Source organism: Meriones unguiculatus, chromosome 3 (genome assembly GCF_030254825.1).
Source record: "Meriones unguiculatus strain TT.TT164.6M chromosome 3, Bangor_MerUng_6.1, whole genome shotgun sequence".
In the NCBI taxonomy this organism is placed as follows: domain Eukaryota; kingdom Metazoa; phylum Chordata; class Mammalia; order Rodentia; family Muridae; genus Meriones; species Meriones unguiculatus.
In genome coordinates this window covers 15,966,921-16,086,419 of record NC_083351.1, presented here as the reverse complement: position 1 = coordinate 16,086,419, position 119,499 = coordinate 15,966,921, and the positions used below count along the sequence as shown (strand labels likewise).

The 119,499-nt window shown below is 49.5% G+C and overlaps 7 protein-coding genes across 12 annotated transcripts; 4 read left to right on the top strand and 3 right to left on the bottom strand.

Moving 5' to 3' along the window:
* The first annotated feature begins 9,664 nt into the window (after window positions 1–9,664).
* Window positions 9,665–20,001, top strand: Cnr2 (cannabinoid receptor 2). Its single transcript, XM_021631488.2, has 2 exons — window positions 9,665–9,828; window positions 15,571–20,001. The coding sequence occupies exon 2, from the start codon at window positions 15,615–15,617 to the stop codon at window positions 16,695–16,697; it is 1,083 nt and encodes a 360-aa protein (XP_021487163.1). The 5' UTR covers window positions 9,665–9,828; window positions 15,571–15,614; the 3' UTR covers window positions 16,698–20,001.
* A 408-nt stretch (window positions 20,002–20,409) lies between these two features.
* On the top strand, window positions 20,410–38,651 carry Fuca1 (alpha-L-fucosidase 1). 2 transcript variants are annotated; one of them, XM_060379293.1, is made up of 8 exons: window positions 20,410–20,915; window positions 22,334–22,468; window positions 24,805–24,942; window positions 27,928–28,033; window positions 31,009–31,209; window positions 32,359–32,549; window positions 34,046–34,145; window positions 38,172–38,651. In XM_060379293.1, the coding sequence occupies exons 1-8, from the start codon at window positions 20,425–20,427 to the stop codon at window positions 38,214–38,216; spliced, it is 1,407 nt and encodes a 468-aa protein (XP_060235276.1). In that variant the 5' UTR covers window positions 20,410–20,424; the 3' UTR covers window positions 38,217–38,651. The 2 variants fall into 2 exon arrangements, with proteins under 2 accessions (XP_060235276.1, XP_021487161.2); XM_021631486.2 differs by lacking the exon at window positions 38,172–38,651 and adding an exon at window positions 34,582–35,294.
* Window positions 38,652–40,472: 1,821 nt separating this feature from the next.
* Hmgcl (3-hydroxy-3-methylglutaryl-CoA lyase) lies at window positions 40,473–55,399 on the top strand. 2 transcript variants are annotated; one of them, XM_060379292.1, is made up of 10 exons: window positions 40,537–40,623; window positions 40,768–41,256; window positions 44,448–44,531; window positions 46,036–46,143; window positions 46,742–46,837; window positions 48,362–48,510; window positions 50,971–51,034; window positions 52,227–52,415; window positions 53,411–53,536; window positions 54,843–55,399. In XM_060379292.1, exons 3-10 carry the CDS (start codon window positions 44,463–44,465, stop codon window positions 54,942–54,944), a joined length of 903 nt encoding a protein of 300 aa, XP_060235275.1. In that variant the 5' UTR covers window positions 40,537–40,623; window positions 40,768–41,256; window positions 44,448–44,462; the 3' UTR covers window positions 54,945–55,399. The 2 variants fall into 2 exon arrangements, with proteins under 2 accessions (XP_021487156.1, XP_060235275.1); XM_021631481.2 differs by lacking the exon at window positions 40,768–41,256 and having other exon boundaries at window positions 40,473–40,623.
* A 2,301-nt stretch (window positions 55,400–57,700) lies between these two features.
* On the top strand, window positions 57,701–62,165 carry Gale (UDP-galactose-4-epimerase). 3 transcript variants are annotated; one of them, XM_021631518.2, is made up of 11 exons: window positions 57,701–57,791; window positions 59,286–59,411; window positions 59,718–59,833; window positions 60,020–60,133; window positions 60,402–60,578; window positions 60,838–60,951; window positions 61,033–61,099; window positions 61,173–61,258; window positions 61,362–61,439; window positions 61,576–61,690; window positions 61,773–62,165. In XM_021631518.2, the coding sequence occupies exons 2-11, from the start codon at window positions 59,291–59,293 to the stop codon at window positions 61,829–61,831; spliced, it is 1,047 nt and encodes a 348-aa protein (XP_021487193.1). In that variant the 5' UTR covers window positions 57,701–57,791; window positions 59,286–59,290; the 3' UTR covers window positions 61,832–62,165. The 3 variants fall into 3 exon arrangements, with proteins under 3 accessions (XP_021487193.1, XP_060235273.1, XP_060235274.1); XM_060379290.1 differs by lacking the exon at window positions 57,701–57,791 and adding an exon at window positions 57,799–58,432; XM_060379291.1 differs by lacking the exons at window positions 57,701–57,791; window positions 60,020–60,133 and having other exon boundaries at window positions 58,441–59,411.
* A 45-nt stretch (window positions 62,166–62,210) lies between these two features.
* Lypla2 (lysophospholipase 2) lies at window positions 62,211–66,818 on the bottom strand. Its single transcript, XM_021631517.2, has 10 exons — window positions 66,669–66,818; window positions 64,815–64,920; window positions 64,574–64,605; window positions 64,417–64,482; window positions 63,916–63,963; window positions 63,756–63,826; window positions 63,559–63,632; window positions 63,382–63,483; window positions 63,104–63,277; window positions 62,211–63,027 (listed from the first exon to the last, which is right to left on the bottom strand). The coding sequence occupies exons 2-10, from the start codon at window positions 64,890–64,892 to the stop codon at window positions 62,977–62,979; spliced, it is 696 nt and encodes a 231-aa protein (XP_021487192.1). The 5' UTR covers window positions 64,893–64,920; window positions 66,669–66,818; the 3' UTR covers window positions 62,211–62,976.
* A 2,951-nt stretch (window positions 66,819–69,769) lies between these two features.
* Window positions 69,770–79,146, bottom strand: Pithd1 (PITH domain containing 1). 2 transcript variants are annotated; one of them, XM_021631515.2, is made up of 7 exons: window positions 78,833–79,146; window positions 78,284–78,327; window positions 77,818–77,895; window positions 72,469–72,573; window positions 71,506–71,614; window positions 70,583–70,654; window positions 69,770–70,198 (listed from the first exon to the last, which is right to left on the bottom strand). In XM_021631515.2, exons 1-7 carry the CDS (start codon window positions 79,028–79,030, stop codon window positions 70,019–70,021), a joined length of 786 nt encoding a protein of 261 aa, XP_021487190.1. In that variant the 5' UTR covers window positions 79,031–79,146; the 3' UTR covers window positions 69,770–70,018. The 2 variants fall into 2 exon arrangements, with proteins under 2 accessions (XP_021487190.1, XP_021487191.1); XM_021631516.2 differs by having other exon boundaries at window positions 69,770–70,654; window positions 78,833–79,140.
* A 10,393-nt stretch (window positions 79,147–89,539) lies between these two features.
* On the bottom strand, window positions 89,540–107,310 carry Eloa (elongin A). The gene is made up of 11 exons (XM_021631479.2): window positions 107,142–107,310; window positions 101,098–101,154; window positions 99,191–99,297; window positions 96,999–98,187; window positions 96,490–96,604; window positions 95,531–95,686; window positions 95,332–95,429; window positions 94,251–94,431; window positions 93,344–93,455; window positions 92,415–92,593; window positions 89,540–91,899 (listed from the first exon to the last, which is right to left on the bottom strand). Exons 1-11 carry the CDS (start codon window positions 107,214–107,216, stop codon window positions 91,838–91,840), a joined length of 2,331 nt encoding a protein of 776 aa, XP_021487154.1. The 5' UTR covers window positions 107,217–107,310; the 3' UTR covers window positions 89,540–91,837.
* Window positions 107,311–119,499: the final 12,189 nt, after the last annotated feature.

Sequence of the window (119,499 nt, the reverse complement as noted above, 5' to 3'; positions counted from 1 at the left end):
AGAGGAAGACCATGTTTGAACAGCCCGAATGAAGCGTTCATGGGCAGATTGCAAGTTAGCGGGTTAGTTTAGCAGGGGTTGGTACCCAGGGAGAGACGGGAAGACAAAGCCGCAGGATAAGAGTGCTCCCAACATTGCTGGAGAACTGAAGAATCCCCACGGTCCTTAGATGACAACCTGAGGTGGAGGGACACACAGCTAACCTAGAACATCCTATCAAAGAGCCAAGCCCGATCCAGAGGAAAAGTTAAAAGCTCCTGTAATAGGGGCTGGAGAGATGGCTCAAAGCTTAAGAGCACTGGCTGCTCTTCAGAGGTCCTGAGCTCAATTCCCAGCATCCACATGGTGGCTCACAACCATCTACAGTGAGATCTGGTGCACTCTTCTGGCGTGCAGACACAACATTGTATACGTAATACATAAATAAATCTTTAAAAAAAAAAAGGAGAGCTTGTAATAAAAGCAGAATTCAGGAAAGGATAGTGTGGCTCTCAAGGCCGACAACTGGGAAATGGATTTTAACAACAATAACAAAAAAAACAAAACAAAACAAAACAAAAAAAACCTAAAGCAAGGTGGTGTTGGTGCATGCCTTTAATCCCAGCACTGAGTTGGAGGCCAGCCTGCTGTCTAAAGTGGGTTCCAGGACAGCCAGGACTACACAGAGAAACCCTGTCTTGAAAAACAAACAAAGAAAACCTCGCCGTTCTGAGTCTTTGCTGATTGTGGCCTTTATTGAGATGGCCACAAAAATTTCATTCTTCCTAGGATGGTGTGAGCCTTGGGTACAAACACTCTCCCCCACCTTCTCAGAGGAAATAATTAACAGCTGGTTCAGCTTCGCAGTAGGTGGGCAGTTCTCTATGACTCTAAAGCCGCAGATGCATGCTTGGGATAAGAGAGATCAGGCACGTTTATTATTGAAGCCTATCTTTCAGCATTGTTGCTTTGGGCTAGGGAGGTAGGAAGGCAGAGCTGGTTGTATTTACTGTCCCCAGTTTACCCTTCAGCCTAGGGACCAGGACAGGGACTTGAGCCACTATTATGATTCAGTTTTGTTTTGTTTTTCCCTTTTAAAGACAAGGTCTCATGTAACCCAGAGTAGCCAAGGACTCACTCCGTAGCCAAGGATGACTTTGAATTTTCTGTCTTCCTGCCTCTCTCAAGTATTGGGGTCACAGGTATGTGTGTGTGTGCGCTACACACTAGGTTTCTACAGTGCTGGGGACTGAACCCAAGGCTCTGAGTGTTGAAGGGGCTTCGCTGTAGCCCGTGTCTTGCACTCATGCTAGCCACTTTTTGTTCCCAGAAAAAGATTCTGAGACTTACACAAAAGCCTAGGGCAATACAGTTAGGCATGTTTCCTGACATGCTCATAACTAATATCCTGTTTATTCTATCCTAGTCTGCCCCGTGGCTGGTTACCTCTGCTCTGTTTTCATGCCTGTCCTCCCCAGTCAGAGTTCCGGGAAGAATTCCCCACCTGTTTCATTCTATCCCACATTTACTTCCTATTTTCTGTCTCAGCTATAGGCCAATCAGCTGTTTATTGACAGGGAAAGAAAGAGACTATACCTACATCTCTCCCTTTTAGTCCAATAAAAGTCTCTTTCCCTTATAATAATAAACTATATGCAATAATAACAATTATAAAACAACCAGATAAGACTTACATTCACGTTGTCCAGCCAATATGTATTTTGTAATTTTGAAGAAAACACTCTTACATTCTCTTACATTGGTGAGTTCAGAGTTCTGTACCTAAGTCATTTTTAAAAAGATTTATTTGTTTATTATGTATACAAAGTTCTGTCTGCATGTACACCTGCATGCCGGAAGAGGTCACCACGTCTCACTATAGATGGTTGTGAGCCATCATGTGGCTGCTGGGAATTGAACTTGGGTCCTCTGCAAGAGCAGCCAGTGCTCTTAACCTCTGAGACATCTCTCCAGCCCCCCTAAATCATTTTTTTAAAATCCTAACTTGCATTACCAATTTAAAATCATCTTCTTAGACCTAAAAACATCTTCCCAAATCTTGAGCAACTTAAAGCTTACTTGTGACACTCTAACTATCTGATCTTCGACCCGTCAGAGACTTGAGAACGAGTAACTATTACCAGAGTATGCAGGAAGTGGAGGGCAAGCAGCTCCCAAAACTACAGACTTGATAGAGAAAGCTGGCTGCCTGGGCAGTCCCCCAAAGTCCTCCATAATGTTGGAGCATCAGTCTTCAGCCTTCTGGCCCAGCATATCTGACAGACGTTTTTGTGAAGCAGGAATTATGAAGCTTGTCCTTGCAAAGCTTGGCAGTGGACCTCCCTGTAGCCAAGTTTGTCCATTTTGGGCAGCATACTGTCAGTAGTTGAAGCAAGGGCAGGTTCTTACCCAGTGGCTAGCTTGCCACATTAGAAGCAAACTCCATATGAAGGTTCTTTGCTGTTCATCATCTTTCTTGAAGTCAAAAGAGTGTGCTGCCAGGAGCTGACATGTCTCATTGTCAAAGAATTTTGAAAACATCTTTAAATACTATATTCTGTAGGTCTCTGAGGTTTTTTTTTTTTTTTAAGATTTTATTTATTTATTTTACATATCAGTGTTCTATCTGAAGAGGGCATCAGATTCCGGTATAGATGGTTGTGAGCCACCATGTGGGTGCTGGGAATTGAACTCAGGACCTCTGGAGGAGCAGACAGTGCTCTTACCCACTGAGCCATCTCTCCAGCCCCGGTCTCTGAGGTTTTTGAACACCATCTATTTATCTGAATAGGCAAACATCACTCATTTATAACTACTTACTATATGGTCAACCTAGGTAACATATTTTGGAATTAACTAAACTAGTATCTAACATGACCATGAGTTTTATTGACTAAATATTAACTTGCATTACTTAATTATCCTAAATAGCCAAGTGTAGCTCACACTTGTAATCCCTACAACTGGGGAAGCAGAGACAGGCAGATCTCTGTGAGTTTGAGGTCAACCTGGTCTACAAAGTGAGCCCACAACAGCCAAGGTCACACAGAGAAACCCTGTCTTGAAAAACCAAAAACCAAAAACCAAAAAAAAAAAAAAAAGCAAAAACCAACCAACCAAAAAACCCAATAGTTTGTAGTAATAGCTTTTAAAAGGACTAGAACTTAACATTGTATCCTTAAGAATCACCTAGGTACAATACCTCAACAAGAGTTAATAACACAATATGTTGTAACCAAAATATAACCTTAATCTTATATCAATATATAAAGATCTACACCAATGTACTCATATATAACCTTAACTCTATATTAATGTGCAAAGATTTATAATGAAGTAAGGTTGTCTTACTAATGCTCTATAGTTTAAGAGTAGATTCCATAATCTACCCTTTTATTCCTACTATTCCTATATCATTCCTATATTTTATCCCCTCCCCCCCTTTTTTCTTTTCAACCCTTCTCAGCCTATATAATAAATAAAGGATACAGAAAAGAAAAAAAGAGAAATTCCTGAGTCAAACCTCCTGTACCTCATTCGCTCCCTGATCAAAATCATTAACAACTTGTAAGCAACCCCCTAAGGGACAGCAAACAACCATAACCAGCCAAACGACCAGAAACCGCCCACTCCATGTTTTGGGAAAAGGGGAGTCGATATCTTAAGATTGTTTCATGCTGATGATTTAGGGCATAGTTTTCTTTTTGGAGACCAAGGAAAATTGGAAAAATGGTTGAGTCTCAATAAAAGGAGCTGTAGGCTGGAGGGATGGCTCAGAGGTTAAGAGCACTGGCTGTTCTTCCAAAGGTTCTGAGTTCAATTCCCAGCAACTACATGGTGGCTCACAACCATCTATAATGAGATCTGGTGCCCTCTTCTGGCATGCTGGCACACATACAGGATAACACTATAAATAATAAATTAATAAGTCTTTAAAAAAAAGAGAGAGATAAACTTTGTAAAAAAAAAAAAAAAAAAAAAAAAAGACTGTACATGGCAGTAACGGGTGAACCTCTGAGTTCTATCTCCCCTGAAATAAAACGAGCTGTAAATTGCTGTCCAGTCTTTTAAATGTTCTGAAAATGTGGGCTTAAATGAAGTCCTGACTGGAACCGTCTGAAAGGCTGGACCATCTGGGATGAGCAGCTTTCTTTAAAGCTGTCCTGGAAGCAAGCTGTGATGAAACAGCTATCAAGGCAGTCTGAGGTCGGATCCAGCAGGACGCCAGACTCAGAGTGTCTCAGAGTCCTTCAGGGTGAATCTCGTCAGGCTGCTCCAGGTTCGTTGGTGTCTGGTCCTTCCGTTCTATAGACACATGGACTCTCACGAGTAACACACATTTCTGCAGTAACACATGTATGGGATGTTCAGTGTGCACAGATCAGTTAAAGAGGATTCTTTGCTCTTTGTATGTGCAGGTGAAAGACATCAGTCTTTCTCGTCGGCTACTTTGGGCTGTATAACCAAACTCCAATATAAATCTCCATCCATGCCATATGATAGGACGGCGTGTAATAATAAGTCATAGGACTCTGCCTTACCTGCCTTGTTGGTGTTGCCGATTTCTTTCTTCCTGTTGGCAGCCAAGATCTTCAGGGGCCTCCCCCCCTGTTAAATCTGATTTCCAACAATTTGAATGGAAAACATAGCTTTTTCTTCTCCTGTGGAAAGAAATGCAAAATCTCCGCCCCAACGCAACACATTTCCTTTCTTCCGTTATGAGGTTATCACACCCATAAGATGATCTAATCCATCAGTCGTTTCTAAATTTCAGTGTGTTTCAGCAGCTTGTCTCACTGATATTTAAAAAAGTTAAAGTCAACAAAGCACCATTTAATCTATCTCAGGGAGATTCCTTATCCCCCCCTTCTGTTCTATGAGCATTTTTCTTTAGATTCCTGCTAGATTTCTCTATAATTGCTTGTTTGTAAGATTATGAGATATATCTGTAACATTTTTATGCCAGAGGTTGTATTCTAATGGATATGTAACAATAGTGTTGTATTCTAATGGATTCGCGTGTTGAAGCATCGTCAGCTTCGATCTGTAAAGGCATCTCCAAGATGGCCATCGTCTCCAACAAATACATAATCTCAGAATCATCCTTCTCAGAATTCAAGGCAGAAGTCCACTGTATGCTATATCAACATATGCACCTGTCTTAATTCTCCAAACTCTACAAAATGAGAGGCCTAATCTCTTGTATAACATTGCTCTAAGGTAGCATCATTAAGCAGAATTTCGATTCTTAATTCAGAATATTGTGCCTCTGTAGTTTGCCACTTTAATTCCTCAAGCCTTTGCGGATTTCTCCCATCAGGAACTATCCTCCCTTGAGGCTGTTGTAAGTTTCAGATTGGATTCCTCTGAAGATTCCCCATTTTGATTCAAAGAATTCTCCAGCCTCTGTTCTGTGGCCTCCAATCCAGCATCTAATTTCTCAGTCTCTTCTTTCTCCAAGTCTGCCTTATTCTGATCTCTCCTAAAGAGGATATACAAAATTGTAATTGCTGCTTAAAGAATTATTTGTATGCTAAGAGAGACAAAATTATATGGAATCCAGATGCATTGTGTCATTGTTTTCCTCCATTTTTAACATGGAAAGTAGTTTTATTTTTTGCTCTCAAAACCTCTTCCTAAGGACTTTACTTTCTTACATTCAAACCAAACAGTTCTTCCTATGATTTTTTTTTTAAGATTTATTTATTTATCGTTTATACAATATCCTGCCTGCATGCCAGAAGAAGGCACTAGACCTCATTATAGATGGTTGCGAGCCACCATGTGGTTGCTGGGAATTGAACTCAGGACCTTTGGAAGAACAGCCAGTGCTCTTAACCTCTGAGCCGTCTCTCCAGCCCCCGAATTTTTTTTTATTTTTTTTAATATCCAGATTCCCTTCTCTTTTATTGTTTTCTGAACTCAATACCTTGGCAGTTCAGATACTTGGAGCTTCTCAGCTGGCACCTCGCTCTGCCATTAGCTCTGCTCCAGCCATTCAGCTAGCTCATCCGGTGGGCTGCTGTCCCCACCCCAATTCTTCTGTTCACAAGGAAGAGAAGGAAGGGACCAGCAGTTTCTGACCCATGTGCCTCTGCTCTAACCCCACCAAATCTTTTACTCCTATGCACCCATTTCTCCATCCATAAATGGAGAAAACAGGGTTACCTGTCTTTAGGGGGCCATGCTGGGGTTTAGACAAGACAACATGTAGCCAGGAGTGGTGGCACATGCTTTTAATCCCAGCACTCAGGAGGGAAAGGCAGGTGGGTCTCTGTGAGTTTGAGGCCAGTTTGGTCTACAGAGCAAGTTCCAGGACAGCTGGAGCTACTTTAGAGAGAGCCAAGGCAGGGTTGGGGATGGGGGTGGGGGTGGGAGGGGACACGGGACGGGAAGAAGACAATGTAAATCCGTAGCACATAGTTTAATACCAAACTCTTGTCACGACAAGACCGGGTCAAGAGAACAAATGACGCGCTGGAGAGACGGCTCAGAGCTTCAAAGCACTGGGAGAGAGAATAAGTGACTTCTCACAGAACTAACCCATGCTAAAGCCAAGGCTGAGGTTTGGAACTCTCTGGGACCCTTTATCTCCCATCAGCTCTGTGTCTAGTTCTCTCTGGTAGCCATATTCTGCTTATGTTTATGCTCTTGTTGCTATGCACGTGTGTGTGTGTGTGTGTGTGTGTGTGTGTGTGCGCGCGCGCGCGCGCGCGCGCGCGTGTGTGTACTTGCAGAGGTCAGAGGTCAGCAATGGAAATCTGGGCGTAAATAGAAACCAAACTTGAGACAAACTTTACCAGGCAGAATCCTGGGGCTTCTTTGACAACTAAGAGACACAAGGGAAAGGGGTCACCGTGGAGACTGTGCATGGCAGTTCTGTACATTACAGACTTCTTCCTAATCCATAGATTGGGCCTGGCTACATTAAATGTTAGTGGAGTGAGGGCCCAAGTGGTAGCTTAGGGGTAGAGCTCTTGCCTAACACAGATGAGGCTCTGCATCTAATGTATATATCACATACACATTATTGTATATATCATAATGTAATATATTATTTCTACATTATATATATGTGTGTGTATGTATTACAAACTTGTACATGCGCGCCTGCATGCACACACTCACACACACTCAGTACACTGGGATCCAGAGACCTTTGGAATCACCACCATCCACCTGCCTGCTTCAAAGATGAGAAAAGAAAAACCCAGATGGAGAAGGGCCAATCCAAAGACTCCGTGACAAGGCAGGAACCAGAACACAGGCCTCCTCCTCATTCCCAGTCCCAGGCAAAAGCAACCAGGAGTGCTTTTGGAGTGTGGCTAGGTGGAGGTATGCCAAAATGCTTTGGGTTCTTCCCTGGTGCATGCGTTCGAACACACACACACACACACAACCAAACCAAACCAAACCCCTCAGCTTTATGAGGGCATCAAATCTCAGCTTTCCGCTGTGGGTGCTGCAATCATGGGCTTCCTTCCTGCCCCCTCCAGTGGAGAGCAGCCACCTCTGCTGAAACCCTGTTTCACTTCACACTTTCACTTCAGGTGAAAACAAAACCCCCGCCACACCTTTTCCTGAGTTTTTCCAGACCCCCGGGTTCCTTCCCAGGCATTCAGATCAGGTCAGGGTCCCAGCTCTCGCCTCAGACACCAGTCTAGCAGGGACACACAGGGAGCCAGGGTTTCTGGGTGAGGCATTTCCAGGGCTGTGGTTGGTTGGCTCTTTCGTCCTAACATCTGCACAGCATCAACAGCTGTAACACAACGTTGCAGCAGGTTCCATACTGCACACATTGTACACACACCTGTGGCTCTGAACGTTTGGAATGACACTGACAAGCTGGCGAGAAAGAGGAATCGCCAGGCCTGACGGGCTTCATGGCCAACCGCATCTCCAAAAACTAAATGTCAGGGTCCAAACATCCGAAACAACCCGAGCAGGCACAAGGGCGCAGTAAAGCAAGATCTTCATCTGAACGACCCAGCTAAAACTGCAGTCAGGGACAACAGCACAGACTCAAGAGCTGACTGCATCTTCACGTGTTCATCTTCGTATCTAAGCAGATGACAAAAATTTATCATTCTCAGTCGGCTCCTGATGGCTCAGGACCGTAGAACAGACTTGGGTGAACTGTAACCCTGAGCCAGAGACTCACAAACATCTGTGCCAAGTTATCTCACCAGTCAGGATTTAGGGATCGGGGACTTCCTTAGGAACGTCTTTGTGGCACACTTATTGTTCCCGTTGGTTGGGTTATTCAACTGTGGCAGGGCGCCCTGCCTAGCACCCATGTCTCAACTTGCCAACTAGGATGTCAGTTACCCGGGGAGGTCTTGGGAACTTAAACATCATCTGACCTCTATATTCAGAGTGAAAGTTTTATTCAGAATGGCTTCAGTTGGGTTCCTTCTTACATAAAACAAACCTATCAAGTGATGGAGACTTGGTGTCTGCCTGTGATCCCAGCGCTTACAAAATGGAGACTGGAGGACAGATGAGAAGGGTCAAGGCTAGCTTTGGACACACCGAGTACCAGAACAGCCTGCACTAGATGAAACTCTGTCTCAGAAAAGTAAAAACAGTGCCATTGACACGGTTCTGTGGACCGTGGGTTTGTCGCATGAGCCTAATGACCTAACTTCAGTCTCCTAAACCCACATGTTGTGGTCCCTGGGCACCGGTGTTCATAAAGCACACACGTGCACTCCAGTAATAAGTAAAATTTAAAGCCAAGAATATTAATAAAATTAAAATAAAAAATAGAATGAATACTTTGTCCTGAAAAAATATGCAGGCGTTAGGTTTATTTGGTCAGATATGGTGATGCAGGCCTTTAATCTCAGCACTAACAGAGTGCTAAGGGAGGCAGAGGCAGGCGGATCTCCGATTTCAAGGCTAGCCTGGTCTACAGTTTCAGGACAGCCAGGGCTACACACAGAAACTCTGAAAAACAAAACAAAACAACAACAACAAAACATATATACACACATATATGTAAAACTTTATTAAATATATAAAAATGGTTTAAAACATTTACATTTATATGTATACATGTTTTTTATTCCACGTATGTCTATGTACCATGTACTGTATGTGTGCCTTTGCAGAACTGGAGTGACAGTTCTGAGCTGCCATGTGGGTGCTGGGAACCAAACTCTGGTTCCCTGTAGAGCAGCCAGTGCCGTTAACCCGAGCCGTCTCTTCCAGTCCCATGAATGCGTGTGTGCTTTCTGTTTTTGAGACAGGGTCTTACTACGTAGCTGGCCAGGAACTTGCCACATAGGTAGACCAGGCTATCCTCATATTCAGAGTTACCTGCCTCTGCTTCCCAAGTGCTGGGATTAAAGGTGTGCACCACCATATCAAGCTGGACAGGTCTTACATTTTGAAAGGATCAAAAAGAACTTGCCAGTTCCATTTCAATAACTACAATGGCTGTCCTCAGTGTACCTGACCTAAGAATGAGTGGGTAATGTCATTTCACAGATTCGAATGAAGAGGGACTTGCCCAAAATCACATGACAAGAGTGACAGAGACAGACCCAGGGCAGCCACCTGTGTGGCAAAACCCCGGGCCTTTCTGTGCATACATCCTTGCCCTGGAAACGGGTCTTCTAGAAGGCTAACCTGTGGCTTCCAAAGGGCATTTCTATCTGTGTGTGGACAGGCAGGCCAGTTTCCTGTTGCTCTGTGCATCCTGTTGTTGCTTGTTAGGACGTCCATCAAATGCGTGCATTTCCTGCCTTTCCCGGCTCCGGACAGTCACAGCTGTCTGCAGCCACACTTGCCTGAGAGGCTCAGGCACCAGCCTCCATCAACTCTCCCATTCGGACTCTGAACCGGGTAAGGCATTCCCTAACAGTCTTTTTAGATTTTGTAGCAATTTTTTATTTTACATACACTGGTGTTTTAACTGAATGTTTGTCTGTGTGAGGTTATTGGCACGCTTTTTAAAGCTATCTTATTTACGCTTCTTATATCTTTTTCTCCCTTCTCCACCCCAATCCCTTCCAACACCCCAACACCAAGGTAGGAGAGAAAGAAGGTCAGTGGGGAAAGGGGGCATAGTTTTTCTTAGCTACTTCCTGCTGTTTAGGGTCATTGGGTTCCTTGGGGCAAGTCCAGTCTTCATTTCAGGATATCTCCAACTTCTCAAACTCCATCAACAGCAACCAGGAGCAGCAGGGAGGGGCACCAGCAGCTTCTTCCTCAAAGCCCTCAACACTCTCTGGTCTTTAGCATTTATCCTCTCTCCAGAGTCCCCAGATTTAAACTTTGCAGCTGGCAAAGAGCCCCTCTCAGCCTGCACGAGGCAAATAGTTTGCTGCTGTGGACCATCTGAATCAGTCCCGTGTCCCGCACCTGGGATTAAAACAAACATATTTACAATAACATAACTGAGTTTTTTAAAGACCAAAACTTTCTATATTTCCTTTTTTTTTAAAAAAAAAAAATGACTTTTTCTCTAATATGAATAAGACTTGTTGCTTTCTTAAAAGGACATCATCAACGAATCAAACACTTCATGAATCAATAGTTTTGTTTTTATAACTTGATCATTTTTGGCCGCCCTTGTCTGGAACAGCTTATACTTTTTGTTGCTGAGCCTTGAGCTAGGAGTCTGAAGCCTTTTCCTGACAGCCAGAAGTTGCCCCTCCTGGACACGCCTTCAACAATCAAATGACCCCTTTATCACAAACGCTGGTTCTTAACAAGAACTCAGCTCTGCCAGAAATAGCTCCTTCGCGGCTCTGGCAGCATGTACCGTATTTCTCCGAGTTAACAGACCTGACATTTTGAGCGCTGAGGCGTTTAGCGGCTTGCTAACAATTTCTTTTCAAGCGACCGACTTTACCGCAACTGAAGCCCCGATCATTTTGGTATCTGAGGCTTTTGGTGGCTACTCTTAACTCAAACGGTGGTAATCTCTTGACTCGAGGCTGCTCCTCTGGCAGCTCGGTCTGCTCAAGATGAACCCTTTGTCTTGAAATAGGCTGTTTCCCGTTAACCTTTTCGGCCTGCACAGCCTTCCGCTCCTTCCGGCGCCCAAGCTTGCCCCGAGGCTGTGGGAACTCGACCCGACCCGGAACGCGCTCGCTTGGAGCAGGGCGATTTCGGGAAACTCTGGCTCTCGGTTACCAGGTGTCTCTCCCTTTACCAACGGCGGATTTTTCTTCCCAACCACTTCACAGCCTCTACCCACAAATTGAGTTGCCCTGCCAACTCTGCAACCCTTTCTAAAACGAGACTTGAGTGAGCCTTCTCATTTTCCTATTTCATCCTTTTTTTGTTTGTTTGTTTGTTTCTCAAACCCCTGCGTATTTAACTTGCAACTTCTCCAGTTGTTCAATTCTCCCAACCTTTTCTGAAATGGAATACAGAAGAGGACGGAAGCGAAACCAGAAAATCCCTTCTGGGAGCAAAAAGGGAGAGAACCAATCAGCGCTAGCCGCAACAAACTTTTTGCTCATATCCGAAACGATATATTCAGTTTTTTTATACCCTGCTGTGTCCTCTACTGCATTAGAAACCATATTTTTCATCATTCTAAGCCTGCATCTGGGCGCCACTAGTTGGCATACTTTTAAAATCTATTTTATTTACGCTTCTTATATCTTTTTCTCCCTTCTCCACCCCAGTTCCTTCCAACACCCCAACACCAGGTAGGAGAGAAAGAAGATCAGTGGGGAAATGGGGCAGTTTTCCTTAGCTACTTCCTGCTGTTTAGGGTCATCGGACTCCTTGGGGGCAAGCACAGTCTTCATTTCAGGATATCTCCAACTTCTCAAACTCCATCAACAGCAACCAGGAGCAGCAGGGAGGGGCGCCAGCAGCGTCTTCTTCCTCAAAGCCCCCAACACTCTCTGGTCTTTAGCATTTATCCTCTCTCCAGAGTCCCCAGATTTAAACTATCTGCAGCTGGCAAAGAGCCCCTCTCAGCCCACAGGAGGGAAATAGTTTGCTGCTGTGGACCATCTGAATCAGTCCTGTGTCCCACACCTGGGATTAAAACAAAAAAAGTGTAGCCAGGTGTAATGGCACACACCTGTGATCCTAGCACTTGGGGAGGCAGAAGCAGGTGGATCTCTGTGGGTTTGAGATCAACCTGGAAAATCCAGGACAGGCAAGGCTACACAGAGAAACCCTGTCTTGAAAAAAAAAAAAAAAAAGAACATGTTTACAATAACATAACTGAGTTTTTAAAGACTAAAACTTTCTACTACATGAGGGTGTCAGATCCCTTGGAACAGGAGTTACAGACAGTTGTGAGCTGCCATGTGGGTGCTGGGAATTGAACCCCGGCTCCTTCGGAAGAGCAGACAGTGCTCTCAACCACTGAGCCATCTCTCCAGCCCGTGAATCCTTATATTATAGTGTTGTTTGGATGAAATCCACATTGTGGCTGAAGACAATATTTTTTAAGTTTCTATTACACTCTTATTTATTCCTTTTGTGTGCATGTGTGCATGCATGTACATGGATGTGAGGGCCACAGCCCGCTTCTGGAGGTCAGGGGACAACTTGCTGTGTTGGGCTCTGTCCTTCCGTCTTTATGTGGGTCCAGGGGATCCAACTCGGGTTGTGTGGCAAGCACCGTTACCAGGAGCAGTATTTTGTAGAAATTAAGCTCCCTAGTCTTGGCTATTGTGGTAGCTGAGGGAAAGGCAGGATGTAACACTGGCCCACCCGGGCAGGAGACGCTGGGAGGCTGAGGCATGGATGCAGGCTTTAGAAGGCTCCACTGGGCAGACACAAATAAATAAACAAACAAACAAATAAATAAATAAATGCAGAGCTGCCCGTGGTTTGTCGTGGTGGCACACGCCAGTAGGATTTGCTGAAGGAGGCAGAGGCAGGAGGATCAGTCGGAGGCCAGCCTGGGCTGTACATTTTCAGCCAGGAGTGGTGGCACACGCCTTCAATCCCAGCACTCAGAGAGGCAGAGGCAAGTGAATCGCTATGAGTTCAAGGCCAGCCTGGTCTACAAAGTGAGTCCAGGACAGCCGTGGCTTCACAGAAAAAAAAAACCTCTGTCTTTAAACAAACAAACAAACAAGTAAATAAATGAAAACAAAAGAAGAAAAATAAACAGATGAAGGAGCCAGACTTGCTGCTTTTGACTTGAGTTCTGATCCCCAGCACCCACCTAAAAGAACCTACACACAGTGTGGGCCTGGAATTATAACACTTTGGAGGGAAAGATGGAAGGGTTCCTGGAACTTGGGAGCCAGCCAGTGTAGCTGAATTGGTGAGCTCCAGGAAAAAGACTCTGTCCCCCCCCAAAAAAAATAAGGTGGAGATCAATCGGGAAAAGCATTGGATATTGACCCATGGCCTACACACACACACAGCCCATGCATGTCTCAAAGAAATAAAAAATGAAGACATGACAAACGGGGACAAAAATAAATAGAATAAATGTATTTATCAGCTCCCAACGTCTGGCATCCTCTGCTCCTTCCTAGGCTCAATTTCCTTTTGCTAAAAAAAGATAAGTGATTTTTTTTTTTTTTTAGTAAAGGTCTGTTATCGGGCAGTTTTATTATGGGGGGATTGGTTTGGCTTGTTGGGTAGAGAGGTAATTAGCCCTGGGTGGTTTTGAGCTCCCTAAGTACTGAAAGTTATTTATTTTCTCATTGATTTTTGAGTTAAAGTCTCCCTAAGCCATCAGGGCTGGGCCTGAGCTCAATCTGTCATCCAGACAGGCCTCCTGAGTTGCTGAGATCCAGACCTAGTCACCAGTCCTCCTCCTCCTCCTTTGGGGGTTAATTTTGAAATCATATCTGTTGCCTTTGTTAATCCTACCACTCAGGAGGCAGAGGCAGATCCCTGAGTTCGAGGTCAGCCTGGTCTACAGAGCCATCTCCAAGATGGCCAGGACTACACAGAGAAACCCTGTCTCAAAAATAAAAAATAAAAAAGCTGAGCGGTAGTGGCTCATGCCTTTAATCCCAGCACTTGGGAGGCAGAGGCATGAGTTCAAAAAGCCAGTCTGTCTACAGACTGAGATCCAATCCAGCCAAGGTTACGAGGAGAAACCCCCCTTAGTTTTTACTTCAACATTCAGAATTTTTATATTTAAAAATTATTAATGGAACTTCTATATCTTATCAAGTACAGTTTATATAGTATGCTGCTTGCATGTGTGCCTCAGGGCAGCACAGGGCATCAGATCTTACTATAGATGGTTGTGAGCCACCATGTGGGTGCTAGGAATTGAACTCAGGACCTTTGGAAGAGCATACAGTGCGCTTAACCACTGAGCTATCTCTCCAGCCCCTGTACAGTTGTTTTTAAGATAGAGCTTCACATAGCCGAAGATGACTATCCTCCTGCCTTCACCTCCTGAATGCTAGGATTACAGATGTGTGCAATCACATTTCCTTGGTTTATGCAAAGCCAGGGACTGAGCCCAGGGCATTGTTTATGCTGGACAAACTCTCCATCAACATTCCCTACAGGAGTACAAAATCTTTGGGTTTTGAAACAGGGTTTTAGCATATAGCCCAGCCTTGCTTCCAACCATAGAGATCTGCCTAGACAGCCACCAGAGTCCTGGAATGAAAAACATTCACCACCACACCCATACACACACACACACACACACACATTTGTATATATATTTAAGGGTTGGTTTGGCTTGTTCTTTTTTTTTTGTTTTTGTTTTTGTTTTTGTTTTTGAAACAGTGTTTCTCTGTGTGTAGCCCTGTTCTAGAATTCCCCCTCTGTAGACCAGGCTGGCCTAAAACTCACAGAGATCCTCCTGCTTCTGCCTCCTGAGTGCTGGGATTAAAGGTGTGTGCCACCACTGCCCAACTCTTACAAAGTCTTTTATCTTTTAGAGTTTATCTTCCCAGGACTTGAGGTGAAGCTAAGATATTGTCTCCCATCCCCAAATAGTTAAGTCTTTAATATCTTACCAAAACTGGAACAACAGTACGCGCACACACACACACACACACACACACACACACACACTAAAGCATAAGCAGGTTTCGTGGTGCATATCTGTCTGTAATCCCAGCTGCTTTGGAGCCAGAAACAGGAGGATCTTGAGTTCATGGCTACCTGTGAGACCATGTTTCAAAATGAAAAAAGAAAGCGGGCCAGCAATATGGCCTAGAGATTAAAAGTGAGTGGTGTACAAGCCTGACTGCCTGAGTTCAAGTCCCAGAACCCTTGTTAGAAGGAGAGAGCTGACTCCTGACCTCCACACATACTCTGTGGCACACTCATGCTCACACATACACATCACATGTGAGTGTGCACGCACACACACACCCACACACGCCAATAGTGATAATAAAAGAAAAACAATATTCCTACAGTTCCTCTTCTAGGTTTTGTTCTCTTGGCTGTTGGCCCCTGGGGATTCACCTTGGTTTCAAAAGGAAGTTTTAGGATTTGTCTCTTTTAGAAAACAAGAGACTGAAAACCTGGCAGGCCACTTCTGCATGAAGAAAAGGCTGAATGCTTGGTGACAAGTTTCGAATCGGTGTTTTCAGCCCCTGGGTGAGTGCCTGACTGGCGTCAGCCCTCAGGTGAGACCATCACATTCAGAGATTCTTCTCTCCTTGTTCACAGCCAAGCCTTTTGGGCCAGCCCCAGTAGACGGCCGAGGCCTGTCCATGGCGGGATGCCTGGAGATGGAGGCGACCAATGGTTCGGAGGGTGGCTTGGAGTTCAACCCTATGAAGGACTACATGATCCTGAGCGATGCCCAGCGGGTGGCTGTGGCCGTGCTGTGTACCCTGGTGGGTCTGCTGAGCGCCCTGGAGAACGCGGCTGTGCTCTATCTCATCCTGGCCTCCCAGCGGCTCCGCAGGAAGCCCTCGTACCTGTTCATTGGCAGCTTGGCTGCGGCTGACTTCCTGGCCAGTGTGATCTTTGCCTGCAACTTTGTCATTTTCCACGTCTTCCACGGTGTTGATTCCAAGGCTGTCTTCCTGCTGAAGATTGGCAGCGTGACCATGACCTTCACGGCCTCGGTGGGCAGCCTGCTGCTGACGGCCATCGACCGATACCTGTGTCTGTGCTACCCACCTACCTACAAAGCCCTAGTCACCCGTGGGCGGGCACTGGTGGCCCTCTGTGTCATGTGGGCCCTCTCGGCACTGATCTCCTACCTGCCGCTCATGGGATGGACCTGCTGTCCTAGTCCCTGCTCTGAGCTGTTCCCACTCATCCCCAATGACTACCTGCTGGGTTGGCTCCTGTTCATTGCCATCCTCTTCTCTGGTATCATCTACACCTATGGGTATGTCCTCTGGAAAGCCCACCAGCATGTAGCCAGCTTGGCTGAGCACCAGGACAGGCAGGTGCCTGGGGTAGCTCGGATGCGGCTTGATGTGAGGTTGGCCAAGACCCTGGGGCTGGTACTGGCTGTTCTGCTCATATGCTGGTTCCCTGCACTGGCTCTCATGGGCCACAGCCTGGTCGCCACGCTCAGTGACCAGGTCAAGGAGGCCTTCGCCTTCTGTTCCATGCTGTGCCTTGTTAACTCGATGGTTAATCCTATCATTTATGCCCTGAGGAGTGGAGAGATCCGCTCTGCTGCCCAGCATTGCCTGGCAAGCTGGAAAAAATATCTACAGGGCCTCGGGCCTGAGGGGAAAGTAGAAGCCCCGAGGTCCTCAGTTACAGAGACAGAGGCTGATGTGAAAACCACGGCGGAGCCAGGGGCTGGAACTCCAGGCTGCTCCAATTGCTGAAGGCACTTGTTTTCCTATTGGAAACAGCCTGAGTCAGAAACCAGTTCACTCTCCTGAAGAGAGAGGGGTCCCAGACCCGGAATCTTTCTGAAGTCAGCTCTAGGGTACCTCTTTTTGCCAAGAAGTGCTCGGTTTCATGGCTGGAGGGTAGCCTGGTCATGTCTACCTGCACAGTCTGTGGAGAGTGAGGCCTGTAAGAATGGCAGGGTTTGTTCACAGCAGATCAGGAAACCCTCCTGACTCCAAAGACCAAGAAGCCAGAGGAGCCTCCAGGGATGGTAATAAGGGACTCAGAGGAGACCTGAGAAGACAGGGGACCTGTTCTCCTGGGACCTCAGAGGAGCCTGGACAGGTGGCCACTGCCCACAACTTCCTCAGTGTCCATGTCTTCCATGCTGTGGATTCCAAGCTGTTCTCCTGCTGAAGATTGATAGTGAGACCAGCTGGTTCTGGCTCCTGCTTCATTGTCTGGGATTCTGTGTCTGTAGAACATGAGAGGCTCCACCCTGAGGCTGCCCTTATCTCTTAAGGATCAAGAATTATGATGTGCTGGGGATCAAGGATGTTGCCACACCTCTTTCAGACAGAGTCACGAGCCATCAGCTCAGGATATCTTGTTGGGAAAGGGCCCTCCTGACATGCCGATAAGACTTGAAGTCATTAGGGCTTTAGGTCCCTGGGGACCCAGAGGAGGCAAGGTTCTCTGGAGGTGAAGAGTCTTCAGAGAACTGTGCTGACCTGTGACATTCTGCAGTGCCTGGCCCCGCTCCAGTAAAAAGCAAGATATTTACAAGGACCCTCTGGGTGCTAGACTGTTCCCAGGGATGCTCAGCTCAGCCCCCTTGCTCTTCCACACTCTGGTCCTGCAGCAGAAGCAGAAGGAGTTGGGGAGGGAAGACTTCCAGCTGTGGACCAGGCACAGGCTGACATCCTATGTCCACAGCCCCTGGCTGTGTGCCAGGGTACCTGAATTTTACCTTCATTCGCAACAGAGGTGGGTTCAAGAGACTGCTGGTGGCAGGAGGGGACCACAGACACAGTGAAGGGAAAGCTATCTGCTAAACATGTCATTTAGCACTCCCCAAACAACGTGCTCCCTGTCCACTTACTCTTTCACCTGCACCATAAATGTGTGTGTGCTGGGCTTTGTGCTGGGTCCTGGATATCCAGCCATAAAGGAGACAGACCCTGTGTGGGGCTTTGCAGTCTACATTCTGGTAAGAGTTAGTAACAGCCAGGCATGGTGGAGCACACCTGTAATCCCAGCCCTCAGGGAGGCAGAGGCAGGTGGATCGCTGTGAGTTCAAGGCCAGCCTGGTCTACAGAGTGAGTTCCAGGACAGCCAGGGCTACACAGAAAAACCCTGTCTCAAAATAAAACAAAACAAAACGAGTTAGAAAAGCTGAGCCTGGTGACACAGACCTGTTAATTCCAGCTTCTTAAAAGGCTGAGGCAAGAAGATCCTAAATTCAGAGCCTGCCTGAGCTACACCTGGAATTCAAGTTCAACTGAGGCAATTTAGTGGAACCCAGTGTAAAAATAAAAAACAAAAAGCTGGAGCTGTGCATAGTGGTGCACAAACACAATCCTAGTGTTCAGGTAGACTTGCTGAAGGTTTAAGGCCAGCCTTACATAAGTGTAGGAGCTTTAGGCTGCACGTATGTCTGTATGTGCCAGCAGGGGCCAGAAGATCCCTTAGAACTGGTGTTCCTAGACAGTTGTGAGCCGCCATGTGGGTGCGGGATGCTGAGAATCAAACCCCATTCCTCTGGAAGAGCAGCCAGTGCTCTATGCCTCAAGCGGTCTCCCAGCCCCGAATCCAGCTCTCGAGCACTTTCTACTTTGGCTTTTAGTTGAGAGGCGGAGTTTATGAAGGAGAAGATCAAGTCAAGGGCCCTGGGTATAGATGAGAAATAGCCTTGTTTAGCTGATGACCCGGCCAGCAGAAGCTAACCCCATTGCTCAGAGAAACTATCAAGGAGCTGTCCAGGGCAAAATAATTAATTAATTGATTGATTTAATTAATTAAAAAAAATCAGGCTTCCTAATTATGCGGGTCCACCCACTCTGCCATCGACCCTCCCACAGGCCTCTGCAAGATGACATTTTGGTTCCTCTGTTCAGGTCATGGTGTCCTAGTTCATTCTTCCCAAGACAAGTCCTGTGCATCAAAGCCACTGCAAGTTCTAATCGCTGTTTGGGAGGATGAGGGAGAAGTTGATTTTTTATTTTATTTTATTTAACTTTATTTTATGTGCATTAGCATGAAGGTGTCAGATCCCTTGGAATGGGTATTACAGTCAGTTGTGAGCTGCCATGTTTGTGCTGGGAATTGAACTTGGGTCCTCTGGAAGAGCAGACAGCGCTCTCAACCACTGAGCCATCTCTCCAGTCCCCGATTTTTTTTTTTAAGTCATCTATGCTTAGTGTTTTAGACCCTATTTCAACATAAACCTGGGAAGAAACAGAAAATACCCATGTTTCCTTATTACTCCCCAAAGGAGGAAGTGCTTGGTTCTGTCAGCATAAGCCCAGGTTTCTCCAAGGTGCCAGACAGAGTAGGTGGAGGTTGTGTTTCTGGAGCTGTGGATGCTGGCACTACCCTTGGCCCAGGCGTGCTGTGATCTCAGGCAGCCCCAGGCCCCTTTCCTCGCCTTGGTTTCCTTCTCTGTAAACTGGGAAAGGTTTTAAAACCATCAAGGGCCACTAAAACCTTTTGCTGCTCTAACACGCTGAGGTTGTCTCGGCAACCGTGGAGAGGTTGGGCCCCAAGGACCGTATGACTTCTGGCTTGCATATTTCCTGCAGCTATGGACACACACACACACACATACCACTGGGCGTGGTGACCTGCCAGACGAGCTTTGCAGATACTTCTGGGGCAGGAAGGTCTCTGGGCTCTCCATTTTCTGGTCCTGGTATTCTAAAAAGCGTGCCTCAAGGGCCCCCTGTGTGGGAGTCAGGCGTGGGAGTTTAGTGGTGCCGGGTTGAACCCAAGACCTTCCCACAGGCCAAGCAGGTGTCCTACTCCTGAACTACCTTCCAGGGTCAGGTTTTCTTCAGTTAGAGGCTAAGCTCTCTGAGAGTCCCTCAAGGGATTTGGGGTTCAGCTCAGCCAGTGCTTCCTTCGCGTGGGCAATTCCCTCGCCAGTACTGCATAAAACCGCGAAGGGTGATGCTACCCTCACTCGTGAGGTAGGAGTAGGAGGATCAGGAATGCAAGGTCATCCTAGCTGTAACGTCGAGGCTAGCCTGAGCCGTACGAGCCCCTCTGACCTCAAAATAAATTTAAATTAAATTAAAATGCTTAAATGCCTCCGAGTTCTCAAAGTAAGTTCAGTAAACAAGAGCGCTTCCTCTCTCCGCAGCTGTCTCTCGCCCTTCCCTTCCCGTTAAGCTCCTTATCGTGTTTCTACCTCGCTATTTCAAAACCTCCTCCGCAGCTCTCCAATCCGCTAAACCCCACCTGCTGGCTGGATGTATAGCGTCGAGAAACCGCGGTAACCACTGAATAAAGTGATCCGGTTTCAGTCCTCCCCTGAGGACTGGTGCAGCATCGAGGACCCCTCCCAGTTCTCCGAACACCCTGGGTCTTTCCCACTTGCCTGAACCCTGCAATTAAGCCTTTAGGGGAGACTATGGAGTTTACACTCAATAGATCAGAGCCGTCAACGCCGCTCGGCCTCCTTCCCCCTTTCAACTCCAGAAGGCTGGCTGGACCGTAGGGATGACCCCGCCCCTTTCCCTCCCGAGCCAATCACTACTCTGGGAGGCGGGGCTATGCGCCGACGCCTGCGCATTAAGAGGGGGCGGTGCGGATGCGGAAGCAGGGATGTGGGAACTGGAAGGTGAGTGGCGGTCGGTGGGAGCCTGGCGGCTGCTGCTGCTGCTCTCGGCCACTGTGGCCCAGGCCGTGGCCGAGGCTCCTCCGCACCGCTACAGCCCGAACTGGCAGAGCTTGGACTCGCGGCCACTGCCGAGCTGGTTCGACGAGGCCAAGTTCGGAGTGTTCGTGCACTGGGGGGTGTACTCGGTGCCCGCCTGGGGCAGCGAGTGGTTCTGGTGGCACTGGAAGGGCGAGCGGATACCAGCCTATGAGCGCTTCATGAAAGACAACTACCCGCCCGGCTTCAGCTACGCCGACTTCGGGCCGCAGTTCACGGCGCGCTTCTTCCACCCGGACCAGTGGGCTGCACTCTTCGAAGCTGCCGGGGCCAAGTGAGTGCGGGCCGGGCTCGAGGGGGGACGGGGCAGGCCCACGGTCGGCGCGCCTGACCTCGGGAGGCCCCGAACCTCGCGTTCTGCATCCTGGAGGAAGGACAACTGGTGCCGAAGAAGAGAATCCAGCTGGGGATTAGCTTTGAAAAACGAAGGCGGGAAAGCACTGGCTACTGCGCCTTTGTGGAGAGAGGGTAGAGCCCGCTGTTTGCTCTAAAAGGGCCAGAACCCTCTGAACTGTCATCGGCCCTGAGTTGTGGCCCTGAACCTTAGGCTACCGCGGCATCCGTGGAAGGTTATAAAACGAAGCCGCCCGACTTCTTGTAGGCCTGTGTCTCTAAATGGAAAAGGAAGGCTGGGAGTTTTGCGTTGCTCTCTGTTTGTGTTCTCACTCACCCTCTCTTCCTTGTAGAACTTGGAAGAGGAACAGGGTTGTTAGGGCAGAGAAATTTGGCTGACTTGGGGACCGAGGGGTTTGGCCAGCTGGTGAAATAGTAGGAAGCTTCCTGCTTCTGGCTTACAGGCGTCCTCCGGGTTTCATTTTCCTCTGGACCTTGGGGTTTCTTGTACTGAAGGGAGACGCTGTGTACTTATAGCTGGCTCTTAGTGTTTGCCATTACTTGTGTGGGGAGTAAAAGGCCTGAAGAAACAGGAGTCTGTCACTTAGCCATCTCCGAGATCCATAATTTACAAATGAAACAGGTTGGACTCCAGCCTCTTTCCTGACTCCCTGCTTAATGGCTAAGGTTATTAACCTGGTGTCCTAGAGATGAAAGCTCTCGAACACTGCACAGCCAGGGCCTGCAAGCCATACCCAGAGGGACTAGTTATTTGCCTGGCTTTATACATCTTAAAAGAGGAATGTTTGTGTGAGCCTAAGACACAGAACGACCCTGAAGTCCAGCCAGTGATGAAATCACATGTACGTGTTATCTTTTTAAAATTTTTAAATTGCTGTAAAAGTAAACGACATAGTGGCAGAATTGATTATTTCAACACTTACCTATTCAGTCCCAGATAGTTGAGTCTTTGTCACCTTAAATGAAAGGCAATTCCACCAAGTTGGTTAAAAACAAGCAGCTGCCACCCCTATCATCTTGCCAATGGAACATGGCGGAGGGCTGAAAACAGTTCATGACTTATGCCCAGAAGGGTTGAGTCTGAGAGCTAAGGTACACAGTTTTTCCGTCACCTTTCCCTCCCCTCTGGGCCTCCAGTGCCTCCTTCCATCCTTGAGTCACAGCTACTTGAGGGCATTGTCACTGTAGAGGCATCTTGGTTGTCACAGTGACTCATCCAGTACCTTTCCTGTAGTCCAGATCTCCCTGCCATGTTAAACTTCTCGGGCATGCTGGGCAAGGCCATGGTTGTGGACACTGCCCGCTTCCTTTGTCCTCACTTGGTTTTGATGTCTGCAGGTATGTGGTCCTGACCACAAAGCATCACGAAGGCTTCACAAATTGGCCCAGTCCCGTGTCTTGGAACTGGAACTCAAAGGACGTGGGGCCCCATCGTGATCTGGTTGGTGAGTTGGGCGAAGCTGTGCGGAAGAGGTGCGTGTCTGTGGACATCCCAACCCTCCAGTGTTCCATCTCTGTTGCCTCTTGTTTGTCTGCTAGGGTCATGTTCAGCCAGTGAGCAGATGGGCTCCCAGGCGCTGGGTTTGAGATTTGGTGGATTTCACATGACTAAAGGTGGCACAATGAAAGAGGTTCACAGCTGGGCATGGTGGCACACACCTGTAATGCCAGCACTCTGGGAGACAGAGGCAGGCAGATCACTGTCAGTCCGAGGCCAGCCTGGTCTACAAAGTGAGTTCAGGACAGCCAAAGGCTACACAGAGAAACCCTGTCTCGAAAAACCAAAAAAAAGAGAGAGAGAAAGAAAAGGGTTTGCAGTGGGGTGAAGGACACCCAGCAGAGACCATGATGGTCCATTTGCAGCCTGCAAAGGATTTCTTGGGAAAGTGCAGAGAGCTTTCTAGTATGGGATGGATGCCAAGGACTGGGTCTCACCTTTCTCTTAGTAGCCACCAGCACCAAGGGCTAAGGGCAAGCTCTGATAATGGCAGATCAAAAACTAAAAAGGGAAGCACACAAATGATTCTTTCTATTCAACACCCCCTAGTATTTGTCACTTAGTAGGAACTTGTCAGACAGGATGCTACATAGGGATGATTCTAGCACCTGGGAGGCAAAGGCAGGAGGGTCAGGAGTTCAAGGCTGGCCTTCCAAACATGACCCCAGGGCAGATTCAAGCCATGACACTGAGCCCTGTCCCCAGTCACCTTCACATATTCAGGTTTTGAGCCCTACTGGCTATGTTTGCTGCTAAGAAAACAAACAAACAAACAAAACACGACTTTGTGCTGTGACTATTTGAGGGATGGGCTGATTGCCTGTTTATATAAATCATGTTTGGTTGGAACACAGCCATGCCTGTGTTACACACTGCCCATGACTGTCTCATGGAACAAGTTGAGAGCTGAGACAGAGACAGAGCTTACAAAGTCCATGGACTGTCTGGACCTTCAGGAATACATTTGCTGACTCCTGTTACTTGCTCCGTGCTGCACTTGGCAATAATTTTCGGGTAAACATCTGTCTAATCTTAGGTCAGATCTGGCTCAGATCTGGACTTTGGAAGTAGCTGTTTTCTTCTTGTTTGGTTTGGTCTGACGAGACGAGACCTTGCTCTGTATCCCCAAGGGTTTGAAACCTGCCATGCAGACCAAGCTACCTTCTAACGTGAAGTACTCCTCCTGTGCCTCTGCCTTCCAGGTACTGGGGTTCCAGGCCTGTGCTGAGTCACGTGCTGAAATTAACCCCCGCCTCAGCTTTTTTCTTATCTGTGCCTTGCCGTGTTATTTCTCTTCCATTACCTACATTGTGATGTTTGCATAGCACCACGTCTTAATTGAACCATAGTAATTGTACATTTTTATGAGGCACGGTGTGACATGCATACAGTGTATAATGAGCAAATCAGGGTAATTAGCATTTCTAGCTCCTTAATCATTTGTCATTTCTTTGTGTTATGGACCTACAAGCTCCTTTTTTCTTTAAAAAAAAGATTTGGGGGCTGGAAAGATGGCTCAGTGCTTGAGGGCGCTGGCTGTTCTTCTAGAGGAGCAGGGTTCAATTCCCAGCACCCACATGACAGCTCACAACTGTCTGTAGCTCCTGTTCCAGGGGATCGGACTCCCTCACACAGACATACATGCAGTCAAAACACCAATGTACACAAAATACAAATAAATAGTTTTTTTTTTAAGTATTTAATATGAATGGGGATATAGCTTATGACAGAATGTTTGCCTAGCATAGCTGATTCCCAGTCACATAGCAAAATAAAGTAAGAAGCCAGGCAGTGGCGGTGCACTCCTTTAATCCAAGCGCTTGGAAAGGCAGAGGCAGGTGGATTGCTGTGAGTTCGAGGCCAGCCTGATCTACAGAGTGAGTTCCAGGACAGCCAAGGCTACACTGAGAAACCCTGTCTCAACAAACAAAGAAACAAAGATTAAAAGTAACATATATATCAAGGATGGTGTCATGTGCCTTTAATCCCAGCACTTGGTAGGCAGGAACAGATGGATCTCTGTGAGTTTGGGGCGAACCTGGTTAATGTATGTATGTATGTAAGTATGTATGTGTACATATGTGTGTGTATATATGTATGTACATATATTCTTTAAATAAAGAAGTAAAGAATCTCAGATAACTTAGGCTGGCGTCAAACCCACTTGGTAGCCAAGGATGACCTTGACTCCTGATCCTTCTACCTCCCCCTCCAAAGCACTGACACCATACCCAGCCTGATTTCTTCATAAAATGAATTGTCTTTTCTCTGCCTAATGTCTTTTCTCTGCTGCTGTGTGTTTCTGTTTAAGGAAGATACGCTACGGCCTCTACCACTCTCTCTTGGAGTGGTTCCATCCACTCTATCTACTTGATAAGAAAAATGGCTTCAAAACTCAGCACTTTGTCAAAGCGAAAACAATGCCGGAGCTGTACGACCTCGTTACCCGGTAAGAAGGGGGTGGTCAGGGCTGACGGCCTGTGTTGGTGTCAGAGCTGCCTGTAGGATGCTGTTAAGGGCTCTGGTCAAGGCTGCTGTATGAAAAAGTAGAAGACTCCAAATAATATATAAAGGGTGCTGACATTGGTTCAGAGTATGTTTCCCTTCCCAGCTCTCGGAACTTCTGGATGGTGGTCACGTACTAAACTGTACTTTTACCCACTGAGCCCTCCTGCCGGTCCATTTACCTGCTTTCCTCAAGTTACTTGTGGGAACTTCTTTGTCCCCACTCTCATTTTATAGATTTTGTTTTTGTTATTATATCTGTTTTTCTTTATTTCTCTTGATTTCCTTCAGACAGGGTTTCTCTGTGTAGTCCCAGCTCTTCTGGAACTCATTCCGTAGACCAGGCTGGCCTCAAACTCAAGAGCTCCACCTGCCTCTGCTTCCCAGGTGCTGGGAGGCATGTGCCACCATGCCCAGAAGTTTTCCTTTTTGTCCCACTTTGTAGCCCAGCCTGGCTTCAGATCCATGTTGATGCTCCTTTCTCAGCCTCTGAAGTGTGAGGATTTCAGGCCTGAGCCACTGGAGGTCTTCCTTGGTAGCCTATGCTGGCCTCTGATTCCAGGCTGTCCTCCTGCCTCGCCGCCTGAGTGATGGGACTGCAGCCATGAGCCGCTGTCCCCAGCCTCCAGCCAGCTCCCCTCATCTGGCTCTAACCAGATGACTCTCGGGGAACTATGCTGTCAAAACCCTGCAGAGGGCTGGTTAGGTGTTGGCCAGGACTGCGGATTTGAAATCGTTTAGTTTTGGGTTTGTTGTGTTTTTTTCCCCCCTCTTTTTTCTTTTTCTTTCTCCTCTCCCCTCCTTCCCTCTCTTCTCTCCTCCCTCTTTCCCTCCTCCTTCCATAGCCTTATTCTCTAGCCTTGGCTGGTCTCACACCTCTAGCGGTCCTGCTGCCTCAGGACTTCCTGAGTGCAGGGCTTTATAAGGATGTGCCACTGCCCCTGTTCTAGGCTGTGTGGCTTAGAGCAGATTGCTTCGTCTCCCTCACTCTCCTCTCTGTCCCGGAACTGGGCTTAGTGATCATGGAAGCTCAGGATGTAATGGACATATGCTGCCTAGGGCACATGGCTGCACAGAGAGAGAGAGAGAGAGAGACTGCCATCTCGGCTCTAGCTGGACTTCAATAAGGCTTTCTTCTGGAGACCATCTCTGGCCTCGCTGTGGAGTGCAGTGAAGGCCTGTCTTTGGGCTGGCTCACACTTGTGCTCCCTTCCTTCTTATTTTCAAGCCTCATCAAACTCTTGGCACTTAAGTGTGCACGGTAATGCTTGTCTTGGACCTTCACAGTTATACACGCCTAAGCGGCTCAGAACGGTGCTAATGGGGAAGGTGCACTAGGCCCCAGCAGGCTTCTCCAGCCAGACTGGGCAGCTGCCAAGAGTAGATTGGTGCGTAGCTCAAGCGCTTACAACACCCACAAAGCAGAGACCCTTACTTTGTACCTCTAGAGTACCAGGGGCTCACTGTGTAGCCCAGGCTAGCCTCTAATTTGTAATCTCCTAATTCAGGCTCCCAAGTGCTAGGGTTACAAGCATGAGCCACCACACAGCTTTTTTTTTTGTTGTTGTTCTGGGGACAGGACACAGGTCTTCAAACATGCCAGGCAGTGCTCTACCACTGAGCTACATACCCCAGGCTGCAAGCACTGTTTTAATCACATTTTTAAAATTTTGTGTCTATGAGTGTATGTGTGTGGGCACACGTGCACCACAGCACACAGGTGGAGGTGGGAGAACAACCTAGGAAGTCGGGTCTCCTTCCTGGTGGGCTCTGGGGGTCAAACCCAGGCCATGAGGCTTGGCACAGGCAGTGCTACCAGCTCATCTGAGCCACCCGGCCTGCCCAAGCACCAATCTCTTTTCCAAAACGAATTTATTATTTATGTGTAGTTTATATGCACCATGGGCAGCGGGTGCCCGAGGAGGCCAGCGAGCATCAGATCCCCCGAAATGAGAGTTAGCGGTGTTTGTGAGCTGCCATGCGGATGCTGGCGACCAACCCCGGGCGCTCTGCACGCTGTAACCTCTGAAAGGGATAACAGGAGGTTAGGGGAGATACAGCTAAGTGCAGCAATTCTTCATTATTACCACCATGTTTTAATCGATTCTGGGTGTGTGTGCACGCGTGTGCCGCACGTGCATGAGTGTGCCTGCAGAGGTCAGGATCACGTGCAGGAGTCCGCTCTCTTCCCGACACCTGGGTCCCAGGGACTGAACTCAGGGTGTAAGGCCTGGCACCTGCTTGCCTTTATACCCGAGCCATTTCAGCAACCCCCTTTTGTTTTTTTGTTTGTTTTTGATACAGGGTTTCTCTGTGTAGCCCTGGCTATCCTGGAGTGCACTCTGTAGATGAGGCTGACCTCAAACTCACAGAGAGCCACCTGCCTCTGCCTCCCGAGTGCTGGGAGTAAAGGCGTGTGCCACCGTGGCAGGCTCCAGTTCTCTTTTCATTAAAGTTTTTACTTTATATGTATGGGTGTTTTTCCTGCATGTTTGTCTATGCTCTACCTGTATGCCTGGTGCCAGCAGAGGCCAGAAGGCCTCAGATCCCAGGGGACTGGAGTATAGATGATTGTGGGTACAGGGACTCAAACCTGTGTCCTCTGGAAGAGCAGCCAGTGCTTAACTCCTGAGCTAGCTCTTTACGCCCTCCCCCTAAGGCTCTTTAAAACAATGCCTGTGATAACAAAAAACTACTTCTCACCTCTTTACTCTCTGCATTGCGGTTTTTATGATCCTTTCCTGTCAGGGGTCTCTTCTTTCTGATGGGCTAGGAATGGAGCCCATGGCCTCACGTGGAGTAGGCAGCTGCTCTCCACAGAGCCGCACTGCCAGCTCCAAGTTTTAAATGTTTATTGCAAAAATCTGTCGGAAAGACTGGACTATGTACAGATTTAGACAGCAGACTGTCCTGGTCACATGTCTTCCAGCTACAAGCCTGACCTGATCTGGTCTGACGGGGAGTGGGAGTGTCCTGATACGTACTGGAACTCCACAGGTTTCCTTGCTTGGCTCTACAACGACAGCCCTGTCAAGGTAGGTGATTACCTGACTTACCCAAGAGAGTGCGAGGGGGCATGGTGCTACTTAACCATAGTCTCAGCTATCAGTGGGCTATGGCAGGGGCAAGTCGCAGCAATTCTCCTGCCTCAGCTTCCCAAGAGCTAGGATTATTATGGGTGGATGGCACCACTCCTAGCTTTATATTCAAGGTTTGTTTTTTTTTTAAGATTTATTTATTTATTATGTATACAATGTTCTGTGTGCATGTACACCTGCATGCCAGAAGAGGGCACCAGATCTCATTATAGATGGCTGTGAGCCACCATGTGGGTGCTGGGAATTGAACTCAGGACCTTTGGAAGAACAGCCAGTGCCCTTAACCTCTGAGCCATCTCTCCAGCCCTATTAAGTTTTAAAGAGTACTTAGCTAATAAAACCTTCCCCATAGTTGGTACAACTAGCTGGTGCACAGGCTGCCCATTTACCTCTTGAGTGATGGGACTTACTGAGTGGCAGAAGTTTTAATCTTTTTTTTTTCTTTTGGTTTTCCAAGACAGGGTTTCTCTGTGTGGTCTTAGGTGTCCTAGACTTACTTTGTAGACCAGGCTGGCCTAGAACTCACAGAGATCCGCCTGCCTCTGTCTCCCTCCCGGAGTGTTGGGATTACAGGCAAGTGCCAACACGCCTGGCCGAAGTCTTGATCTTTATGATAGAAAATGTCAAAGATTTTACATGTTCTAGATTTGTAGATTTTAGGGAAAAAACCTCAGTATAAAACAGTGTGGGCTGGGTGGTGATGGAGTACGCCTGTAAGCCCAGCACTTAAGAGGCAGAGGCAGGCAGATCTCTGTGAGTTCCAGGATGGCCAGAGCCACACGGAGAAAGTGTGTTTGGAGGAAAAAAAGAAAAAAACAAGCTTGAAAGCTGGAGTGTGGCGTGGTGAGAGAACATGTACTTAGAATGCATGGAGCCTGGGCTTGATCACGAAAACCAACGCTGAGCTCGGGTGAAGGTGCCCTGTGGATTCCTATCTGTGGGGGTCTTGCTCGGTTGTTATTGCTAACTCGGAAGATGGGAAGAAAGGAAAGAGAAAAGGTACCCTGAGTGATGAGTGTTGGTGGAAGGCAGTCCCCATGTGCTGGAGTGAGGCTCACTGGTGAGCTTGCTAACAGCATATCCAAGGTGTGGTCTGGGGACACTTGCCAAGTCTCTGGGGCCTCCCAGATGTGCACTTGATCCCCAGGCAGTTAACGCTGGCCTAATACCATGGTCTGAATTGCCCACATTTGTCTCCTGCATAAGTCTCTGCTAAATGTTTAAAAGGCAGATACTGTTATCCACCAGGGCACCCCGTCTCTGCCACAATTAAACGCAGTTAGGGATGAGCACATGACTGCCAATCACAACTTGCTATGAGCCAGGTAATGTGGTTCGTGCCTTTAATCCTGACACTCAGGTGGATTTCTGTAAGTTCAAGAACAGCCTGATCTACACAGGGAGTTTCCAGGCCAGCTATGGCTACATGGTAAGATTCTGTCTCAAGAAATAAAATGGGGCTGGAGAGATGGCTCAGAGGTTAAGAGCACTGGCTGATCTTCCAGAGGTCCTGAGTTCAATTCTGAGCACCCACATGATGGCTCACAACCATGGTGAAATCTGGCACCCTCTCTTGGCATGCAGGTGTATATGCAGATAGAGTATTCATACATAAAATAAATAAGTCTTCTTTTTAAAAAAGAAACAAACAAATAGATTAACTTAGGAAGGTTGGCATCTCATACGCATCTGAGGTGCCTTTCCTCCAGACTGTGCCTTCATGGAGCCAGGTCGTGTGCTGCATGGAATGACATCCACATGTGCCTGGTTAAGGAGAATCAGAAAAGAGGAAAAAAAGGTAAACAAAGGTACAGAGCTGGGGAAGGAAGCAAATGTCAACCACAACTATTTAAAAACCACAGCGAGGGCTGGGAGAGGGCTCAGTGGTTAAAGCCGGGACTGCTCTCGAGTTCCCTTCCCGGCAAACTCCAGTGAACCGGAAGCAGGCACCCTCCTCTGGCCTTGGGTACCGCACACATATGCACTGACATACACACAGGCAAAACACCCACACACATTTTTTGTGGTGTGCTTATTAGAAGTGCGTGTATGTGTGCCTGTGTGAGTTTCTGTGTACTGTGTGCATGCAAAAGCCCAGAGGCCAGAAGAGGACTCCAGCTGTCCTGCACCTGGGGTTACAAGTGGTCATGAGTCACCGTGTGGCGCCGGGGAACAAGTCCAGGTCTACTTCCAATTCAGTGAGTGCTCCTAACCTCCGAGCCATCTCACCAGACGCCCGCAAACATTTTTTTAAAGATTAGATTAGGTTGTTTATGGGTATATGTCATGTTGTGGTGTGTGAGTGTTTTATCTGCATGAACCATGTATGTCCCAGAGCCAGTGGAGGCCAGAAGAGGGTGTTGGCTCTCCTGGGACTGGAGTTACAGGCAGTTATGAGTCGCCGTATGGTGCTGGGGGCTGCACCCACAGCCTTTGTGAGCATCAGGCACTCTTAGCTGATGAGCCGGCTCTCCAGTCCCATACCACTGAGTGGCCCCTGAGTGCTAGAGAGTCCTCATGCTCCCACAGCAAGCACCTCACCACTGAGCCACCTCCTGAGCCCCCCAGACCATCTGTGAACCCACCCCCTATGTGCACACCTACTCTGGGCATCCCTCGGCTGGCCTCTGGGCTTGGGCCCTGGCCCTGGTGACTTTAGGGGGTGGATGCTGCTTTGAGGTAGACATTGTCCATCTCTGGCCTCTCCCGCTAGATAGCAGCACGACCCCCATCAGGACAGCCAAAAATGTCTAGTTTCCCGCGTGTGCCCCTTAGAGCAACATGGCTCCAGGGGGAGAACACAAGTGCAGTCCCTGTTCCTCCTTCTAGAGAGGCTGTTGCCAGATGGGTCTGCGCTGCGTAAAGGAGCCAGGGGCTGCTCCTCCGCTGACCCCGTCCCCTTCCTCCTCTAGGATCAGGTGGTGGTTAACGACCGGTGGGGTGAGAACTGCTCCTGTCATCACGGAGGGTACTACAACTGTCAGGACAAATACACACCGCACAGCCTGCCAGACCACAAGTGGGAGATGTGCACCAGCGTGGACAGGGCGTCCTGGGGCTACCGACGCGACATGACCATGTCTGCGATTGCCAGCGAAGATGAAATCATTAAGGTCAGAGCACTGTGCCCTAGCTGTCTGCTCACCGCAGATCAGCCCTCTAACTGGGGGTCCAGTTGGAAGAACCTGCCACCAGCGCTGCAGTATGCAGAGACAAAACCTCTCCCAAGGGCATTGCCACTATCATGGAGGAAGTGATTGGTGGTTTGAAACTTTTTTTTTATTATTAATTACAGTTTATTCACTTTGTATCCCAGCTGTAGTCCCCTCCTTCATCCCCTTTCAATCCTACCCTCCCTCTCTCTCTCTTTTTCTCCTATGCTCCTCCCCCAGTCCAGTGATAGGGGAGCTCCTCCTCCCCTTCCATCTGACCCTAGTCTATCAGGTCTCATCAGAACTGGCTTCTTTGTCTTCCTCTGTGGCCTGGCAAGGCTGCTCCCCCATCAGGTGGAGGTGATCCAAGAGCCAGCCCATGAGTTCATGTCAGAGATGGTCCCTGGTCCTATTATTGGGGAACCCTCTTGCATACTGAGCTGCCTTGGGCTATTTCTGTACAGGGGTTCTAAGTTATCTCCATGCATGGTCCTTGTTTGAAGTATCAGTCTCAGAAAAGACCCCTGTGCCCAGATTTTTTGGTCCTGTTGCTCCCATTGTGGAGCTCCTGTTCCCTCCAGGTCTTTCTATCCCTTCTTTCATAGGAGTCCCTGTACTCTGCCCGGAGTTTGGCTATGAATCTCAGCATCTGCTTTGATACCCTGCTGGGTGGAGTCTTTCGGAGTCCTTCTGTGATAGGCTCCTGTCCTGTTCCCCTGTTTTCCGATGTTCGTCTCATTTGCCTTTTTAAGTTAGATCTGTTTGTTTGTTTGGGCAAGTGTGTGCCACAGTGCACATGTGAGGTCAGCAGACAGCTTGACAGTCACTTTTCTCCTTCTCCCCTCTAAGTCCTGAGGATCAAACTTAGTCACTCATCTTGGTGACAAGGGAACTTGTAGAGTCCTGACCTTCGCCATCTTCTTAGCCTCAGGGAAACCTTCATCTACAGAGATGCTCTTCCCAGAACTTAACCCCCTTTTTCTCTCCTTGTGGTGCTAAGGATTAAACCCAGGGTTTTCCTTCTCTTAATATCCGTTACTGTCTGTTTATTGTAGACACTGTCAGGCTTGGTAGTCATGCCTCAGCTTTCATTGTTTCTGCCTTCTTTAGGAGTTGGTTCAGACCGTAAGTCTGGGAGGCAACTATCTTCTCAACATTGGACCAACTAAAGAGGGACTGATCATTCCCATCTTCCAAGAAAGGCTTCTTGCTGTTGGCAAGTGGCTGCAGATCAACGGGGAGGCCATCTATGCCTCCACACCCTGGAGGGTGCAGTCCGAAAAGAACGGGACAGTTGTGTGGTGAGCCTTGCCTTCTTGTGTGGACAGGAGAATGACTGGTGATAGCCATATTGTCAGTTCTCAGGGAAAGTAATCCAAAGTAAAGAATAAATAGCAAGAGATAGCTGATAGATGGATCGATGGATGGATCGATGGCAAAATGTCATCAAACTGAGCACTTAAAAAAAATCCAACAGATCATATGGGGAAGCCCTTTAAGGCTAGAGTTCCAGTTAGAGGGTCCCAGGAAGAGCAGAGTGAGGCATCTAACTAAACAAGAGCAATGAAGTAATGTCATTGCTCTGAGGCTCACAAACACCCAGCAGAAATCATCTTGGGGAAGTTGAGGCAGTCAGCCAGAGTGAGGCAGAGCAGCGAGCCCACAGCTAGGGCTCCCAGGCGAAAATCAGCAGATAGCAGCCAAGAAAGAAAATGTCATCGAAGCAGGGCTCCACAACATCCAGGAGAAACACACTGGGGAAACTAGGCCCATCAGCTGGAATGCCAGAGGTGCTTTCTCTCCCAGGATGAGCTGCCCATCGCTGTACCTCTGGCTTCCTGTTCCCCCTGGGGATAGACAATGGGAACTCTGTTGGAGATGGCTGACCCTAGCTGTTCTCAAAGACTCAGGGGGTTTTGCTCTTGTTTTGTTTGCCTGTTTCCCTTCCTGACACCAGGGTTAGGGGTATGTGAGAACCCAGCAGAGCGCCAGGCCGGAGCTCAGTGTCCTGTCAAAGGAGACTGGTGCCAGGACAGAGGGCCTTGCTTTTCCAGGGGCCACATTAATCCCTACAGATAAATTTCCCGTGAGGCAGTTTTCATCCTGTTTCCTTAACATGCTGACGGCTCAGGCAGTGAGTGTGTCGCCATTTTGTATGCTCCACCCTCTTGATTTCTCGTGGATCTGGAGATTTCAGTCACAAGTTGTGTGGCCTCAGCTCCTAATAAGAGGAAGTAGCTGGGAAACACGCATGTTTTGTTGGTGCTGTGTGGGTCATGGCCTCAGCCATAGGGAGTCTTCCAGCTTCTGGGGACAAGCTGTCCTCCTGTCCCTGCCTCCTTCGTAGCAGGGATTATATGTGTGCGTCACCATACCCAGCACAAGCTCTTCTCTGTGATGTTTGTTTTGAGGCATGGGACTCTGTGTAGACCAGGCTGGACTTGAACCCACAGATGGGTACCTGAGTAGTACTGGATTAAAGGTGTGCATTACCAGGCCTGGCATTTTTTTTGGCGGGGGCAGCAAGCAAAGGTTATTGAGGCAGCAGGAAAGTCTGGAAAATGAATTGCCAGAAGGTTAATTTTAATTTTTTAAAGAAACTGTGACACCCTGGTGAAGGTGGATCATAGGGGATTTAAGACAGTTCTCTAGACCCCTCCTTCCCGAACACCTTACTGGCTTCCTAGTAGTCCAGACAAGCATGAGGTCTTCAGTGGGTGAGCTCTGTGAGGGGGTGTGAGGGCCGGTCAGGAAATACCTGGCCTCACCGTGGGCAATGATGTTTCTTTATCCCCAGGTACACCACTAAAGACTCAGCTGTTTATGCTACCTTCCTGTACTGGCCAGAAAATGGGATCATAAGCCTCAAGTCCCCCAAAACTTCCTCGGCCACAAAGGTAAGAAGGCTCATTCAGTCTCTCCTAAGCTTTAACTTGTCCTGTTTTGGTTTTCATTCTTCCAGCGCCGAAAATAGACCCCAGGGCCCAGGCACGCTTAGGCAAACCCTGTATGCTGAACTGCATCCCCACTGTCCTGATTGTTTGTTTGAGCCAGGTTCTTTTTGTGTAGCTCAGGCTAGCCTCAACCTGTGGCACTCCTGTCTCCGCCTTCCCAGTACTAAGATTCCAGCTTGTGCCCGAGTGCCTGGGAAGATAGAGCTTTTATTTATGAGCAGGAATGAATGACAGGCTTCTGCCCCTTCCTTCCCCGGGTTCCTTCCACATGTGTGTCCCACCAGACGGTGCTCACTGTTCTGGTCCCGCTCAGTTGTTCCTCATCATGTATGTAGCAAACATCTGCCCATGCTGCACCCCCCCCCTTTGCCTTCCGCAGATAACGATGCTCGGAACAGAGGGAGAGTTGAACTGGACCCAGGACCCCCAGGAGGACCTTGTGATCTCTCTGCCCCCTCTGCCACCCTCCGCTCTCCCAGTACAGTTCGCCTGGACTCTAAAGCTGACAGACGTGAAGTGATCCGGGGACAGACCGCCCCCGTCGGCTGCTTCCCTTTCCTCTAACAGGACCATCAGTGCAATAAAGTTGCTTCCCTTCCCCACCCCATGATGGCTTTTCCAGCCCATTTTAGTCAGTGGGAACCTGGTCTACCATGCTGCCTAATGAACGGATTGAAGATGGGAAAGCCATTGCTGGCACCTCTGGTGAACAAAAAGGCCTGGAGCTCATCAGCCGAACTCAGCCACTCCTTCCCTAGGATGAATTTCCCTCTGTTCTCTGATGACCTACCTTATAGTGAGCCAGTTAACCCATTGCCTGTGGAAGCAGGTCCAAGAGGTTTGGCAAACTCAACCCCCTGTGCCTTATAGCATTGTCACTAGTCCTGCAGGGACTAACCTGATCCCACAGGGCTTGCCAGGCTGCCGTGGTCATCTCTTCAAAGTTTGCAAAGGAAGGCGAAAGCTCCAACGTTCAGCATATCTTCAGAGATAGGCCGAAAGAGCATGATTCTGCCTGCCTTTAAAAAAAGATGGAAGAAAATTTGTCAGATTGTTTCTACCAAAAGCATGTAATAAAACTCTCTTTCCCTAGCTTCAGTTCCAGTTGTTTGCAGCTTTACACTCATTTTCTGGTTTTTATTTAAAAAAAGGGGGGGGGAGTGGAGAGTGGCCCGGAGGTAGAGCTCACTTGGTACCATGCTTGCCTGGCATACACAGAGCCCGGGGTTCAGTCCCTGGCTGTATAAACCAGGTGTGGTATGCATGCTCCGGTCCAGCAAGGTCAGAAGTTAGTCATGCCTGACTATATAGTGAGCTCAAGGCTATCCTGGGCTATTCATGACCCTATCCAGAGAAGGGAGGAGGAGAGAACTTGCTGGGTCTTCTTAATGCAGAACAGAGTCTGACTTCTGTGGGTTTTCTCTTTACTCTGGTGTCATTCTATGACAACTACCAGCCAGGTATTCCAGTGCCTGTTTGCATGCGTGTGTATGTGGGCTCTAGAAGGCCAGGAGGGGGCACTGGGTCCTCTGGAACTGGAGTCACAGATAGTTGTGAGGTGTCATGTTGATGCTGGGAACGAAAATCTGGAAGAACAGCCAGTGTTCTTAACCACTGAGCCATCTCAGCAGCCCTGCCCCAGGCCCCTAGCTCCCCACCCCCACAGACAGGGTTTCTGTATAGCCCTGGCTATCCTGAAAATCACTCTGGACCACACTGGCCTCAAACTCAGAGATCCACCTGCCTCTGCCTCCTGGGATTAAAGGTGTGTGTCGCCACTACCCGCTTCCCTACTCTTTACTTTAATACATACATTTAGAATTCTTCGCTCGACTTTTAAGTAATGATTTTCTCAAGCATGTACGCAATGCAACACTTAAAATCTCATGTATCCACAGTGAGGTGGCTCAGTGGTTAGGAGCACTTGCTGCATTTTTCCCGGCACCCACAATAGTCAATCTTCAACCTCCAGTTCCAGGCCATTCAACGCCTGGCCTATGGCCTGGCTACATGCTGCATACTCACACAGACACAAATATAAAAATGAGATATTTTTTTTTAAACTCTCAAATAGGACTAGAGAGATGGCTCAGCTGTTAAGAACACTGGCTGTCTTTCCAGAGCACGCGGCTTTGTGCCAGCACCCAAACAGCAGTTTACAACTATCCTAATTCCAGTGCCGAGAGATTCAAAGCCCTCGTCATGCCTCTGCAGGTACTGCACGCACATGGCACTCAGATTTACATGCAGACAAGATACTCAGAAAAATAAAAAAACAACTATCTGGGCTGGCACTATGGCTCAGCTGGGTGAAGGTGCTTGCTGCTAAGCCTGACAGCTCTAGTTCAATTCCTGGGCCCCACACAGTGGAAGGAGAGAGCCAGCACCCTTGTTCTCTGGCTTTCATGGTCACATGCTGGCATGTTTGTAAACACCTGTGTGTGCACAAAGGAAATAAGTGTGAAATGTTTTTTGATTGAAAAAGAATAGAACACCAAAAAACAGTGCCACATAGCCTGTACAGGGTGTCACAGCATAATTTTGGATGTTATGAAACACAATATAGAGATGCTTGAAGTCCTCTAAGGAAAATATACGATCTTCAGTGTTTAGTCTCACTGGACCCATGATGCTTTTTTGGATTTGTTTTAATTTATTCACTTTACATCCCAATCATAGTCCCCTCCCACCTCTCCTTCCCACCCTTATTTTGTTTTTTAAGCCATTTTTTCCCAAGCAGGGTTTTTCTGTGTAACCCTCGCCATCCTGGAATTTACTCTGTAGACCAGGCTGGCCTCGAATTCACAGAGACAGCCCTGCCTCCTCTGCCTCCCGAGTGCTGGGATTAAAAACATTTTATGTCCTTAATTATGCTGTGGAGCCTTGTGTAAGATGTGTAGCACTGTTCTTTGAGATATATATATATATATATATATATATATATATATATATATATATATATTTTTTTTTTTTTTTTAATGAAGTACTTTGTGTTAGAGTAAGGAAATCAGGAAAGCCAGATATGGTGGCATGGTGGCACTAGCCTTTAATCCCAGTACTGGGGAGGCAGAGGCAGGCAGAGGCAGAGTTTGAGGCCAGCCTGGTCTACAAATGGAGTCCAGGACAGCCACTGCTATTACACAGAAAAATCCTGTCTCAAAAAAACAACAAACAAAAAAACCCAAACAAGGAGAAAAGAACAATCCATAAAAAGTAGAAGCAAATTACAGAAACCAAAGGAACAGAACACAAGAATGAGAAACAGAAAAAAAAAAAAAAAGAATGAGCAACAGGAGTAAAGTGTTTTTGGGTTTTTTGTTTGTTTGTTTGCTTTGTTTTGTTTTTCTTTTTAAGATTTTATTTATTATGTAGACAATGTTCAGCCTGCATGTGTGCCTGCAGGTCAGAAGAGGGCACCAGATCTCATTATAGATGGTTGTGAGCCACCATGTAGTTGCTGGGAATTGAACTCAGGACCTCTGGAAGAGCAGCCAGCTTCAGCCCCTAGCAACATGGCCTGGAAACACTAGGCCTTTCAGAAGGCAGATAAAGGGACCTGGGCTGGGAACTGGCTGTGGTTTAAAGCACGGGGGGGGGGGGGGGAGTTCGGGGAGTGCGGGGAGAGAGGAAGTTCTCAGGACCTGTACACAAGTACAGGAGCTGTAAGACCTGGAGTCTCACTGCTCAGGATCGCGCCCTTCCCAGGAACTCTCACAGACCACAGCTCGATTCAAAAGCAAGAGGTTTTATTGCTATCGCAATAGGGTCGCCCCTCCAAAGACAGGAGGCGACCCCAAACATGCAAAGCACAGGGCTTTTCTACCTGAAAATCAGGTCACTTTTGCTCTATGGTTTACAGGTGGTTGTAGCTGGTTTACAGCTGGTTGTTTCTCAGAACAGTTCACCCCACCCTTCAAGAGCTCTCTGCACCTGGCTTCAATTCAAATAACCACAGTTTCTCATTCCCAGGTGGTCCCTCAGAGCTTGTACAAATGTCCAGACTCTTTGTGGTAAGGGCATGATCTGAGGGCAGAGCTTTCAAACACTTGCAAGGGATCAAGAGAAGAGACAAATTTGTCGTGCAAGTCCTGTAAGGTAACCCAGGTCACTGTTATCTTCAGAATGACCCACGCGTCAGCAGCGTCACCTACAGCAAAGCCACCAGGACACCAACAAGATACTGCTTGGCTGCATTCCTGCCCCCTTTTCATGTTATCTCCCTCCTCCCTTCCTCCTGCTGCCTATCAACCCTTCCTCTGCCCCTCCCTCCCCCTCCCTCTCCCACTCTCTCTCACAAGGTAACCCACAGCTGAGAAACACTCATTCCTCCTCCCTCAGGCTCGAAGAGTGCTTGGGCCTCTTTTCCACTAACACGGCCCCTAGTAGAAATGCAGTTTTGTTTTCCATTTGTTTTTAATAAAGGTCTTGTGTAGCCCAGGTTACGTGTGACACCATGGCCAGCTCTGCTTTAATTTTGCAATGGAGTCTGATGTTATCCGTGCTATTCCGGGTAGGCTGAGGTTGAGAGCACACACGTGGGTGCCCGTATGTGTGTGCCTAGGTGCTCTGGCCCACGTGTGCACATGTGGAAACCAGAGGTCAATATCAAATGTCTTTTTTTTTTTTAATGTCAGGGGTCTTCATCTGTTGCTCTCCACTTTACTTTCGGAGAGACGGTTTCCCACTGAACCTGGAACGCATCATTCTGGCTAGACTCACAGCCCTGAAAGCCCGGGCATCCCCATGCCCTGACGGGGGTTACAGGCATGTGCTCCCACACCCTGATCTTTTGTGGGGCCTAGGGGTCCAAACTTAGGTCTTCATGCTTGCAAAGCAAACACTTTACCATCAAACCATCTCCTTAACCTCAGAGTCCCTTCTGAGTGTCTCGGACTGCAGGCATTGACCGCAGCACCCAGTGAGTTTATTTGACTGGGCTGGAGAGGTGGCTCAGTGGTTAAGAACACTGGCTGTTCTTCCAGACGTCCTGCGTTCAGTTCTCAACAGCTCACAACCGCTCCAACAGTGCACGCTCCCACAGGCAGGCACTCACGCCTTCGTGTAATTAAAAGTCATGATTTTATGAATTTTTAATTTCTTTTTTTTTTTTTTTTTTTCCAGACAGGGTTTCTCTGTATAGCCTTGGCTGCCTGGACTTACTTTGTAGACTAGACTGGCCTCGAGCTCACAGAGATCTGCCTGCCTCTGCCTTTGGAGAGACTATAGGCATGTGCCATCACCACCCAGCACCATACAGTTTCTTTACCTCGGGGTCACTGCATTTGTATTCAATTTGTCTGATGAACTTAAAAATATGTTTTTATTGTTGCTGGTTTTGGGTTTGTTTGTTAGTTTTGCTTTTTGAGATGGGAATCTCTCTACTCTGTGAAGTGCTGGCTGTCCTGGAACTCTGCCTTCCAAGTGCTGAGACTAAAAGCATGCGCGGTATCAGGCACCTTGGGCTGTGCAGAAACCACTGTCCCCAGGGAGTCCTTTTCACCAGCCCAACAATTCTGCTAATTCCTGAGGCTTTTGGTCTGCTGGTGTCTTCTTTTTCGTAAACTCTTCACCTGAATAGCTCTTACTCCAAGTATCCATCCAAGCAGCATTTCTCTAAAGCTGACGCTGTCTGAAGATTGTGTTATACACGTACTGCATGCAGAAAACTCAGAAGGCAGTAGAAAATGGGTCTACTGCAGCTTATCGTGAAAGTTAGATGCTAACCAGCTCTCTCCATTCCTCTCAGACTCTACACCCAGGGAGAGAGACTTTGACTGCATTTATCTGTTTTTTGTTTTGTTTTGTTCTGTTTTTTCCTTTGGTTGGATTTGGTTTTTTGCGACGGGACCTGTCTGTGAAGCTGTGACTGGCCTGGACCTTGTTCTGTGGACCAGGCTGGCCTCAGATTTGGTGCAGTCCTGTCACAGCCTCCGGAGCACTGGGACCGCAGGTGTGCGCCACCATAACTGGCTGAAGTTTTTATCCATCATTGCGGTCCCTGCTCCCCGCTTTGTGTCGGTATTAGAGTTGCCTAGAAAACCTGCTGAGTGGGCAAAGTGTGGTAGCTCATTCCCGTCAACATCTGGGAAACTGAGGCAGTAGCATTGCCATGAGTTCGAGGACAACCCGAGTGATATGGTCTACATCATATCGGAAAGCCCAAACCAAAACCAAACCACGTTAAACGGAGAATAACTCAGTCGGGAAGGAAAACACTAGCAGGCTAGGGGGTGGGGAGGGGTGGAGCCAACGCTGGGAGCCGCGCGTCACTCACGAGTCTCCGCCCCAGGCCTGGGCCTCGCACAGCTCTCGGCAGTCACGTGGGACCCAGCGGGGCGGACACTTGAGACTCTAGGCTAAGATGGCGACTGTGAGACGGGTTTTCCCGCGGAGGATAGCGGGCTTGGCGTCCCTCCGGGCTGTAAGTTCCCCCTGCGGGACAGTCGCGGGGTCGGGGAGGGCCTCGTCAGCTGCTGCGGCAGGCGAAGCGGGGCAGCGCCAGGGGCCGGCGCCGAGAGGGTTTGAGAGTTCGGGACCCAGCCGGTCTGGTTCCGATTCCTTGCAGGAAAGGGGAAGCCGCGGCCAGGGGACGTGAAGCGACCCGTCGTCACCTCGGAGACCTGGGACATCCTCCTGGGCGTCCTCATTCCCTCCCAGGCACACACAGGCAGTTGTGGGCTGCCAGGCGCGGGTGCTGGGAACCGAACGTAAGAGCATCAAGTCTCTCCTTCCTGTAACTGAGCTTCGGAGCTCTCCAGCCCTTCATTAGTGGGAAACACGTCCCGCGTGGAAAAAGCAAAAGCAAGCCTCTCGGCCGCCTTTCCCAGGTCCTGTTGCTTTTCTAGACGCCTGGACCGTGGGGGTTTCCTCGGAACTGTACTTTGGGCCTGTTCAATCCTGGTGTTCTGTCCTCTCCCACGCGCAGTGTGGAGGGAAAGGGAGGGAAGGGGCCAAAGAGCTGTGCTGGTTAAAGCGCAAACCGACGTCCGGATGATCCTGCCACTTTCTAGGTTGCTTACATGTAAAATGGATAGCTCTGTCTCAGGGTGATTTGGTGAGTGATCTTTGGTGGTACTTTGTTGAGGTCCGGTGCTTTGCCAGGGAGCTACACCCTCAGCTCAGTGATGGCGTAGTTATGACTTGCTTTTAATAATTTTATTCCCTGTGCATTGGTAAAAGGTGTCAGAATCCCTGGAACTGGAGCTACAGACAGTCGTGAGCTGCCTCGTGAGTGCTGGGAGTTGAACCTGGGACCTTTAGAAGGGCAGGCAGTGCTCTCAACCACTGAGCCATTTCCCCAGCCCCCGATGTTAGGATTTTGTGTTGGGGAGCCAAGGCATTGTCTCCGTACTTGGGAACGCTACTCTTTCTCTGCAGCTCGTGGGTAGCTCTCTGAAAACCACTTCTGTTTCTTCGCTCTAACCACCTCCACTGATTGCCCAGGGAATCACATGGAAATGCCAACTCCAACTTCAGAAGTTCAGAAAATAAACATTTCAGAAGTCTTGTTGTACACCAGGTGAATCCCAGCACTTAGGGAGGCAGAGGCAGGTGGATCTCTGCTCTCGAGACCAGCCTGGTCTACAGCGTGAATGAGTTTCAGGACAGCCAAGGCTACACAGAGAAACCCTGTCTTGGGGGGAAAGGGGAGACAAATGGATTATTTATTTATTTAGGACAGAGTTTTTGTTTGTTTGTTTGTTTTTTAATGTATAAACTCAGGACCTGTGTAAACCAGGCTGGCCTCACAGAGATCTGCTGCCCTCTGCCTCCTAAGTGCTGAGATTAAAGGCCTGTGCCACGATGCCCAGCTCTTGTTTTGTTTTGTTGTTGTTGTGTTTTCAAGACAAGTATTTCTTTGTGTAGCCTTGGCTGTCCTGGACCAGGCTGGCCTTGAACTCACAGCCATCAACCTTCCTCTGCCTCCCTGAGTGCTGGGATTACAGGTGTGCTCCACCAGGCCCAGCTTGTTTTGGTTTTTAATATTGGTTTGTTTTGTGTGCATGTCTGTGTAAGTGTGTTTTTTTAATATTGTTTTGTTTTGTGTGTATGTCTGTGTAAGTGTGTGCTGTGTGTGTTCTGGTGCCTTTGACAGCCAGCTGGAGTTACAGGCAGTTGTGAGCTGCAGGCGCCGGTGCTGGGAACTGAACTTAAGGACATCGAGTGCTCTTGACCGCTAAGCCATCTCTCCAGCCCATTCGTGTATATTCGAATTATATGTATTTATATATGTCTACATATATATATATATATATACATATATATATATTATATATGTGTGAGCACAGGTGTTTATGGAAGTCAGAAGAGAGCGTCAGGTAAGACCAGACTTACAGGCAGTTGTGAGATGTCTGACAAGGGTCTGGGAACCCATCTTAGGTCCTCTGCAAGAGCGGCATGCACGCTCAACTGCTCAACCACCTCTTCAGCCCCTGGGATTCTTTAAACATAAGATCTCACATATGCCCTCCTGTCTTCACCTCCTGAGCGCCGGAATTATGGGTGTGCACCACCACACCTGGGCCGAGCTGTTATGTGAATATTGTGCTGAAGGAAGTGGAACTAAGTTCAACCTATTCCAAAAAGGAAAGTTGGAGGCAGGATTTCCTTCAGCAGTTACTTACTGAGCCTCTACTTTGTCCCAGGGCCTTGGAAAGAGCAGTGAGTGGCACCAAGTCCCTGGCCTGTGATGTGCATGCCCCACTGGGGTCCTTTTGGGGCGAGGTACCAGTGGGGGCCTCTTTTGGAGAGAGACTGCATTTAACTCAGCCTGCTAACTTCTTGTTTTTTTGTTTTGTTTTACTTTATTATTTATTTATTTTTAATTTTATGTGCATTGGTGTTTTGCCTGAATGTTTGTCTATGTGAGGGTGTCAGATCCTGGAGCTACCATGTGGGTGCTGGGAATTGAACCCAGGTCCTCTAGAAGAGCAGCCAGTGCTCTTAACTGCTGAGCTATCTCTCCAGCCCCCTGCTGACTTCTCATAATTCAGGGGCTTGTCCCCTTTGTCTGTCAGGTGAGTTGACCTATTCTAGCTGATTCCTGTCTGGGGATCAGTTGTTCTTTAAGGGCTTCATGGGCTTGGAGTCCTTGGTATGTTATATCTTTCCTTTTGTCCCATTGCTGTGTGTGTACTTGGGGATGGGGGATGGAGAGATGGCTCTGTGGTTTAGAGTGACTGACTGCTGCTCTTCCAGTCTTGGTTCCTGGGTTCTACCTGGTGGCTCACAACCATCTGTATCTGGTCTTAAGGGATAATGCTGTTTTCTTCTGGCTTACAAGGGCACCCACGTGGCATGCAGACATACATGCAGACAGATTGCCTATATACAGAACATAAATAAATAATTACTTAAACACAATTCTCTAGGTGGGTAGGGGAAGGTTTGAGACAGACTTGACAGCAGGCTAAAGGCTTTAAAATTTGGGGTAGGGGATAATTTCTTCAGCTGTGGGATATGCATTTCCTCAGACCTGCCGTCCCTCATGACATCCATCAGCCTAGAATCGGGCTTTAGACACAGCAAGGTCTTTCTCCTTATCCCCTGTCACCGTTGCCGAGTCTGAGACTGACCTCTCCCGGTGCTCGGTAATTGTGAAACTCGGGAGAGCTGTGCCCTCTATGCATTGTTTGTTGTTCCTGTGATGTTGTTGGGCGCATTGCGAGGCGCAGGGCCAGTCAGGACGAGAGGGGGTGGAGAGAGACGAGGTCCCGAGCTTTATAGAAGGAAATAGGTGTAGTCTTGTGAAACGCCAGGTAGCAAAGGTGACTAGGCTCTCTGACTGAAGTTGAGCATTGCAGGCAGAGGGCAGCCCTGCTGGACTGGAGCAAAGCAACCTGTTGGGCAGAGAGTAGAAGCAAATGGAGCAGTAGGGGTGAGTAAGGAGGTCAGGCAGAGCCAAACCCACAGGGCCTCCAAGGCAGGGTGACAAGGGGAAGGGGTGAGTCAGATTTCAGCTGTGCGGCAGGGTGCTGTCTTTGGCAAGAGATAGGCAGGATGGAGTCGAGCGAGCGTTTGGACAGCACGGAGTTTGGGGGACTGCTGAATGAGAGGTGCACAAATGGAAAGCGGGTCTAAACCAGAGGCAGCATGGCTTTCTTGCTCATTCCTGGGTAATCCTGAGAGTCCAGATGTGAGTTAGGTAGGAGAAGTGTGGCCGCTTTGTGGTAGCAGAGGAAGGCCCCTGTCTTCCGTGTAGTCCGTGCTAAGACCTGATACTGTGTTTCCTCTTTTAAACCCCAGGCGAGCACCTCATCCATGGGCGCTTTCCCGAAGCAGGTGAAGATCGTGGAAGTCGGTCCCCGAGACGGTTTGCAGAATGAAAAGGTAAAGATGGAAGCCAGCCCAGAAAGGACAGTTAACGCATCTGTTTTGAGCATTCCAGGGGAGAAGATGGGGCAGATACATCGTGGACTTTCGATAGACTGGAATCTTACGGAGCTGTTAACACAAGTACATTAAGCGACTCGAGACTGTAAAGCAGTGTATTCAGCCTCACTCCTATGTAAAACAAGCAGAAGAGCTTAGGTAAATGTGGAAGTATTTACTTAGAAAGGATCGCAAAACTTTCTCAAAAATGGAAGTGCTCTAAACTTGTAGGCACAGGATTCGCGGCTGGGAATAACTTTGAAGGCGGCTCTCACACCATGAATGTGGTAGCAATCGATGTGGCTTTTGAGCACTTAAAATGTGGCTCCTGAGGTGGCTGGAGACATGACTCAGTGGTTAAGGGTGCGTCCTGCTCAGAGGACCCAGGTTCAATGCCCAGTACCCACATAGTGGTTTTCAACCATCTGTAACTCCGGTCCCAGGGAAGACGATGGGAAGGCCTCATGAACGGACCTCATCATGGACCTGGAATCATTAAGACTTGAAGCATAATCCTACTGGTTGGCACCAGGGAGTCATGAAAGGCTATTATTATTATTGGGTTTTCAAGACAGGGTTTTTCCATATAGCCCTGGCCGTCCTGGAACTTGCTCCATAGACCAGGTGGCTTCAAACTCAGAGGTCTACCTTCTTCTGCCCCCTGAGTGCTGAGGTTAAAGGCGTGCGCCACCGCCACCTGGCTTAAGGTTTATTTTTACTTGTGTGTATGTGTGTGTGTGTGTACCTGTGTGTGTAGCTGCCCCATGCATGCAGTGCCTAGAGGCCAGAGGTCAGATCGCCTGGGGCTGAAGTTGATGGGCATTGGTGAGTTGCCCAGCATGAGTACTGGGAACTAAGCATGGGTCCTCTGGAGAAGCAGCCAGGGCTCCTTACTGCTGAGCCAGCACTACTGCTCCAGCCCCTCCCGGAAGGCTTCTGGGCTGGAAGTGAGGCAATGGAGACTGCCGTTCAGGAAGGTTCTGGCACCGGATGGATTGACAGAGGGAGAGCATGCCACATTACAGCCAGGATCTTGAGGGCAGAGTCGAAAGGAAGCAGGACGCTCTGCTGAGTGAAGCCGGGAGGGGAGGGCACGACGTTTGGGGGCTCATCCCATGGCACCCAGAAAGCAGCGGTGATTTATTTATCTCCACTCACTCCAGCCAGGGCACCTTGCTCTCATCTTATGACGGGGTTGTAGACTAACTCTGATTCTGCACAGGAGGGAAACGCTGTTTCCACGTGATCACAAACACCTCAGCTGAGCAGCCATCTCTGCCAGGAGACGCAGTTGGTAGAACCTGGAGAGCGTGTGTGAGCTCATGTTAGTGTCTGAAATCCGGGCAGTGAGGATCTGGCACAGCCAAAGCTTGGTGCTGAGGTGCTGGCTGGCGACCACAGCCGGCTTTTCCTAATAATGTTGTTGACTTGTCTTTTCTGGGTTTCTGTCTGTCCACTACAGAATATTGTACCTACCCCAGTGAAAATCAAGCTGATTGACATGCTTTCCGAAGCAGGGCTCCCTGTTATCGAGGCCACCAGCTTTGTCTCTCCCAAGTGGGTACCCCAGGTGAGCCCAGCCTCCAGAAGAAGCCTGTCGCAGAGGGGAGGGAGGTCGCCCCTTTGCTTGGAAGCACAGGTGTCCAGACCCTGGCTTGAGGGGGGTTCAGGTGAGTTTCATCACTGTGCAGCACGGGAAGGACATGACTTGGGAGCCAGCGCTCTCTGCTCCAGCCTGAGCCTTGCCCTGCCTTGCTGGAACCCTTGCCGAGGAAGGCCTTTGCCCTCTCAGGTTAGAGATGGCCTCCGAGGTCTCTCCTGGCTCTGAGAATATAGGACCCCCATCCCATCTGCAGCATCTGTGTTGTGGGGAGAGCCAGAGCTGCTGCTTCACAGGGCTGGGCAGGCAACCGAATGACAACTGAGTGCCAGGCAGCGCAGAGGGACTGGTGCCCAGCACTGCCAGAGATGGTTCTTGATAAGCGGCGGCAGCTGCTCTTGCCTGCAGATACCCCAGAGCTGGCAGTACTGGCCGAGGGAGCTGCCAAGGTCGCGCTGCCCACGGTGTCTCCTGACCTCCACTGATCAGACAGATAAGAACTGGGGACAGAAGATTCAGGGGTGAAGGCTTCCTCCACCACCAAGCTCTTGGCTTCTTTGGCTTGCAGATGGCTGACCACTCTGAAGTCTTGAAGGGCATTCAGAAGTTCCCCGGCGTCAACTACCCAGTCCTGACTCCAAATATGAAAGGCTTTGAGGAAGCGGTAAGAGGTCGACTTGGTGAGGCCCCTGGGAGCTGCTGACAGTGTTAGTCTGCCTTGTCTTGGGATGTCCCTCTGAACAGCTTGTCTCCAGCGGTGATGAGCAGCAGCGGATGGGGCGGGGGCCCAATCCTGTCACCCATCACTCTGTTGTCTTGACAAATTGCTTTACCTCAGTTCTGCCCATGAATCAGGAATGATAACGGCAGTTAGTGCTGAGCCGATGCTTCCATCAATCAATGCTCAGTAAGACCTGAGAATGTGGGCTTGTTAAAACAATTACATCCTGGGATCACCCGCTTTTTATTTATTTTTTATTTTTTACTCTATGTGTACTGGTGTTTTGCCTGCCTGCTTGTAATGCCTGCAGTGGCCACAAGAGGGCATAAGATCCTTTGGAACTGGAGATGCAGACAGTGGCCTTGTGGATGCTGGGACTCAAACCCAGGTCCTGTGCCAAGAGCAGGGAGCACTCTTAACTGCTGAGCCATCTCTGCCTTCCCTATCACTCTCTTCTTTAGGAAAGGGCTACAGCGCTCTGCCTGGGTGCTTCTGATTTGTCAAAAACTTCAAGAGTGACCCCCAGGTTGACAGAGGCGGTGTTGGTTTCCTTGGAGGACATCAGACTTGGTGGAGTTTTTGGTTTCTCCTGGTGCTAGGGATCAGGCTTACTAGGAAAATGCTCCAGCCCTGAGCTGCATCCCCAGCCTTGGTTTTGTTCTGTTTTCTTCTTTTTGTTTTGTTTTGAGGCAAGGTCTCCCTGTGTAGCCTCTGGCTGTCCTAGAACTTCATCCTTGGACCAGACTCACAGACATCCACCTGCCTCTGCCTCCACCTCTGCCTCCGCCTCCGCCTCCCAAGCGCCGGGACTAAAGGTGTGTGCTATCACCACCTGGCCTTGTTTTGTTTCTGATTGAAGTGTGAGCATTTCCTGGGGCTGCTTGAGGAAGTACAGAGTTGCTTTACTGCCTCACATTCTGCATGTCAGGCGGTGCTGGCTGCTTGGGAGGCTTCCCAAGGCCCAGCCCATGGATCTTTAGTGACTATCCCGGTTGGCCTTGGCATTGCTTGCTTTATACGTGGCTTGCCCCAGTGCCTGCCTCCGCCCTCACGTGGCCTTCCACAGCTCAGTGGCCTCACACAGCCATCTTTTAAGGACACCAGTCATTCTGGACTAGGGGCCCGCCCTGCTCCAGTGTGGCCTCATTTCATCTAATTACACTTGCAATGACCCTTCTTCCAAGTCGGTCACATGTTCCCAGGGGCTAGGGACTGGCATGTCCGCATATTTGCTTATTTCTGTTAAATTATTTCTTTGTGTGTGTTTGCACAGACATGTGCGAGTACAGTGGTGCTCGTGTGGAGGTCAGTGGGCAGCATGAGTGACGTGAGTCTCTCCTTCTACCATTTGGGTCCCGAGGAATTGAACTCGGGTCGTCGGGCCTGACAGCGCATATGCCTTGTATCTACTGAGCCGCCTTGCGTGCCCCAACATAGGTTGTATGTATATATACGTGTCTGTGGCAGGTAGCTGCGGGTGCCACGGAAGTCAGCATCTTTGGGGCTGTATCCGAGCTCTTCACCCGGAAGAACGTGAACTGCTCTATAGAGGAGAGTTTCCAGCGCTTTGAAGGAGTCATGCAGGCTGCACGGGCAGCCAGCATCTCTGTGAGAGGGTGAGTCAGGCCGCACGGGCAGTGTCCGTGAGGGAGGGCGACTCAGGCCTCGTGGGGCGCTTTTCTCACTGTCCTTGCAGAATGGAGCCCATTCTCCCACCTGCCAATCTGTCTGCCTCAGGCTCTTGCTGGCCAGGGCCAGCCCAAGCTCCGCACCTGGGAACCTTCCTCCAAGCGAGTGTGGTCGGAAGATGAGGCAGGGTTTCTCTCAGCGTGTGTAGAGAGCCTACCGCTCACGGACATCGCTGGTAGCGCAGGCCTGGGTGGAACCCAGCGCTCATGAAGCCTTGTACCACACAGGACAGGAGCCCTACCCTGAGCTCTGCCCGTGCCCAGTGAAGGCTTTGCTGTGATGGTCAGGACCTCCTGGTGTCGCCCCTGCCACTCTGCAGTGTTCTCTCATGCACCTGCCTCCGGCCCGCCCCCTCTTGCCTCGAGGCCTTTGCGCTTACTGTCCGCAGCCAGAATGCTTCCCCTCCTTTCTGCGGCTCGGCTCCTGCAGGGTCCCCCGGATGTCAGCCCCCCTTGGTTTTCTTTGTCCCACAGACCCTGGGTCCTGTGCTCTCCCGTCATAGTGCCCAGCACTGTAGAAGGCGCCCGAGACCTGATAGGCAGGTGAAAGACGGGGACCTAGGGCTCCCCTCTTTCGTCCCAGCTCCCAGGCCTGAGCTCTGTCGTAGTCATTCTCCCCCAGACAGTCTCACTCTGTAACCCTGGCTGACCTGGAACTCACAGAGATCTGCCCACCCGGGGTGAGAGGTGTGTGCCCCTACCACTTTTTCTTGCTTGGTAGTATTTGGAGATACTGTAAAGGGAAAATTAAGATTTTTGACATGTTGATCCAGCAAACCTTTACTCCATCTCAAAATTATTTTCTAAGCTTTATTTATCTATTTCTTGAGTCAGGGTCTTTTGGTGTAACTCTGGCTGGCCTGGAACTCAGAGAGATCCACCTGCCTCTGCCTCCCAGGTGCTGGGAATAAAGACATGCGCCACCACCCCTGGCTCCATTTCTTTTTCTTTCTTTTCTTCAATTTATTTATGTATGCATGTATTTTTATGTTTGAGTGCTCTATCTGCATGTACACCTGCATGCCAGAAGAGGGCGTCAGATCTCATTGTGGATGGTTGTGAGCCACCATGTGGTTGCTGGGAATTGAACTCAGGACCTCTGGAAGAGCAGCCAGTGCTCCTAACCTCTGAGCATCTCTTCAGCCTTATCTGTTTCTTTATATTATTTTTTACTTGACCATGAAGGGTTTGGGTTTTTGTTTTTTCTAACAGCGTCTCAATCTTTTTGTTTTGTTTTTAGACAGGGTTTCTCTGTGTAGCCCTGGCTGTCCTAGAACTCACTCTGTAGACCAGGCTGGCCTCGAACTCACAGAGATCCACCTGCCTCTGCCTCTCTGAGTGCTGGGATTGAAGATGTGTGCCGCCGCCTCCCGGGTACCATCTCTTTAAGTTCAGGTTGACTGTGAACATTTTGTAACCAAGGCTGGCAATCCTCCTGCCTCAGCCTCCCGAGAGCTGGGGTCACAGGCTTAAGCTACCATCCTCAGTGTAACTCTAGAGACACCCCAGTGGCAGCGGGGTGGTGAGGGTGGGCTCTGCTTTTAACCCCCAGAGCCCTTAGCACAGCCCACAAGACTGTCAGTCAAGCCTGGGCTCCCCTCCTGCTTCATGGCACAGCCGGGTGCCGCTGACGCTCCTCATGCCTTAGGAGTCTGTCCTTTGCTCTGCCCTGAGCGCACCAGACTCTGGCCTTGACTGAGCCATGCTTTCCAAAGTTCCTCCCCTCCGAGCGCCAGCACCTTGGCCTCCCGAGGTCTGCCTAGCTAACCCTCGCTACGCCGCCGCCTGCGCTTCCTCCTCCCATCGATTCCTTCACAGCTCATCTCCTGGAATTATCTCCCCCTCCCAATGTGACTGGGGTTTTAATTGCCATCTTCCTGAATCAAACGAGCTCCTCGCGCTGCTCTGCGCCCAGCGCCTGGCATATCCTCTTCATCTTTGTAAATATCAGCCGAATAAATGAGTGGATGAGCCATCAGGCCCTCGAGCGTTGGCACTGACTCACGTCCGTCCTCGCCATTCCCGTGCTGGCCTGTGTGTTTATGCTGGCTTTGATGAATACTGTCCCGCCTCCCCCTGCCCCTCCAGACAGCTCAAGGGCACTCTAGTTCCTTGTACCTGTTGTGAAATCTCATCCACCTGCAGCCCTGCCTCTGGAACTGTGGCCTCTTAGCCCCGCCTTGCCTTCAGGGTTTGCAAGGGCTTCTGCCCAGAACTAGGCCAAAGAGCCTTTTCCCATGCAGAGCTAACCTTTCCCTGGGCCTCCTGCCCGGCTGTACCGTGGCTTTACTGTGTTTACTGCGGGCTTGCGGGGATGTGTGTCAGGTGGTCACCAGTCATTCTCAAAGAGCTGGGGCCACTGACGGCGTTCCTCCCCTCTTTACACAGGTATATCTCCTGCGCCCTCGGATGCCCCTACGAGGGGAAGATCTCCCCGGCTAAAGTAGCTGAGGTGCGTGCGCAGTGGGGCACGGCCCTGTGAGGGTTGGCTCCCTTGCAGCCTGTGGATCCAGCTGCTCCTCACCTCCCTTTCCCGGGAGAGCACTGATGTGCGCACACACTCTCCTTCACACACTCAGGGCACAGCCCGCCTGCCCCTCGGGCCACCTCCTTGCCAGGTCTGCCTCACCAGAAAGCCCGGAGCCCAGCTTCCCGTCTCCTTAGCTGGGGCGTGGTATTCCCCGGACTCCCCGGGTTCCCTGTGTAGGTGAGAGACCGCATGCATCCTCTTGACTAGTCCCCAGGGCTGCGTGGAGGAGGACCCAACATAGCGGCTGAATGTGAGTAACCAGCAGCTGCCGCCATTTCACCTGGGAAACCCTGCTGCTGACTTGCCGCTCCTCTCCCGTTTACAGCTGAGGAAGCGGTCGCTCGTCACCCAGCGTGCACAGCGCAGACTGGGTCTCACCCGTTGTATCCTGGAGCCCTTTAGTTTCTGCCCAATACCCTGTGGCATCCAGTCAGTAGAATGGCCCCTGGCTGCTGTGCCCTGGCCTGTGCCCACCACTCTCCCGTCGCCACCACCCTCTCCAGAGCTAACTCGGGACTTGAGCTCAGCATCACATGGCCCCAGAGGCCTGCCACTACTGTCATCTGACAGGCGCACGGGCAGGGGTGGGATGTCACTGTGTCATCTGAGGGTGATCATCAGTGAACACCTGTGTCTCCTGCCCCCTCTTCCCTCTGGCCAGGCATGGCCATCTCCGTGGGGACTCCACCCCCTTGGGGTGGGGGGCTTCGGCAGTTTAGGCTTCTCAGGGACTCTGCAAATGATGGCAGCAAATGATGGAAATGAGCTTCTAAACAGTTACATAGTTCCTCTGCTTCTTAAAGTATCCACCTAGAGTCTTAGAGCCACAGACCCTGCTGCCAGAGGAAGGGCTCTCCCTGAGCCCAGTCAGCACCTGTGGAGGGAGGAAAGGCGAGTCTCAGGCTGCTGCAGTGCTGGCTCCCATCTGGGTCTCAGACCCCCTAGCCTGTGGGTAAAGCCTGTCATTTCCATTGAACTTGTTGGGAGCTAGGACAAGAGGAACACAGCACCTCAGAGGAAGGTGGACAGGCTGGTCAAAGAGTCCCTGCTCCTGAGCCCTAGTGTCACATGCTGGTGGCTCTGGGGTCCTCTAAGTACCTGCTTGCTTCTCCAGGTTGCCAAGAAGTTGTACTCAATGGGCTGCTATGAGATCTCCCTTGGGGACACCATTGGGGTAGGCACCCCAGGGCTCATGAAGGACATGCTGACCGCTGTCATGCAAGAGGTGCCTGTGACCGCACTGGCTGTCCACTGCCACGACACCTACGGTCAAGCTCTGGCCAACACCTTGGTGGCCCTGCAGGTAACGAAAGCCGCGCGCCCATTGTCCCAGAGGGCACGTGGCGGGACAGGGCACAGTTTCATTTTATTTCTCAGTAAAGTACTGAAGCCAAGGTAGCTGAGGCACCCATAGGTTAAGAGAATGGCTTGCCACGGAAGGTAGCCAAGAGAGTGCTGTGCCAGTGCAGAGGCCGGAAGGGGGTGCTTGCCTTGTCCAGGGGGAGGCGTTGACAGCAGCAGTGTGACCAAGAGGAATAAGCAGGGGGCTGGAGAGACAGCTCGGAGGTTAAGAGCGCTTCTTCTGACTGCTCTTCCCGAGGTGCTGAGTTCAATCCCCACAATCGCATGGTGGCTCACAGCCATCTATAATGAGATCTGGTGCCCTCTTCTGGTCTGCAGGCAGAACACTGTGTACTTAATAAATACACACATAGGTCAAATAGGAAGCTCCGGGTGCCGCCCTGTCGTGTTGGTCTCCGTGCCAGCATGAGTGTCAGCTGGCACTGCACCTGGGGACCACAGACTCTGAGTGTACCTGTGTGGGTCAGAGGGTGACTGAGAGGACTTAGTTCTCTCCGTGTGGCTCCCTCGGATCAAAGTCGGGCTGCCGGGTTTCCCGACTTGCTGGCCCATTACAAATCCGTCTGAGAACCCACCAACCTCCCATTTCTTTGGCTCTTTTCAAAACAAAACACCTCAACAGAGCTGTGCTAGTATCGACTTTCACACTGGAACTGAGGAGCCAGACGTGGGGGGGGGGGTTCTCTGAGAATCCCAAAGGGTGAAAGGGAGCCAGGAAGCAGCCGTGAGAGGGTGGGAGAAGCGGTCTTCTAGCAGCGGAGGCATCCTGGCAGAGGAGACTCACCGTTCCAGAGAGAGAGAAAAGCCCCATCCCTCAGTGGGTTCCCTTGATAGAACGGGGAGCGGGAGAACGGCTCTGGCCCAATCTTGGAGGTTGGGCGGGCCTCGTGGGCTCCAGGCTCCAGCAGCAACACCCCACCATCCTTGTGTTTCCAGATGGGAGTGAGCGTGGTGGATGCCTCTGTGGCGGGCCTTGGAGGCTGTCCCTATGCACAGGGGGCATCGGGGAACCTGGCTACCGAGGACCTGGTCTACATGCTGACTGGCTTAGGGATCCACACGGTAAGCCCGCCTGCCCCCTGGTGGTGGCTTCTGTGAATTAAGCGGGGCTCACTAGCAGGTGTGACCAGCATGCTTAGAGCTTAGAAAGTGGCTGATGTGGAGGAGGGGCCCTTGTGGGGTTAGAGGTCCTGACAGAGCAGCCTGGGGTGTGTGTCTGCATAACCAAGAGTCTCAACAGGAGATGTTCAGTTGGTGGCCTAGGAGGAGTAGACTAAGACCCTAAGGGTGGGAAGGAGCCATCCAGAAAGGTGCAGAGGAAGCAGCATGGAGGAGGAGACTTTGGTCTGGTTGAACATGAGCATAAGCACAAGAGACCAGGACCTCAGGGTGCCATCCACTGTCCAGTTCTAGGAGGCCCCTCAGAGTGTGTGTGGAAAGGGCCTTAAGAAGGTCCAGCTTCAGCCAGGAATGGTGGCGTGAGCCTTTGATCCCAGCACTCGGAGAGGCAGAGGAAGGTGTGTCTCTAGGAGTTCAAGGCCAACCTGGTCTACAAAGTTAGCCCAGGACAGCCAAGGCTACACAGCTACACAGCTACACAGAGAAACTCACTCTCAAAAGAGAAAACAAAAAGAAGGGCCAGCTTCCTGAGTTATTTCCAACCAGGCTGTTTTCTCTGTGAAATGAAGACAGACTGGCCACATGGGGCTCCACCAGACTCTTCAGGGACTTCGGGCGTGGCATGGAAATGACACTGCATGCCTACTTTGAGGTCCGATGCTTTCAAACCTAGATCTGGCCCCCAGAGGCTGTCAACCTCATTATTTCATCTCTCTAAACTTGAGTAATGTCAGCAAAAGTGGCACTCTAGATTGTTATAGGATTAAAAAATGTATGGCCAGAGGTGAGGCCCTGGGCCAACCTCTACCCTGAGAAGAAACTATGTAGAGTGCTTGGCACTTGGTGGCAGATAGGAGGCGCTCTTACAGTCAGTCACATGGGGTGAGGAGGTGGCTCAGGAGTGGGACCCTTGATTGGCGTGAGCAATGGTCTGGATGCCAGTCCCAGCCCAGGAAAAGACATACAGAAGTAAACAAATGAACATGGAATTTCCTGTGGGCCAAGCAGGCCCTGAGCTAGCCCCTGAATGTGGAGATGGGATAAGATCCCCCTCTGGTGGTGGTCTCACAAACCTTTATGGAGAAAGAACCCTGGGTGCCAGCTGGCCGCAACCTCACAGACAGTGGTGCCCACTGTTGCAACAGGGCCCTGTTTGCTGACCTCTCCCCTTTTTCATGCCTCAGCTGGCCAGCCTGTTTCCCTGGGGGCATGCCCTGACTTACTTTATCCTCTGTTTTACTTCTCCAAGGGTGTGAACCTCCAGAAGCTCCTTGAAGCTGGGGACTTCATCTGTCAAGCCCTGAACAGAAAAACCAGCTCCAAAGTGGCACAGGCCACCTGCAAACTCTGAGTCCCTCGCTCCCTTGAAGACCTGGGACTGTGGGAGATGGGTGTAGGTGCACAATGATTCCTACATGGGGGAAATGAAATGAGGGCAAATGAGCAGGCAACAGATTCTTCTCCCAGACAGAAAGGGCTACCGCTGCCAGGCCTGGGGCCGCCCTGGAGCCTGGAAGTCCCCTTTCACTGTGGACCAGCTCCTCAGAGCTGAGTGCTTGCTTGGGATGGCCCTGGGTCTCCTGGGAGAGTATGCTAGGCAACAGAGCTGATGTCCACCCTGCCATGACCGAGGGTCCTGTGAGAGGGAGTGCCCCCTACCCCCAAGCCAGCACAGCATTTGCTGAAATGGTGGGGTTGATCTGTTGCAGGGGCCATCTGCCAACTCCAGTATCTCTGGAAAATCATTCTGTATATGATTTTTGAAAACAGCTTATGTAATTAAAGATCTAATTTTCTAATATCCAACCATGCGCAAATGCGTGTTTGTCTATGGGCAGAGGAATAAGATCGTCTTTGGGCTTTGGATGGCTTATCTCTGGATTTCTCCCATCTCCAAACTCCTCCCCACCCAGTGACTGGAAATCATTGCTGTGGGGCTGTTCATGAGATCAGCATGGTGGCTGGCTGGGACACCCAAGGAGTTGTTTCTGAGGCTGTGCCTCTGTTCCCAGAGAATTAAGACAGGTCTCTTACTGGCCTGGAACTAGCCGTGTAGGCTATGCTGTCTAGCCAGTGAGCTCTGTCTGCCTTCCAGTGCTGGGATAACAAAGTTAGACAATGTTTCCCTTGGGCTTTTCTTTCTTTCTTTCTTTCTTTCTTTCTTTCTTTCTTTCTTTCTTTCTTTCTTCTCTCTCTCTCTCTCTCTTGCCTCAGGCTTCCTCTAGCACCTATACTCAAGTGCACACTTGCAGGCATACACATATACATAATTTAAAAGTAACAATTTTTTTTTAAAGAAAACTACCTAGATATTTTATAGGCAGCTTATTAAAAAGAAAAAAAAAAACCACTAAATCAACAATGCAACCATGGGAAGAGGGGCATTATAGGCAGTAAAACTGGAAATGAGCCAGGTGGGGATGGTACACACCTTAACAACAGCTCTCAGGAGGGAAGGCCATCCTGGTCTATAGATCGAGTTCTAGGCTACACAGGGAAACCTTGTCACACACAGACACGCACACACACACAGAACCAAACCAAGACACTTGAAATCAGAACACCCAAGAGCTGAGAATAAGTTCAGCATGGAAGTAGAATCTGTGTCCATGCCATAATCACTTGGGAGGTGAGGCAGGAGGACCAGAAGTTCAAGGTTTCTTTTTTTCTTTCTTTTTGTTTTGTATTTGAGACAGGGTTTCTCTGTGCAGCCTTGGCTGTCATGGGACGTGGTCTGCAGACCAGGCTGGCCTCAGACTCAGAGATGGGCCTGCCTCTGCCTCCAGTGCTGGGATTAAAGGTGTGTGGCATTACCCCCCCCACTTTAAAAAGTTATTTTAAGGTTTTTTAAAATTATGTATACACATTGGATGTTTGTGTGTTTTTGTCTGTGTGTATGTTTGGTTTGTGTGTATGTGTGTGTGTGTGTGTGAGAGAGAGAGAGAGAGAGAAACAGAGAGTAAATACAGGGGTTGGAGTCCAGGAGAGGGTAGAGAATCACCAGCTGTCTGTACAGATAGCTGTGAGCCATGCTGGTTAGGTGCCGAGAACAGAACTCTGGTCCTCACCTTTACCAGCTCTTAACTGCTTCTCCCCTACTTAAAAAAAAAGGGGGGGGGTTGAGGGTGGGGCACATGCCTTTAACCTCAGAACTCCAGAGGCGGATCTTTGAGTTCCAGGCCACCCCGGTCTACACAGCCAGTTCCAGTACAGTCAGGGCTACCCTCAGAGAAACCCTGTCTCAAAAACACAGCATTATGTGTGGGAATGACTGCAAGAGCAAACCCCCTGGAGCTGCAGCCACAGGTTGTTGTGAGGAGTCGAAGTGCCCTTAATTAGTGCGTTATTTTTCAGCCTCCTCTCTTTCTCTTTTTCAGTTTTTGTTTTTGTTTAGTTTTGTTTCTTGAGGCAGGTTCTCATTCATCTGTAGCTGGCCTGCCCTGAAATCCTCCTGCTTCTGCCTCCCAAGTGCTAGCCCGTGCCACCTGGAAAGACTTATTTTTATTTATGTGTATGTGATAAATTTCCAGGTATGTACCATGGAGGCCGAAGAGGGCACGGGATCCCGTGGAGTGATAGGCGGTAAGTGGGTGCTGGGAACAGGGCTCAGGTCCTCTACAGGAGCCGCGAGTGTCCTGAGCCATCTTCCAGCCCCGCTTATTTTAAACCGACACAGTTAAAACTGAGTCTTGAGTTGTCATATGGAGGGCAGGGGCAGACACACCTTTTGGGGAGGGAGGCGGTGCCTCAGTGATAGGCACAGCAATTGCTACAGCGAATTTAAAGGTTTGTTTCCAAGGCGGACTTGGATCCAGGTCGCGTCCCCGGCCAGATGTCTACAGCCCGACAAAGGGCTTGACAGATGCGGGGAAACTTGGAAAGCAGCAGCCCACCGTGGAGGGGTGCAGCCTGCAGGGTTGAGGAGGCCACGGCCCAGACCCCGCTTCCCCTCCGCAGCCCGCAGGTCACCGGATGGCGTCCACTCCCTTCGTTTCCGCCCTGGATGGAAACGCGCAGCTCGGTGGCCTCGGGGCTGTGCGGGCCGTTTGCCCCTCCAGAGCCGCCGTACAGCCAAACCGAGTCCCGTTTGCGGGAGGGCGTGGAGGGGGCGGGGTCAGGCCGGGCTGTCAGCTCTTAAAGGGACCGCCGCGCCTGTCGCGGGAGGCGGCGCCTGGAGTCAGCGCGGGATCCGCAGCAGGTTCGGGGAGTAGAACGAAGGGCTTAGAGGGCTCGAAAGGGCCTGTTGTCGGCGGGGAGCGAGGGAGTTCCGAGAGGGTCGGGTTCGTGCTCGGGACAGGGACAGGCCCGCCCCTTCTGCCCGCGTTTTCCGCGGCCGTGGCGGGGGCCACCCGATTCCATTCATTCGGGGCCCGGCTCCCCGCTCCCAGCCCAGGACCAAAGTCCGGCGCGAAGCTCGGCCGCGCCCGGACTCTTGGGAGCCAGCATCCGCTCCCCTCCAGTTTTACAGACTGGGAAAACTGAGGAGGGGACCGCTGACCAAGGTGACCCCGAGTCCGGAGCGGAGCAGCCTTTCTGCCTCCGGGGCCCTTCCGCCACCGCTTCGTCAGCGAGGAGTACTGGGGAGTAGCGAGGAGTGGGCTCGGAGATGCCAGCGAGCAGGTTCTAACTTCTGTGTGACCCCAGGCAGACTGCCTTCCGGGCTCTCCTAGCACCAAGTGCTAGTGGAAAACACCTGCCTCATCGAGATACGGGGGACATAACGCACAAGTGCGGGGCAGTGCGCCTGGCATGCAGTGGGCACCCAGTTCAGCGGGTTGCAGCCAGCATGACCCCAGCGGAGACTTGAGGCGGCCTGGGGGAAAACCGGCAGCAAGCCAGGTCGTGAGAATGAAAGGCCTCAGTGTGTGGATTTCCTTTCTGTCCGCCTAACCGTTTGCTCAGGGCGGGGCTGTACACCTGGCATCTGAGCGGGAGCCAAATCCACGTCGACTCCCGGCCCCGCTAGGTGCTGCCGGAAGTTGGGCGGGATCTGTTGCTTCATGCCAGGAGTGACCCAGCTGGGCCAGAGCTGAGCTATTGGCTGCCACAGAGTGGAGTGAAAGCCGACCCACTCCAGGGCTGTTGGTACAGCAGCCTGGGAGCTAGGCTCAGCCTCTCTGGCAAAGGACCCCACCCTTGAAGCCTTTTGGTGTATTACTGCTTCCTCCTAACTGACCTTCCAGGGAAGGGTTGTACAGCGATAGGTGTTCGTGACCAAACCCAGGAACCTTTTGCTCCTGGAAGAGGGCCTGAGTCTCTATGGAGAGACACCTTTTTCAAACCCTAGCATTCCATTCCGAAGCCCTGCTCTCTTTTGCCCAGGACTGCCCATTCTCCAGACGTGGAGGCGGGCAGGGTGGGGTCTTCAAAAGTCCCATCTTCCCACCCTACTAACTAGATACTAAGGAGTGTCTGACTCCTACACATACAGGTGGCAGGCCTTTAAATCGCCTTCACTGGGCCCTCCTAACGAGAGTGTACAGCAGCCTGGAGAGAGGATAGGGAAGCGTCGGCCCCTGAGGCTAGAAAGTGAGCGTTACCCAGGAAGACCTAGAGCGGATTCCGCAGCCTCTCCTTAAGCTAGGTCTCACCCCCTCACCCTCCAAGATGAGGTTTGGGGACCAGCATCCAGCTGGAACCAGGCCCTGTGCAGACAGCCTCAGCCGCCTCTGAAAATCCGTCTTCTCACCAGGCACCATGGGGGAGAAGGTGCTTGTCACTGGTGGGGCTGGCTACATCGGCAGCCACACGGTCCTGGAACTGCTGGAAGCAGGCTACTCGCCTGTGGTCATTGACAACTTCCACAACGCCATTCGCGGTGAGTGAGCTGGATGGGAAGTGGGGGGTGGTTTCTGGAGTGGTTGGATATAGGACCCCATTTTCTTTCCTTTTTTTTTAAAAAATATTTATTTATTTATACATATGAGCATGTTATTTGCTCTGTGTGCCTGAATGACAGAAGAGGGCATCAGATCCCACTATAGGTGGTTGTCAGCCACCATGTGGTTGCCGAGAGTTGAACTCAGGACCTCTGGAAGAGCAGACAGTGCTCTTAACCGCTGAGCCATCTCCCCAGCCCAGGACCCCATTTTCTAATGTTGATGGCCTCTGCATGCCCCACCAGGAGGGGACTCCATGCCTGAGAGCCTGCGACGGGTCCAGGAGCTGACAGGCCGCTCTGTGGAGTTTGAGGAGATGGACATCTTGGACCAGGCAGCCCTACAGCGCCTCTTTAAAAAGGTGGGTGCTAGCATGGCGGGCAGAGTTTGTGAGTTTGGGGCCAGCGTGGTCTACATTGCAGGTTCCAGGACAGCCAGGGCTACAGACAGACCCTGTCTCAGAGAGAGACGGGAAGAGGGGGAGCGGCAGGTAGGAGCACTTTGGAGACCTGCACAGCCTCCCACGACCCTGGCTTTTCCCCTGCAGTACAGCTTTAAGGCTGTCATCCACTTTGCTGGGCTCAAGGCTGTGGGCGAGTCGGTACAGAAGCCTCTGGATTACTACAGAGTTAACTTAACAGGGACCATCCAGCTTCTAGAGGTAAGAACAAGGCGACACAGCCCCCAGCAGGGGCCCAGGCTGTCTGGCGTGCCAGCCACTGTAAGGGCCTGTGTGGGAGAAGCCCAGAGGACCCAGCTGAACTCTCGGATACATGCCTCTCTTCACCTCCCAGCCTGTTAGCCTGTTTCTCTCTCTCTCTGGAACTGAGTGAGCCGTTGCCCCAGCCCCACCCTCCGAGGGTGGAGTAACAAGTAGGACTGATTCTAGAGGTGAGGCACAGGCCACTGACCCTCCCCTCCCCGGCCAGATCATGAGGGCCCACGGGGTGAAGAATCTGGTGTTCAGCAGCTCGGCCACCGTGTACGGGAACCCCCAGTACCTGCCCCTGGACGAGGCCCACCCCACCGGGGGCTGCACAAACCCCTATGGCAAGTCCAAGTTCTTCATTGAGGAGATGATCCGGGACCTGTGCCGGGCAGACACGGTGAGGACCCCTTGCCCCAGCCTTCCCTGCATTCACTGGCCCCCTTGGTTCGAGGACTGGGATCCTGGGCACCCTTTTCACAAGGAGACAGAGGCTGAGAAGTGGCAGTGCTCTGCCCAAGCTCGCAGCAACTGGTACGCAGGTGCCACCCCTTGCTCATTGGTAGGGATCACAGCCAGCCATGGTGAGGTGGACAGCTGTGGTTCGAGTCGGGACTCACCGAGTGCCCCGGCCCCACTGTCTGACCTGCACCACACAGGCCTGGAATGCGGTGCTGCTTCGCTACTTCAATCCCATAGGCGCCCACGCCTCCGGCCGCATCGGCGAGGATCCCCAGGGCATCCCCAACAACCTCATGCCCTATGTCTCCCAGGTAGGGGGGCTAATCCCAGGGGGCCTCGCAGTACCACTGGTGCCAGGGCTCCTGAAGAAGCTGACCTGACCTCTGCCCTAGGTGGCAATTGGGCGACGGAAAGCCCTGAATGTCTTTGGTGATGACTATGCCACGGAGGATGGGACAGGTGAGCCTAGGAGTCAGGACAGGGAGGGGGCCTGCGCAGGGACAACCTTCCCACGTAACCACTTCCTCTGCAGGTGTGAGGGATTACATCCATGTGGTGGATCTGGCGAAGGGCCACATAGCAGCCTTGAAGAAGCTGAAGGAGCAATGTGGTTGCCGGGTAGGGAGCTGAGAGGCCAGGGAGGGAAAGGGTTGGGGTCGGGGCAAATGCGGCATGTGGGGAGAATGGTACACCTCATCTAACACCCCATTCTCCTGGGCAGACCTACAACCTAGGCACAGGCACAGGCTACTCTGTCCTGCAGATGGTCCAAGCCATGGAGAAGGCCTCCGGGAAGAAGGTAGGGTCCCCCCACGCAGTCGGCACCCGGCACGCCCATCTTCTCCAGCCGCCCTGCACTTCAGTGCTAGGTGTCTGACAGAGCTCTTACTTGCGGTCCGAGGCCCCGGGCCTGTTCAGCTAAGTATCCCTTGCAGATCCCGTACAAGGTGGTGGCTCGGCGGGAAGGTGACGTGGCAGCCTGCTACGCCAATCCCAGCCTGGCCCACGAGGAGCTGGGATGGACGGCAGCCTTGGGGCTGGACAGGATGTGTGAGTGTCTGCCTAACCCGTTAGAGGGAGGAACTGGCCTGGGCTGTCCTTGGGCAAACCCTGACTATCCACGTCTGCACAGGTGAAGATTTATGGCGCTGGCAGAAGCAGAACCCTTCAGGCTTTGGGGCACAGGCCTGAGGACCTCCTCACCATGGACCAGAAAAGGAGACGAGCAGCTGCCTGTTTTCCAGTGTCCACAGGACCCTGTTACCCTAAGCTCTGGGGCCAAGCTGAGGCCACTCTACCTCAAATGCCAGCTGCCTGCTCAGCCCTCCAGGCAGGAGACCTCTTGCTCCACTGACCAGGCAGGAGCCTGGGTCTTTCTAACCTATCTCCCCCAGGGTCCAGGAGCTTCTGTGACCCCCAGAGCATGTGGGGGAAGGTCTGGGACCACAGCCTCCCCAAGGCACTAACTTATACTGCTATGACTGAGCTTTGCAAACTATTTAAAATAAAATGTTTTCTTAACCTGGGGCAGATTCCCACAGACGATGCTCTAGACTACGTCAGGCAGGCCTGAGAGTTGAAGCAATTTCTTTAATTTTATCGGAATCCAGGACAAAACAAGAAAAACACCCAAAACCACATGAAGACAGAAGACAAAGACACAACTCTTCCCCCACCGCCTCCCTGGCCCTAGAGTGGGGACACAGTGGGGGTGAGACAGCAGAGGGTAGGGGGCCCTTGAACCTCAATCCAGCCTTGCAGGCTCCAGGCCAGCAAGGAAGAGCCATGGGGAGGCAGGGCCCAGCCCCCTGAGGGGACAGGCTTCCGAGGATTCTACCTCCTCACCAACCTGCCTGCCCAGGAGCAGGCAGCCCACAGCAGCAAGGGCCCCGGGCCATGGACACATTCGTGACAGAGAAGCAGCTGCAGTGAGGCAGGAGATACGATTATCCGGGCAGAATCACTGGGGTGGGGGCCCATGAGGGCCCCATGGGCCAAACCCTGAGGTCGCAGGAGGGGGCCCAAAGCGGGGCTAGTGAGTGAGGTCCTGAGTGGGTCAGCAGCTGGGCCCCTTTCTCCCGCTGCCTACAGCCCCTCCAATACTGCTGCTGGGGCCCGCCTCTGAGGAAGTGGGAAAAGAAAGCAGCCCACCCTTGCCGCTGACTTCCAGATGGCCGAGGTCAGCAGGAAGGCCTGGCCAGCCTCGGCCACCTGCCCCAGAGGCCTGTGGGAAGAGGATAAGGGTGGGAAGAGAAGGGACAGGGCCTCGACCGGCTCAGATCCAAGATGGTGCGGTGCTTGCTTGCTGGGGGACCACAATGGGAGCCAGCAACTACTTAGACCGGAGGCAGAAGTTTCTCCAGAAATTCCTTTACAGCTGCCATCTCCTGAGATAAAGGGAGAGTGTGAGGTTCCCTGACGGAAGGAGGAGGGAGAGCGTAGGAGCAGGCCATCCCCACTGACCTGAGGACAGGAGCTGTGCATGACACCGGGGTATGTCTTGAACTGGACCCTGGCAGGTGTGACAACAGACCGGAGCTTCTCAGCTGTCAGGGCCCCAAACCGAACAGGTACCATGGGATCCATCTCCCCATGGCACTGAAGGATGGCCAGGTCCTTGGCACTACCATTGGCTGCCTGTGGGCCAGAGAGAATTTCCAGGGCAAGGTCAGTGCCACATGCAGCACAGTGCCCAAGCCACAGGGACCTTCAGGAGAGGAGGGGCCTGTGGAGAGACTCACTTGGGGGAAGTTCCGATGCAGAGGCAGCCAACAGCTCAATGCCACGATGCCAGCCAGAGGGTGGGGGCAAGTAAGGGCTGTATAGAGGGACAGGGCACCTCCCTGGGGAGAAGAGAATAACTTGGTCAGGAGGGGACAACACGCACACTCAGGCCCTCCCTCTCACACCCTCCTCACCTGCGAAAAGCCACCCAGGACGATTCGATTGGCAGGGATCCCATTCTTCATCTCATGTTCAATCAAAGCCTTGACTGGGGGAAGGGCATGACTGGGTAGAGGAACCGCTGGAGGCCTGAGGGAGCAGCGGGCACTGCCCAGTGCTTTGGGAAGGGGGAGCCGGGAAGGGAATGATGAGGGAGGGCCAGGGGCCTTACTGTTCTCTGCGGCCTTCTTGATGCCAGCTTCATCCTCCGGGGCGTCTGGACTCAGCCCCATCAGGTCGAACCTGGGCAAAGCAGAGGCGGTAGTTTTTAGAAGACCTGGCCAGCGCCAGCAGCAACTTCAGCTCCAATCTCATTCCCGCCCCAAACTCACCAGGAGGGCATCACCATCTTCATGTTGAGGGTCACAGGAATCCTGGGCCTGGGGAGGGGTGGCCAGAGGTCTCAGGAGGGAAAGCATCAGAGGAGAGCCTGGGAATGGGCAGAGCTGCCCTTTGGGGCCCCTCCCGGCAGGCAGGGACTGTGTTTCAAGTGTTTCCAGGCAACCTGCCACGTGGGGCTGGAGCTGTGTCTGGGGCATCGGCAGTAACGATGGAGAAGCAGAGACTAACACTCGGTGATGGGGTCCAGCTCAGGGGGTGAGTACTTGAGAAAGGCTCCTTTTAGGAGTTCTTGGCTCTAGGAAGCTTTTGGAGGTGAAGGCCAGAACCAGAGCCCATTCCTAGGGATCCAGGGAGCTAAGGCTGTATGTGGCCTGACTGCTTTGAGTCCAAGCCCCAGGAGGCAACTGATAAAAGGAACAGGCCTAGGACTAGAGGACGCTGCCTGCCTTCCCCCCCCCCCCCAGCCCCTCTCTAGCTGGAGTGACACTCACGCATGGGGACAGATGTACTTGACATGAGGAAGCCGGATGGTGGAGAGGGCGGCAGCCCAGCTGTGCCTGTGGGGTGGAAGAGTGTAGGAAGGAACAAGAGGACACTGGCCCTCCAGCCCTCCCTGACGAACGGGCACCCACCCCTCAGCTCACTCACCCCGTGTCTCCAAGTCCATGTAAAAAAATAACCTGGAAAAAAAGTTGGAAGTGGGATGGGGAGGGTCCCCCTTTAGATCCTCCAACTCCAGTGCACCCCTCCCCGAGCTCCCCTAACCTGGGGGGACAGAGGTGAGAGCCAACAAGTTATTAACCCTCCTAGCTTCAGGCTATCCACTTGCCACCTCCATGTTTCCCACACTGCCTACGGCCAGCCACCACCCGCTGCTGTGCACCCTTACCGCGGCCGTTTCCCGCTCAGCTCCAGACACGGTGGCAGCGTCGGTGAGCAGGGGCACAGACATGGCGTTACCACACATACACTGCAGGGCTTCCTGCAGGCTGGGCCTGCACAAGGGAAGGTGGTAGGTAGGTCAAGAGCAAGGTCAGGCCAAAAAAGCCTCCTGGTTTAAGAAGCCCTCCTAGGGCCTGGAGTGGTGGCTCAACCATTAAGAGCATTGGATGCTTTTCCAGAGGACCTGGGTTCAGTTCCCAGCACCTGCATGGCAGCTCACAACTGTCTGTAACTCCAAGATATAAAACCCTCACACAGACATACATGCAGGCAGAACACCAATGCGCATAAAATAAAAATAAATAATTTACAGAAGAAGAAGAAGCCCACCCAGGCCATCACCTCTACCAGGGTTTGATTCTGAGCAGAGAAAAAATACAGGCAGAAAGAAATCGGGGCAGAGGTGTAGAGAGATGGCCCCAGGGAACTGGAGAGGTGGCTCAGTAGTGAAGAACACTGGCTGCCCTTCCAGAGGACCCTGGTTCAATTCCCAACACTGATATGGCAGCTCACAACTGTCTGTAACTCCTGCTCCAGGCGATCCGACACCCTCAAAAAGACATATGTGCAAGCAAAACACCAATGCACATAAAATAAAAACAAATATTTTAAAAGGAAAGAAAAAAAGAAAGTTGGCCCCACCCCAAGGCTGAGAAGCAAGGGCAGCCATCCTCATGGTCTGGTTCTGACCCTACCCCAGAGCAAGGTACAGATGGGCTGGTACAGGGTTTAGGGGTTGGAAGTGTGGAAGTTGGGGGGGGGCAAGGGAAGGCAGGGCGTTTCCTGCAGCCTTCCCCCTCTAAGCCTCTGAGTGCTAACTGCGTCCTTCCAAGGTCCCAGGTATCCCTTTCCTAGAACCCCTGGAACTCCTCTTCCCTGAGTCCTGCCCCTAGAGAGAGCCGAAGGAGAGAGAGATACAGAAGGAGGGAGAGATGCCGAAGGGGGGGGAGATGCCGAAGGAGGGAGAGATGCCGAAACAGGCTTTCAATCCCACCCACCTCCCATCTTCTCCATCTTCCTCTCTTCCCCTCCTATCCAGCCCCTGTCCAATTTTCACAGCAGTTTCTGGCTCAGGACCCAGGGCCTCTAGAAGCCAACTGTGTCCCATGGGAGCCCAACAACTCCCTTTTACCCTCTTCCACCACAAACTGGTGCTCCAAGCCTTCCCACCTCCACAGGGCTACCTGCTGTAGCTGCTGTCACTGACTGCAAATGGGTCCCCAAATGAACAGGTGTTGGGACTCCCAACACAAAAGAATATCAGGCTGGCTGGCCCCTCCCCATCCTTAGCATCCTCCAAACTCCGGAAGCCTCCAATACCTGCTTCTTAAGTGTCTTGAGGGCGCCCCGCCCTCTCGCGGGCTCCCACCTTTCAGCTCTGACCCCGACTGGCCCTCCTCACGGTAGAAAGATCACACAGCCTCTTTCCACACCGCTGACCCTCGGGTTCCTCTTCGCACACGCTCTGCACCTGCCACCGCCACCCGGCTCCCGCTCTCCAATGGATGACCCGGCGTCTCCCGTTCTCCACAGTGGGAACTCGGGTTCTGACCCGGGGTCATTACATCCCTACAGTGGCATTTGCTACCACGCCCCGGGGCTCGCGCCTGCCCACGAGGGGGCATTGACCCTGGGAAGCCTCCGCCCCACAATGGGGTCTCCCACTGCCCAGCGCGCAGCCGCTCTCCCGCCACGCGCCAAGCCCCCGGCCCGGCCGTCCCAGAACTGGACAGCACCCTCCGGCCACCCCTCGCCGCCGCCCCGAGACACTCGCAGTCTTGCTGCACGCCGGGGTGGGTACCTCACTCCCAGGGGCTTCCGAGACCGTCCGGGCGATTCTCCCCTTTCTCCCTCACAGACACACACTCTTCCCCCTCGGCCGCCCCCGCCGGAACTTCCGTTCGAGTCCCGGGAACCCAGCCATCTCGCTGCCGGAAGTAGCCCGGACAGCGTTACGGAACCCGGAAGTGGGTCCAGGTTTCCCAGCTAAGAGCTGCCATGTTGCCCACAGTGGGACCACTCCCTGTGATGCAACTCTGTCATCTACAGCCTCTGACATGACATGGGATTCCCAGATGCCCTGCCCAACCAAGACCTCCTGGGGGACCTGAGTCCTGGAGAAACGGCATTCCTCACACTATTCTCCCCATCCCCATGGAGCAGGGCACACTTCCAGGTGTGGTCGTGGGTATCCACCGCTGTTTTGTTTTATTAAGATACGCATTACTGCTTCTGTCTCCAGTCCATTGTATCGCATACATCTGTGGTAAAATGGTTACTGTAGTGGAGAGCTTTAACATCTCAGAGATTGGCTTCCCTCACAAAACTGGTGAATGCTTTTAACTACGTGCCTCATGTTGTACTTTAGATCTTTCTCCTTGTTCATCTTTCTTCTTGTTTGTCCTCCATCCTGCTTTTCTTTTTTGTTTATTTTTTTCGAGACAGGGTTTCTCTTTGTAGCCTTAGCTGTCCCGGACTCCCTTTGTAGACCAGACTGACCTCCAACTCACAGAGATCCACCTGCTTCTGCCTCCCTGAGTGCTGGGATTACAGGCATGAGCCACCACAACTGGCTTCCATAGTGGTTTTCAAGCCTTGTTCCAGTTTCACAGGATCATGGATGGAATCACACACTCTGGCCTGAAAAGACCTTTGATCACCTGGTTCTCCACTCTTTAAAGATGAGGAAAATAAGGCTTAGGGAAAGAAAGTAAATAAATAGCAACCTCAAGATTACACTGTAATCTGCATTTCCTGACCGGCTTCCTCAGCTATAAAATGATAATAACCACCTGCTATTTCATAACTTTGCTGTTAAGCTCTAATGAGGCTACCGTAAACTTGCTTTGAACACTGTAAAATCACAGTGTGAGGCCTTAGCCACTTGAAAAAGAGCCCTGAGAAAGTATGTAGGCCATATCAGGATACTGAACATCACTGCCGTATTGGCTTGACACTGTCCTTGACAAGTAATGCTTTGCAGGGTGTACAAAATGCCACCATCTGTGAGCTAAGAACAAAAGGGTTTACATTTGGTCACCACTGAGTCACACTGATGAAGTGGAAATTGAGCTTGGAGTCCAGGCTGAAAGACAAACTCAACTGAAGGACTGAATCCCTGAGAGAGCTTGCAGGACTTGGCAAACAGGAAATGAGTCACAGGGGTCCCTCAGTAGCTGAGGATTCATTCTTCCAGCTTAACCTACACTAGTTTTTGTTGTTGTTGTTTTCTGTGAACCCAAAGCAACACAAGCTTGGAAGATCAACAAAAACACTTCCCTCCAGGCCAAGCAGCTTATTCTTGTATTTAAGTCAACGGGTCATGGAGATGGCGTTTGGAATATGGGGATCAAGGGACCACAGCAAGCCAAAGACTTGGAAGCAGCTTTTATAAAAGAAAGGGGATAAAAATAGACTAAAACAGCCCAGCTGGCTCCACTGCCCGCAGAATCCTGCTGGGTTGATTTGTGGATGAAATGCAGCTCCTCCTGCATACAGATCACATGAACCACTGTGGCACTTTGGCAAGTGACACTTCAAACCTGCAGGCCCAGTTCCAGGTACCACATGTAAGCACATATTAGTGGAATGGATGGGCTAGTGTTTTGACATGTTGGGTGTTTTGCATGTATGTGTATAACCCATCAGTCCTCAGAACTTGCTATGTAGATCAGACCAGCCTTAAACTCAGAGATGTGCCTGTCTCTGCCTCCCAATGACTGGTAATAAAGGAACAAAGGCCTGAACTACCATGCCCAGCAAACTGTTTTTAAGGCAGTCTGTTTTGCTGTTGTATTGTATACTTTAGTCAAGCTGGCCAGAGTGCTTCCAGGGGAATCGCCCCATCCTGCCTACTTTACAGACATGTGCTGTGGCCTCTGGCTTTTCAAGCCGGGTTCTGGGAATCCTAACTCAGATTGCCAGTCTTGAGCAGCACTCTGACCCTCAGAGCCATCTTTATGGCTCTGTTTTGAGGTTTTTAACTTTTCCCCTTAATCCAAAAATGTTAAATGGCCCTTATCTTGATACTAGGAACCCCACCGAGGGCTTTGTACATGCTAGGTAAGTGCTCTACCCCTGAGCTACATGGCCACCTACTAGCCCTTCTAGTCTTCAGAATGTCCTACAGCAAGCGGGCTGTTGCTGAGTGGACAGTCTGAATGCACGGAGAACCATTTGAACTCTAGTTCATTTCAGAACTTTGGTTCCTGACAAGGCTTAGAGTGGCAGGACTTTTTTCAAGATCCTCTTGAAAATGACGGGCTATTCTTCAGAGGCATTTTCCAGGACAGGATCCACCCCTCACCAACTCTTCCTACTTTGTGAAAAAGTGGGGGTGTCAAACGCTTCCTGACGCTCAGATTGTCAGGTGCCCTTTGTTCACCTCACAGTCCTCAGCCTCATTTCTTTTGATGCCTCAATAATCTCTCCTGTATTTAAGATTATTTTATGTGTCTTACTGTGTACCATTTGAATGAAATGTCAGCAGAGGCCAGAAGAGAGCATTTGGAAGTAGAACTAGTCTCAGTTCTTAGCCACCATGTGGGTGCTGAGAAGCGAACTCAGGCCCTCGAGGAGAGCAGCAAAAGCTCTTACCTAACGAGGTCTCTGCAGTCCATGTTCTCCTTTGTTTTTATACACATTACTCTGTAAGTTACTTCCCCCTCATGAGAAATGGAACTTAGGGTTCCTGTCCCAGCACCCTTTTTACAACATGCAAAGGTACAAACGTTTCTACCCCATTGTACAGAATTAAGCTGGACCTCTCCTGGAAGAACTGATCTAATCTTTATTTGTGACATGTATGATCTACCTAGATCAAAAGAAAACAAGATACAAGTTCAAGTCAGTTCCCTGTGAAATGTAAGAATGCTACCAAAAGCACAGAAGAAAAGACAAACATCAGGTCTGGCAAGGATTTATTAAGAAGCTCATTAGTCACAGTGAATAAAAGCCACAAACAGAAAAACCAGGGTCTCCAGATTTGAGCACTGGGTTTACAATACAAGTTAGAAGCAAGTAAACACCAAGGAGAAGATTTACTAAGTCTCAATCTTACCCCAACCAGGTCACCCAAACAGAGAAACAACTCCATGCTCTCCCAACTGATTGGCTGGACAGTGAGAGGGACCTCTCTCAAGTAGTCAAACATCACCATCTCGGGACAGTCTGTGACACATGATACCAGCTAGGCACCCTGACACAAATGTTGCGCAGTGACAGGGAGGAGGAGCAAGCAGGAACACGTGTTTCTAGTTGGAGACCCTCCTGGCGGCTAACACTGACACAACACTCGGGTTTCAGAGGGACTCCTGCAGCCGAGGAAGCTTCCTTTTAAAAAAAAAAAAAAAAAAAAAGGCAAATCACACAAAAAACGTGCCACAAGCAACAAGACACTGGAATCCCATGGCCACACTGACTGGAAAAGTTAGCATTATTCACGACTGCCAGATGCCACCAAGCCTAAGACCCGGTTTCTGCAGTGCCTTACAAAACGACTGTCCCTTGGCACCCATACTGCTCCTGGTGGTGGGTGGTTTCCACAGCCCAGGTTCCTGCAGCAACCCCAGGGCAGAGCCTGGCCGAGGCTGTGGCAGGCAACTCTTGCTGGAGCCTCCCAGTCCTTCCCAGCAGGTGGTCGCACACCTTCACTAACAGCGCATCTGAGGGAGCCCCGGCTAGCCCTTAAGAAATGAAGTGTGTCTGTGGGGTGACCTGATGGACCCGGTGGTCTGCTGGGTTGGCTGATGCTTCATAATTGCAGATGGTCACCTCATGACGGCGAAGCTACAAGGAAAGGGAGAGGTGAGGTCAGTGGCAAATGAAGAACCCTTTCCTAGAGCAAACACAATGCAGCAGTCCTTAGCCAGCCTCTCTGCCACATGCCCTCTCCGAAGCTCGCCCTGCTGACACCTTTAATCTTGAGAAGCCAGCAGAGACCACTACCCACTGTCAAAGAGTCACAGCAGAATCCTTGATAAAATCCAGGTGAGACCAGGAACTTGTCTAAGATACTTATGGTCTCATCTCTGGTACCCAGAACAAGAGGCTGTCAAGAATTTGTGACAAGTGAACCCATGGCCTCCTGAGGGCTAAGCAAGGATAGCACAACACTCAAGACAACTTTGAAACTTCAAAACTGTGAACTGATATAAATGATATCACTTCCATTCCCTAACAATACCTATAGGGGGGCCAGCAAAATAAGGTGGCAGGTAAGGGTGCCTGCTGCCAAACCTGATGACCTTAGCTCTAGAGGTTTTCAAGGGTGGAAAGAGAAATAACTCTCATAAGTTGTCCTCTGAGTTACACATACCACAGCACATACACCTATACCCATGCACATACAAATACATACAGAAAAATACATGGATAAAAAGCTTAGAGTCTAGCCAGTGAAGAAAGTACAATAAAATCAAGAAAAGCCATGCATTCAGGCTCTTTGAGACTCAGGCAAGACTGGTCTACAAAATGAGTTCTAGGCCAGCCAGGGCTACATAATGAGGGCCTGTCTCAAGCAAACAAACAAACAAAAAAAGAAAAATGATAAACAGGCAGAGCAACCAATACCCTACATGCTCTTTCCCTGGAGCTCCTGCCCCATGCTGTGCAGATACACATTCATCAATCTCTCTTACCTCAGTCCACTCTCCTCTCAGGCCAATATAAAAGATCTTTGTGGTATCTGCTCCAAAGTTTTTTGAAATATGAATGGAAAGATGATAGACATTTGAAAACCGGGAAATTCTGGAGAATGGGAAAGGAAGCGAGGAAGAAGACACAGGTTATCATGCGGTGTGCACCACAGGGGGACAACAGTTCAGCCCCAGCTTGAAAGCAATTACCAGACACCTGATCCTTCCTCCCACTCTCCTCTGGAGCAGTAGGCGAACGTTTACCAAGCACCTACCAGTCCTTGTCTAAGGCAGTAAGGACAGAGATGAATAAACGACACACCTGGCACATGGCGCAGGTCAACACCATACCCAGAAAGCAGAGGTAGGAGGATTACAAGTTTAACGTCAGTCTGGTCTACATGTCAATTCCAGTCCAGCCAGGAAGATATGGCAAGAAAGGAATATCCAGTGCTCCTAACTTCAAGAAACAGGAATGGTGTGTGACCAAGCCATGTTTATCATGTTGACTTCACCCTTAAGAAGAGAACACTAAGGAAGAGACCAGGTGGGCGCAGGTAACCGAGTCTGCCATGAGCACCACTTCGCAGAGGAATTCGGCAAACATTTTTCTTAAGCCGTACTAGCTGCTCACACAGGACTGCCCAATACCTCCAGGTTAACAAGTCTGTGATGTACACCGATCTCTGCCAAAAGCAGCCATGGCAAGGGGCAGACTTCCTCTGTTGTTAACTCATTTCCAGTGCTCAAAGAACAGGATGCTGACCAAGACACAGAGGCAAGCTCATAGGCTGCATGCTCACTGCAAGTGAGGAAAATCATGGCACAGGCCAGGGCAGGGCGTCCTGTCCTCTGGGGAGACATACAGTTCTGAGTTCAAAGCCAGCCTGGGCTATAGATCAAGACCCTGTCTCCAAAATAAAGAAAGACAAGACGCAAAGAGTGAAGGGCAGGTCCTGTGCTTACTTTGTAGCATACTCTAATTCTCCTGTGACATCTCGGTTCAGACTAAAGGTCTGATCTGGCTCCCTTTCTGTATCATCAAAGGACATCTGTGGAATGTTCTTGTACCTGAGGGATAAAAGGGAGGAAAAGTGAAGGCATATGCATTATTAAATTTTTCAGGGCCATAAACTTCCTATGACTGCTCAACTAGCCTCAGTTCCATCAAAAGGAGATCAAAGTTAGGAGCAAAATGGCGTTTTACTGGCATTTACATAAAAACATCCTTAGGCCAATGACAAAGCTAAAAGGGCAGCACAAGCCTGCAGCCCTGGCCACCAAGGAGATCAAAGCTGGAGGATTGCTTGAGTAGAATTAATTTGGGGCTACTAGAGGCAGCACAGCAAGATCTCACCCTGAAAGAAGAGAAAGGAGGGAGAGAGAGAAGGAGAAGAAGGAAAAAAAGCAAGGACAGAGCTAGGAACAGTAGCACAGTCCAGAGGCATCTTCAAGTGGCTTGAGATGCTAGGTCACATGTGGGGACTGCAGGCAGAAGAGTCGACGCAGCACATTCAGCGCATGCTGACACGGGAAGTAACAAAGCAGCTGACGCATGGAAAATGCATACTTTGGCAGGAACACATCAGACACAGTTAAGAGATAAGATCAGGTTTTGTGTCCAAAAGTCCCCCAAACACCATCATATTTATATTTCTTTTCCTTTTTTATTTTTTTAGACACAGGGTCTCTCTATTCTGTATCCCAAGCTGGCCCTGAACTCAGAGATCCACCTGCCTCTGCCTCCAAGTGCTGAGATTAAAGGCCTGTGCCACTCTTCTGCCAATATTTCTTAAAATCTACAATTGGGGGCTTCAGCTTCAAAAAGAGTACACAAAAGATGACAAACTCATTAAAGGCTTTAGAAAGTTAAGGTATAACTGCCAGTAAAGAAAATACCAAAAACAAAAATAAAACAAGAGAAACAACTAACAAACTCCGAAGCACTCAGCTGCACGTCAACTCAGGGCACTTGATTAACACACCCACATAAGGAGAGGCTACATTTTCACTGCAGCAGCATGTGTGTCATTGAAGAAAGCAAGTGTTTGCTTCAAAGTGTTTCTAAGAATGATCCACAGCAGGATAATAACAGTGAGCACTCACGAGCAGCATTATGAGGCAGTGTAGCACTGTAGTTAAAAATCCATGTTTCAACCTACAGAATGACACAAAGTACATGCAAGCTACTCCAACAGGGGTAAACAATGTCCAAAATACACACGGACCTCAACCCAACCGCAAAAGAGCACATAATGTGATTAAACAACAGTCAAAGGACCTGAAAAGACTTTTCTCAAAAGACACACAGGCTGAGCACAACAGCATATACTTGTAATCCCAGCACTTGGGAGCCGGGAAGATCCCCAGTTTGAGGTCAGTCTGGGCTCTACTGGAAGACTCTGTCTCAAAACCCCATAAAGAAAACATTCAAGAAGCCAACAAGAATATGAAAATGTTCAGTCACTAACCAAGGAAATGCAAATCTAAACCTCTAAACCATGCGCTATCATCTCACTCTCCGAATGGCTACTACCAAAAAAAAAACCCCACAAACATAATAGATAGGAATGTAAACTAGGGGTTTCATTATGGAAAATTCCAAACAAAAAAAAAAACAGGAAATAGAAGTACCATACGATCTAACACTTCCCTGAGTAAACCCAAAGGAAAGGAAGTTAGTGTGGAAGAGACGGGCACCCCTGCCGCCATCTGCTGTTTATTATGACACTATTCACAATCGCCAAGACAAAGACTGAACCTCAATCCTATCAACAGACGAGTGGGCTGAGAAAATGTGACTTAAGGACACTACGGGATGCTATTCGGTTATAAAAAGAGTAAAATCTGTCATTTGATGCAATGTAGGTGAACTTAGAGGATAGTATACTAAGTGAAATAAGCTGAACACAGAAAGACAAATGCTGCATGCTCTCACATATACCTAGAAGGAAACAGGCTGACCCCGTGGAAACTAGAGAAGTGATTATAGAGCCCGAGAGGGGTATGAACACAGGAGGAATGGTTAACTAGCACAGGGTGCAGCCAGGTAGAAGGAACACCCTCTAGTGCGCATCCTGTGGCACAGTAGAACGACTATGCCTAACGACCAGGCCCAGGGATCCGGGTGACTGCCGCTGGCACAGGAAGATGGCCATGGGTTTGAAACTACACAGAAAAACCCTGTCTTGAAAAAAGCAAAAAAGAAAAAAGGGAAAAATAAAACCCTTTCTGGAAAAACAAAACAAGTAAAAAAGCCTTTAAAAAGAAAAATGCTGGGGTTAGGGGATTTAGCTCAGTGGTAGAGCACTTGCCTAGCAAGCACAAGGCCCTGGGTTTGGTCCTCTGCTGGGGGTGGGGGGAGAGCGCTTCTCTGACATAGTAGTATACCTGGGAAGCAGAAATGGGAGGAGCATAGCCCAAGGTCACCCTCAGTTAGGGACCAGCTTGTATAGTGAGGCCTCGTCTCAAAAACAAAACAAAAAACAAATATCAAAAACCCTGCCAGGTGTGAGGCACATGGCAGCTCACACCTTCAATCTGAGAACACAGGAGGGAGAGAGGCAGGTAAATCTCTATGTATTCCAGGGCAGCCATGACTCTGTAGAAAGCCTTTCTCTCAGAAAAAAATGAACAAGTCAGTAAAAACCATGGGGCTGGAGAGATGTCTCAGCAGTTAAGGGCTCTCGGCTGAGGTCCCCAGGACCCACTTGATGGCTACTACACACCACAGTGCAAAACATACTCACATACCCTCAGGCATACACACATCAAAGCACATAGACACAGTACCCAGAAGTCAAGGAGCAACTAGCAAGGATACAGCGTGAAAATGAACCTAAGAGTATGGCCCTACAGACCATACTCTTAACTACAGCACAGGAAAAGAGCAGCTTGACCAGAGCCACAGCCAGTGAACTTCCCCAGTAACTAAGTATCCAAAGCGTACCAGATCAAACATCCACTTTACTTAAAATGATTCAACACAGAGATATGCTTTCAAAGATTCGTTATTTTTATTTGTCTGTTTCTGTTTGACTGAATGCCACACAGGATGTGTGCTGAAGGAGGCCAGCAGAGAAGGCCTGAAAGCTTGGAGCTGGAGTTATACGTAATTGTGAGCCGTCCAACATGAGTACTGGGATCGAAATCTGGTCCTCTCTAAGAGTGGTAGGAACTGGCCCTGCCACCTCACACATGCTAAATCCCCTACCACTGAACTACAACCTTAGCCCCAAACTAATTTTTTTTTTGTTATTTTAAAACTTTAAAAAATGTTGTTTGTTCTCATCACTCCAAGAGGCAGAGGCAGGCCATTCTCTGTGAGCTTGAGGCCAGCATGGGCTACAGAGTGAGTTCAGGACAGCCAAGGCTACAGAGAAAGCCTGTCCCAAAAAAAACAAACGTTGTTTTTCTTTTGTTTGTATTCTGTAGCCCAGGCTGGCCTGGGGCTCACTACACTGGCCTTAAACTCTCAGCAATCCTCCAACCTTAGCCTTCCAAGTGCTAGGATTATAGGCATGAGATAGTGCTACTGCACTTACTTGTTTTCCTAAGATATGTTTATTTATGTGTGTATGTGGATGCCTGTGTAAGTCTATGTGTGTATCGTACGTGTATGCAGGGGTGATGGGTCCGCTGGAACTGTAGTTTTGGGCAGCTGTGAGTCACCTGATGTGGGTACTGGGAATCAAATCCCGATCTTCTGCAACAGCATACATGCTCTTTGGCTCTGAACCAGTTCTCTCTGGCCCCTTCAGTTTTTTAAAAATAATTATCATTTTATGTATGTGAATGGCTGCACCTATGTCTGTGCACCTCATTTGTGCATTTGGTGCCCTCAGGGAAAGCAGAAGGTGTCAGATCCCCTGGAACTGGAGTTAAGAGATGGTTGTAAGCCACTATGTGGGTGCTGGGAATCGAACCTCAGTCTTCTGAAAAAGCAGCCAGTATACTTACCACTGAGCCATCTCTCCACTCTTTTAATGTATGTATGTGTGTAAATTTATGTCTGGGTGCTTGTGTTGCAGCTAGAGGACAACCAACCTTGGATGTGATCCTGGGGAATGCCAACCACCTTGAGACAGGGTCTCTTATTGGCTTGGGGTTCAGCAATTAGGTGAGAATGTCCGGCCAGGGAGCCCCATTTCCCAGCACTGGGATTACTACAAGTATGCTCTAGCACCATTTTCACCCAGGTGCAGCTCAGGTCCCTGCGATTGCTAGGCAAGCACTTTATTGACCAAGCTATGTGCCCAGCCCTGTCTTCACATTTCTCAGTGTTTCTGCAGAATTCACAAAGCAGATCCCTTTTCTCTCAGAAAGGCAACACCAGAATAAGGTAAACTCTGCAGAAGGGAGAACTGCCTAGGGTGGCAAAAATAAATCATGGAACTTTACTACGAGGCCACAGATGCAGGTGGAGTAATTCCATGTCAGCATCACAGCATAAAGGTCATTGTGGCCAGGCAAGGTGTCACACACCTTCAGTCCCGGCGCTCGGGAAAGCAGAGGCAGGCGGATCTTGGTGAATTTGAAGCTAGGCTGGTCTACAAAGCAAGTCCAGGACAGCCAAGGCTACACAAAAAAACCCTGTCATAAAACACCAAAAAGAAAAAGATGGTAATTGTATGCAATAAGAGCAGCCATAACAAACATCCGGGATCTGCAACTAGGTTAAGGAAACTGCAAAGTCATCAACTAGCATTTGTTTTATACTGTCTGAATGAATGGTTAAGTCAGCATTTGGAAAAGACAAACAGCTGGCCCTTAGGATGTTTAATCTAATCAGTCCCTGGACTGGGGATGAGGTTCAGCCTCGGAACAGTTACCTGGCGCTTACAAGGCCTGGTGTTCCATCCCCAACACCACAAAACACAAAAAAGGCAGCTTGGGCAGGGTAGCACACACCTTCAATCCCAGAAGGCAGAGCTCTGTGAGTTCCAGGCCAGCTAGGGTTACACAGTGAGAACATGTGCACTGCCATACCCAGCCTGACCTACCTATTTGTGTGTATTTGTGTTTGTGTGTGGCATATGCACAAAGAGGCCAAAGGTGGACATCAGGCGCCCTCCTCTACCATTCTTTACCTTATTCCCTTGAGAACTTGGAGCTAAGCTGACCTCCAGCAAGCCCTAGCAATCTTGCTGCCTCCACAGCAAGATTTTTTTTTTTACTTGGGTGTTGGGGATTTGAACTCTGACCCTTGTGATTGTACAGAAAGCACTCTTACCCACTGAGCCATCTCCCCACCCCTGGAATAAAATGTTAGCACAAAAAGGCAAAGGGGACTTTGAGGAGGGCCTTGCTACTCACAGTCTCATCTCGGAGGGGTGTGAGTCATCGTCCTCTCCCATGATGATGATGCCCTTGAGCTTGACGTTGCCAGTGAATCTGCCAGAACGCAAAAGAGACGGCTGTCTACCTGGGACCGAATCTCAAGCGGCTGTGTGACCCTGAGCGGGTCCCTTCCCTTTCTTAGCTCGGTTTACTTATCTGGCACTTGTAGTCATTTCAAAGATCCTGTCACACCACAACCTCTATGAAATTTACGTCAATTCCTCCATGATTAATTCAACAAATGCATCCGTTTCCAGTCACAAAAAAAAAAAAAAAAAAAAAAAAAAAACTACGATACTTTCTTCCTCAAACCCACCAGCGTAATCGATCCCATTTCTCGAACTAGATGGGCGCTCTTGACACATCCAGTGAATGAAGCCATCGGAAGAGACAACTGGGAAAAGCCTGGTTCGCCTGAGGCAAGCCCCAAGGAGGTACTTACGGAATATTAAACAGAAGCTCTTCGTCAGCATCACTTTCAACAAACTGGGGGGCGGGGGAGAAAGCAACAGGTAACTGCTGAGCGCCCACAATTTCAGGCATCTGGCCTCCCTGTTCTACGCACTGAGATGCGCTGTAAATGGACCTGCCCCACACCCTGGCCCCGGGGTCCTAATAGCCTGGCGCTAATGAGTCTCAATGTTCTAAACACCACAGACCCTCTGAACTAGACGGATTCTACTGACGGCTGTTCCAGGCTGCGAATTCAAAGACCAGTGCTTATGTGTAGCCTTCCGGGGAGCCTTCACACAGCTCTCCAAGGGGTCTGGGTTCCAGGTTGGATCTCGACCCCGGGCCAGGTGATGCCGTCGGACAGCCATGTGAACCATGGTCAAGAGGGAGAGGCAGCAGTGTCTGCTCTCCTCCCTCACCTGCCCTCGCCGCCTCTCGGAACCAAGGCAAAGCGCCCACCTTGCTCCTCTGGGCCTCAGTTTCCCTGTCTGTCTACCCTCCGAGGCCCCGCGGCTCCGGGCCCGCCCGGGCCGCCCACCTTGGAGCGGTCGGTCCGCTCCTCCCACGGCTTGAAGACGCCGCGGCCGCTGCCCTCGCGGCTCTCGTTGAGGCACTGCAGTCGCTCCAGGTCAATGCGAAGGTAGAGCCCGTAGGCCAGGCCGCGCTGCTCCGGCGGCTCCTCGCGTTCGGCGGCGCAGCGACAGCCGCCCCCGCCGTGACTGTGGCCGTGCGACATGGCGACGGCGCTCGCCCGCCCGTCCGCGACTCCCCCGGCGCCGCCGCTCCAGCGGAGCTCGCACGGCTCCGCGCCCGCCGCCAAGCGCCGCGACTCGGGCGTCGTAAAAGGCGCCCCTGCACGGCGCGTGCGCGCCAGGGCCGGAGGGCGGGGCCGAGAGGGAGCGGCGTTGGACCTCCGCCCACAGAGCCGGACGCTGGCGGTCGAGCCCAAGCGTGATCTTCCAGGCGTGGAAACTGAAGGGCTGGGGACGCCGTGGCGTCCGAGAGGGACGCGCGGCAAGGACGCGAATCCTCCTCTCCCGGATCAAAGCGGGCGCTTTCTTCCCTAGCAGCCACCTTCCGGGTGTAGTGGATAAGGCCGGGCTGACAGGAGAGCAAAGCTTGCCTCCTCTCTCTTCTCGCCCAATCCCTCTTACCCACCTCTATCTACTCACTACTTTCTCTCACCTCTTTTCCTTCTCTCTCTTCTCCCCCCTCCCCCTTTCCCTTCCATGTTTTGATAGGTTCTAATGTAGCCTAGCCTGACCTCAAATGAACTCCTCCCAATCCTCCTCCCTCCAAATTCCAAATTCGGGGATTGAAGGCAAGCCCCACCAAGTCTGGTGTTAGTGTGAGTGCATGTGTGTGTGTGTGTGTGTGTGTGTGTGTGTGTGCCTGAGGACGTCAGAGGAGGACACTTGCTGTTGTTTATGGTTCCTTGCCTTTTTTTAAATCTAGTCTGGCTACCCTAAAAATCACTGTGTAGATTAAGGCTGGCCTAAAAAACTCAACAGAGATCCACCTGCTTCTGCCTTTTGAGTGTTGCGATCAAAGGCGTGGGCCTTCGTGCTCAGGAACGTCTTATATTTTGATGAAGTCTTCCACTGAACCTCAGGCTAAATGGTCAGCGAACTTCTGGGCTGCACCCTCCAAAGCTGGGATTGCCGTGTACCTGGGGCACGTCTTTGACCTGACTGCTGGGGATTTGAACTCTGTCCTCGTGCTTTCTTGGCTATGAGTCATCTCTAGCCCAGACCTGGAGTGCAAGTGCTGGGTCTACCACTGACAGGGTGACACTAGGAAAAAGCTATTTTTTCCTACTCTGAGACCTTTTCCTCATCTGTTCTGTGGGCAGGATAACTATCTGTTTAGTAGTCACTGTGAGTAGTAGGTGGAAGAATGTGATTTAAGAACTCAACATGTAGGGTGGTGGAGATGCCCACCTCGCATTCCGGTACTCAGGAAGCAGAGGCAGGCAGATGTCAGAGTTTGAGGCCAGCCTGGTCTACAGAGTGAGTTCCAGGACAGCCGGGGCTAACCATGGGTGTTGTGGGTTTTGCTGGAAATTCAGCATTGGAGAGGCTGATGCAGGAGGATTTCATACTCAAAGCCATCCTGGGCATATAGAAAGACCCTGTCTCAAAACCAAACCAAAACAGACAACTCAGTGCAGTGAATGGCTGACTCGGGTTGTCTTCGATTGTTAGTTACTAGCCATAACTCCAAACAGCACAACTTACTAGAAACGTGGTCTTGGGCAAGGGACTTAACCTTCTGATCCCCAGGTTGCCTTCCCATGATACTTCAGGGACCCTTTGTTTCCATTTTGAGTCTCGTGCTCACACGGAATGGCTTTCATGGTGTGAACTGATGTCACACACTCTTAATCCCAGCACTCAAGGAGGCAGAGGCAGGCAGATCTCTGTGAATTCGAGGCCAGCCCATCTACAAAGTGAGTCCCAGACAGCCAAGGCTACACGGAGAAACCGTGTCCTGGATTTCTGTGCATGTGTTGGGGGGTTACATATATACACACGAGGGCAGGTGCCTGGAAAGAATGGGGAGGATGGAAGAGAGCATCAGATCCCTCTGAGCTGCGTTAACAGGTAGTTGTGAGCTGCCTGATACCGGTGCTGGGATACGAGCTTGGGTCCTCCAGAGGAGCAGCATGGCGTTAACTGCTGGGCCATTTCTCTAGCACTCCCCCCTTCCCCCCCTCTTTCAGGGTCTCTCATTGAAGTACACTGTTTCAGAAAGACAGGCTGGCCAGTGGCTCTCTGGAGGATCCTGACCCCACCAACCGTAGGAACAGCCCTAGCACTGGGCTCACAAACACATGTCCCCACATTCAGCTCTACATGGGTGTTTGGGATCCCTCTGTGTAGCAAACACTTGACCCAGCTCCCCTGAACTTTAAGGGAGGGGCCGTAACTTAAGGTGATCTCCAACTTGAAGATGATGAAAACAGAGGCTGAAAGAGGTGAAGTAAACTGTCCAAGTCCAGACAAGCTTAGGAAGTGGCCTGGCTTTTCACTCATTTGATAGTAATCCTGAAACACATCCTCCCAGAATGCCCTAGAGGAGAGAAAGGCAAGACACACAAAAGTCGTTGTGTTGAATCAATTACCTAGGGGCAGGAAAACTCACCCCAAATCCCAAAATGGTAGCTTTAAACAGGTGTCCTCTCTCCCATCAGTCTGTGATTCACCAGGTAGCTCTCTCCCTGACTAAAAGTCTAGTCACACTGGCTGTCATCTGGGGTGATGGAGGCCCATGGCACTAAGAGGTACCTAAGCTTAGATACAAGATGACTGTAAAAGAAATTTTTATTCTCCTAATTCGGTTGTTGTCTGGGAGGCTTACTGCTCTGTCTGCTAGCCTAGCACTAGTTCTGGAAGCTTCTAGCCTTCATACAGTCTAACGTAGGCCTAGAATGTTTTCAGACTCAAGACTTACTGCTTAATAAGCCCATACTTTCTTGTTCTTACTGAGCTCTAGGCTGGCTCAAACTCCTCTCCCAGCTGACTGATTCAATCTGGCTTTTTTACTCAGTCTCTGAATTGCTCTCCTTGGCCTCAAACTAATTTAAGCAATCTCCTTTAATCTACTGGCTCCTTCTCATTCTCTGGCTCATTCAGTTTTCACCTGTGTTCTTTCTCTCTACAACCTGTTTCCCTATTAACCTCCAGGTAAAAACTGCCTCCTCTCTCTTAAGAAGCTTCCCTTTCCTCTCTCTTCTCCTTAGAGTTGGGCATATCCTAACCTATCAAGTCTTTCTCTGGTTCATCACTGTTTCTGCCAGTCAATAGACATCACTTTCTCCTGTCCCTTCCCCCCCCACCCCCTGCCCCAGAGATAGGGTTTCTCTGTGTTGTCTCACTTTGTGGACTCACTTTGTAGACCTGGCTGGCCTTGAACTCACGGATATCTGCCTGCCTTTGCCTCCCACAGTGCCAGGATTACAGGCATGCACCACTGTGCCTGCCTTAGACATCACTTTTAAACATGGGTGCTTCCTTCTATAAACTTCACTGTTTGGGATTAAAGGCACGTACCACCATGCCTGGAGCTAAGCTTCACTTTACCTGAAACTTGCTCTAGCCCAGGTTGACCTTTGACTCAGATGTTTGTCTCTGCCTCCTGGACTAAAGGCCTGTTTGTATTCCGGCCAGAGCACACAGACCTAGAAGGTCTTTGGATGTGTTGTCCTGCCAGAAAAGCCATGTTCTGAGCCATCCTCTACAGTTGTGTGTACGCAACTCTGTAGAGGTCAGAAGACAACTTGCAGGAGTCCGTTCCACTGCTGAGGTCCTGGGGATCTACCCCAGCCATCATGTTAACAGCAAGTACTTCTACCTCTTGAACAGCGTATTGGCTTGATTTGTATTTTGATGGGTATTTTGTTTATTTGGAGACAGGCTCTCACTAGATAGCCCAGGCTGTTCTCTTTGACTCAATCCTCTTCCCTCCACCTTCTGAGTAGTGGGGTTTTAAGAATACACCACCCACACCTGGCTGAGCACAGGCACTTTTGTTAGTTTGTTCGAGATTGGGTTTCTCTGTGTAGCCTTGGCTGTCCTGGAACTTGCTCTGTAGAGCAGGCTGGCCTGAATTCAGAGATCCACCTGCCTCTACCTCCGGAGTGCTGGGATTAAAGGCCTGCATCACTCACTACCACCTGGCCGCACAGGAACTTTTTAACCGTCTGCTTCTGTGGTTCGTTTATAATGATTCACTAGTCAAAACAAGTTTTGCAGATGAGTCCAAATTCAAAGATGGAGAGACTGACTTGGTTTCTTAGGCTATAAAAACACCTGGGTTCTGCCCCCCAACTCTCCCTACACATCTAGAACTGGGTATAACTCCCCAGTTTTATGGCTTCAAACAACAATTAAGACTTATTATCTGAGTTTCTGAGTCAAGAATTTGGGCGTGGTTTCCTTGGATGGCTTCTGACTTGGGGTTTCTCAGGAGCCTGAAGTCACCTGCAGGTCCGAGATAGAGGCCTCCGGGGTAAGAGCAAGTTTGTGCAGGCCTGGCTTCCTTGCCGTGTGGACCCATGATATGACAGGAGCTGGCTGTCACCAGAGCAAGTGAAGAGCACAGCACCTTTTATAAGCTCACCTGTCACTGCATGTTGTCACATCTGCAGGGTCCCACAGTTCCATGGGGCAGACATGTTCAGTGTGTGAGAAAACTGTATTGATAAAGGAGGCAGTGCTCATCAGAGGCTGGTGGCTGGCTACCACCCAGGAACACATGGCACATGATACTGAAGATTCCTCTATGCTGTTGGCATGTGGGACTGGTTATTTGACTGTGGATGAATTCTTTCAAAGCACTGAAGAAAACACGATGCCATTCAATTTCTAGTTCTCTGTGCAGTGTTCTGGCTCATCTTGTCTAACCCTGTGATAAAACCCATGACCAAAAGCAATTGAGGTAGGTGAGGGGTCATGTGAAGATTTGAATGATTCCACTCCATACCCACCCCCCACCCTCATATAGTTGAATATTTGGTCCCCTCTTGTTGGTGGAACTGCTTGGGACAGATTAGGAGTTGTGGCCTTGGTGGAGGTGATGAGTCCCTGGGGCAGGCTTGGATGTGTCGGAAGCCCAGGCCCATTCCTAAGTAGCTTTCTCTTTCTCATGTCTGTGAATCAAGATGTAAATTCCCAGCTGGGCATGGTGGCACACACCTTTAAACCCAGCACTCAGGGAGGCAGAGACAGGCGGATCTCTGTGAATTCAAGGCCAGCCTGGTCTACTAAAAGTGAGTCCACAGCTACACAGAGAAACCCTGTTTCAGAAAACAGCAACTTGGACTAGAGAGATGGCTCAGCAGTTAAAAGCACTGACTGCTCTTCCAGAGGTCCTGAGTTCAATTCCCAGCAACCACATGGTGGCTCACAACCATCTATAATGAGATCTGGCGTGCAGATGTACATGAAGACAGAGCACCCATACACATAAAATAATTAACTAAATAAATAAATCTTAAAAAAATAACAACAAAAAAGACGTAAGCTCCTAGCTACCGCGCCAGCCTGCCTGCCTTCTGCCATGCTCCCTGCCATGATGGTCACAGAAACCCTTTCCAACTGTGAGCCCCAAATAAAGACTTCCTTCTAGAAGTTGCCTTGCTTATGGTGTCTTATCATAGCAACAGAAAAGCCACTAAGACCCTTAGGCCATCTCTTGCCTTTTAAGAGTGTCAAGTAGTCATTTCACTACACTTTTATTTATTTATGGAGGAAACATCGCTGTGTCCATGTGGGTTCAGAGGACAGTGGACAACTTGCTGAATGTGGTTTCTCCCTCTACCATGTGGGTCCCAGGAATCAAACTCGAGTCATCAGTCTTGGCAGCAAGCACCTTTATCTGCTGCGCCATCTCAGCGGCCCCGTAGGAAATGCTTCCAAGCTTTTTCTTTCATTCCCAGGCTGCTCTGTAAACATTTCCATCCTTCAGGGACAGCCAAGTCTGTGTCCATCTTTCTTCTCAGTGAAGCTAGATTAAGAGAATTGCTTTTAATTTTTTTTTAAATTTAAATTTTTATGTGTGTGGCTCTTTTGCTTGAGTGTATATTTGTACATACATCCTGTTGGTCATGGAGACCACAAGAGGGCATTAGATCCCCAGGAACTGGAAGTACAGGCAATTGTGAGTCACTGTGTGGGTGCTCTCTAAGTCATCTCTGCATCCTGAAGAGGAGTACTGTTAAGCGAGATGTGATGGCTCACACACCCAGTCTAGGAAGGCAGAGGCAGGCAGATCTCTGAGTTTGAGGCCAGCCTCATCTACAGAGAGAGTTCCAGGACAGCCAGGGCTACACAGAGAAACCCTGAAAAATGAAAAACAAAACAAGCAGGCAAACAAACAAAACAACAAAAGCCAAAACAAAACAAATAAAAAGAAGAAAAAGGGAGCTGTTGATGATATTTGCTTCTGAATGCCTCTTTCGGCATATTGAGTTACAGTAATGACTGACTGCCAACAATAAGCATGTAATTGCAGGTGTTCTGCTGATTGTTTCTTGTTTTATTTTTGTTCATCTTTTTAAGACAGGGTCTTACTTTGGTGCCCAGGCTGGCTTTGAACTTGCAATCTTCCTGCTCCCCACTCTGGAGCTGGATTACAGCCTGGGTCTCCACTCTGGCTCAGAGGTGTCCAGCTATTATCGTTTTCAGTTTGAATTGTGCTCATGGAGGCCGGAGGATGGTAACAGGTGTACCACTCTCCTGCTCTCCACAGGGTTTGGAAGCTGGGCTGTCTGTGACCCCCACAGGGCTGGGGTTACAGATGCAACTGTAGCCATGGCTGGCTTTTTACATGAGTTTTGGGGATCTGAACCCCATGCACCTGTGGCAGGTGCTTTCCTCACTGAGCCATCTCCTCAGTCTGGAATGCTGTATCTTAAACACTTACTCAGGCAGCTGTCTGATGATTCTCTACTAGACAGCTTTACTCTCTTTTTTAATTTAGTGTAGGAGTGTTTGCCTCGTGTGTGCATGCGCAGTGTTTGCACCTGGTTGCTCAGAGACAGGAAGAGGACATCAGATCCCCTGGAACTGGAGTTATCAATGGTCGTGAGCCACCCATGGGTGCTGGAACTAAATCAAGCTTCTCTGCAAGGGCAATTCTCTTAACCACTGACCCCTCTGTCCAGCCTCTACACACGGCTTCTGGAGGACAAGGGCCAAATTTAGCTACGTAAGCAGGGATGGGATGACAATAGACCCCACAGGCATGTGATGACACTTCCCAGGCCTGACCCTTGGCCCTGCAGGCAAGAGCTACAGTACTATTTGTGACAAACTCAATGGAGCAGTTCTCAAATTTTTGATTTTAAAAAATTTTAAATATGGTGTCATGTAACCCAGGCTGGTCTGAACTCATAACCCTTAGCCTTCTGAGGGTTGGGATTACAAGCATGTGCCACATGCTTGCATTTCTCTTCTTACACAGAGAATATCCTCTCCACAAAGCTAAAGCTGTCATGACCTAGTTACCTCCAAAGGCCCTGCCCCCTAACACCATCATGCTGGATTTTAGGATTTCAACATCAGAACTCGTGGGGGAGGGGAAGAAAACACAATCAGGCCAAAATCCTTCTGTTGCTTTTTTTGGTTTTCTTTTGATTTAGTCTCTCATATACTGCATCCCTACTGAAGTTTCCCTTCACTCCACTCCCTCCTGATCCACTCTTCCCTCCCATTTCCCTTCAGAAAAGGGCAGGCCTCCCAGGGATATCAACCAAACATGTCATATCAAATTGCAAGATATTAAGGCTGGACAAGGCAACCCAGTAGGAAGGCAACCCCAAAGCAGAAGCAAAAAGGGAAAAGCATCAGAAACAGTCCCCATGCCCTCCGTTAGGAGTCCCACAAAAACACCAAGCTACACAACTTTTAACAGAAGGCCTAAGTTAGATGCATGCAGGCTCCTTGCTTGTCAGTCTTGGCTGTGGCTTTTTTTTTTTTTTTTTTAAATGTGCACTCTGGGTACAGAGCATGTGTGAAAATCTTTGGGTGGATTTGAAACTTGAGGACACCTGAAACTTTATTAGTCTTTGAAGAACATTCAGACAGTCGTCATAGAAAGGAAGGTCCAGTGGAATTTGTAGATGAACTGTCATTATTTCTCTACTTAAATAGTCAGGGAGACTCATGGAAAAGAGAACCGCTGAGATGCCTGGCATATGGAAGGTGCCAAGGCACACAGAGGATCTGTCATTTATCAGGTCCATGTAGCGGACAGGCATTCTTGGTAGTGACCGTGCCCTTGAGGCTTCGCTTCTGAAACCACTGGCTATGTTTGTCTGTGTCTGAGGAAGTGTACATTCTAGGAGCAGGTGCTCTGGGGTCAGGCAAACATGCAGCACTACTGCCCAAGACAAATTCTAGGACCTCAGTCCTGGTCCTAACCCAACCTCTCCACACACGTGCATCTCTAATTCCAGTGCTTGCAGCAGGAAGGATGGACAGAGCAGAGACAGGTAACCAACCTAACTCAAGGTTCAGCGAGGGACCCCATGTCAAGCGGATAAGATGGACTGGGATAAAGCAGGGCACCTGATATCCTCATCTGGCCTTTATGAGCACACACAGGCATATGCGTACCTGTACACAACCCCTCTGCCCCTGTCCCAAAGGCGGCAAGAGGATTCTTTATACTTAAAATTCCTTATTTCTCTGTGTAGCCTGACTGCCCTGGAACTTGCTCTGTAGAACAGGCTGGCTTCAAACTCAGAGACCTTCCTGCCTCTGCCTCCTGCACTAGGACTGTGGGATCAAAGGCTTTTGCTTTTATTTTTAAAATGGAGCTGGGCATGGTGGTCCATTTCTGTAACTCCAGCATTTGTGAGGCTGAGGCAGGAGGACAACCTGAGCTACATAAACTCCGCCTCACCCCCCACCAACAAACAAAAACAAAACAAGATCATGACCTAGGATCCATGTAAGAACTGACAGTGCATCAGGACCAAGTGTTGCCTGGCATGGAGCAGGTGCATAATGAGCAAGATCTAACACAGGCACCGGCTGGACAACAATGAGGCGAATCACCCACCACATACACCGTTCCAGAATTAGCTTTGATGGAATTTCTCTAATACTGACAACTATAGCCAAGCGGGGAGTGAAGGGGATGTCTAGACCACATGCCAAGAATGCCCTCTTTCAGATGGTGGAGGAAGGAGGTCTCGCGCAGTTTTCAGATGCTGATTTCAGTGCCCTGCCACGGGCATCGTTATAGATGTTGAACCATGTGATGTAAGTTATTATCCCTAATTGGTCAATAAAGTTGCTGACAGCGTAGGCCGGGCAGAAGAAAGGTAGGCAGAGCTAAGGTTTCTGGGTTTGGGGTCTCAGGAGGACCACGAGGAGGACAACAGAGATGGAGAGGAGACAGGAGGTTGCCATGGGGTAACCAGGAACAGGTAAGCCAAGAGCAGCTTCCTCTGAGGACTTGCCTGATGGAGCAGAAGCAGCCCAAATTTAACTCGTGCGATTATTTGGGATTCTGAATGGGAAGCAGAGAAGATAGCTTAGAAGGTTGATCTATGCCCAACTCTAATGCTTTAAGGTTTGTTATAAACCTTACAAGTCTCTGTGTTGTTTATTTGGAAAATAGCTGGTTTATGAATAATTGCTACTGTAGTAATTTCCTATATTAATATAAACAGAATAACTAAGGAGAAAAGGGCTAGCAGAACTGGGCAGCTGTAAGGTTTAAAGTAGGGTCTGACCCAGCAGATCTATGCAGGGGTGGTGCCTTGAGAGCCTTTGGTTCCTCTAGCAGATGCGGACACTTGTGTAGCTCATCCAGGGGCAACACAGCAGGTTCTTCCCGAGTTAAGATCTCAGGGTGGTAAGGGAAGACTTACCTGGCTGGGCTCTTCCCACCTGCAAGGAACCCGAGTTTCAAACTTCTCTGCCTCTTGAAGATATTTAACATGGCTGTACTACCCCACCTCTGAGTCACAGTTCCTAACAGTACAATGGGGTTACTGCCTGGGCCTCAGGTCTTCCAAGTATCACAAGAGACAGCCCTCAACAACTGCTCCTTACACACAAGTCCCTTTTGTTGTTGCTGTCTTTGAAACTCCTCTCTGGTCCTGCTATGCTTTAGGCAGAAACCCTAAATCCTTTAAGGCTAGGCCTACAAGATGCAAGTAAAGGCCTGAGTGAAAGTACATTGTTTGACATGGGATGGCAAAGCCTTTCCCAGGTGAGGCTCAGAGGGATGGCAGTCTTCCTTCAGCCTGTGTGAATGTTGACTGTATACAGAAAACGTTTATCTTAGTTCTCCCCATGGCCCCCAGATGTTTGCTACCTTAAGACTGCTCCCTACTGAGATTAGCTAAACCTGTCTCCCTGTGCAGCTGCATACCGTAACGGGCCCCGACCCCCGAGTTCAGCTGTATACCATAAATACGCTGAGCTTCCAAGGTGCTGCAGCAGCCGCTTCAGTGTGAACACAGCCCCCAAGATTAAAGAGCAGGCATCTGCGACTGACATGGGGAGCCAGGCGGAGTGGTACAGGCCTATAACCCCAGCATTCAGGGAGGCAGAGGCAGGCGGATCATCATGAGTTCCAGGCCAGCCTGGTCTACAAAGTGAGTCCAGGGCAGCCAAGGCTACACAGAGAAACCCTGTCTCAGAAAATAATAATAAATAAGAAAGAAAGGCTCAACAGGTACTTTTTTTTTTTTTTTTTTGCTTTTTATTAGACGTGGGGTTTTCCTTTTTGTATAACTTATCTAATTAAAATATTCATCTTGTAGTTACCACAAAAAAGTAACATAGAAAATTGTATTTACATTTTGGGACCAAAATACAAATGCAGAGCAGGATGGTGCTTACTCTTGCCCCTCCTGCCTCCACAACAAAGAAAGAACGCCCCTGAGAACCCCTTGTAACACGGAGGATCGCAAAGGGCTAATCTGTCATTTGTGATCTGTAGTAGTGTAGCGCAGAAAAGAATTGCACAAGTTTTTACAAATGTGACCAAAAGTTGAACATCACTGTGTCTGCTTTGTGGCCATTGTGCATGTTGGTGAAGGGCTGTGGAGACAGCTGGCTTCCTGGGCCCCTCACTGTTCTCACCATATTCCTGATGCAGACACTCTTGAAGGGGTGGAGGATCTGGCTCTAAGCAAACTGGCTGCATCAGAAATCTTTATGTGCCAAACTGGATGCTGACCCTGGATGGACAAATGCGTGTCCTTTCTTCCCCCTAAGCCTACGAACTCCTAAGAAGGGGAATTAAATCATACACAACTGAATCCGCAACAGGAAAAACGGCAAAGGGAAGTCTTGGAAACACAGCTAAGGCATAAATCTGAGGTGCTCAACACCCAGAGGGGCTGTCCTGGGCAGCAGGGGCCTGGCTCCTGGTGCAAATGTCCCCTGGACTTCAGGTAACAGACCTGGTGTTAAATTTGGAGGTCAGGCTAAGACAGAGGTGGTATAGTGAAACAAGCCATCAAGAGTAACAATGCTTTACTTAATCCCAAAATACAAATTAAAAACTCAGCAATACTTATGTCCCATGGCAACAGGCACCCTGTGTTGCAATGCAGTAAGGCAGGCCCAGCTTTAGCTGTGCAGGTTTCCTGTGCTGCCTTGGAGTCTTTGTTAGCCTGAGGTCTCCAGGTTGGTTAAAAAAGTGTAGACAGGAGCAATGGCCCAATTTAGTGACTGTCTGTCCCCTCAAGTTCATAGAATCTTTCACCTGGCTCTTAACCAACTGAATCCTACTTGCTCCTTGTTTTCTGACGGCAAAGAGGAGTTGGCACTGCCCTCCTCGTTCTGATCTTGTCTCATGTCAACTGGAAAGAAGAATAAGCCTTCCTCCAGAACTGGCTGGCTGGGACCAGGTTTTCCCATCCTGGGGTACAGCCCAGCCCCTTCCCAAGGTGGCCCTTTCCTTCTAACTCTGGCCTGCACTCAGAAGGTAGGGGCTTCAGCACCAAGTTCTCTGCCAGACCCAGCAAACTGTTGTGCTCTCCCAGTCACATGATCTTTCCTTTCAAACAGAAGCAATTTCCAACACAACACTACAATGTTTTAAATCATTCACTCTTAGTAGTAATTCATAGAGAACAAGAGATTAAAGTGCTGGCTTTTCAAACCCCCCAAATCACATTCAGAGCTACAAAAGCCCTGCCATGTCTGTGTTTCCCCATGGTGTGGGGAAAGGAAAAATAAGGAGGAGGAGGTTAAAATACTGAACCAGAAACTAGAAATTATAAAACTGCTCAGGTCCTACACAATTTGATCTCTTAAGGTTCTGTCCTCTAGTGAGCCTTAAACAGGGACGAGGAGTGTTTGAAGATGATTTGAAGATGATTTAGGAAGGACTTTACGCTTTGCAAACAGCCTTCCTTAACAAATACTACTGAAGGATAAGAAAGAAAGGTGCCTGCCAGGGTCTCAGAAGGAGGACAGGCACTCTGGCCCTCACTCACTCCTGGCCCGATATGTGGGCTTGGAGTAACACACAGGCTCTGGGGTACAGTGGACCACTGTCTACTCGAAGAGCTGACCTAGGAGAAGAATGGCTTTTGCTAGGCTCATCTAACTTTAATAAAGGACCTAGAAAACAAAAGGCCAAATATACATAGAGGACAAAAAAAAAAAAAAAAAAAGGAAAAAATAAAGAAAAAGAAAAATAAAGAAAAGAAAAACAAAACAAAAAAACCCCTAGGGGTATTATAAATATATCTGGGGGCAATATTTATTAATTAAAACTACGTCTTATAGTTTACAAAGATGCTAATTAGCAACAAAACTATAACTGATCTTAAAGTCCTCAGTAAGACTGAGGCACACACATACTGTCTTCAGAAATCTGAAGTGTGCTCCAGGCAGGGTGCAGGGTCGAGGCGCACGGGGAGAGGGAGGTACCTGCAACTGTGCAGGAGACAGAAACCAAAGTTCCACAAAGCAAAAGAGATGGGTCTTCTGTGGACATCCTCTTCTTCTGCCCCCACTGTCCCTGTATCCCTGCTCCCAGACTCCACATCCAAGGCTAGCCCTGCTTATCGTCGGGAGAATCTGTTCTTGAATGCTTTAATTGTCTTGGCCATCATTGGGGCAATTTCTGTGAAGAAAGAGGAGGCAGTTGTTTCAGACGGTGGCAGCGCACACATGCACCACTGTGGTTTACAGCAAAAGCCAGGCTGAGTTTGCTCCCCTGGCTGTGTACCCTCCCAACACCCCCACACAAATATAACAACTAGCAGGAACTATCTGTTAAAGCTGCCAAAGACGCCCTGCAGACCCAGCTGGCACAGAGCCACCAGCACCTCTGGCACCACAGCCTTGAAGACTGGCTGGCACGCTCGTGGATGGCTGCGAGAGGCAAACCAAGAGTCTTTGTTGACTCTTGGTGCCACAATGCCCACAATTTGACTTTGCAATATACACATTCAAATCAGTAAATAGTACCCAGAACCACCATCCCCCAGCCAGTCTCCCACGGTAGCAACAGGTCTCAGATGAGCTAAGCACAAAACACCCCAGGAGGGCCAGCCTGCCCTTGGTGACTGATGTCCAGTTAACACCTATGCCAGGATCCACAGGACCCAGAGCCCTGGTCCCACCAAAGGTGCTTACTCTTCACAGCTGGTTTCCTAGGATCATAGGAAACAGAACTGCTGGCCACTGGAGCTAAGTGGGCACTGCTGGTACTGGGCCCGTCGTAGGCCAGCTCCTCAGGGCTGGAATGGAAGCTGCTGCTGCTGTTGTTGGCAGGAACATGGCTGCTTCCTGTTGTATATGGTGCTGGCTTAATCCTGCAATACAGAACAAAGCTGACAGTTAGCTGAGAGCACACGATCTAAGCGCAGCTGTTGCTGTGTGACTGTGCAATGGGCCTAGAACACTGGGTTTTGGTGAACGTTCAGAGGCAGCTGCTAGCCCTCAGTGAGAAGGACAGTATCACTAAACTTCACCTGTTAACAGGTCAGTCTAGAATTTGAAAATACTCATGTGGCCTAGAAAAATCTAGTGGCTCTGGAAATCTGTTTCGTTTTGGTATGTGTATATAAACAGATGTGGGTCCTGTAGCATGTGGTGGCCAGAAGTCAACTTGGGTTTTATTCCTCAGGAGACACCCAGTTACAAGAGTCTCTCAGTGACCTGGCACTCACTGCATAGCCAGCCAGTCACGCCTTGCCCAGCACTAGGATCACAAGTGCACACCACCCCATCTGCCTGTTAACGAGAGTGCTGAGGGTCAAACTAGGTCCTCAAGCACTTTATTGGCTGAGCTGTATCTTCAACCCTAGAAATAGTTTTGGTGTTTAAGTGAGGGAAATGAAAGCAGAAGGGCACTCCCTTTAGCCAGGTCCTGTTCCCGGCATAATTGACCTGGGTCCCTGACTAAAGCAGTGGGTCAGGACCCTAGGGGCAGAGCCCGTAAAGTGCAGGTTCAGGAAGCATGCAAGAGCACACTCTGCACTGCTTGCCTGCAGCCCACAATAAGTCACTTCATGGCCACCAGCTCTGCTTTAGGGTAAATCATGCAGCAGCAGAGGTCTTGCCTGACTTTCTCCGGGACAGCTGCTCCACCGGTTCCAAACTTCTCCTGCCTCCGTCTAACATCTCGAGGTGGTTTAGCCACAGAGTTGACAAAGGCCATCTTTGCTTGGCGCCCTAAGGAGGAATACAAACCTCAAGATTAACCTTCTTAAAGGTACTACTATCAATTTAACAGTCTGATCCAGTGGTTCTAAACCTTCCCAATGCTGAGACTTTTGTTTTGTTCTGGTTTGGTTTTTGTCAAGACTGAGTAGGCTTGGCTGTCCTGGACTCGCTTTGTAGACCAGGCTGGCCTCAAACTCACAGTGATCTGCCTGCCTCTGCCTCCCCAAGTGCTGGGATTAAAGGTGTGCGCCACCATGCCCAGCCATGCTGCGACCCTTTAATACAGTTCCCCATGTTGTGGTGAGCCCAACCACAAAATTATTGTTTTTTTCGGGACAGTTTCTCTGTCTAGTCTTGGCTGTCCTGGATTCTCTTTGTAGCCCAGGCTGCCCTCAAACTCAGAGACCCACCTGACTCTGCCTTCCCCAATGCTGGGATTACAGGCATGTGCCACTGTGCACAACTCATACATTATTTTCGTTGCTATATTATAACTGTAATTTTTCTACTGTTATGAATGGTAATGTAAATTTGTCTGTGTGTCTCTTCCAATGGTGCTAAGCGACCCCTGTGAAAGGGTTGTTTGAACCCTCAAAGGCTTGTAACCCATAGAACTCATGCAACTAGGGCTCATGGGGCCCTTGAACCCAGTCTCTAAAAGCAGCCTAAAGCAGAAGAAAAACTACCCCTGCCCACGTGCAAAGAGACATTTAGAGGATGGTGGGTCTGTACCCACCAGACCACTGAGACTCAGGGGCTGAGGCACCCAGCTGGCTGCCCCGGCCCAGCTCCCACTTCCTTTACCTTTTGGCTTATTGGCATGTGCAGACCGGATATTGTTTGTTAGCAGGCGCAGCCGCTGTTCTCTGGCATCCTGAAGCCTAAGGTACATCTCCCTCCAGGACTCATACTCTTCTGGTCTTTCTTCCTTAAAGTCTCGGTGACAGTGAACTTTCCACAACTGATCTGTTTCCTCAATCAGCACCTGAAATCAGAACCAGGACATGCTTCCACGCAGGCTCTCCTACACGTGTGTGGAGGCAGCGGCTACAGATTAGCATTAGTTACAGTACCACACTGCTAGAAAGAAAGCAGACCACGAGATAAAAACAAACAACACGGAAGATAGCTGTGTGGTAGTGGCGGGCGCCTTTACGCCTAGTACTCAAGCAGCAGAGGCAGGAGGGTCTCTGTAAATTCCTGGGTAGTTCTGGCCAGCCTTGTCTACAGAGCAAGTTCCAGGACAGCTAGGGCTACAAAGAGAAACCCTGTCTCGAAAAACAAACATAGCAGTGGTGGCACATGACTTTAATCCCTGCACTTGGGAGGCAGAGGCAGGTAGATCTCTGTGAGTTTAAGGTCACAAGTTCCAGGACAGCCAAGGCAACACAGAGAAAGCCTGCCTTGAAGGAAAAAAAAAAAAGAGGTAACCAATGCTCAGGAGGCAGAGGCAGAAGCATTGTCTGTGAGTTCCAGGCCAGCCTGGCCTACAGAGTGAGTTCTAGGGCTACAGCCAGAGCTACACAGAGAAACCCTGTCTTGAGAGGAAAAAAAAAGAAAAAAAAAAAGAGGCTGGAAATAGGGGTGCATATTTTTAATCACAGCACTCAGCAGGCAGAAGCAGGTGGATCTCTCTGAGTTTGAGGTCAGCCTAGTTGACATAGTGAATTCCAGGACAGGCAGACCCTGTCTCAAAAAAACAAAACCAACCAAAACAAAGCAGGATCCCAGAACTAGCACAAAAAGTATTCTTGTTTGTAGGCCCAGATGCAAACCAAATATGCCCAGAACAGTGATCTGCCCTTCCACCACAGCAGATCCAGAGACAAAGCTACTTTTGGAAACAGAGCCAGGTTGCTGCACTGTTCCCTCTTAGGGCACTTACATGATTACATTCCTCTATTCGGTAGAGCTGATCAGGTGTACACCTCTCCAAGACAGGTTCAAGAACAGAATAGGGGACTCCTCCCACTTCAAAGATAGCTGCAGAGAAGCCAGAGGAGAGAAGGTGAGTGATGAATGGCAGCCAAACTCCCCAGTGACAAGGTCCCAGTGTGGCAATTTCTGAGAAGTTGTTGACTCACAGTCAATATTGTTCTTCAGCACCCGGATGCACTGCTGGTGCAGGGTCATCATTTTGGGGAGATAGGCACACTTGGAACCTGAGTACACCTGCATCTTAGAATTCATTCTGCGTCCTGTGAACCCAGCTTCTTCTTCTTCCTGGGGTGAAGAGAATGCTGCAGGAAGAGAAAAACCCGCAAGTCACAAAAGGTCTACAGCACATGGCTGCCCACCATGTTCTACAACTCCAGCCCCAAGGGCTCCAACATCCTATTCTAGCCTCCTTTGGGCACAGACATATATGCAAGTAAAACACTCATACAGGTAAAATAAGGAATAAAATCTTTAATCCCGGCACCTGGGAGGCAGAGACAGGTGAATCTGAGTTTAAAGACAGCCTTGTAATGAAGTTTTGGTTTCTTTGTAAACTCAGTTATGTTATGTAAATATGTTTTTGTTTTAATCCCAAAGGTGGGATTTCAGCTGGGCTTCAGTTTGTTAATTATCTCATGTAGGGTGTGGCGCAGAGAGGGGCGTGGTCTAGGTTCTGAGACTGTAACTAGGAGCCCAGAAAGAGAAGGTATAGCCTGTATGGTAGCAAGTGGTTGTTTAGACCAGAGACCGGCAGTGTGGCGGTTTGGAGCAGACAGATGGAAAGACTTTGGGGAGCATTGCTTGGAGGAAATTGTTTGCTACACATTTGCTGTTGACAGAGTTTGGTGTACCCCTAAAAGAACACACTGACCTTAAACAGCCAGGAAATGTAAAGGGGTCGTTGCCCCTCTCCCCACTAACCTTTTTCCTACCTAGGGTTAAAGGGTTAGTGGAAGGGAGGGGCTTCAAGGAACTCTAAAAAACAAGTACTACACAGCCTGGTCTACAGAGTGAGTTCCAGGCTAGCCAAGGCTACACAATGAGGCCCTGTTTCAAAAAAATAAAAAATAAAAAATAAAATAAATAAAAACATATCCAAAATTACCTTTTCGCTTTGGCTGGAAGGAGGAAATCAAATCGAGGGAAGGAAGTGGACGGTAGTTGGCGTGTATGGCAGGTAAGGGGATGTCTGGCAATGCTGGCAGCACATCAGCAGGGACCTGCAAGAGACAGTGTGGAGCCCGGCCTGTAACACAGCTTTCTTCCCTGTGGGCAGAGTTAACCAAGCACACTACACAAGCAGATAGGTCCAGACGGGTACAAAAATCAAGACTCACACCGTTCAGATAAAAAATAAATGTAGACAGGGCAAAACCAACGCCTTAGGAAAAAAAATTTTTGATAAGAAGTAAATGTAGGACCTCACATACTCTCAGTGAGCACTGTACTACTGAGCTGCCTCCCTAGCCCAGAAGAATTCTTATCCTGGGTACCATCCACCCTAGGTGCTAGTGAGGCCCGGAGAGTATTACCAGTAATCAAACTCAACCGGTTGTACGGCAGCAAGCCAAGCTCTGTGCACTCAGCAGGCTGGAGACAGAGTGCAGAGGTTACCTTTGGAGGCCTGGTGGGTTCGGTTCCAGCTGGCTGCAACTTCTCTGACTTGTTTTCATTCAGCTTGGGTAATTTCTGAACTGAGTTCAGGTTTTTACTAGTGCTTTTAGAATCCTTTTTTTTAAGTCCTTTTTCTCCAAGTGCTGTGCCCGAAGCCTTCACAGTCTTCTTCTTTTTCTTCCGGGGCTGGTCGTAGCTGAGGTACGACTCGAACGACATGGTGGGCTGCTCAAACTCGTCATCCATGTCTGTCTCCTCTACTTTAGGCAGCGAGCCTGATGACTTTCGATCAGAGTTAGCTTTTACTTTTCCCTCCTGAGCTTTCAGGTGGTTGGGAACTTTGTCTTTTGCTTTGGGCAACAGGTCTGCTGTCCCCCGCCCTGAGTCTAAGCCCTCTACACTCTGCTTGTTTTTGTCAGATTTGGTTTTCTCGGAGTCCTTGTGTTTGGGCTTTCTAAGGTGGTTGTCTGAAGCGGCCTCCAGAGCAGGTGAGCACTTCTTCTTGACACTGTTGCCTTCTCTGTCCTTCTCTTTCTTAGTGACACTAGAGGACGGCTTCTCCTTGGCACTGTTCCCTGAGAGCAGCCTTCGGCTTTCCTCTTTGGAAGAGGACTTGTGTGAGTTCTCTCTGCCCAGGGCAGAGATTTTCTCCTCCCCTCTGGCATCCACAGAGCGTTTCTCCTTGTGGGAGGATTTGTGCTGCTTGTTTTGGCTTAGAGCCCCTTTCCCTTGGTGTTCACCTGGGTGTCGTTCTTGACTAGCCCCCAGTCTGTCCTGAAGGGTATTACTATGAACTTTTCCAGGTTTCTGGTGTGAAATGATAGGCTCAGGGTCCTCCTCCGGGGACCTGTAGTGGTCAGTGTACATTTGATGAGGACTGGAAGGTGGAGGGGATTGAACATGGCCATAGTCAGAAGACTCAGGGTCTGAAGAATATGGAGGTGACACTTTGTGACACCTCTTCCTTTCATCCCTCCTCTCGTGACTGTGAGCCGCTTTGTGAGGCCTTTCAGGCTCGGAGAGTTTTTTGTGTTTTTTCTGTCTGTGCTCAGGGCTGTAGGACCGGCTGCCAGAGGCTTTCCAGCTTTCCTGGTAGTCCCCCTCCACTTCCTCCTCCCTCTGAACAGCATCTCGGGGACGCTTTCGGGAATTGTTCTTCTCAAAATCCTGATCCTCAGCCTCATTATTTCTAAAATAAAGCAAAAGCAGGAGATCTCAGCGTAGACCTCTTTACACAAAGTCGCAGACTGTGACCCCAGGCATGGAGGGCACATTTACAATCCCAACACTTGGGAGGTGGGTCAGGAGGATCAGAAGTTCAACACCATCCTCTGCTACAAAGCAAGTTCAAGGCCAATGGGCTACAGAAGACCCTGTCTACCACAAAACAAAACAAAACGTGCAACAACAAAGACCAGGTCAAGAGTGCTGGCTCACATCTATCATCCCAGTACCAAGGAGGCTAAGGTAGGACTGTTGAGTCAGATATTCAAGGTCATCCTGTTACACAGCATGTTCAAGGCTAGCTTGAACCACAGAATGAGACTCTGTCTGAAAGAAGATATTAAGGCCTGCATGATGGATTAACAGGTAAAAATACTTGCTATGCAAGCGTGAAGTCTAATCCCATGGTGGCAGAGGCTATCCTCTGACCTCCAAGCATGTACCCAGCTGCCATAATAAATAAGAGCAATCAGAAGGGTATAGTTTAGTGGTGACGTATGTGCTTAGTATGTGAGAGACCGTGGGCTTAACCCTCAGCATCAACCCCCCCCAAAAAAAAACCCAACAAAATGTTACTGTTTAGCATAAATAAATAAATAAATAAATAAATAAATAAATGGCTCTGGTGGCCCATTTCTTTAATTCCAGCACTCACAGGCAGAGGCAGGCAGATCTCTCGATTTAAGGTCAGCCTGATCCATAGAGAGAGAGACCCTAGATGGACACGGTGCCACATGCCTTTAATCCCAGCACTCTGAGAGGCAGAGGCAGGAAGACTGCTATGAGTTCAAGGCCAGCCTGGTCTACAAAGCGAGTCCACGACAACCAAGGCTACACAGAGAAACCCTGTCTGGAAAACAACAACAAAAACCTTATTATATATCCTACAATAATTATGGATTATTTTTGCAATAATCCATAACAGTTATTTGACATAAGCAGAACAAGCAAAGAAGAAACGTTCTTACCGCTCTATAGGAACCAGCTTCTTCCACTGGGCCACCAGGTCTCTGGCAAAGTTGCCCACTTGCTCATGTTTCCGGAAGCTGTTTACTGTTTTCCCTACCCCAGTCTCCTATAAATAACAAAGAAATTGACTGAGGAATCTGAAACTAAGGGCATATTTTTTACAGAAATAAGGCTTCCTGTTTGAGAAAAGCAACAAACAATCCTCACTAAACACCTATGTCTTACACTAAATTCCTTTGTTGCCTATGCCCAGATATCTGACACAAAGTAATAAAGCTCACAGGCTTAGATAAAGGTGTCATCAAAACACACCAGAACTACAATGTAACAAGGAGGGATGGGGTTAGACCCATGCAGGGCTGTAGACCTGTAGACTCTCCCTCAGTTAGTGTTCATTATATCCCTTTAGGAAGGAATCAGCCTAAAGCCATAGAAGTTGGCTCAGATTCATTCACCATGCAGTTTTCTGCCTAAGGCCAGAAGAGGGCACCAGATCTCATCACAGATGGCTGTGAGCCACCATGTGGTTGCAGGGCCTTTGGAAGAGCAGCCAGTGAGTGCTCTTAACCTCTGAGCCATCTCTTCAGCCTGGTTTTTGTTATTGGTTTTTGTTTTTTTAAGACAGAGTTCACTATGTACACCAGTCTGGCCTTGAAACTCAGAAACTCACCTGCAAAGGTACACACAACCATGTCCGCCTAGAAGTTGGATTAGAATCGGGAGTAGTAGATGCCAAAGCCAATTTTCTTTTTATGTATTTTTTTAAAGGATTTATGCTTCTGTGTGTGTGTGTGTGTGTGTGTGTGTGTGTGTGTGTGTTAAGTGTATGCCATGTGTACTCTTGGAGGCCAAGTGGAGTTAACAGGCAGTTGTGAGCTGCCTGATATGAGTGCTGAAAACTGAACTGATCCTTTGGAAGATCATTAAGCACTCTTAAACATTCACCTAGCTCTCATGCCCCTCATATATTTAAAATGTGAACTGAGCAGGGTATGGTGGCACATGCCCATAATCTCAGCACTTAGGAAGGCAGAGGCAGGCGGATCTCTGTGAATTCGAGGTCAGCCTAGTCTACAAAGCAAATCCAGGACAGCCAAGGCTACACAGAGAAACCCTGTCTGGGGGTTGGGAGGGGATTGAATTGAGGGCTAGAGTGATGTTTGCAGTTAAGAGCAATTACTGCCCTTGCAGAGGACTGAAATCCAATTCCCAGCACCCATATCAGATAGCTCCCAATGGCCTGTAACTCCAGTTCCAGGGAACCTGAGGTCCTGTGGCCTCTTTGATCATTTAGACACTCATAAAGTCTCACAGGCTCACACACACATAAGAAGAAATCTCAACTGGGGGTGGTGACTCATGCCTGCAGTCCCAGCACTCTGGGAGGCAGAGGCAGGTGGATCTTTGTGAGTTCAAGGCCAGCCTGGTCTACTAGTAAGTCTGGGACAGCCAAGGCCAAATACAGAAACCCTGTCTCAAAGGAAAAATAAAAATAAATCTTTAAATTTTGAACTAAAATTTATGTAACAGGAATAGATGTGAAGCTCAGCCAAGGGCACCTGTCCTTCAGAAGCTTGTTCCACAGCATGCTTGCTCACCTTGGCACATGACTTAAAACTCACCGTCTTCAAGCACATGGTGATTGCTAGAACACGCCTCACACTACGCATAAATCACCAGCACCTAACTCTGGAACATGAAAAGAAGCCCCATCCTTCCAGGCCCCAGCCCCTCACAGCCACGCGTCTATCTAGTTCATGTCTACGGCTCTCCCTGATTCTGGACAGAATCACACGGCACGCAGTGTTTTGGTCCGGCTTCTTCCTCTAAGTCTCTATCTACCCCCTGTCTAGTGGGAAACATTTGTAATACAGTCACATAATATTTACAGTTAAAAAATTCTTACCACAAGAATGTCTACTGTGATAGGCAAGACGGAAAGTTTCTTCAAATATTTCAATAGCTGCAGAGAGAATGAAATAAATATTAATATCTATAGTCGTAACTAGCTTCTCTGGGGCAGATGAGCCCATCTGATGGTGAAATGTTTGCTTGGTGCTATGCTCTTCATGGTAGCAACTATGGGTACTATTTTTATCTTACAAGTGTGAAAGACAGGCTTCATTACTAGCCCTAGACACAAGTGGCATAAGGTTTACTTTAGTCTATGGTTTTAGAGTCTCTGCTTTCTCTTATGAGTTGTTAAAAATGTGCATATATGTTATATACAAACATGTGCATGTCTGTGGAGGCCAGAGGACAATCTTAAGCACCATCAGGCTGTGCACATGCCTTTAATCCCAGCACTGGTCGGGTGACGGGAGGTAGTCAGCCTAGTCTAAGCTGGACTCTATCTCAAACACCACCAACTACTGCCCGTCTCAGCTGATGCTGGGTCTGATTCTGGCCTGGAGGGCACTAACTAGGCTAAGCACACTGACCCATGAGTCTCAGGGCTCCTCCTCCTGCCTCTCCAACACTGTAATTACAGGATGGAAACACTATGCACCAAATGAGCTATATATCTCCCAAGTCCTCTTTGGTGGCTTTTGTTTTGTTTGTTTGTTTTTCAAGACAGGGTTTCCCTGTGTAGTCTTGGCTGTTGTGGACTCGCTTTGAGGACCAGGCTGGCCTCGAACTCACAGAGATTCGTCTGCCTCTGCCTTCCTGAGGCTGGGATTACAGGCATTTGGCATCACTCCCATCTTAGTTTTGTTTGTTTGTTTTTAATACTGGAGATTGAACCTATTTAATGACCCTTGCTGACAAATGCACTATCATCAAGTTTCTTTTTACTTTTAGAGACAGTCTCACTTGGCTTTCTCAGGCTTGGCCTTGACTTCTGAGCTTCCTGCCTTGGCATCTGGAGCACAGGGGCTTACAGGACTGCACTACGCCACTAGCGTGGCGAGATTCTCTAGTTTCAACTGCTTTTCTTCTCTAAGGAGAAAGAAGAGGCAGAAAAGTGATTTACAACTCACTAACTGGGACTAGACAAATGGCTTAGTGGCTACTCTAACTGCTCTTCCAGAAGACCTGGGTTTGATTCCCAAAACTTACATGGTGGCTCCAATCATCTATAACTCCAGTTTCAGGGAATCATTTGTTCTCTTCTGGCCTCCAAGGGTACCAGGCATGCATTAAGTGCCCAGACATTCATGCAAGCAAGACATCCATACAAAAAACTGAATTAAAAAAAATGTAAAGCTCACTAACTGGTCTAGTGTGGTGACTCATGCCTATAATCCCAGCACTTAGGACACTTAGGCAGGAGGGTCACAATTCAAAGGTCATCTGGGTTTCAGAGAGAGCAAGAGAGAGAGCTTCCCTCTCCCCACAAAAACAGAACAAAAAAACAATCAAACAAAGCCACTAGCAACTATTATTTTGCAGAGGATTGTGAAAAGCAGCAAGTTTAGGGAAATTGTCCACAGACCTGATACAACAGAAAGCAGAACAAGGACTCCACAGGAAGAGAGTACCTACAAGCTTCCTGGAGGGCTACAGTGCTTAAGAGAGGTGTTTTCAACACAAATGGGAAGTCAAGATCAATCCAAGTTGCTGGAGTCAGAACTTTGCTGTTAACAATGATCACACATGGCTGGGTAGATCAGAAAGATCTGGGTTCGCCCATTTCCTTTCTAGTATCTCTACAACTAGGTCAAAACTGGTAAAACAGAGCTCAAGATGGAGTCAGAGACAGGTCGTCTCAGCTTCTTGCTTGATCTTGTGCAAGCCAGTAACCTCCCTGAACCTTACTTCATCTGCAAATCAAAACTAGATTCTCTGTCTGCTGCACAAGCTGCGAGGATTCACTGGGACAGACCTGGGCAGGGCTTAGTCACGGTATCTGCCAACACTATAAACATGCTCACCCCTAATCATTTCATTCATCAGTCAACAGCTCTTTCATGTCCTACCCCTTGACCTGACCAGAAACTGCTCAGTCAATTCCCACTCATTTTATTTCTAATGGAAGTCAGGACTGCCTAAGCCTTTGCTAAGAATGGTCATGTGCATATAAACACTTTCGTGGTAAAGTACAGCACTATAAAACAGATAACTGAGCCAGCTGTAGCTCTAATCCCTTGTAATCCCTGCACTCAGTCTGATGCCAACCTGGGCCACATATTGAGTACCAGGCCATGGTATACGGCAAAGCCTCACTCAAAATCACTCAAAAGCCAAAACATGGAACTTGAGAGATGAGTCAGTGGTTAAGAGCACTTGTTGCTCTTCCAAACAACCCAAGTTCAGTGCCAGCACCATCTGGCAGTTCACAGCCACATGTTACTCCAGCTTTAGAGCACCTAATGCCTTCTACTGGCTTCTGAGGGCACACACATTTACGTGTACAAACTAACACAAGTGTGTTACATGTACACATACATGCATTAACAATTTTAATTTTTAAAAAGCCAAAACAGGGCTCAAGAGAAGGCCCGGTGGCTAAGAGCACTGGCTACTCTTGCAGAGGACCTGGGCTCAGTTCCCAGAACCCATGTGGCGACTCCTAACTGTGTCTAACTCCAATTCTACAGGACCCAATAGCCTCTTTTGGCCTTCATGGGCATCAAGCATGCACACACACATATGTGCAGGTAAAACTCATACAAAATAAAAATAAACACTTTTTAAAAGCCAAAATAAAACAAAATGGATGACTGGCTGCCTTTACATTTAAATATTAGCAAGACTTGTTCTTCTCCATTGCAGTGCAGACTGTAACTGGTATGCCATATTACTACGAGGTGGGGCGACAAGTATGTTTTTCTGGTCATTCTACTTCCATAATTACTTAACATGGTCTCTAGGCAGAGCAAATGGATCACAGGTGACAATCTTGTTTGACTGGGAATAAGAGGCCCAGCGGTGTATCTGGGGAATATGAAACTTAATGGAGTAAAAACTGTACTTAAACTCTACTTCCTCTATTCTCCAAGTCAGAAAACACTGTGTTTCTTGTCAGATAGACTAGAAGTGCAAACGCCAATAACATTTTCTGAAAGGGAAATCTGGAATTAGTGGAAAGAGTTTAAATGGGCAGTTCAGCCAGGTGGTCATGGCACACACCTTTAATCCCAGTGTTGGGGAGACAGAGGCAGGGGAATCTTTGAGATCGAGGCCAGCCAGCCTACAGAGTGAGTTCCAGGACAGCCAGGGCTACACAGAGAAACCCATCTTGAAAGCAAACAAACAAATAAAAAGGGTGATTCTCCTCTACTGTGAGCCCCTAGAAGGGGACATGTAAAAAGCATCCACTGTGTGAACTCTGCCTGGTATGTCTGTCTCATTTGACCCTGTCTTGTGGGTAGTATGCTCCTATTTTACTGAGATACCGAACCTGGATCCAGTAAGGTTCCACAACTTGCCTAAAAAGCCAAGAAATACCTAACATAATAATCACTGATCTTAACGGGAAAGGCGCATAAGCCTGACTCACGCACTGAGTGCTGAGCAGGAAAGAAGGCAGGTACTTTTCCTCAGCACCATGCTACCTGACAGCTTACAGTCCACGTGGCAAAGGAGTCACAAGGCCAGAGTGACAGCACCTCTACACAGAGGATGTGTTCATCCCAACGCTCAGCACTAGCTGGCCAAGTGAGAGTTGCCTCTTGCTTACCTTCGGGCTAGCGGACAAAATGAAAACTTCTGAGATTTTCAAGGTAATCTGGCCCAGTATAAGATAAAAATACTTCACCACCCCAGTTTTCTGTAAATTCCAAGAAAGAATAAAGCAATAACAAGGAATGGGCTCAAGTGGATGGAAACTTGTGTGGTCAACTCAAAGTATCATCTATAGAGCCAGCAAAAACTGGTAACAGATGATTGGGAAATAGCAAAAGTTTGCACAGTAGATTGTTTCGGAATCTCTGGGTCTCCTGCCCACGGCTTCCACCCTTAAAGCCAAACAGGTTTCCAACAGTGACTTCCTAGTTCTCCATCTACCATCAATCTGTGTGCTTCATAATTTTCACACTCAAAACCCAATAAAGGACTACTAACTTTATCATACATAAAAATCATTCTAATCCACTCATAGGAACAGGAGCTAGGTTATCTCCTGGGACCTCTCCAACAAGTGCACCCAGACCCTGAATGAACGTAGAGTAAACACATAGTTCATTTACACTTAAACTACCAAAATCCAATAGCAGGAGTCCCAGAAACACAGGCGTAGAATCAGCATGTTGGCTAATAACGGTCTGGAGGCAAAATTTGGTGCAAATTCAATACAGCTCTATAATCATCTTGCCATTCAAGAACCTGTGAGAGCTTGCTGTGTTAAGAGGAGGTTGGAAAGCCACTGTGCCGGCTTGCAGTTTTCCCTCTGCAGTCAGCTTCTTTGTGAATGCCAACGTATCAGGCCCTTTGCAAAGGGGTCTCTCAACGTTTTCCTCACCTTCACATGGCTCTCTTCACAACACATTCAGTTCTCCCTCCCCATTAGGTGCCGAACCAAGGAGCTCATGTGGCTACTGTACTACATCTCCGGCCCCAAGGTAATTTCCTATCCGGGAAAAGAAAAGCCCAATAGGGTTTTCAGTGGTGGAGTGCTTGCCTACACTGCCTGCATATGAGTCCCTGGGTTCAACTGCCAGTACCACAAAAACCCAACAAAAACACTCCAATGCCCTTTGAAAAAAATTACTAGGCGTTCAAAACCTACTCAAACGTTTCCCAACTTCACATTTTATGCACAACTGGACAGGCCATTCCAAAATTTAAATACTAATGGAAAAAAAAAACTATAGATACTACATAGAGGATTTTTTTAATGTGATGAATAAAAAAAAAGAGAGAGTGGTTCAAATCTTATAATGTTCAGAAAGACAAACTGGCACTTGGAAATAATGACCATTTATTAGATGCCCACAAAGGCTTATTGTAAAAAGAAACGTGTAGATATGGCTGACCGAAGGTACAGAAGCCTCCATAGAAAGTAAAACACAAGACTAATTGAAACACTTAAGTTTTCACCGATTTTATAACACAACTTCTGAAGAAGTGTATCTATGAGCTGACTGAGGGGAGTTAAAAAAGTGGCCTGGCGGTGAGAGGTAGTGTTCAACCTTCAAAAACAGAGAAACCTCTGTGACCCGCCGGGAAGCAGAGAGGACGGGCCCTTGACTGGAAATTCTGAAAGATGGCGATTAACACTTACAGACCACTTGGGTCCAGCTGGCATTTCAAGAAGAAACTAGACAATTCCAAAGCTAGCGTTGGCTGGGAACCTAGGCTGCACGAACAAGTCCGATGCCTCTCTCTGTTACCACCTCCTGCACTCAGCTTTTAGCAACCTGGGGCCCCGGCTAGAATGCTGACAAGCAATGGGACACCGTCCGGTGTTTTCAGCCAGAGACTTCAATGAAATGACTCTAACGCCCACCTTATCCTCTCCGAGACCACCGAAAAGCCGGGTCACCAGGAGACCAGCAGGGGAAACAATGTATTTAAGGTAACAGTTTCTAAGAGAAGTAACAAAGTAGTTGAGTGCAATTAAACATGGTTCCTCATCGCGCTCGGTTCCCACCTTCCACGAAGTCAGAGGCGTGTTAACACGCTCACGCCCTCGTCCGGGACCGGAGTTCCAGGAGCGGCGGAGCTCGAAAGCCCCAGGCTTTCCCCGTTTCCTCGGCTAAAGGGCAGGGGAAACAGCGGGGGTCCTCAGCCGGGGAGCCGCAAGCCCCCGAGCAGGAGGACGCTCACCGCGCGGGCCGGGGAAGCAGCTGGTGCCCGCAGCCCGGGGGGACGGGCCGTCCGCGCCCCCGGGTCCGCAGCACCCAGCCGGGACGCACCCGCCGCCCGCGAACTCCTCGCTGCCCCGCGCCGCCCCGTGAGGCCTGGCTCCGGGTCCGCGGAGGACCGGACCGCACCCGCCCCGCGACCGTTACCGGGCCCACGCCACGCTCAACGCCCGCCCGCGCCGCCCGCCCGCCCGCCGCCCACCTTCTTGGGGTCCGGGTTCGCGGCCAGGCGCGCCTGCAGCTTCTCCACAACTTGGAGCGCCGACTCCGCCGCCATCGCTGTCACTGGCGCGGCCTCCTCGCCGGAACTGGGCTCGCGTCGCGTCCTCGGGCCGCAACTCCGCCCTCCGTGCGGCCTCGGCGGAGACGGAAGCGCGAATGGTCCCTTCCGGGCCTCCGCTGGGGGGCGTGTGGGGACTGCCTCAGGACCCGCCCCCGAGCCGGGCCACGCCCACGACATCCCGCCCTGCTCCCGCCCCAGCGGCAGGCCACGCCCCCGACACGCCCAGCCCGGAGCCACGCAGCCAGCCACACCCCCAAGGCCCTGAGCCGCGGCGGAGGCTCCGAATCCTGCAAGCCAAACTTCGGCCTTTCCTCCCACGCACCGTCCTCCCCGTCCTGCCGCGAGCCACACCCTCTTTTACGCCTGACCGCGAGGTCAGGCCTTGGCCCCGGGGTCCGACAGCGGACCCCAAGACCCTCCTGGGACGCTTGGAGTGGAAGGAGAGGACAGACTCGTGTACAATTACCTGACTTCCACGTGCAAGCTGGGACACACACCCACACAATAAAGAAATCGTGTAATTGAAAATTTTAAAGTAAAAAAAAAAAAAAATTAAAGTAACTTAACGGTATTGTAATTTTGGTAGCACAGTCCAGGCTGTCTGGTTGCAAGGCAAGTTGAGACACTGAAAATAGCAATAACACATTATCAACCATTTTGTCCTCAATAGCAGACAGAGAGCAGCCCCCCGCCCCCTTTTTTTTAGACCAGGCTGACCTCAGATTCACAGGGATCCACCTGCGTCTACCTGGGATTGAAGGCGTGTGCCTCCGCCGCAGCCGTCTTTGGAGACAAGGGCTGTCCTGGAATTCGCTCTGTAGATCAGACTTTAACTGACCTTTTTTTGTTCGTTTGTTTCGAGACAGGGTTTTTCTGTGTCCTGGCTGTCCTGGAACCCACTCTGTACAGGAGGCTGGCCTTGAACTCACGGAGACCCACCTGCCCCTGCCTCCCTAAAGGCGTGTGTCGCCACCGCTTGCCTCCATTTAAAGGCAGCCTCCACATCGTAACTGTTATCCAACCTGGACTACAGGAGAGTTTGTCAAAAAAAAGGAAGAGGGGGCTGAAGGGATGCGTCAGCAATTAAGAACATGTGCTGCTTTTGCTGAAGACCTAAAGTCCGTCTGTCTTAGGGACGCTCACAAGTCCCTGTTAACTCCAACTCCAGGGTGTTCTGTGCCTCTGGCCTCTGAGAGCACCTGCACTCAGATGAACACACCTGTACACAGACACACATATACATACACACATGATTAAAAAAACAAAAATAAATCTTTAGAAAAAAAATTGTTTGAGGCAGTGTCTCACTAGGGAGCCGTGGCTGGCCTGGAACTTGCTGTGTATCTAGTCTTGGCTGGCCTCCAACTCACAGAGATCCATTTGCCTCTGTCTCCCCAGTGCCAGGATTAAAGACTTGCAATACAACAGCCACCCCAAAAAAGAGAACGTAAATACGGGGACCAGGGAGAAGTCTTGCCAGACAATCAGCTGATGTACTGAGTTTTATTCTTGGGACCATGATAAGGGCAGAAGGAGGGAATCGGCTGGCCTCTGACCTGTGCACGCTCATCATGGTACACGCATGTTTCTCTGTCACACACACACATTAAATGAAAAATAAGAAAAGAAAGGGAAACAAGGAGGAGAGGAGCAACTGTAGGCAAATGCACGGTCTGATTAAGGAGGAACATTAAATTCTCCCGTAAAACAGCACCCAAATTCCGTGCAGTTGGGAGGGTCTGTTTTGCATAACTGTGGTCGCTGTTGTGCTCACTCACAGGCTCGGGTGTCTGAGCTGACTACTTCCATCGTGGTTTCACAGCTGGCTATACGCTCAGGGATGGCACCTTCCCAGGGACCAGGTTTGACAGGTTCTTTGCTCTCCTCAGTACAATAAGGTCAAGCCGAGGCAGACAACTCCAGGAAATGGTATGTGGGACTCAAAATCTACACACTCACGCCTTGCCTTGAAGTTGGGCTAAACTTCCTGCTGGCACTGGTGGGTAGCTGACCTAAAAATGCTCAGCGGTTCCTAATCTACCCAGGACAGAGTGCAACCGTTCTCCAGGGCGCTTGGAGCAGGTCCATAGAGAATCTGAACCCCCAACTCCCGCTCCTGAAAAAGCTAACCTGAAGCAAAGGTGGCACACCTTTAATCCCAGCCCTCAGGAGGTAGGCAAATCACTGATTTCGAGACCAGCCTAGTAACACAGGGACTTCCAGGACTGCCAGGACTATATAGAGACCCTGCCTTTAAAAAAAGCCGGGCTTGACTGTCTCTGACATGAACTCAGTGGCTGGCTTTTTTACCTTCCCCCCCTCAAAGGGAGGAGCAGCCTTGCTAGGCCACAAAGGAGGACGTTGCAGCCGGTCCTGATGAGACCCGATAAGCTAGGGTCAGATGGAAGGCGAGGAGGACCTCCCCTATCAGTGGATTTAGAGAGGGGTAGGAAGGAGATGAGGGAGGAAGGGTGGGATTGGAAGGGAATGAGGGAGAGGGCTACAGGTGGGATACAAAGTAAATAACCTGTAATTAATATAAAACTAAAAAGTATATATATTAAGGAAAAAAACAAACAGGCTTGGTGGCATATTCCTGTAATCCCAGCACTCTGGGAGGTAGAGGCAGGAGGATCTCTGTGTGTTCGAGGCCAGCCTGGTCTACAAAGCAAGTCCAGGACAGCCAAGGCCACACAAAGAAACCCTGTCTCAAAAACACCAAAAAAAAAAAAAAAAAAAAAAGGAAGAAAGCACTTCAGCTCATTATTATCTTACAGGAGTTGTAGGAGGCTCTGGCTTGGATCCCGCTGCTTCCACCCGCACACAAAGAGTAACAAAAATAATTTAATGTAACAAAAGTAACAAAGAGTAACAAAAATAATTCAATTTCAAATGTCCTGTATTTGCATACATTGTATCCAGTAGTAGCCTTCAAGCTTCCCTCAGGTTTTTTCACTTTGCTTATTTCAGTGGTCTTTTCACTGTGTAAGCTCAGGGAGGTTCTCTGTGCTCAGTAGCTGGATAGATACGGAGTGGCTAAATCGATGGCCACAGAGGTGGTTCAGCAGATGAAAGTGTTTGCGCTGAAAGCCTGGAGGAAGAAGGTAGGAAAAACTGATGTTGGCTAAGTGTCTTCTGGAGGCACAGCTCTGTGCTGCTTCACACATCTCCCCCTCCCAGCATGTCCAGAGAAATTTTAACCATGGGGCGTCCAAGGTTTGGACATGTGAAAGGAGAATCTTCAGTTTGATACAGGACAAAACCAAAAGGTAAAGCGGAGATGGTGCTGCACGCCTTTAATCCCAGCGCTCCGGAGGTAGAGGCAGCCAGATCTCTGAGTTCGAGGCCAGCCTGGTCCACTGAGTGAGTTCCAGGCCAGCCTAGGCTATGCAGAGAAACCCTGTCCTGGAAACAACAACACAAAAACTAAAACCAAAGGCACATGAAGAAACTTGACTCTTTTATTTTTATTTTTTTAACCATGTAGCCCTGGCTCTCCTGAAATTCACCAAGTAGAATACACGGGCCTCTTATTTTTAGTTATCCTCTTGCCTCTGCCTCCTGAAATTACATTGTGTGCTAAACTCTTTGATCTTAAGCTACTTCTCTCTCTGTTGTCTTAGAAGCCACTTGGGAAGAAGCAATTCACTCACTCATTCATTCATTTCCTTGATGCCCCCAACACCACCACATCCCTAGGAAGGAGCAGGTTCAAGCTATACACCTCTCCTCTGGTGATCTAGCAGCTGTGTGAGGGCTGGGGCTGTGAGTTAGTGCTAGAGTGTTTCCCAAGAACTTTACAGGCAGTGGGGAAAATTTGCTAACTTGTGAGTGACTGAGTGGATATGAATAAAGAAGGGAGTCTAACTCTGCCTGGAGGCCAAGAGTGGGGCCATTTGGAGTACATCTCCTTTGCTTTTCAAGAGAAGAAAAGACGGGGTTTCTCTTTGTAGCTTGGTTGCCCTGGGCTTGCTCTGTAGACCAGGCTGGCCTGGAACTCACAGAGATCTTCCTGCCTCTGCCTCCCCAAGTGCTTGGATTACAGGCGTGTGCCACCACACCTGGCCTGGCGTAGATCTTGGAGGAAAGAATTTGCCCAGAACTGTGAGTAGACGATCAGTCCAGGCGGGACAGCAGCAGGTACAAGAGGTCTGAACGTGTGAGACTTTGGATGAGGGTAGGGAGAGGACGTGGACCAAGCAACCGCTCCAGAGCACCACCCAACCTTGCTCAAAACGCCCCGTAACCAGTGAAATGCCCGCAGACACTCCCGGATAAAAAGTGCAGGGTTACGAGGCAGAGCTCTTCCTTGAATACACGAGTCAGACCATCTTGAGCACAGATGCAAACCGGCCATGTGGAACAGCCGTGTTCAAGCCGGCGTGACCGCCTACAGCCCTCAAGGAACTTTCTCTCGAGTAGTTGGTTACCCAGGAGGCAGACACCTGCACACACCCTGACAGGCCATTCTAGGCATATGGTATTGGGGACAGATTTGCTGTCAGACCCCTTCCCCCACATAAGCGCCCCCTCGACCAAGAGGCGAGCCAGACAACACAATCAAACCAAACGGGAAACTCGACTCTGTAAGCAGAGGCAGCGCTTTAGATGTTGCTCTCTTCAAGAGCAACCTTGGGTGGACATTGCTGTCCTTAGGTTACAGAGAGAGAAAATAAAATCAGGCTGAGTCAGGTGCTGTGAATGCAGTCGCCGAACCCAGACCTCTGACTGTGAACAAGGCGTCCCATTTCACCCTGAAAGAGCTTCCCGTACTGACTGACTTCTCCAGGCACTGTTCATTGAAAGCTCTCAGTGGCCTAATGTGACCCTTCCCTGGTACCCACAGGAGCCTGAGCTACCGGTTACTTCCCTTTCTGCTTCCTAGTTTTGTTGTTGTGGTAAGCTTGAGGGTGATTCTGTTAAAGCTCGAGAGGAAAACAACAGCCTAAGCAAGCTGTAAGTCTCTGCAAGTAGGAGATGGAGAACACGCGAAAGCCTGGGTTTTTAATCAGGAGATAAGAAAGAACGTTCTACAATGGAGCCCCGAGATGGAAGGGGGAGAAGGCGTCAGGGAAACCAGAGTGTCAGGGAAAACATGCTTAGACTTCTGACCAGGGTCTGAAAGATGGGAAGAGAGCAGAGCTGCCCTGAGGACAGAGCGGCTGTGCTTTCTGCTTTAATGGGCCGGGCGAGGGTGTGAAATACATCACCGAATCTTCAGAGGGGTGGAGCTGTGTCTGGTGAATATGCTGATGTCCAGCCAATCAATACTTCCCGCAAGCCCCGCAGACGGAAGAAACGTTATGCTCCTTCATGAAAGGATTTTGTTTGTCTGCGTTTTGGGGGTGTGAATGCAGAATGGCTCAGAAGGTAGGTAAACTCCTTGACCACTGAGCTACACCCCAGGCCTACTAACAACTGAAAAATTTACCAGTTATTAGAGTTTCCACAACAGCTTGATCTGTAATAAAGATAAAGATTACAGCACAGATTTATTTATACTTATTTTTGGTTTTTTGAGACAGTTTTTTTTTTTTTTCTCTGTGTAGCCTGGCTGTCCTGGACTCACTTTGTAGACCAGGCTGGCCTCGAACTCACGGAGTTTACCTACCTCTGCCTCCCTGAGTGCTGGGATTACAGGTGTGGCTGTGGCCACAGATTTATTTATTTTTTAAAATAATTTATTTTTTTATTTTATGTGCATTGGTGTGAGGATTTCAAATTCCTTAGAATTTGGGTTACAAACAGTTGTGAGTACTGGAAATTGAACCCAGGTCTTTGGAAGAGCAGACAGTGCTCTTAACCACTGAGCCATCTCTCCAGCCCCCACACATTTATTTTTAAAACTAGAATTCCTGGGGCTGGAGAGATGGCTCAGCAGTTAAGTTGCTCTTCTAGAGGACCTGGGTTCAATTTTCAGCACCCACAGTGTGGCTCATAGTCTTCTGTAACTCTGTTCCTCAGGTAATCCAATGCTCTTGTCTAGCTTCTGCAGGCCCCAGGCATGCAAATGGTATACAGACATACATGCAGGCAAAACATCTATGGATATAAAATAAAAACAAGAAAATAAATACATTACAATTGTGGATATTTTAATGTCATAATCAAATCCTTTGTGCAATTAATATGTGCAATAGCAATTATTTTAAAGGCATTTCAACATATATGGTTTCTTTTGCAATGAAATCAAAAGCTCTTAGAGAATTCCAAATAGCACAAAATAGCTTAAGAACTCTTGAGTCAGGGCTGGAGAGATGGTGCAGCGGTTAAGAGCACAGAGATCCATCTACTCCTCCAGAGGTCCTGAGTTCTACTCCCAGGAACCACATGATGGCTTACAACCATCTATCTATACTGGAATCTGATGTCTTCTTCAGATAGAATACTCACACATAGAATAAATAAATAAAATCTTAAAAAAAAAAAAGAACTCTTGAGAGGATGAATGTGGTGGTGCACTCCTTTAATCCCAGCACTCAGGGGGCAGAGGTGGCGGATCTCTATGAGTTCAAAGCTAGCCTGGTCTACAGAGAGAGTTCCAGGACAACCATGGCTACACAGAGAAACCCTGTCTCTAAAAAAAAAAAAATGGGGAAAGGGTAGAGAGATGGCTCAGCACTTAAGAGCTCTAGCTGCTCTTCTAGAGGATCTCTGTATGTTCAAGGCCAGCCTGGTCTACAAAGTGAGTCCAGGACAGCGACGGCTACACAGAGAAACCCTGACTCAAAAAATAAAATAAATAAATAAAAGGCAACAAGTGTTAACCACTAAACCACTGAGCCTTCTCTCCAGCCCCAAACCCAGCATCTCATACATGATAGCTAAGTGTTCCACTACTAAGCTAGACCCTCTGGCCCATCCAAATGTTTATTGCAACACTGCTTATTGTCCTGACTTATGCAAACAGTCTAAACCTAAACAGTCTGGTCTAGTGGATATAATGTCCCTCCAAAAAGCAAAAAGCAAGCAAACAAACAAACAACAAAACAAAGAAACATCCTGCTCTTCATCTGACAATACCCAGAGGATGGTCTAAAGACCTGAAACAAATGTTTTATTGAGGGGCTGAGGATGTGGCTTGGTTGGTGATGTTTCCTTGGCACGCACACAGCCTGGTTCAGTGTCCAGCTCTCCATAAAACTGGGCTTAGTGGTGATCTTAAAACTCATGAGGTAGAGGCAGGAGGATCAGAAACTTGAGGTCCATCCTTGGCTACATAATGACTTTGAGGTCAGCCTGGACTACTAGAGAAAAAAAAAGGAAGGAAACAGAAGAAAAGGAAAAAAAAAGTCTGTTGGGGAAGAAGAAAGGGTTTTTAAAGTGGCTTTCTCTGTGTGTGTGTGTGTGTGTGTGTGTGTGTGTGTGTGTGTGTGTTTGTATGTAGCCTTGGCTGTCCTGGGCTTGCTTTTGTAGACCAGGCTGGCCCCGAACTCACAGAGATCTACCTGCCTCTGCCTCTCCGAGTGCTGGGATTAAAGGTGTGCACCACCACCACCACCACCACCACCACCACCACCACCACCACCAGGCTTAACTTATACATCCTTTAAATCCTGTGCTTTGTGTGTGCAGGCTGTCTGTTTGTGGGTTGCCATCTTCCCAGCCCAAGAAGAAAGCTCTACAGATACATCAAAAGACGCTCAGGCTCTGTGTTCCTGGGTGACGTGAGTGAAAAGCTCAACGAAACAGCAGGCTGACCTCAGCAGATTTGATTCAGGACTGACAGGACTGCCAAGCCAGCAGGCTTGCTGTCACCACGCCATGAACGTGACCGGGACAGAAAGCGCTCCAGGCAGAGCTGCACTTGGTAAATATTTTGGTCCATCAAGCACAGAGAGACTGCAGCTGAGACTGCAGCTTATGGGCTCATATGGCCTGCTAGTGTGCTGTGTTTGCTCTCACAGCGTGTACAGAATTAAGCCAGGAGCTTTCACAACTTCCCTTGCAAACCAGTCAGTCCTCCAAACCTAAAAAAAGAGAAAAAAGAAGAAAGCAAGCCAGCCAACGCCTACCTGGCTGGGCTGGAGCTGGGCTGCACACGGGGGGGGGGGGGGCGGGGTTCACCCGCTGCCCCACTCCACACACACACACTCCTAATCCTGTCAACCTGCAAGTGTGGAAGTGTGTCCTTCTTCCAGTGGGCATTCAGTGGGACCCACATAAATTCAGAGACTTGCATTAGCAACTCTGCAGTGGGCCAGGAAGGGTCTAACATCTTAGTACTAAAATTTTTTTTAATTTTTTATTATTATCACTTATTACAGTTTATTCAATTTGTACCCCAGCTGTGGCCCCCTCCCTCATCTCCTCTCAATCCCACCCTCCCTCCCTCTTCTCTCCCTATACCCCTCCCCTAGTCCCCTTCTCTCTGACCCTAGCCTATCAGGTCTCATCAGGGCTGGCTGCATTGTCTTCCTCTGTGGCCTGGCAAGGCTGCACCCCCAGGGGGAAGTGATCAGAGAGCCCACCACTGAGTTCATGCCAGAGAGAGTCCCTGCTTCCCTTACTAGGGACCCCACTTGGAGACTGAGTCTATGGGCTACATCTGAGCTGGGGTTTTAGGTCCTTTCCATGCATTATCCTTGATTGGGAACCTAAAATCTTTAAAACCCTGCAGGTCTGAAGCCTGGCAGTGGTGGTCCCTGCCTTTAGTCCCAGCACTCAGGAGGCAGAGGCGCGCACGCGCACACACACACACACACACACACACACACACACGGGGGGGGGGAAGAGAGAGAGAGAGAGAGCATGAATTCAATGCAGCTATATACTGCTTGGGCATGTTATACGAAGCACTAAATCAATTTGCTGCAAGCCCATGACACCTACTGTCTCTGTCTCCACTCTACCTGTGAAGAAGCCTTGGCTCAGAAGGTGATTGATATGCTCAGGTCACAGCAGAGCTGGGGTTTGACCCCAGGAATGTTTGCCACTGCAGAGCCGGAATCCCAGACTCAAGCCCAGCAGCTGCTGCAGACTGTCCCCGCCTCTCCTTCCCGCTCCCCACCCTAAACAGTTCACCGACGCCTTTCTTTCTTGGCTGAAGCATTTTCAGTGTTTGCTTCCAGTGCCAAAGTGAGATGCGGTGTGTGCATGCTGTCCCTTCTCTACAGAATGTGCTACGAGGCACTTCCCACCGGCATGGCATTCACACCACGCCATGGAGGGGACACAGCCGTTCAGGGCCTCCTACAGACCTGGAAGCCATCCACAGCTTCTTTTTTTTTTTATTGACAAGCAAACAAAACACACGAATAAGCAAAATAAGACGTGGAGAGATGGCTTATAGCTAGAAGACCCAAGATCAGTTCCCAGCCTCTACATCAGGCAACTCCAGCTCCCGGGGATCTGAGGTCTCAGGCGTCTTCCAGCGGCTGCGTTCACATGTGCGGACCCTCCATTCACATGCAGACTTACGCATAATTTAAGACAATAACACGTCTTTAAAAAACCGAACTGTTGCATCAAATATCTTCATTCGATAAACCCGTGCACTTGAACACTGGTGTCTGTAGGATAATTCTAGGTATAACCCTGAGATGAATGTCAAGGATGTCCAGGTGGGTGTCCTCCAGGCTCTGCCAGCATGCTTTACCCTGGCACTGTCCAGAAGCACCTATATGTGGACGCATCTTCCTACTGTTCCCTGGAGCTGCTGTGTTATTTTTACGGGCAGGTTAGTTTCATAGTACGATTGCAACAAAGAGAAGGAACAGCAGAATGACCTGCGTCTAGGGATGATGGTGGCCTTCAATGGACGTGGGCCTCACAGTGAGCAGCATCTTGTCAGTCTTCTCCACGTGCTGAAATTACTGTTGCCATCCCTACCCCAACCTACTGTTTAACTTGTCTTAAAACAGCTCTAAAGCTGGGCATGGTGGTACGCATCTAGAGTCTGGCTGCTGGAGAGGCTGAGGCAAGAGGGTTGTTTGGACCCAGGTTGAGTAATGTGGTAAGACTTCTGAAGACTTCTGAAGCAAAGAGGCAGTGTTCTGAGTCCAGAGAATTGTGCTGGAGACAGCATGGTGCCAGGTGGTGTGTGTGTATGTTAGCATGGTCCCTGCCTCACACAAGTGGGTAAAAGGGATAGGAGAGTCATAAAGAAGAAATGAAAGTAATGAAATTACTCAGAACCTGAGGCAAAAAGCTTAGGGAAACCCTGAGCCAGTAGGAGGTCAGTAGAGACCTAGGCATGATTCATGAGGCTGCTCAAGTCAGAAGTTGGGGGTGTTTTGGTCCCTGCCCCCAACACACCTGCAGGCACCCGATCCTGTGCCTTCCTAAGCCCCCTGGAAAATCCCTGTACCCCTCATCCCCTTGTTGGGGTTCTCATTCTCTCTACTGAATCCATGTACCTGATTGCCCTTAAGGTCACCTCTGTCTCCCCTCCTCCCACCCTCCCTCCCCCATCATTTCCTCACTCCCTCACTCCCTCACCCTGTCAATTCAGGGTGATTCTCCTATGCAAATCAGAGCAAAGCCCCTGTTCTGGGCCCAGACTGCCCACAGTCACCTTGGCAGCTTGACCATTGTTCTCCACACTTGCTCCTCAGCCTTGAGGTTCCCATTACCCATTAAAGACTCTTCTGGGTTTCTCTTGTTTTGTTTTTGAGTCAGGGTCTCTATTTATTTATTTATTTATTTATGTACGTTTGTTGTTTGGCCTACCTGTCTGTGTGAGGGAGCAGAGCCACTGGAACTTGAGTTACAGACAGTTGCCAGCTACCATGTAGATGCTGGGAACTGAACCCAGGTCCTCTAGAAGAGCAGCCAATTTTTTTTGTGTTTTTTTTTTTGTTTGTTTGTTTGTTTGTTTAAGACAGGGTTACTCTGTATAGCCCTGGCTGTCCTGGAACTCACTCTGTAGACCAGGCTGGCCTGGAACTCAGAGATCTGCCTACCCCTGGCTCCCAAGTGCTGGAGCCAATGCTCTTAATCACTGAACTATCTCTCCAGCCCTGAGAGAGGGTCTCATTTTATCCAGGCTGGCATCAGACTTACTATGTATCTGAGGATGACCTTGACCTCTTAATCCTCCTGTTGCCACCTTCCAAGGGTTATGATTACATGCTTGACCATAACATCCAACAAGATTTTGGTTTTTGTTTTCTGAGACAGGGTTTCTCTCTGTAGCCCTGGCTCTTCTGGAACTTACTCTGTAGAACAAGCTGCCCTCAGACTCACAGAGATCTGCCTCCCCTGCCTCACAAGTGCTGGGATTAAAGGCTTGTACCACCCCACCTTGTAAGGACTTAATTTTTTAAAGTGTGTGTGTGTGTGTGTGTGTGTGTGCATTTAAGCCACAGGACTCATGGGAGTCACAAGCTATCTGTAGGAATCAGTTTTCTCCTTACAACATGTGGGTCCTGGAAATCAAACTCAGGTCATCAGGCTTGGCAACGAGCAACGAATACCTTTAAACTTTGGACCATCTCTCCAGGCTCTCTGGCTTCTAAAAAAAAAAAAAAAAAAAGGAGGGTGGGGGTAGCCAGGTGGTAGCTGCGCACACCTTTAATCCCAGCATTTGAGAAGCAGAGGCAAGTGGACCTGAGTTCCAAGACAGCCTGGTCTACAGATGGAGTTCCTGTCTCAAAAAAAAAAAAAAAAAAAAAAGAATGAAAGAAAGAAAGAAAGAAAAGAAATTTGGGGAGGCTGGAGGGATGAACTGCTCAGTGGTTAAGAGCACTGGTTTGCTCTCTCAGAGGACATGGATTCAATTGCCAGCACCCACATGGCAGCTCACAACCATCTTGAGTGAAAATGAGGACATGACAGCTCCTGGTGGTTGAGGAGAAGGTTTTTACTGTAGATGTAAGGGAGAGAACAGCCAGAGGCATCTGGAAGGGTCCACATGGCCAGCAGAATAGTCCAGACCAGGAGAGGAAGAGGTGTGGGGAGGAGAGTGAGAGAGGAAGAGAAGAAAGAGTGACCAAAGATGGGGCCAGTACGAGGGGAAGCACAAAGAGGAACCAAGACAGTGAGAGAACCTAGAGGCTGAGGAAACACATGGCCAAGATGGCTGGGGTTGGTCATACAGGAAAGAAAAGCTGGGAGAAGGGAAAGGAGGCCCAGGAAGTGGAGAGGTGAAGGGTAGGAGGTGAGGTGAGAAGAGCAGAGAGGAGCCAGCACTCTGTGACTGGTCTTGGCAAGGATGGGAGAAGCCTGGCAGCCAGCTCAGCTTCGGTATGGGTCACCTCGGTTAGCCATTTGTGCTGGGTTCCTTTGGGACCTAACACACCGATAACTCCAGCTTCAGAGGATTCAACTTTCTCTT

Coding starts and splice junctions, on each gene's coding strand:
- Cnr2 (XM_021631488.2), top strand. CDS start 15,615: ATGGCGGGATGCCTGGAGATGGAGGCGACCAATGGTTCGGAGGGTGGC.
- Fuca1 (XM_021631486.2), top strand. CDS start 20,425: ATGACCCCGCCCCTTTCCCTCCCGAGCCAATCACTACTCTGGGAGGCG. Junction 20,916..22,333: donor TTCGAAGCTGCCGGGGCCAA/GTGAGTGCGGGC, acceptor TGATGTCTGCAG/GTATGTGGTCCTGACCACAA. Junction 28,034..31,008: donor ACAACGACAGCCCTGTCAAG/GTAGGTGATTAC, acceptor TTCCTCCTCTAG/GATCAGGTGGTGGTTAACGA.
- Hmgcl (XM_021631481.2), top strand. CDS start 40,564: ATGGCGACTGTGAGACGGGTTTTCCCGCGGAGGATAGCGGGCTTGGCG. Junction 46,144..46,741: donor CTCCCAAGTGGGTACCCCAG/GTGAGCCCAGCC, acceptor TTTGGCTTGCAG/ATGGCTGACCACTCTGAAGT. Junction 48,511..50,970: donor GCCAGCATCTCTGTGAGAGG/GTGAGTCAGGCC, acceptor CTCTTTACACAG/GTATATCTCCTGCGCCCTCG.
- Gale (XM_021631518.2), top strand. CDS start 59,291: ATGGGGGAGAAGGTGCTTGTCACTGGTGGGGCTGGCTACATCGGCAGC. Junction 59,412..59,717: donor CTTCCACAACGCCATTCGCG/GTGAGTGAGCTG, acceptor ATGCCCCACCAG/GAGGGGACTCCATGCCTGAG. Junction 61,100..61,172: donor TGCCACGGAGGATGGGACAG/GTGAGCCTAGGA, acceptor CTTCCTCTGCAG/GTGTGAGGGATTACATCCAT.
- Lypla2 (XM_021631517.2), bottom strand. CDS start 64,892: ATGTGTGGTAACGCCATGTCTGTGCCCCTGCTCACCGACGCTGCCACC. Junction 63,633..63,755: donor CAAGAAGGCCGCAGAGAACA/GTAAGGCCCCTG, acceptor CCCTTCCCCCAG/TCAAGGCTTTGATTGAACAT. Junction 63,028..63,103: donor TGCACAGCTCCTGTCCTCAG/GTCAGTGGGGAT, acceptor CCTTTATCTCAG/GAGATGGCAGCTGTAAAGGA.
- Pithd1 (XM_021631515.2), bottom strand. CDS start 79,030: ATGTCGCACGGCCACAGTCACGGCGGGGGCGGCTGTCGCTGCGCCGCC. Junction 72,574..77,817: donor CACCCCTCCGAGATGAGACT/GTGAGTAGCAAG, acceptor TTTATCCCTCAG/GTACAAGAACATTCCACAGA. Junction 71,615..72,468: donor GAATTAGAGTATGCTACAAA/GTAAGCACAGGA, acceptor CCCATTCTCCAG/AATTTCCCGGTTTTCAAATG.
- Eloa (XM_021631479.2), bottom strand. CDS start 107,216: ATGGCGGCGGAGTCGGCGCTCCAAGTTGTGGAGAAGCTGCAGGCGCGC. Junction 98,188..99,190: donor AAGCTGGTTCCTATAGAGCG/GTAAGAACGTTT, acceptor GCTTTATTTTAG/AAATAATGAGGCTGAGGATC. Junction 91,900..92,414: donor TAGGAAACCAGCTGTGAAGA/GTAAGCACCTTT, acceptor CTTTCTTCACAG/AAATTGCCCCAATGATGGCC.